Genomic DNA, 144,179 nt, shown 5'->3' on the forward strand with positions numbered 1-144,179 from the left:
TACAGCAGAAAGTTTGGGCTCTTTAAGGCAATGCGGAGTGGTATCGAGGGGAATCGACGGCTTTTAGGTATGTTTTCTGTAACATTTTCGGGTTAAATTAGTCGTATTAATATTTTGTTTATTTGTTTCGGGTCAGACCGTTTCACATCTTGTTTCCAATTTATATAGGCGAAATTTATTTGGAACTTGCCACTACACTTTTAAACTTACACTTTTGATGACCTCGGTTTGATTTTGTTGTTGTACCGGTAATACATTGCCGGATTAACCTCTCGACTTCTTGAACTTGAACGGAGATTGGCTGTTTACCAAATTAGAATAAGGGCGCGATTTTGATTTGCTTCAAGATATTTCAACTCGATTAATTTACAGTCCTTTAACGTCCTTGATGCTAAAAAGCATTCCAAGTCGACCCATTATTGTGTCTTAACGAACTTAAAGCGTTTTGGTGAATCGAAAACTTTAAGGTTCCAGGAAATCTCTTGCGTTTGTTATGACAACCATTCACGTGTTGTTGACATTAAGGAAATACACGCGATGAAAAACTAGACATGACGGCGGACACGAAATTAAACAAAGTTAACGCGCAATGGTTCGAAAACGTCTGAAAACAGTTTTTATGCAGTGGACATTATGTTTCTACTGATAGCAGTGAATTGACGGGATTGTAATTAATGATAGCCTTTTACTTTCGCCATTGAAATTGATTTGTCTCTGGTTCGTGCATAATTATTGTGTTATTTGCGCCCAACACATTGACATAGATTTTCGTTTTTCACAAAGGGAAATACTGCGAGTTCGAGCATGAAACTTGGCATGGTATATCTTAAATAATGATATTTTAAGGCTGTAAAGTAAAATAATCGGAAAGTGAGGTACCAGATGCATTTTTTTGCTGTTAAACATGACCTACATTTTGCCGTTATTTTTCACACGCTTCATAGCTGTTTTTAAAATGGTTCGGAAAACCACTATATCAACATATCTGAGATTAGTTTAAAGCGAGGAATAAATTAGAGTGGTTGTTCCACATTTGTGTGAAGTTTGAAGTCAATTGAGTTTATTTTAAGACTTAAGCAGCGCTTCGTCCTCGCACCTTATTTCGGTCATTTTATTACACGAAAAACCGCACTTTGACCGCGCTGTCAAATTTTCGCGAATTTCTGAAAAATAAAAATTCGCTGGAACCTCTGAATATGATTTTTAGAATAAGGTCACCTAAGGGTATCTTTGGGCAAAATATGAGCGATTTGTCAAATGGGACGTTGACCGGCGTTTCTCGATCCTAACAGTCAGCCATTCTTAAGTATGTCATTTCTTAGCAGTCTCACGTACTTGGCCGAATTCTTAAATGAAGAGAAATCGTCGCTCCTAAAGCTCGCAGAATAATTAAAACAAACGAAAACCGTAGAACACGCTAATTTCATATATGCTGCGATCTATTTCTTTTCATCCAAACATGAATTTAAGCTAAAGCTTTAGCATTTTCACACATCGCGATGGACGCGTCCTCGACACAGTCTGTCAACATTCTTGAGACATTTAATGCGTATCAATACAGAATTTATAAGTTAGATTTCTGCTCCTACAACTTCCACATCTTTCGATTTTCGAGATCTGGTAAAGGGGAGATTGATGTGTATCTTTTTATGTTCAAACATGGGTCAGATCACTATGTGCTTTTTTGTCACGATCCCTTGTCACACCTTGCCATCCATGTGTCATCATGCATGAAGTTGTAGATGAATCACTGCGTAAAATATGTCACTATCAATAGAATGTGCCGCAGCATTATTATCTTTTAGATACCCTAGTTATTATCTACTAATTAAGCAAAGGAAGCTAAAAATTGAGCCAGTGGAAAAACAAAAATGCTCAACAAAAGATGTTTTACATTCTTGAAAGTAACACGGGTGGTGATTGGGTGGCCGATAGTGAGTGAGTTGGGGCTGGATGGTCCATGTTAAGTGGTCAGGGACATTTTGTTGTTCTTAGTCAAGATAGTTTGCCGTCACAACACCTCTTGATACAAGGAGGACTGGATGCAAGCGTGTACATGTATATGTTGTAGTTTAAACATAATGTATTTTAGGTAAGAATGTCTTAAGCCAGGTTATTTTGTTTTAACTTAGCTTAGATTTTGCAAATAACTTCATTTATTTCTTCATGTTTGGGGGTTTCTTAAAAAAGAATAGCATACCCACCACCCACCTCCCTGACTGTCTTGAACCCTACCCTACCCCTAAGGGGACACCAAAATAAAAAGGACAGGGTTAACGCTGTTCATTGAAAACTTTGAAAAGAACCCCTAAGAGGTACCAAGATCCTCATCGTTTTTATATGAAAGTCCACCCAGTACCCTACCCAGCCAGGATCCCATTTTAACCCCCACTTTTTTACTTTGTACTCACCTAGATTCGAACACCCAATCTCTGACTTTGTAGTCCACTTTCATCTTCACTTGGCTATGCAAGCAATCATTACAAATTCTTGAATATTTAATGGCCTAATAAGTTATTGGTTTCCAGACTTCCCCAACCCCTTTGATGAAAATTAGACTAGTTTGAAATCATCCTGACCAAAAAAAACAAACATTTTAAACTACAACGTATATACATGTGTACCAGTCTGCCTGGTGAACTGTGGAACTGTTGGGCACTTTGGATAACTGCCTTTGGGGAAGCAGTTACCTGTTGTGGACTAGTGTCCAACTCTAAGAAGAGTACCGGTAATCTTGTTTAAGGGAACTGTGATGCAGTGTAAGCTACAGTAGCCCAGTACCTGCGCAGTGAACTGTTAAACTGTTGGGCCCTTTGAATAACTGCCATGGCTTTTTGCTTTGTTCCTCCATTTTGGTAGCTATAGGAAAAATTCTCTTTCTTTTGCAGTTTTCCTCAAATCTTAGTTATTTCCATAATTTTCAGTGGTTAAGTAAAATGTGATAAGATTTCTAGCCTCTGTTGTCCTGTAAGTTTTGAATTTAGCTTTTAAATTGTTCCTGAACAGGTGATTCTGCTGTTGGAAAAACATGTTTACGTAATAGATATCGGAAAGGACCAGCTGGTTTTAGTCCTCATACTTTGCCCACAGCTGAAGGTGACATGTGTGTTTACTTCTAAACAGCAGTATTTAAATTGAGTAAGTTTAATTATTGCATGACCAAGTTAGTCCAGTCAAGGCCAATATCCAAAACCAACCAATCAGATTACTTTATTGCTGTTCCATATTTTCGCTTATGGCTTACTTGTTTACAGGAAATAACTTGGATGTCAAAGCTTATTAATCGTTTTCTTTCAACGTTTTCCCCTTTGTGCCTCGTGCCCATGTGACTCTGGTCACCTGGACAGGAGGATATCAATCAATCAATCCAATTAATCCTTTATTTGTTAGAGCAGGTTCATAATTACAAGATTGAATGAACAATATTGAATCGGCAGCCAAAAGGCTGATGTGGACCTGCTTATAATAGTAAAATAACTAAGATAAAAATAAAACAATAATTAGAATTAAAATACCTTTAAGTTATTAACTTAATAATAAATAAAATCATCTGTCTTGTTTGAAATCAAAATGGCTTCTTTATTAAAAGAAAATTGGAGGATGTCTTTAGAACATTTTCTTAAAATTGATTTAAAGCCTTCTTTACTAATATTAGAAAATTTGACTATTCTATTCAGAAAATTCCAAATAGTTGGTCCCCTGTATTGTAAGGAACTTCTTCCTAATTCTGTTTTCACCCTAATAATATTAAATTGGTTACTGAGTCTTGTAGATCTTGTTGATTTAGAAAATAAATCTAAAATTTGTCTAGGAGCAGACCCTGTGAAGACTTGATGCATCTTAAGTAATATGCATCTCTTATATAAATAGTTAATAGGAAGCCACCTACATTGAGACAGGCATAAACTACCTTCTAATGAAGAAGGAAGATGATTAATAATTCGGCATGCTCGGGCATGAATATGATCTAATTCGTTAAGTAATGATTGGGAACAATTTCCCCATATTGATAATCCGTAGGTCACACTAGGTATAATATAGATAATATAGATACTGCAATAAGCAGGTCCTAATAAGACGACAATGCTACCTCTTCAACAAACTCCATTTTAGGTTGCTCAAAGTGTTGGCACTCTCAAGAACTCAACCATTTCCTCGCGAGAGAGTGAAATGCGAGTACAAACTGAAGTAAAAAATACCGTCGGTGACGTCACCGATGACAGCGGTGTAAGTTCTGGTAAAGATTCGACATTGATGATGGATATAGTCTCACCTACAGAAGACGTCCTAAAACATGCGTATCGGCGGTTGAACAACATGCTTAAAGGCGTGCATGGTGATGCTGAAAAGGCTGATGACGAGAGAGAAACCATAGTCACTGTAGATTTGTGGGATTTTGCCGGGCAGCACCTGTACAACGCTTCTCACCCTGTGTTCCTGTCACCACGTGCAGTGTATATCCTGGTGCACAACCTCAGCAAAGCACTAGATGCCCCAGCCCAGCCCTGTGTTCGACAAGGAACACGTGATCAATTTTTGGTAAACCCAACAACGAGACAAATCTGGAGAATCTGCTGTCATGGCTTGTAACAATCCACAGTATCAGACCAACAGGAGAGGAAATGATTGACGACTCAGGCGGCAAGCTGCCCTATCTCCGACCTCCAGTGTTCGTTGTTGGCACTCATGCTGATAAACCATTCGAGGATATCGAGGCTACGACATCAAAACTACAGCGGGGTATATCTGGTAAGGAATACGATAAGCATGTTATCCGACCATTCTTCAGTATTGACAACACGCTGGGCAAGAAGTCATTGGTGCGCAAGATGAAGAATTTGTTTGTCAAGCCTGCGCAAAGGCGTAAACGAAAAGCAGGTAAACGATTTTGTTGTGCTGGATCACTGATTAAAATAAAACATTTCAGCTTACAATGAACCGACACTTTATATATGACTATTAGCTAACTCAGGTTTAAGTCTGCATTTGGTTTATTCATGAAATTCATCAGTAAAGCAAATTGGTAAAACCGAGGATCTCTTCAAATACTGGCCATGCCTTTCTTAGAATTGACGTTGTTTTGTGTGGAGGGAGCAGTTTGAATATGTATTGCGGTAAAGATAGTTCTTGAAAGATTTACATTGTTTACATCCTCTGCCAAAGATACCGCAGAAGGTTTATTTTTGTTTTGGTTTAAAGGACCATTATTTTTATAGTATGTTTGTTTAATAATATCTTTCCTGAGCCATGTTCTCGAATTGTAGCAGAAAGTAGCACAAATCAGCAAACGTGTGTAGAGAAGACACAGGTAATAAGAGCTCATCTGTAACAACTGCCATTCACCTAGGACTTGACGATTAATTTCGTTTGGATGCTTTACAGCTTGTTGTCATTTGTAATTTACAGGGCGAGGAAGTGACACTGATGTTGCTAGTGACGATGGGATTCATGCTCTTCGGACCAAAATCATGGATGTTTTGAGGAAGGAGCCATACATGGGGGAGAAGATACCAGTCAAGTAAAGTGATATCGCAAGAGAAAGAGATCTTCACACCTTTGCGATAACAACAGTTGCACAAGAGGCCTGTAAAAAGGATTCAGTTGCTATGGTCTCCCATTGAGACCTTTTTGGGTTTCTTTGCAACTAAATTGGTTGCGAATGTCTCTTTCTTTTCAAGTCTTTCATTTATACCCTTTCGTATACTTCATAGTTGTGCACATTGGTAGTGTAGTAAATTTAGGGTCTGTCTGTCTGCAGTCATTTTATCACATCAACACAACTAGTGCTTCCATTTTCCCTCAATCTTTTCATTACTTTGTACTGACCGTATTTTCTCGATTAAACTCTATGGCGTTCATTTCAAACTTGGCCTTGTACGTAGACCCGGCATTTAGTTTTCACTGCATGTTTTTGGTCTTGAGTTTATTAGCAAAGGTTTTTGTTTATCATTTTGGACAGCCATATATTTAACCGTTAGAGCTTAACCTAATACTACACCTCAAATAAATGCTGGAAGGGCTTATTTACAACTCTATCTTAGAGAACCAACATTTAATATAAAAAATACGATACTATCCTTGGAAAGAGAGTTTGGAACGTATATACTTTATTTGTAACTGCATTCATTGAAAGATGGAGGAGAGTATTTAGGCTATATAAGAGGAGAGAAGCAAGAAAATACCCTCCAATGGATTTAGTAAAAAAGAAATGCGTCTTCTTATCGAGAAACTAGGATTTCTGACGAGCCATGTCTTACATTTGATTAAACTTAAAATTTCTATGAAGTATTACATGGGGATTTTTCATGTACTTTCTTTCGAATTTTACAGGGAAAATATCCGTAAAGATCTCTCGATGGGAATTTTCCATTCATATGTCATCTTGATAACATATAGCATTTCCCAAGATTTTTTCTGTGAAATTTTCCTATTGGAACTATCAATTATCCCTCTCATGGAATTTTCGAAGCCCATGTTTTGGAATGTCATCGGTTAGGAGATTTCAATACAGCATACACTTTATCACCAAACTATAAAAACTCTTGGTTACAAAAAAAAGGAGACAAAATAAGAGAAAAATGAAAAATATGAATAAATAAGTAAACGGCGGGAACAAATCACTAAATCAATAAATACCTAGGAATAAAGTAAATTAGCAATAAATAATTGACTAGTAACTTTCAGGTGAATGTTGGCAATATGGTTGAAAGATGTTATGTTTAACTTTGTTTTTAAAAATTTTAAGGGGGAGATGTTTAATATATGAATACTTTTCGAAGCTAATTAGTTATTTTGTTTGATTGTTCTTTAGGTGGTTCAACTTCGAAAAGGTCGTTGAAGCTTTGGTAGCTGAGAATGTGTATCACATGAATGTGGAACAACTTCAAACGTGTGCCAAAGAAGTGTGCTTTATCGAGGATGAAGACCAGTTCTACGCCATGCTACATTTTTATCATGACCTCGGAATGATTGTAAAGCACCGCAGCACAGTCATACTGAAGGCGCAATGGTTAATTGAGCTATTCAAGATGCTGATAACCATACCACCCTTCAACAAAGCGGTACGAAGAGGTTATGCTTAGCTCTTAAAAAGCGTATCTTCTATACGAAACGCTTAGCGTATTCCCCAAGCAAACTCTTGGTCATATGGACCTACGTATATTTTTATTGAGGACAGCTTTTAAATGAGATCTATTCCTCTGGGCGAAGGCAAGCGCATTAGGGGTGTGAGTTACTAAAGTAGCTATTTACCATAGATTAAAACTACGTTCAAATAAAGTCTCAAAGTAATAGCTTAAAATTTGGTAAAACTAAAAGGCTGTCGGGATAGTTAAATTTAGCAAGATTAAGGAAGGTTGTGAAAGACGGACCTGTAAAATGCGGGCTGAAGTCTTAAGATACATCATACCTCAGTGACAAAACTCTTTAGGAGAGGAGTTTTCCGTTTCTTTTCTCTTTTACCGATGCAAGTGAACATACGTGAGACAAATTAAAGAACGCAAGGTCCAGCAGGGTTAGAGTGAAAAATAATCCCTTAGCATTGTAGTATAATTCTGGCCTCGCTAACCATGAGTTTCTCCATATGTCAGTGGTTACAGCACTCAGCTGATATATGGGAGGTAATGGGTTCAAATGCCGTCGGGGACTCAGATTTTCTCTTGTCACATGTTCGGGACATGTTGAACGTTGTTTTCACAAATCTCCTTTGCTTCGGCAAAAAATATTTATGCAACGTAAGTGTGTTTTGTTTGTTGGTAGGATCCGGTAGAATCCAAGTACTGGCTGGAGGTAGAGACAAGCGGTTTCCTGAGCATGGAACTTGTCGATCATGTCTTTTCCAAATTCATTCAGCAAGGCCTTGTCAAGGAAGACATCTTAGACATGATGGAGCGATTTGGTTTGATCGCCAAGTTCTCAGCTTCGCCAAGTAATGTGAAGTACTTTGTACCCGCTCAGCTTAAGTCGCCACCTGAAGACCTTGCTAAACTGGAGCCATCGCCCACCGATCCTTGCCCGTTGTATCTTCATTTTGTGGATGGTTTTGTTCCGCATGGATTCTTCTCTCAGTTTGTTTCAAGATCGATATCTTGGTGTTCCAAGATTGGATCCGTACAACCCCCAAACCTGTACCGAGATGGAGCTTGGTTTGTTGTTGGTCGGCAAATAATACATGATATGATTCTGATTTGCAAAAAGAAGTTCATCAAGATTTCCCTCAAACAAAGAGCTGAAGAGGAAGCAGTTCCAGTTTCGACATCGCCAGAAACAGCAAGAAGTGTGCGATCGTTTGTGGAAGACACTTTACAAGATTTGTTGAAGCAGTTTCAGTACCTTGGTAATCTGCGGTACGAGTACTGTGTTGCATGCCCCTACTGTCTGCAGGGACGTCAAGTGTGTGCAAACCACAGCCAAACCTTGTGCACACACGAAGATTGTTTGCACCTCCTTGAAATAAAACAAGGAGGACGCTTGATCTGCATGAAGAGCGTCAATGGCAAAGTGCTCACAGTTCGTGGTCTGGAAAAGTGGTACCCACAAGGAACAAGCCAGGTTTGATTTATGAATAAAAAGTAATGTATTTCACAAGTAATAACACCAGTGGTTGACATCGTAGTTCAGCATGGGTGTTGCAAATCAAACGCAAAAGGTATTATCTACCTTAAGTATAATTTTTAGAGGTGAATATTAGAATTGGACATTCTGTTTGGTCGAAAAGCTCATCATATGACGCTATATTCACCCCGCTAGAGCTTGGTTAGTAAGCTTGCCATCTTTGCCATCTTGGGAAGTAAACATGGCGGACAGTTGCTGAATGAAGTTTTCATTTATTCGAAAGACATCGCTCTAAGTCCAGGATATTTGAAAGGATGGAGAATTTTCACAATGACTGCTGTCGCCCTTGGACCAAAAATCTTCTTAAGAGCTCGTATTCAAGGATTTTAAGAATCGTAAACGCAGTGGTTGCGTCGATCGCCAGCAGGTCAGATCGATTGACCGAAATTTATCTTTCTTCAAACTAAAGACTTAAGCTACTCATTTTTAGGTGATGATGACAACTGTGAAGGAAGTCAACAACGATAAAACGAAGGTACCGGATGAATTTATTTTTCGTAAGTAGTGTTTCGCTCGTTTTTTTTGCTGCCGAACTCGATGATCGATGTACTACGGCTGCATACGTGTATGCACACGAACAATTGCGTCTGTGTTTTTATGTTTTAGTCCGTTATTTTGTAGTCCTTGATATTCGCGTCTGAAAATTATACTTAAACAATTATTCGCCCCAGGCTCAGTGAACATTGGTGAATATTCACTTCGACTTCGTCTCGGTGAATATTCACCAATGTTCACTTTGCCTTTGGCGAATAATTAGGGACTTTAAGATACGCTACGGCGAGGTGCTACTACGGCTACTTTGGCCGCGAGGGACTAGGTTGACAACGGTGTTTTACCCGCCAAACTCAAGTGATTAAGATTTTGCTGTACGGCAACGGTATGTGCAGTCTCTACGTGTCTTTACAAAAATGAGTACTGTACGGGTCCGCAAATGATCCCAGGACCGCAAATGATCCCGGACCGGAAATGATCCCCATATTGGACCGCAAATGATCCCGACTAAAAAAAAAAATGGCATGGATTTATATCAGAGGAAGGTGAGAACATGTACAAAAAATATGAACTAAAAACATCTTTTGTCATTTTACAAAAAAATATTCCACAGTTGCTGTTTTGTTCTTCGAACGGTACAGATCGTTTTCACTGTCACGCAATAAAAAAAAAAAATAAATCGAAAACCCACCAATGGAAAAAGCTAAGAAATTGTGATGTACGTTAAAGAAGATAACTAAATAAGACACTTCTCCAAGTTTCAGGCCTGCGCGTTTCCCCAAACTTCAGAAATTCGTCGTAAATGTTTCCCAAAAATTTACAAAGCCCAGTAAGAAAACGCCATGTTGATATACATCCGTGGTACACCAATATGGCGGCTGGAATGTAGTGTAAACATCTGGAACTTACTTTGGCTTTCTAGGCGACTGATTATCAGTACTAAACAAACAAGCGTTTATATAAGCACTTTTCCTAATGCCCTAACTTCTAAAAAGGCTCAAAATCATGAGATAAGTATACATTTTTCAACAAATTCGATCGTAGCCTTGTGTCACGCAACCTCCATAACCCTGAAATTCAAAATGCTCTGGTTTCCAAACGAAGCACGCTAATTGTAAACAGATATAAATATACCGCTTCTTTTGCCTGATGAGGATAGAAATACGTCACGTGAAGACGATCTATTGAATTAGAAGTCTTTACATACTTGTAAACATTCTCGAAATCCCAGTGGCGAAAGTATCAAACATCTATCAAACAGCTAACACTCAAAACGAAGTGCAAGCCTTGGCCTTGCTTGGTCATGAAGCTGAACTTCATAACTACAGCTTGGAATTTTGGCTTCTTAGAATACTCAAGTAGTCATTTCCGAGGAATCAAAGCCAAAATACGACCGAGGAAAAATTACAAAATAAATTTGTTCAAATTTCCAGTGCTACACACTACGTGTTTTGCAACGTGATGAAGCGTTGTAGGCTTGTGGGTCTACTCAGGTGACAGCGTCTTCCTTAATAGTTGCTTCATGGTTAGATTTTAGTTTAAAACTTTCAGACGAGTGGCGTTAATGGCTGATAAAATGTGATTTAACTATAACACCAAACTATCAATGTTTAACAAAGGAGGATATGTAGCGTATGTTGCACTGATCATAATTTTACTGAGAATTGCAAGAAATGCAAGCCAAGTCGTGTTTTAATGATTGAGTGGTGATATTCATAACATCGTAGTTAGCAAAAAAATTTAGTCGAAAGTATGAAAAAAAAGCAAGTTGTAAGCCACTATAATTATAACATGGCTTTAATAAAATCATCAGCATTCACGAGCGCCAATTCCTTATCCACACCATCCCACCATCCATGCCATTCCTGATTTTTTAGTCGGGATCATTTGCGGTCTCTATCGGGGATCATTTCCGGGCTGGGATCATTTGCGGTCCAATTTGGGGATCATTTGCGGTCCGGGATCATTTGCGGTCCTGGGATCATTTGCGGACCCGTACAGTACTTTCAAGGAAACCAGAGATTATTCTACTTTCATACGAAATAGGCTTGATTAATGACAATGATTTCCTTCTCCTGTATCCGTCTTATATCTCCCAGAACTCAGATTTGCCTTGTAGAACTTGATAGAACCGCCTGTAATTCCAACCACAAAACAAAATATAAACTCTGATATACTGAAAAAGCTCGATTTCAACACGGACAGGTTGTTCGTACAACGATTACGTGATAAGCCCGAAAATGCAAAACTTTCGATTATAATAAATACATTTTGAACGGTAACAAACAATTATTGTTCAGACTAGAACATACGAAGCTTTCTTATGATAAACGGTTGTTCGGCCCGATACTAATATGACTGAATTGATCCTCTCGCGGTTGGTATTAAAATCTTTCAAATTTTCTGTACAAATGACAAAGAAACAATGATCTTAGAACTGATTTTTATGATTGAGAACTTTATCTTCAAACTAGGCTGTTCAAACAGTTAAAAAAGTGTTAAAATGAGAAGTAAACTGCAGGCATATACTCACGCAGTGAAGAGTACGTGAAACCAAGCACTTTCCCGTAGTAGAAAGGAAGGCTACGGCGGGAAAGCCGTACTGGTACGCGCGTCATGACGTCACCGGAAGTGATCTTCACTAACTGCCGTGGTACTACAGCCTAGCCGTACCATACCTTAAAGTCCCTATTGTTAAATATCAGGCAACAGTCGTCCCTATTACTTGTCTATGGGGAAGCATTTAAATTGAAGAATGCGGAAGTTATTCATGCAAAGAACTGAAGATCTGTTGAGGTCGCAATCAATAGTAATGGGATTCCGCTGTTTTGTTCACATCTGACAAGCTTGGTATAAAACCATCTGATAAATTTCCACACTTGTTCCCTTGTATTTATTTTGGTTTTCGTGACGCGCACCCAAGTAATCCAAGTTGAAGAAGTGATGCAGTCTTGCATTGCAGGAAAGAATTATCTCATGCCCGCTTACAATATAAACCGACAAAATTGGCTGCATTTCTATGAAGACGTTTTCATTCTCTTGCAGGATGTATTTCTTTCCACTGTAGCTGGTAAATCCCAGGGCAAGCCAGCACAAGGTAATCTAGGGACGTCCGATAGAGTTTTGAATGTAACTCTCTTAGCCAGTGAGTGGCGTTCGTCAAAGGGGGGCTTGTCAACCATAAGCAGAGAGCTTGCCTTACAGCTGGCGCAATTGAAAGTACACGTCACTCTATTAGTCCCACAGTTTGCCTGCTCTGAAGAAGAAAGGAGGGTCGCTAAAAGCCAAAATATTGCCATTAGAGAAGCAGAGAGACGCCCGGGCTACGACTCCCTTGAATGGTTGAGCTTCCCACCAAGAGACCTTGCCATTGACGTCGTTCTGGGTCATGGAGCGAAGCTTGGTAAACAAGCCCAGGTCATTAGAGAGTCGCACAGTTGTAAGTGGGTCCAGGTAGTGCATACTGCACCCGAGGAACTCAGAATGCACAAGAATTATCCCGAGGCCATTTCGAAAGGTGAAGAGAAGAACAGAACCGAAGTAGACCTGTGCAAGTTGGCCAATGCTGTTGTGGCTGTTGGACCCAAGTTGAAGGAAGCCTACTCTGCTTACCTGCGATCGTGCAAAGAACGCCAAGATGTAATTCAGCTAACTCCAGGTATTTTCAGTGAATTTTCAGTCGTAAAGCAAGCCACTTTCGACAGCGAGAAGTTTAGGGTGCTGATTTTTGGCCGCGGTGATCAAGAAGACTTCAGTCTCAAAGGATATGACATTGCTGCTAAAGCAATAGTTGAACTGGGAGACAGCTCGTACCGTCTGATATTTGTGGGCGCACCAGATGGAAAAGAAGAGGACGTCGCAAACAAGTTGCTGCACTGTGGAATCTCTAAAGATCAACTGGTGGTCAGGAAATTTGTCCAAAACAAGGAGAGATTGAAGGAGTTGTTTTGCGAGGTCGACCTTGCTATCATGCCGTCCAGGACGGAGGGTTTTGGACTGACTGCGCTGGAAGCCTTGTCTGCTGGTCTTCCCATTCTTGTGAGTGGAAACTCGGGTTTTGGAAATGCACTGCGTTCGTTACCATTAGGCAAGCCATTTGTGGTGGAGTCAGCCGAGCCTAAAGAGTGGGCCAACGCAATCGAAGCTGTCCGTCTGAAAGAGCGAGCAGAGCGGTTGCAAGAGATTCGAAGCTTACGAACAAGCTACGATAATGAATTCAGCTGGAAGGAGCAGTGTGAAGCTCTTGTTCGAAAAATGTGGCGGTTAGTTCATGGTAAGACTTTCATTCGTCGCGAAGTTTGCTCTGTGGGTCCAATATAATGGAATTGTTAAAAGTTATTTCAACACATGTCGTTTGGAAAGTAAAGGTTAGGCTTTTTCTTGGCCTTATTCTCGAAAGGTGATGTACACTTTATGAAAAGGTTTTTTCAAGATGAATGTAAATATGTATTGTGGTTAAAGACCTCTGAACGAAAATATTCGAAATATTGAAAAACAAGTTCTCTAGATGACAAGTCAAATCAATCGCGTGCAGAACATATCGTATCAATTCATTGCACAGAAGACATTTCGCAGTCGCCAAAATAATGTAGAGGATTATTTGAAATAATTGATACCACTCTTACAAGCAATGTATAAATTTTACACGTGGGAGAAATCTTGTCAGAGGAAAGAGATTTGTGTGAAAGACGTGAAGTGCTTAGTTTTCGGAGCCAATGTTTTGGAAAGTTTATCAGAGAAATGAAAACAATTCTAATTAGTTTCTGTATATACGAAGACGATTACTTTAAGTTTCATTTGAATACAAACATAAAACAACAGTTATCCACTGGATAGTGATTTAACCGGTGGATAGCGTTATCTGCCCTTTGATCAACTGACCCCTGTTATCCACACTTTTCATAGTTTTTCTTGAACTAGAAGCAAAGTTTAACGATCTAGGGATAACACTCGCTCTACAAGCGAATCCCTGCATCAAAGATTTGGTGCCAATCCTATGTGAACAGTAGTGCTTCTGATGGCTAGTAACTTTTTCTTTATTATTGCTAAGAAGTTTTGGTTTGTTTTGGACTGTTAACAAGTTATTCGTCTCAAATGAAATCTTCTTTATACAAAATATGTACACTCGTCAGTGGCAAATCTTTCTTGTTACTCATAGTTTCTACCAGTTGTTTATTTGTTACATACACTGTTCTCTCTCACAGGTTAACAAGGCTAGACCGCTTCACTGTGGCGATACATGACTCAAGAAACTCCTGAGGAAACAATGAACTGTTGCAACTTTTTAAAACTGAAGGAAAGAATGCGTTTGCCGGAAGAACTTTATGTTAAATTAACATGCACATTGTGTAGCACAGGTATTATACAACTGGGAAATAAGTTTAAAAGCGTAACTTCTAACATCAATGTCAGTTGAAGCCCGCCTCAAGAGCACTCAGTGCGATCAACCCATTATTACGGGCACTTCTTTCGACCAGAAGAAAACGCCTAGTCAGTCATTTTCTTGTTATTTTTTTAAAGAATCCCTTGAATACGACCACAATATTATGATTTAGTTGTAGTGATAGTAACGGGATTCCACTGTATAACCTCTTAGAATTCTGAGATGTTATCATACAGAAGTAGCTTAAAGTTTTACGTTTCCCAATTTTTTAATTTGACAAATAGTCCATTTTAGCTTCCCGTGCTACACGAAGTCTTTGCAAAACATTCCAAAAGACGGGTGCTTTGATGATATATTTTTCACGCAAAGTATTAACACTTTTTAGTTTGAGAATTTATCGTATAGTGTAGCTGTCGCTAAGAATTTAAGTTTACGCTCTGTGTTTCGGAAAAGGTCGAACATTTTCATAAAAGACCTACATGTGATAATGTAAAAGGCAATTATATTATTCCAAATGAGAAACAGAATCAAGTATATAAATAGATTTTGAAAAGAAAGTTTGAAACAGTATGGTATTTTATATCTTCAAAAAGTTAACCTGTAAATATGTCCTAAAACTTAGCCTGTTTAATTTTTGTAGGGTTCTCCAATTAACCCTGTGGTACAAGTGAAATTTGAATAGGAACGTGTCCAAGTAAATAGGCCCTTTGCAGCTGGGGTCACGTGACCAAATTTTTCCTAAAAAATTTTTGTATTATGGGCTATAAGTAAAAGAATGCCAGAAATGGAAAGAGCGCATCGAAAATACCAAAATGGCCAAGTTTGAGGCCCCAGGAAAAAACGAGTAAGTTTATACCATAGTTTGAATTTTCGGAAAATTTAGAGGATTCGTATGGAAAATGTTGCTGGAGAGCAAGGTCTTGCTCTCCAGCAACATTTTTCCATACAAATCTTCTTATTCTTTCAAAAATTCAGACCATCATAAAATCTCATTCTCTGATGATGGGGGCCTCAAACTTGGCCATTTTGATATTTTCGACATGCTTTTTCCATTTCTGGCATTCGTTAAGTCATAGCCTATAATTTTATGAAAAGTAGGTCACGTGATGGCTTAGCTCCAAAGGGCCTATTAATTGAAAGACTGATCAATTCATTTAACGATCGTCAAGGTCGCCAGGACCTTCACCCACGAATAAATTTATATGATTTTTATAAACCAAAATTGTGGGAAAGGTGTCGCCTTTTAAACATTATTTTTTTAACTCTCTGAAACATTTTTAGAATTCGAATTCGCTAAGAATTAACAGGAATATTCGCGGATGACTGTTATCTTCCGGGCACATCGTGTGTTACCGTGATACTTAAAGCTACTAAAGTTAGAAGTAGGTAAACTTTGATTTTGTACCCGAAGCTTTCAGCTCCAGGAGCTTAGTGAATTAAATTGGTTTATAGCGTAGATTCAAGTTACAAGGTAAAAAGTAGGTTATGGGCACTTCAAGATTGCATAGAGAAACAATAAATATTAATGGAAAGTCCAGTTGTATTATAGTGATAACGGGCGGAGTATGGAAAGGTGATGAGAAGCTCTAGTGCGCTGGACTCGAGCGGTCCTGGTGCGAGGCCTGGCCAGAGTCATTGTGTTTTTCCTGGGCAAGACTCTTCTAGCCTGCGTTGCAGCCGGACGTGTCATAAGATCCCCGATATAGTCCGTCTGTGAAACGGCTCCCAAAAGCTTGTTCTGATATCCCGCATGGATACACGGATCTATGTATCCGTTTCTGATTGGCTAGTTTCTTACGCGCCTTGTGATTGGTCATATTCTTGCGAAATATATCACGCAATGCTAACAATAGAGTGACAGGCCTACAAAACTCCTATCCACGTGTATTAATAAATAGCCGCTTTGAAAATTTTCCTCGAACTAGTATATCTCTAAGGATCTGCCCCCTTTGTATGATACGATAGGGGGATCTTTGAATATTTTGCTAAGCAATAATCCAGTGTTTTTAGGAGGATATTTCAAGCGTAGAGCCGTTAGAGGTCACAGTTCTGTGTGGTTTCCGCTGTTATCCGCTTGCAATTTGTAAGAGTTTGACACCTCTGTTTTTTGCCACGTGCCAGTCTTTTTTGGCTCATTTGTACTGCAGGATATGTTTTAAGCTCTCTAAAAGTTAGCTCTGGAGAGACAAAGTTTGAAATATTCCGCGAACATGTTGGTTACTTGCATTTTGTATTATTACGCCGGGCCCGGCTGTTTGATTAACTGTTGCAAGTTATGCTGCTTCTTGTTACGGTTGTCATATTTATCTCTGTCCGGCTTCGCCAGAGAATATGGTCTTCCATAAGCGATCGCAATGGCGATATTACAAAGTGAACAGTGGAACCGCTTTTCGAACAGAGCATCGGCAGCGATCGGAAGGCACCGGAAAATCAAAGATTTCCCGTAGCCCGTCGGCAAATTTACAAAAATATTTTGACCTCCAAGAAATTCGCGAAGCGAGTTTTCATGTTCCGGTAGAAGATTATCGATTTCAAACTGCTCTCTCACGGATTTGAACGCTTTTTGTCAATCTTCTTCTGTTATTGCAGACATCTTATTTCCAACTCGAAGAAGATCTGACGTTTAATAATGTACAAATGTTCTTGGGAAACCCGCACACAATTATTTTTAGCATTACGTGACAGTGACGTGGTCGCTTTCGCAAGAATTATCCAATCAGAAAGTGCCTAAGAAACTAGCCAATCAAAAATGGATATACAGACTGCGGGATATCAGAACAAGCTTTTGGGAGCCGTTGCTCAGACGGACTATACCGGCGGTTCAGACTGTCTGTGACGTAGGCTAGACTTTTCACTCTCACAAGGCCTCTCTCCGCTCAGGTGTATAAATGGTCCCCGGTAAATTGTTAAGATTATCTGGCAAAGTGCAGTTGGGGGAGGGAGTAAGTTATGATGGACTAGCATTCTGTCTCCTGGAGGAATAGCAATACTGTTGTTATATCCCGTGCGACTTACACGAAGTCGTGGTTAGATGATATATATTTAGTGTGACTCACATGAAGTGTGTGATAATAAATACCATGTGCTTTTGGAGTGTTACATTGGCGACGAGGAGAAAAACAAGAGAGAATTATGACGGAACAAACAGCAGCAACAAGTGGAGCAGCACAAGCGATTCAAGTCGTCACAGAGACTAGAAACCTTCGAACACAGCCATTTATCATCCCCGACGAAGCGAACAGCGTCGGCAAAGCATGGGAAGAATGGCTGGAGGGAATTGAACGAGAATTCCGATACTTCAGAATTACGAGGGCCGTCGATAAGAAGGATGCTATAATAATTTACGGCGGGAAAGAGATAGCTCGATTAGAAAAGAGCCTACCGGATCCAGAGGTGGAAGATGTGTACCTGAAGTTGCGTACTAAGCTGAATGATCACTTCACTCCAAAGAAGAATAAGCATCAAGCGAGGTATTTATTTTTGAAAATGAGGCCACACATGGGTGAAACCACAAGTGCATACGCGGCAAGGCTGCGAGAGAAAGCGAAGGAATGTGAGTTTGGAGCTACATTCGACGAGAGAATTTTGGAGCACATAATTCAAACCATTGATAACAAGAAGATGATTGAGAAAGCCATTAGCAAGACGTGGGATCTAACGCGATTTCTGACCGAAGCAAGCCAGACGGAGGATATTGCGAGGCAAATGAAAGATATGGGAAGTGAGAATGTTTCCCGTGAGAATGTTTCTCTTGTGCATTCCGATTTGCAATACTCCAAACAACAAAGCAATGGATCCAACGAAACACAGCGGCCTGGGAAAAAGCACAAATGTCAATATTGTGGATTGTTTGGAGTCCATGAGAAAGGGAAAGATTGCCCTGCCTATGGTAAGAAATGCCATAAATGCCACAAATTGAACCATTTCTCCTCTGTATGCAAATCTGAGATTACTCGTAGCCACAAGTTCAGAAGACAGAAGCAAAGTAAAAGGAAAAGCAGTGGGAGAATTAAGAAGACAACTGAAGATGCAGAATCCACGAGCTCGGATGATGATTTTTTCGGCCAGGCAGTGCAACACTTAAAGCAGGCCAAGAAGATAAGAGTGATTGGCAAAAATGGTGATGATTATCGAACTGTTATGGTGAGATTAAATGACGTGGATGTCTTGATGGAAGCTGACAGTGGGGCGGATGTTAATATTATGGACGAACACCAGTTTAAGGCATTCAGCCACAGAACACATGACAAGCCAATCCTTGCAAACAGTAATGTCAAGTTGCGTACTCTCCAGCACAAACTCGAGGTCAAAGGAGAATTTCAAACCGTGATTCGTAATGAGACGTGTGGGAAACCGACCAAATTTGTTGTAGTGTCAGGAAGGATCCAATCACCTCCACTGATTAGCAAGGAAACACTAATAACATTAGGAATGTTGAAGATTCAACCAGATGGCAGCTTCGCTGAGCCCAATGATCTGGCCATATCTGTGGAGAGACATAATGCTAACACTGTTAAACAGGCAGAAGGTGAACAGGATATGAAAGATTTAATCACCAAGTATAGCCATTTATTTCAAGGTATTGGCAAGATAGAGGACAAGAAGAATGGTGGCGAGATCCTAAGCCGATTCCATATGAAACCCGGAGCAGTGCCGGTAGCACAGAAACCTAGGCAGGTACCATACTATCTTCAAGAGCCGCTGAAAAAGTGGTTGGACTTAGGCATTCAAGAAGATATCTTCGAGAAAGTACCTGACGATGAACCAGTTACCTGGTGCTCCCCTTTGGTGGTGCAACCAAAACCGAGGTTTGCAGGTTTGCGATTGGACCAGCTGGAACCACACATGATCAGAGCGAGTGTTGACTTACGAGTTCCGAACCAGTACATGGAAAGGAGCCGGATCTCACAAGCACCAATAGTGGAAGATTTCATTCACAAGTTCCATGATTGCACTATCTGGACAAAATTGGATCTCCGACAGGGGTACCACCAGCTAGTACTACACCCAGAATCGAGATCAGTGGCAACCTTCAGCACCCCCTGGGGTAATTTTAGACCTAAAAGGCTTGCATTTGGTGCAAAGGCATCACAAGATCTGTTTGATGAGGCAATGTACAGAGTTTTTGGCGACATTCCCCAATGTCTTAACCAGAGGGATGACATCTTGATTGGAGCGAGCAATTGGAAGGAACACAATGAAACACTGGAGTCAGTATTTCAGAAAGCTGAAGATTATGGAATCACCTTCAACGAGCCTAAGTGTGAATTTGGCCAGAAACAAATCACCTTCTATGGTTACCAATTTGGCCAGGGTGATTTAAGACCTACACCGGAGAAGGTACGGGCCATCCATGAGTGCAAACCCCCTCAATCGAAGGCAGAGGTAAGAAGTTTCCTTGGTATGACTGGTTATCTAACCAAATTTATACCTCGGTATGCTTCGCTCACGAAACCACTGAGAGAGCTTACTCACAAGGAGGCCAAGTTTCACTGGGGAAGAGAGGAAGATGATGCATTTGAAGAATTGAAAGCCAACATCTCCAGCAAGGATACAATGGCATTCTTCAACCCCAAGCTACCAATCATGGTGAGAGTCGAAGCTAGTTACAATGAAGGTTTATCAGCTGGCCTTTTTCAGCAATCTGCCAGGGGCTGGCAACCAGTGCATTTCATAAGTCGTACTCTGACTGATGTGGAAAAGAGGTATAGCCAGACAGAGAAGGATGCTTTATGTGTTAAATGGGCCAAGGATCGATTTTCTATCTACCTTCTTGGTGCACCCAGGTTTACGATTATTACTGCACACAAACCACTCCTGCCATTGTTTAATAAGCCAACGGCGAAGCTTCCCCCCCCGGATCGAGAAATGGGTGATGGACATGCAGGATGTCGACTTTGAAATGAAATACGAGCCTGGTAAAGATGAGGCTGACCCTCTAGATTTCTTGTCAAGGCACCCATTACCAGTTGTTGGAAACAATGACACTGAGAAGATTTTGAAGGCAAGCATTGAAACGGTGCATGCAGTGGTGCTAGACAGAGTTAGAGAAGAAACACATCGTGATAGAGCTTTGCAAAAACTGAGCCAAACTATCAGGAAAGGTAATTGGGAGACCAGCAAGAAGGATGCTGACCTGGCACCATTCTACCCGATTAAGGACGAAATTTACGAAGCACAAGGTCTGATATTCAGAATGGAAAGAATTGTTTTACCAATGGTGTTACAGCAGAAAGTCATCAGATCAGCCCACAAGCTGGGACAGCTGGGAACCACCAAGACGAAACAGATGCTTAGGGCTAAGTATTGGTTCCCCGGCATGAATGCGATGATTGACCAAATGATAGGTCATTGTTTTGACTGTCAAGTTACTACCAAAGATCGCAGACAAGAACCTATCAAACCATCGGTGATCCCGAAGGAACCTTGGGAAGAGATTTCAATCGATTTCGGAGGACCTTACCCAGACGGTCATTACAACTTGGTAGCAATTGATCAAAGAACCCGATACCCGGAAGTAGAGGTGGTGTCCTCAACAGCAGTGAAGCCGACTAAAGAGAAGTTGAAGAAAATGTTTGCTCATCACGGTGTACCCAAACGAGTGCAGTCTGACAATGGTCCGCCATTTAATTCGAAAGAGTTTGCAACCTTTGCAAAAGAAGAGGGTTTTGATCATCATCGTGTGACACCAGAACACCCCGAGCCAACGGCCAGGTGGAACGGTTTATGCAAGTGTTAAACAAGACGGAACAAATCGCCCATCTCGAGGGAAAAACCGGACTTGACAGGAATATGGCTGTCTGTGATATGTTGATGGCATATAGGGACACACCTCACCCTGCCACTGGGGTTACTCCATACCAAGCTATGTCGAATAGGCCTATTAGGACCAACCTTGATCACACAGTACCAAGAGGAAGAAGTGAGCAGGATGAGCTGATCGACGAGAAAGACCGAGTATATAAAGAGAAGATGAGACGCGATGGCGTGAATATCAAAGAACACAACTTCTGCGTGGGAGACTATGTCCTACTTAGACAAAAGAAGGTGAATAAATGGTCGACCGCCTATGAGCCTATCTTCTACACAGTTATCAGAATTAGTGGTTCGACGATCATGGCAAGGCGAGTTACAGATGGTCGTGAGATAACCCGAGATTCAAGCCAGTTTAAATTGGCTAATGCTATCATGCATGAGGAAGGTGCCAAAGGAGAAGATAGTGAGGATTGGAGAGAAACACTACTTATGAATTCTGGCAATCCAAGCACAGTCCAGTCCAGCAGTCCAGTCCAAGCCATCCCTGAACAAAGTGATTCTGCTGAAGAGACTGTTGCAAACGGATCATTAGGGCATGCCAACCAACAGTTGGAAGAGCTTCCTACAGTTCAGACAGAAGAAGGTTCTACTTCCAGCTCTCCTACTCCCAGAGTACAGTCATCTAGGCCTAGACGAGAGCGAGGTCGACCTGCTTATTTGACTGATTACGTCACGTGACATGTTTACATTAATTTTGATCGGACACCAGAAGCATTTAGAATATGCAATTGAGTTGAACTGCAGTATTAATTAGATAAACTTTGATATTTTGTTATGAGCATACTAACCTACTAACCCACTAGTTTTAAACATTAATTAGTCACATTAAGTCTCAAGACTCTGGTTCTGATTGATTCAAAGACTCTGGAACATTGAATTGGATTTTGCCATCCTGTGTTATTATTTTATTGTATGTGGACTGTGTAGACAACTGCGAAAAGGGGGAGATGTTATATCCCGTGCGACTTACACGAAGTCGTGGTTAGATGATATATATTTAGTGTGACTCACATGAAGTGTGTGATAATAAATACCATGTGCTTTTGGAGTGTAATAATGTACAAATGTTCTTGGGAAACCCGCACACAATTATTTTTAGCATTACGTGACAGTGACGTGGTCGCTTTCGCAAGAATTATCCAATCAGAAAGTGCCTAAGAAACTAGCCAATCAAAAATGGATACACAGACTGCGGGATATCAGAACAAACTTTTGGGAGCCGTTGCTCAGACGGACTATACCGGCGGTTCAGACTGTCTGTGACGCAGGCTAGACTTTTCACTCTCACAAGGCCTCTCTCCGCTCAGGTGTATAAATGGTCCCCGGTAAATTGTTAAGATTATCTGGCAAAGTGCAGTTGGGGGAGGGAGTAAGTTATGATGGACTAGCATTCTGTCTCCTGGAGGAATAGCAATACTGTGATCGCCGGAAATGAAGTATGAGTCGTCCTTCGACAGCAGATTTCAACTGTAGCGAACGCTATGTTTGAGACATAGGTATAGCGGTAGGAGAGCGTAACCCGCTTGAACACTTCGTTACGTTTTATATACGGCTTCTAATGACTTAAACGATGGTGAATGTGGAGGTAAATAAAAGTTTTGTGGTTAGAGTAGTAATATAGGACCATGTATATGACTGTGTAGTACTAGGTAACAGCCTGTAGTGTGTGTGCTGACGGATGGCTATATGGAGCTGTTCGTGGCTTTGTGTGGTTATGAAAGGCTTTGTAGAGGAATCTCTGTTTAAATAATATTTACGTTATTAGGATAAGCCCTTCAGTTTCTGATCGAACTGCAAAAGTATTACTCTGAATATTAAAAGATCATTGCACAATTAACTGACTCGAAGTTTGAACGCGATCTATTAAATACTTCGTTTATGTGCAATGCGGGTTTAAAAATTCAATATTTTACAGTTAACTTATGAGCTCATTTACGCTTTTGGGCAGAAATATTGCAGTTTTTCAGAGGCAAAATCTCCTCCAATTTACACCTGAAGGACTAAAACTTTCACCACTTACTAAGTTTCATCATCATCTGTCCTCATTGCGCCATGGGACGCATAAGGCCTCACTAAGTTTCACTACCTCTTTAATCTTTTTTAGTCAAGTTGAGTCTAGCGTGACGCCTTCTTTACGTAAAGTTGTATACTAGAACGACTACATCAGCAAAGACTTAATAGAATGGCCTTGTGCGGGGGGAAATATGCAGGGCTATCTATGACTCTGTATGGCTATCGTGTATAGACAGTTGTATAGGCTGTGTATGACTTTGTATGACTAGGGTTGTGTATGACTTTGTACGACTAGGGCTGTGTATGACTTTGTATGACTAGGGCTGTGTATGACTTTTTATAGGCCTACTCTGGGACCTTAAGTCGCCTAAAGTCGCCTTAAGTCGCCTAAAGTCGCCTTAAGTCGCCCTAAGTCGCCTTAAGTCGTCCTAAGTCGCCTTAAGTCGCCCAAAGTCGCCTAAAGTTGCCTTAAGTTGCTATCGGTTACGCAATGTTAAAAAGGTTTCAACACACTCAAATTGCCCCATGTAGAAGGTTATTAGACTCGTAACTGTCATGTTAGGGTAAACTCCACTCTAACCCTATGGAGGAGGAAGCACGATGACCCAATGGTTGGTGCAATGGACCCCAAAAGTGGATCATTGCATTGTGTTCATACCCTCATAGTGCCTCTCCTCACCCAGATGTGTAAATGGGTACTGGATATGGAACAGGGGGGGACAGGGGGGGGGGCAGGGTGCAGCAGAGGTAACCTCGATAGTTGTGCTTTTAATTTTTTTTAACACTCGTTCCCAAAGCATTGGAGCCATCTAAACCCCCCTTAAAGGGCCCTAGTCAGCCAAACCTTTGTTTTTGTTTACATACAAGAGGTTGGGTTTTATGCTTTATTCGGAGCATGTCAAAGCAAAGAAAATCACTGTGAAGCTACTGAAGATAAAGGGACATACTTTCAGGAACAAAACTTACAGTAGAGCAACAAGACTTTGCCTCACCATGCAATATCAATAATTTTGATGGCATCGAAAATAGCAGAGGCTGACTAGGGTCCTTTAAGAAGCTGAGGACCCGACAATTACAAGGCCGTGACTCCCTTATACATAAAAAACCCTAATATTATTATAGTCTTGCACCTCTCTAGCCCCCATGTTAGCAGGAATAATTTCTACATGTGGACAACACTTAAATAGGAATGACAATCTAATGTATACTCTCTCACAGATGGCTTTTTATTTCTATTAAGTTTTCTCTTTTTTTTTCCTTGTATTTCATTGTAAAAGAGTTAATAATTAAGATGACACTCTGTGTTGTCATCAGGAAATATATTAAATGTGGAAGGATATAACAAATGACTATACTGCAATAACTTCATTTAAGCTTATTAATTTTTGTACGGTATTTCTGAATCAAATCTTCCGAGGACCTACAGTGTATAATTAATAAACAACAACAGTGAGAGGTGTTCCAGATCCTCTAGATGAAAAGAAAAAAAAACACAAAGATTTGTGGGTTAAGGCTCAATTCTTTCTAGTCACTTTTACACTGAGCAGTAAAAATATGGTCATCCAAAGTCAATTGACCCGAATTGAGTTTACACTTTAAATACTTTACTTACCCAGTGTAAAAGAGTGACAAAAGTGGGCCATTTCTCCAGCAAAAATCATTGTTTGCATTTTACTTCCACATTCGACCAACTGTAAACGTTAGAATTTCGTAATTGGACGAACCAACTTGCAGCATAATGTTTATCTATCCTTTTCGTACACATGATGAAGCCAGGTATTCACATAATCTTATACACTTTACGTGGACTGCGCTACTGTTACTATCGAAAGCTATGGTACAGAAAATTCTCTGTGATCAACTCTCAGTAAACATGGTCGCCAGGGGTATGTTTGGAACACGTGACTTAGTTTGGCCCCGTGACTAAGTACGCGAGCTCACGCGACCGACTCGCGCTCACGCGAGTATGATTACTCCGACAGGCGTTTACAAAAGACAAGAAAAAAAAAAAAAACTAAACGCCAAACTAATACTCTCCGAAATATTTGAAGACAGTAATTTATTATCGGGTGATTTGAAATCACCCGAACACTTAGCAAGAGAACTCGAGTTTTCGTGGCACAGATATCTTGTCTCTTTGAAGCATGGAAACCAGTTAGCGGTGCAAGGGTTACTGGGAGAATCAAAATGGCGGTGACCAGTGTGTCTGGTATCGATGTATCAATTTCTAGTATTTCGTTGTGAAAATGTCGTTCTGGGCATTTGTAGTTTCTCAGGTGGAAACTAGTGAAAGTTTGGAAGGTGTATTTTCTGGTGGTCTGATCAACAAAACCTTCTAAAAAGAATCGATTCACTGTATAAACTGCCAGGGTCATCAAAGTTTTCTGGAACCTGACAGGTAGTTGGTGAAATTTGACAGGACGTGTTCTTACGAAGGAACTTAGCATGCGCTACTCATTATGGTATTGGAATATTTTGCCTGACTGAGGCAGGAGAGCATCAAATCGATTGGGTCCCTGAAAAGGACTGAAATTGACAGTGGAGATGCCAAAAATGGCAGATAAGTCTACCAGGATAACCATTTTTATAATTCGGGAAGCATTGTAAAATAAATGCATGTAAAGGAGCTAAATTAATTTAAATTTCCCTGTTGTTTGAATAATTGATGAAAATTTACAAACACTTCAAAGTAAATCAAGATATCTTAAATTTAAATTTTTTGTGACTGTGAATATATTTTTATTAGTTTTGTTTGATTTTTTTATTGTGATATCTTCACTAATATTCATGCTACCTTGCTGGTGTCTATTGTTATTATTATTCTTATAGTAGTAACTGTTCAGTGTTGTCGTAATCCTTTCTTTAATAGTATTTTTCTTAATGGTTTGAAATCTGGCCCGGGTTGTTCGAAAGCCAGTTAGCGCTAACCCAGGTGATATATTTTTTTTGAAGAGAAATATCTTTCACTGCTTATGGTTGTGTAGTTTTAAAATGAATCAAACTCAAAACTGAAAGGCAAATAACATAAACAGAAAACTGGACCGAAAAGTTACAAAAAATGAAAGTAATCAAAATTCCCTCCAATGCTGGGTTAGTTTAATCAGGCTTTGAACAACCCAGCCCTGGATATTTGAGACTGTGGTGACTTAATTATGTACCAGTATTGGTACAATATTGGTTTATTGCAAGAGATATATGGAGAGAGTGTTGCTAAGTTTGAATTTATAGCACTCAAGTGAAATAAAGTCTCCTCAGGTCACCTTAAGTCGCCTTAAATCGCCTTAAGTCACCTTAAGTCGCCTAAAATCGCCTTAAATCGCCTAAAGTCACGATGTTTTTTCTGCCAATTTTGCTTAAGTCGCCTAAAGTCGCCTTAAATCGCCCAAAGTCGCCTTAAGTTACGGCGACTTAAGGTCCCAGATTAGGCCTTTGTATGACTAGGGCTGTGTATGACTTTGTATGACTAGGGCTGTGTATGACTTTGTATGACTAGGGCTGTGTATGACTTTGTATGACTAGGGCTGTGTATGACTTTGTATGACTAGGGTTGTGTATGACTTTGTATGACTAGGGTTGTGTATGACTTTGTATGACTAGGGCTGTGTATGACTTTGTATGACTAGGGCTGTGTATGACTTTGTATGACTAGGGCTGTGTATGACTTTGTATGACTAGGGTTGTGTATGACTTTGTATGACTAGGGCTGTGTATGACTTTGTATGACTAGGGCTGTGTATGACTTTGTATGACTAGGGTTGTGTATGACTTTGTATGACTAGGGTTGTGTATGACTTTGTATGACTAGGGTTGTGTATGACTTTGTATGACTAGGGCTGTGTATGACTTTGTATGACTAGGGCTGTGTATGACTTTGTATGACTAGGGTTGTGTATGACTTTGTATGACTAGGGTTGTGTATGACTTTGTATGACTAGGGTTGTGTATGACTTTGTATGACTAGGGCTGTGTATGACTTTGTATGACTAGGGCTGTGTATGACTTTGTATGACTAGGGTTGTGTATGACTTTGTATGACTAGGGTTGTGTATGACTTTGTATGACTAGGGTTGTGTATGACTTTGTATGACTAGGGCTGTGTATGACTTTGTACGACTAGGGCTGTGTATGACTTTGTATGACTAGGGCTGTGTATGACTTTGTATGACTAGGGCTGTGTATGACTTTGTATGACTAGGGTTGTGTATGACTTTGTATGACTAGGGTTGTGTATGACTTTGTATGACTAGGGTTGTGTATGACTTTGTATGACTAGGGCTGTGTATGACTTTGTATGACTAGGGCTGTGTATGACTTTGTATGACTAGGGTTGTGTATGACTTTGTATGACTAGGGTTGTGTATGACTTTGTATGACTAGGGTTGTGTATGACTTTGTATGACTAGGGCTGTGTATGACTTTGTATGACTAGGGCTGTGTATGACTTTGTATGACTAGGGTTGTGTATGACTTTGTATGACTAGGGTTGTGTATGACTTTGTATGACTAGGGCTGTGTATGACTTTGTATGACTAGGGCTGTGTATGACTTTGTATGACTAGGGCTGTGTATGACTTTGTATGACTAGGGCTGTGTATGACTTTGTATTACTGGGGCTGTGTATGACTATGTATGGCTATCGTGTAGAGATAGCTAAGCGCTTTAGAAAAGTAAAAGAAGTTCGTATAGTGTGATCGTCCGGGTGAGGGTAGTTCTGAAAAGAACTGCTGTTGGTGACTGACGTTTCGACAACCTGAGCGGAAGTCATCTTCAGAGTCAAGTGAATAGTTTTTGTCAGTCGATGATGTTATAAGTCTGGTCCGTTAAGGTGGCCGAACACAGTTTTCAATAGCATATGCCTAATTCCCCATTACTTTTAAGCTATTTATGCTTTAGCGTCCGTTTTTTGCAAGAGTCAAGGTTAACCACAGAAGGGTTTATTCTCGCATTTTGGCTAAGGTGTGTGCTGTTGCCAAGACAACGGTCTGGTTAAAAACAAGGCTTAAAAAATGGTTTTTGTTTGTTTAAAAAAAAAAATGCTGGTCATTAGATTTTTTCATCATTTGCCCACTACGAATTGACATTAAATCCCTTCTGTCAACAAAAAGATTTTGACATAGGCGATTTTCGTAATTTACCGTAAATCGTTTTCACTGCATGTTCTGTATTATTAAAAATTCCCTTTGTCAAAATTGAGATTTTTTGCGATAGATCATTCACGTGGTTTCACGACTGGATCGTTAGAAATCGGCAAGTTTCTGCAAAAGCAGTCGGTCTCAATTTTTCGAGCAACTGCGCATACGCTGCATTTAACTGGGTTCTTTCGCTAGTAACAAAGAAAAAGCTGAGAATTGCTGGGTTCTCTGCGTCATTACCTTTTCTAACATATCCTTGTAATAAAAGACTAAAGCCATCAATACACTGCGTTCAATGATAGAGAAAAATAGCGCAAATAGTGCGGGCGTTGAGTAAATAAAATGATCGCTCTATTGACGGCATGTTTGTTTTTGCAATCCTTGTGCGCGCGCTGAATTGCATCAGCAGAGGCGCACGCGAAAACTGTGTTCGGCCACCTTAAACATGATTGGTCAGTCTAGCCATGACGGTATTGGCTAAAAGACTGGTGTAAAGTTTGTCATCAGTCATTGGTGGGTTTCGATCCGTTTATTGTTAGTAAAATTGGTCGGGTTTTGGTCCGTCTATTGTTAGTCAAATTAAGTCGGTCTGTTGGAAGTCCGTTTGTCGGTTTCGTTTCCGTCATGGATAAGTCGTTTGTAAGGCGCCGGTAGTTGTTGTCATCTGTTAAGTGGTGTTTGTTCTAGGTTGGTGTACCAGCTTTCCAGAGTCGGTCGTTGAAAATAGTTTGTAATGTAGGTTAAGCACTGAGCAGAGTCCCAGTCAATGTTGTGGTTTGTCAGTTGATGATGTACAGCAATGTGATTGTTGGCATCACCATTTCTCGTGGCTCGTTTGTGTTCAGTCAGTCTCGTGTTAAGGTTTCTCGGCCAGTCTCACCAATGTAGGAAACCTGGCAGTCGGAGCATTTGATCTTGTAAACTGCTCCCTGTCTGTTGTTAGGTTCGTCCCTGGCTTTCACGTTGGTCAGTAAGTGTCGTAACGTAGTTGTAGGTTTGTGGGCTACACGGATGTTGTAGGGCTGTAGGATCCGTGAGATGGTCTTAGAAGTGCCCTTAATGTAAGGTATATTCACTGTAGTAACAGGCGTTAGGTTCCTGTTCGCTCCAGTAGGTCGGTAAATATTTCGTCTAACAAAGTCAGCGTTGTAGTTTTTTTTGTGAAAAACCCGTTCAAGGTATCTGTTTTTGTCAAGTAAGCTGTCCGGTGTGTCACAAACTAGTTGCGTTCGCCTCGTGGCTTTGTGTGAAGTCGCGTTGTAGCTACAGGATGATTCGTCAAGAAATCTGTCGGTATGCGTCGGTTTTCTGTACACTGTCGTTCGCAGTTTTAATTGTCACGGCTTACCAAACAGTCTAGAAAAAGAAGTTTTCCATTTTCTTCGATCTCCTTAGTAAACTGGATGTCGGCGTTCTGTTCGTTAGGTGGTCGTGAAAATCGTCAATTTCGTCTTTGTGAACGGCGGTAAAGGTGTCGTCAACGTAGCGTAACCAAAGCGGTATCGTTTGTCGGCAAGTTGCAAGGGCGCGTTCCTCCACGTGTTGCATCACAACTTCTGCGAAAACAACAGAAACAGGCGACCCCATGGTTGTTCCATGCAACCTTGTTATACAAGGACAACCAGAGAATCGATTCGGGAGACAACTGTGACCGGTTGTGGCCCTCTGTCACACAACAGCGTATTTTTGCGTGACAACGAGAATGATTTTTCTAGTTGACGATTAAAGTTACACTTCAAAACATACATTGCTGTTAATTTTTTCTTTTGTTCGAGCCCTTCCACGCAGGTGCAGGGGTAAACTACGCGGAAGGAAGCGTAAGGAGTGGGGAGAGCCTGTGCGCCTCCAGACTGATGTTAAGGTGCTCGCTACTGCGGTACCGAAGCCTTGTAAAACATTCAGCTAGGCCTTTTGTCGAGTACTTCGACGATTTAGTTAAAGACTCTAAAATATTCAGTTACTTCAATGACAAGCTAGATAAAAAATATGAGACACCCTGGGAACAGGCAGCGACGAAATATATAAGGGATATTAGGGAAGGTATACCGAGGGAGGGGGGCATCGCGAGTAAATTTATGAGGGAACGCAAGGGTCAACAATGTACGGCTATGGTACTGGAGGAGACCCGATCGGGAACCCCTGGGGAAGACACGAAGTGGCCTACGGAACGCACGGAAATTATAAAGGGAGCTATATGGAGAATCACATCAGATGTTAAAGAAAATGAGGAGGGATCACACAGTTACAAACTATTACATGCATGTGGGACTGCAAGTGCAAGGCTAACGTAGAGGGGAACCCACTGAGAAACCATGAAAGAACGCACACGTTACGTATGTCGGAACGCACAGGGGAGGGCCAGAGAAAACAAAACCGAAAGGGGAAACGGAAGGAAAACCACGTCGAATGAACAAGAAACGTGTAGAGTAATGTACAAGGAAATGTACCATTGAGCGTATATGAAACGCGCGGTATCACAAACAAGTAAGGTATGGCGAATATTGCAGGGACCCTCCGGAAAACCATCAAGGAATTCATTGAAAAATGAAAGGAAAAATGAACCAAAAACACGAGGAAACACTGGGAGCGCGCGTCGAGATGAATTAAACGATTCGCACAATGAACGAATGTAACGAATGAGAAAGCACATGGGGGACCCACAGTGAATGCACAGAGATCACTAGGAAACTGAAGGGGAAGGCCCCGGGTTGCGTATGGAGGAACGCATGGAACAACGTATAGCGAAACGCACGGGAAATAGGCAGGACGAAAAGTTTATGGACGCGAAGCATGCATAGGGAACAGATGACGAAATGCCAGTGGAAACCCATGGTGTAAGACATAAGCAAAGGTATTGGAAAACCCACAGCAAAGTATGGGTGACATATATAGCAAGGAACTCGGGGATGTGTATAGCTTAAAGCACAAGGAAATGCGTAGCCGAACGCAGGAAAATCCACGGCAACGCACGTGAAGCGCATAACAGGCCTAGGGAGGTCACGACGTAAAGGACGACCAAACACGTTACGAAACACACCATAAGTGAGGGAGACCCACAGATGAATGAACGACTTTGTGTGTAGGGTAAAGCGCAGGGATTAGACGGAGAAACAGAAAGAGAAAGATAGGAAGAAATACACATGGGAGTGCAAGGTGAAAAGAACGATTAAAAGCTGTCTGGGATGCGAATGCAAAGGGTAAGTAAGTGGGAACTCACAAGGGAACCATGATTTCCAGTGGCTCCCTTCATTAAATGACAACACTTAAAAGTAATAAAGTTATACAAATATCAAACATCACACAAGGGGATAATTTAAAAGCCTTCAAAAATCGATCAATAACTCAGCTATCTTTATTTAACGAAATATGATGGCCACGTGAATCAGTCTTTACAAAGGTATTTACTTTTACGTATTACTGTCTTAACAAAGCCTAAGAATGCAAATTTCTAGAGTGAAATTGATAGTTTTGAAGTGACACAATAGTCTTGCGTAAGAATTTAAGTCCGTGAAAATATGCGGTGACACTTTTGTCAGTGATTGGTTCAAGTTTGTAATCAATATTCATGACTACTTGTGAAATTTGCACTCAAACCAAATACTTGGTCATATTGTGAAGACGTGGATTTATGTACTCCTGGTGATGTCGGATCTGGCCATGTTCTTCCTTTGAAGAAGATAACGCAGGACGAGATTGAAGATTCAAAATATTAATGGTGAGAACATTTTTTAATCTTGCTGCTCTTCACCGAACGAAACAATTCTTCGCTCGCAATTTTCTGAATTTTTCGAGCTGCACATTGCTTCGTACCGTAAACCAGATAGCCACAGTTTTGCAAAGGCTGGGAAGAAACGTTTCAGTAAAGGGTTAATAAGAAATAATTTTAGACAAGTTTGTAAGATGTTTGAACTGAATTTGTTTGATATTTTCTGTTCTTCTCGTTGCGTGTTGCTCCCGGAAAATTGAAAACCGTTACCACGTGCAGTCGGTTCATACGAGCTTTGGTCGCTGCTCGCCCTGGTAGTAATGGTGTATCTTGGAAATGAATTTGACCCGAGAAAAAGCTAATGTTTCTCATTATTTTCTTCTTTTCAGGAGAGGAAATGGCCTAATGGCGAAGAGGGATGATATGACGACCCGGCGAACGAAAGAAGAGATAGAAATTTCGCGAGGTGGCAGTATATTTGAAGCTTTCGTTGTAAGGATTGTTTCGAATGACTGATATATATTTCTCAATACCTAGCCTTGGTAGCCATCATTTTGGTCGAAATCATTTCAGGAAAAATTTTAAGTGGATCGACAACGTTGACTTACGCGCGTGTTAAAGACTTGTACGTGTAGACTTCTGGGATGGCGATGTGGTCATTTCCAGATTGCGGATTCTTCATTGACATCCAGGCTTCCAAGAAGAGTCGCTCGTGAAAGTTGGCCTCGTGTCCAACAACTCTGACATTTCCCTCATTTATTTTGTGGTTGTTTTCGAGGACATGGCAGGAGATCTTGGAGCCATGGTCGCACATAGAAACAGCCCTTTTGTGTTCTGTAATCCGAGTTTTCAGTGATCGTTCAGTTTGACCGTAGTATACAAACTGCAGCTGGTGCAACTGATTTTGTACACTGTGCCAGTTTGTGGTCGGTCAACCTTTTCTTGAGCTTTCGGTCGCGGGAACAAACTGTTCACAGTCTCTTCTTGGAAGCCTGGGCCGGGTTGTTCAAAACCCGATTAAGCTAACCCAGGATTAGCGCGAATTTTGATTTGAGTTTTGTAACTTTTCAGTGAGGTTTTCTGTTTATACTGTTTGTCCTTCAGTTTTGAGTTTGACTAAGCTCAAACTACACAAAAGGTAAGCAGTAAAAAACATTTTTAAGCAAGAAAAATAAATACTTCGGTTAACTTTTAATCCTGGGTTAGCGTTAACCGGCTTTCGAACAACCCGGCCCTGGATTTCAATAAAGGATCCGCAAACTGGAAATGACCACATCGCCATCCCAGAAGTCTACAAGTCTTTGGCACGCGCATAAGTCTCGCGCTACGTTTTCTTGAAACTTCACGCGGAATTTTCCTCCGCGCGCGTTCGACGTACAGTTTTTTGAATCACGCGTACTAACGTTAGTATTTCAACTGATGAAGGCTCGAGCACCAGCCGAAACGTCTTGAACAAAACGTAAAAAAAAATAGTTAGTGTCAAACCATTATCTTACAATGTTAACTCTTGACTACCACTACTCTATTTTTAGATACCAGACAATTTGAGAGTAATTCCAATGCCTTCTTTTGACTCTTGAGTTTTATATTGTAAAATCACTAATACCAGCTCCGCCCTAACAATCTTGTCGCAAGAAACTCAATCGAGATAAACTTTGTCTGGTAAATCTACCTTACATTTAAAACGCGATCCACTGAAGAAACATCTAAACGAAGTTCTTTGCTTTGCTTTGTTTCTTTCCACGTTAATGTCGCTGCACGTACACTTGAGATGGCAGGCTGAAAGAAAGATAAATAAAACGTCCAATTAACAATGGGTATACTGACACCCAAAGAACAAAATATACATGAAGTGTATTCTGGACTTGAGTTTACAGTTTAATTCTCTCATTGGGAATGCACTCGTTTGGTTTTATCATCATCATAGAAATACACAGAGTTTACATAATGATATCAAGAACAACTTAAAACGCGGACAAGCAGCAACACGAAATAAATGGCACCGGCCAAAATATAGCATTCTAAAATTAACCTTTACTTCCAACGGCAAAAAATGTTCCTGACTAAACGAGCAATATTAATTTTTGCATTTTCTTCCTGAGGAATAATTTATGCGTGCTTAATAGACTAGTTCGTTCTAAGAATTTGGTGAAATATCAAGACAATATAGTCAAGTTCATAGCCTTTCTTCTCATTGCTTTGTCCTTATTCAGAGTTCTTAGTCAAAAAACAAATTCTCCGTACTGGTTTTGATCTATCTAGACAATTCTTTTTTGAGATTACTCTCGGCATGTATATCCTCTTCACTGTTTCTTCATGATTATGTTTGAGAATGTCAGGAGAAATTTTAAGCTTATCACACACGAGACTTAATAGCTAAGGAAGCATTGATACATGAACCGGAAAGCAATTGGTTGTTGATCCAATTAGACCTATTGTCTCGAAATTTGAATAATCATCGACAACAGTACCTCGGACCCTAGTCAGCCTCCGCTATTTTCGATGTCATCGAAATTGTTGATATTGCATGGTGAAGCGAAATCTTATACATGTAGCTTTACTATAAGTTGCGTTCCTAAAAGGACGTTTAATTATCTGCAGTAGTTTCACAGTGATTTCCTTCGTTTCGACATGCTCCGAATAAAATATAACAGCCAAACTCTAGCATGTAAACAAAAACAAAGGTGTGGCTGACTAGGGCCCTTTAAGGGGCCCAACAACCGATTTAGGCGCGCCTTCGCGCGCGTTGCTGAGGAAGTGAAATTTCACTTCCAGTGCCTGAGCCTGGGAAATTAAAACAGTTCAATAGCTTTTATATTCAGTTACAGTTTAGATGTTTTTTTCTATGTGTTTCACAAAAGTACAGTCAAACAAAATCAAAATAAGAGAAAAACAGAAAAACACGCGCAAAAGAAGAGTTATCTTCGTGTGGCTTTTGTGTGCTTCGTTTGAAGTTATCAAAGTGCCCCTGATAGAGAGAACTGCGCACGCGCTATAAGGCTACTTCCGGTAGATATTGGCGACACTTCCGGTTTTAGAAAATATTGCAGATTTTTCAATACCTTGAATCTCTGTCAAAATCTAACCTTATACATGTAGAAATGAAACAAAATCACAGAGAAATGAGGATTTAAATCAAAATATTAAATCAATGAAAAAATCTCGATAGAGTAATATGCCTAGAGGCCTTTGCATTTTTGGAATTAGTCACATGATCATGGGCCTGGCTTGATGACATCATCACTGATGTTACGGATCATGAAAAGGTTAAAACAAATGAAATAACTCTGAACTAACCAAAAAATGGGCAGGTTATAAGAGAACTAATTTTCCCTAGCAATGGCTCAAAAAGATCAATTATTATAGGCCCTTACTGAATGTTTGTATAACCTAGCCCTGAAGGGCTAGGGTATCCAGTTAGCCATATAACAAAGGTTTCTTGAAATATCTTAACAGTGAAATAACATCTGTGTTCAAATAAGTTCTTTGCTTGTATTGTGTAAAGTTATTCCTAGTAAAGGTACTATCAAGTGATTAAAAACCTACATGTAACCCACCTTAAAAGGAATCTAATGTCTCAAATTGATTCTTTTTCCTCTTGAGCCCCAGCAAAGCTTTTATCTTTCCTTTTCTTTTTCTGCATCTAGTTAGAAACAAGAAATGTTTTAACCTTTGTGACAACCTTCATCTCTTTATTTCAAAAACAACACAATTAAAAGTAAACCATCACATTTTTTACATAATATTATTTTTAACCCTGTAGGGGTAAGTTTTGACAATGAAGGTAAGGTTAAGTCTGCATCAGGCCAAGTGATGCAAATCACCGCAGCTTCCACTTGGATGGGATACTAGTGTCACAGGGTTGGCATCCAGTATTAAATACACCCAGTACCCATTTGTACACCTAGGTGGAAAGAGGTACTGTGAGAGTAACGTGTCTTGCCCAAGAACACAGTGCAGAGACCCTAACCATTGGTTTAAACCCAGATCGCTTGACTTGTAGTCCAGTACACTAACCATGTAATTAAATCACTGTGTCCTTCCTCCCACAAAACAATCCTCTTAACAACAATTAATACCCCTGCCATTGTAGTCTTAGGGAACACCTTACCCCTGAAAGGCTAAGTTATGCAAACACATAACAACAATTTGTTAAAATAGCTGAACAATTGTGAGACAATCGATTGATCTATATTCATTTTAATTTTCTGCCTAATTTGTGCTCATTATTATTATTTCTAGTAGATGATACCAGACATAAAAGAAATTGTGACTGACCTACTAAGGGATCCAATGTCTCAATTTGATTCTTTCTCCTCTAGAGTCTCAACATAGAGCTCTTTTCCTTGCTTTTCTGTTTTTTTATCTAGCGAGAATTTAAACTGCAAATGTTCTAACCTTTACGGAATTCCTCGATCTATTACTGTATGTTTTACAAACTACACAATTAAAAATTAGTCATGAATCAAATTTCTAAAGTTTCAACCCTACTAGGGGGAGTTGCGATGATGAAGGTAAGGTAAAGTCTGCATCAGGCCAAGTGATCCAAACTACCACACCTTATCCCAGTTTCTGTAGCATCAACTGATAAGGAGTCTTTCTACTCGCCCCTTCCCACCACCTTCAAATGAGATGCTTGTCTGTTGCAGGGTTAGGCCCAGTATGAAATTCAACCAGTATCTATTGGTATATGATTGGGTGAAAGGGGGGCACTGTGAGAGTTACAAGTGAGTCATGTCCAAGAACACAGTGCAATGCAATAGCTGAACAGTGAAACAATAACATCTCTATTTGTTTTAATTTTCTGCCTGCATCATGTTCCATTATTCTTAACACAGCTACATGCAAAATTGAGTAACTGATAACTTCTGCAACAAAACACAAAGAAACACCAAGTCTCACCTGATATGGGATCTACTGCTGCAATATGGATCTTTCTCAGCACACAGCCTTCTGGTTGTTATGAATTGTATCTAGTAAGAAATGGGAACTGTAATAACGGTTACCATTTAAGTTTTACAAATTACAGAATCAAAAATAAGTAATCAGATTTTTAAGGTTTTAACCCTACTAGGGTGAGTTTGGACTATGAAGGTACATGTACAGTTGTAAGGTAAAGTCTTCATCAGACCAAGTGATCTAAGCCACCAAAGCTTATCCCAGTCTCTGCTGCATTAGATGATCTTGAGTAGTTCTACTCTGATGAGATGCAAGTCTGTCTGTTTCACAGAACTACACAGTTGATTTTTAGCAGTGTGAACCCTACAAGGGCAAGGTTCGACAAAGAAGCTAAGGTTAAGTCTGCATCAGGCCAAGTGATGCAAACCACTAAAGCTTATCCCAGTCTCTGTGACATAAGTGATAATAAGTGTTTATGAATTACTCCGCCATGGGATACTAGTCTGTCAAAGGGTTATCACTCAGTATTATAACGTTCACCTAGAACTCAGTTGTACACAGGGTGGAGAGAGGTATTGTGAGAATTAAGAGTCTTGCCCAAGAAAACAATGCAGAGACCCTACACATTGACTCAAACTCAGATTTCTTGATCTGCAGTCCAGTGTGCTTAACATAAGATTACTGCATCCCTCCTCCCACAAAAGAATACTTGTCAATAACAGCAGCCCAGGTATTGCAGTCTTAAGGAATTTTTGTACACCCTAGCCCGAAGGGTTAAGGCATAGTATGGCCACATAACATCAGTTTAAATATCCCACCTACATTGTGTCATTCGTAGTACATGAAACCAAACACAAAGAAATTGTGACTTACTTGTATGGAATCTGATGTTTCAATGTGATGCTTTCTCCTAATATTGAGTCTCAGCACATCAAATGTCTCATCATTAGCTTTCATTGTTGCTGGTCTGTTTTGAATCTACATATAGTAAGAAACAGGAAATGTTTATGACAGCCTTCATCTCTTTAAGTTTTACAAACTACACAATTAAAAATGAGTCATAAGCTTCTTTTAAAGTTTGAACCCTACTAAGGGAGAGATTTGACAATGAAGCTAAAGTAGAATCTATGTCAAGCTAAGTGATCCAAAACACTACAGCAGCTTATGCTATTTCTTTGAAGCATACTGTACATGTCAAATGATAAAAAGCACTTCGTCTCCGCCCCCCATCCCCCACCCCCTTGATAAGATGCTAGTCCATGTACAGGTAATGGGAACCCCCAGCATTGAATTCACCAAGTACCAATTGCACACCTGGGTGGAGAGGCACTGTGAGAATAAAGTGTCTTGCCCAAAAACAAACCAAAGACTGCTTCATATGCAGTCCAGTGTACTGACCATTACATGTAGATCACCACTGTGTCTGTTCAGTTCCACAATAACAAATGTTATAACTACATGTAAATAACATGAAGCTAAACCCTCATCAACAACATTATAAGCAGCACGGCTAGGTTATCTGTAGTCACAAACATGGTCCAACAAAAGATTCTTGAAATAGCTGAACAACATTGAAACAACCAGTACCCACTTTATTTCATTTTTGTCTGCATAGTGTTATTAGTTCTTGTGCCGGTACAGTGTAGCAAAAATAATAATATTTATAACCACTCCAACCCTCCAGATAAGGTGGAGTATTTTTAGGATTTCTCATGGGTATCATTTAAGTCAATTTTGTTTTATTTCACTTTTCCCTAAAAAGTCAAAAGCTGAAATTTCTCAAGTTTTTTCAGCTTTTTGCTGTTTTCATAGGAAAATGTCAGATGCACATTACATGGTAATTTTTTAAGTATAGTCAGTGGACCCTCTGTGATGTCATTTTGCAAAGTCCATTAGCAAAGAAAATACACAAAGCACAACAGGATACTTACAGTAGTGAACACAAGCAATCATGATTTTGGCCCAATGTTTGCATAGGTTGAAGTCCAAACAAAACAGACATTTTACAACTTTTGGTATGATGTGATGTGTGCTTTTAATTAACATTATTAAATACGTCAAATGTATATTTAATAGCATATTTCTAATTGTATATGGACCAAAAACTTGATGATCCGTAAGCCCACGGAAACATGCACTCCATCTTTATCCACTACATTGCAGTCCCAACACCTACAGACAGCCTGTCACTCAGAAAATAATTCATTTATCCCTTGCATATCTACATTGTATGCGTTTGTTTCTTCTCGCTCGCTAAATCAGTGTTGTTTTATCTTAACATGTCCATTAGGTCCCTTTATCATAATATTCTCCTCTTTGGTATCATTCTACATTTATTTAACGCAAGCTTTCTTCTGTGGCTTTGTTTTGAAGAAAAAACTCATTAAAAAAGCTGCTTTAACAGCTTTTGCTATCACTTGCCTACCAATAGTAGTTTCCATGTTGATATCATCATGTCTTGTCATGAAAATCTAGGCTCCAGATGTGTGAGTTTCAGTTTGATGTGTTTCATTCTGTGGGAACAAACAATGTACATGTATGAGGTGACCATTAACTGCATTACATACATTCATTTGACATTTGTAATGTAAGTCTAAGTGACTACGCAAACTTTCATACTCTACATATCACCTGTTTTGTATATTGTACTCTGCGATATAGGAATTATTGTACAGTCAAACCTTGATTATCTGTACCTCAATTATCCGGATTTCTCGATTATCTGGACTTTTTCTCTAGTCCCAATTTTGTCAGGAATATTTATTAGTCATGATCAAGATCCGTAGCAATAATTATTCTTTTGAAAACTATAGCATCTATTGCTTTTAAAGAGCAAAAGCTGCACTTACACACGTCGTAACTAATGAAGAACACTTGAATGAGTTCTGATTGGCTAGGTGTTGAGTGGGTCAAGATGGACAGTAGACCATATTGTTTCCCAAATGATTTGTAAAGTGTTTCTTCACAATTAAATGTTGCTTTATTTAAAAAGTTTTGTTCTTCATTAATATCCATATTTTTGATTATCCGGAGCCTCGATTATTCCGACTATTTCGTCTAGTCCCAAAGAGTCCGGATAATCGAGTTTTGACGGTAGCTATATCAAATAACTCATCATTCATTGTGCAGTCACTTGGGCGTCCACCTGTATATCCTGTCACAACTAAATTTTGTAATTGGATAATGGATTCACACACCACTTACTTGTGCCTTACTGGCTTTATTCTCAGTGTTTCCTACAGTGTTAAAAATCTATCGAAAACACTACCAAGTGTTTTTGTTTAAAAGAGGTTTATACGAAAGACTTTGTCACTGATGGGGTTATTAGTAATCAACCGTGTTCTACATGCTTGTCCGACTTGAAATTACACTCGTGCAATAACACCCTGAATTGTGCTCCACTCAGTCCAATTACATATGGCTTATTGACCAAGCATGAGGTCAAGATGACTTGATATTGGTCAAGCTCTATTTTTGCATGTTTACGGTCCAAACCAGAGTCAAGGTCTGTAAACAAACAAAAAAGGAACAAGGCCAATATTCAGCGATATTCACCGAACATGTTAAGTGGGTATATGAGTTATTATACGTGATAAGGAACAATTTTATCCTGTGGGACACAGTGCATAACCCCCACTGGCAAGATAGTGCCATTTTGCCTGCTGGGGTAGCCAATCACAATGCAGGATTATCAGATTCAGGGAATTGTAATAATTTGATTACAAGGATAACATCAACAATTTACAGGGAGTTTCATTAAGGGCCAAGCACTGGGCAAATTGACCGGCTACATGTGAGGATGATTTTGCCTGCCTGGTTTAACCATCTAGAGGAAAGTTTTTCTTTAATATAAAGAAGTTTTGCCCACCTGTGGAAACCAGTTGCTCTATCTCCTGGTCAAAACTTTAATGAAAGCCCTACAATTTAGCTTTCAGCTGGATTAAAAAATATGAACAGCTGTTTGCTCTTGGGCGCTATTTGTCCCGATGAAATGTTAAATTTTATTGCCATGTGCTCAAATTCACCTTCTAAAAACGCTTCCGTCTTCTTACATTATTCTGGAAGTTCCTTTTCAATTTGAAGGACTAAATCTTACTTACCGCAATATAAGACCTAGCCACAGAAGAGCAGATAAAAACAGAAAAACACCAAAATGTCTCATCTTGCAAGACACTTCATCCGCCATATTTACGATGATACTGTGCTTTCACCGCAACATCATTCCCAGGGTCCTCTCTCTAGCTCTCGAGGTAGAGAGAGAACCCTGGGAACGAGGTCGCCTCAGCCGGATGGGGCATTAAGATGTGACGTCACGTATTTTCTACCTTGGCAGCTCATAGAAAAAGTCAGGGTACCCGTCAAAAGCGGGGGTAAAGTTAAGAGGTAAGGATATACCATACCATTGGGAGCTAACCCTAAACAGGCCAATCCCCTCTTTTTGAACTGCCCAAAAGATGATCCCCAGGCCGGCATTGCAGTTCAGACAATACATAGAGGATATTACACGGTGGCGAGAAGATATGAATTTTATGTTCGAGTGGCAAGAACAATATCTCACGAGTGAGCGAAGCGAACGAGTAAGATATTGTTCTTGCCACGAGAACGTAAAATTCATATCTTCGAGCCAACGTGTAATGTTCTTTTTATTATATGGAGAAACCAATTCAACAAAAGCAAAAGGCGGGAATCGTGACGTCATTGAACGATACGACACTCACAAAGGTGACATACGGAAAATACGCCACTCGGGTCCCGGATGAAGTGGCGTATGGAATCTACGAGTGGTTTAGTTCCCAGTAAAACACTCTTCTCCATATAATAAAGAGGAATATACAATTAACCACTGGATGACTGAAGGAAAGTCTCATCTGGACTGCTTCACCCCTTTGTTGATCTTTTCGGGGAAATCTGATATCCCCAAAGCACGCATTTACAATGAACTCTAGCTCTCAACATAGATTATTTCTTACAGAGAAAGAAAAGTATTCAACAAGAGATATGGAAATAGGATACTAACCTTGAGTGTACGATTTTCCATCACACTCACGTGGATACAGAGCTTCAACTGTGTTCACTTTTAGAAAAAAACGGCTTCTGTTAAACATGCTCCCGTAGTACACAGTGCAAACTGTGGCCAGCAATACTTCATCCAGGTTGTTGTTAACATTATAGGCTATTGCACTTAGTGTTATCACCGAATCACGAACAATAAGAACCAAAAGTTGGAACAACACAAGTTTTGCAAATGTTTAAAATCTGCCATTCGATGACAGAAGGCTCTCCGTTATTTTCCTTCAAAACAATACTAAACTGTTCTCTTTGGCCGAAAGTTTTGCTTAAAAAGTCGAAGAAATGTGCCTGCAACATCTTTCTATCTTCAGTAAGAAAGGACACGAACCTGATGGTTTGCAAATGGGGGAAAATCTTCCCCCAATCGAAACGCCATTTTTTCGCGTTGTGAAAGGAGCTGCGCGGCACAGTTTAAACCGGATGTGACGTCGCTTTTTGGTGGATGATCCAGGTACGCAATTTTCAGGAGTCTTCTACCCCGCCCCTGCTCATAGCTTATCTTCAATCAACAGAATATTATTTTATACGAAGATAGTCAAAAAGTTCAAAGCCGGCTTAATGCGGTCTTCTAAAATGGATATGCCCAAAGGCAGAAAACTCAAAAACTACTCTAGTAACAGGCATGAGACTTCTTATGACTGACTTTGTCATTTTTCCATTAATTAGGTTCTCATAATTATGGCAAAAACTAGAAATTTTAGGCGGCCTGTTAAGGGACGGGAATCAGGATATCTTCCGGGTGTTTCTCGAAAATGTCACGCGATTGGCTGTTTCCACACCTGCTGTTTATTATAGCAGACCGTCTACACGAATCGTTTTTTTTTTCCTGATAAGATAAGTTTAGAGCTTTTTAAAGCCACTGCCTTTTCTTTTGGTAAAGATGTCGAGCTGTATTTTTAAAGGACGTGGTACTACTGTGGCGGTATCCAGTAATCCAAAAGGATCAGTTGCTGCGTGGCACAGTTAACAGTTAAAAAGTTGTAAATATTAATAACACAATGCCAAATTAAAAGCGATGTCTATAGCAGATGTTTCGGGCCTTGTCCTTTCTCAGTCAAACCATAGTCTGGCAAAAGACGTTAATCTCTTTGCTACGAATTACTTTTCCTCGAGCGCGCGAGCGATGCAAGGGCGGGAATATCTTTTCCCTGGACCAACCCTTCGAGCTCCTTGAGTTCGGGCTTTACTCAAATCCCCTACGGTTAACACTTTACTCAAGCCAAAATAGAGCGTCTGTGAACACACTATAATAAACACGTCTATTTTCAAACTTTCTTCAGAACCATTTCCTTGTGCTTAGTAAGATTATAAAAGAAGCCTTTGTCTTTGATAGAAGGAATCAAACTCTACCTCCTTTCTTTTGACCCCTTGGGGTTTTTTATTTTAACGCGCAGTTGGCCGACTCGGACTGGCTGCGCACGAGGAGTGACAGTTTTTTAGACCACATGTTCCCGTCTAATAAAATTCATCATTCCAATCTTAACTTGACGCCTGAAAACTGAAGCATAGTTAAAATTCAATTTTTTGAATGGCGTTTAACTAACTTTTAACCATCTTATGTCTGGCTACAGAGTATAATCTTCAGTATCCTTCCTTTCATCAAAACTTCCTCTTCTTATTTAAATTTGAAGATAAGCTAAGCTCGAAGTTGCAATGACGTCTTGACATACTGATATTTATTCAATATTCAGGCTAACTCAGTCAGGAGCCACCTTGAGCAAAAAAAAAAAAACACTTTCACGGGAAAACAACGAAAGTTTGTGTTTAAATTTTCAACTATACCAAAACAAAGGTAGAAAACACGGAAAATACCATGGAAACAGTAGGTTTTTAAAAAACGTTCAAAAAAACATGATTGGTTTTTATTTTCGAAACACAAAATAAAACGTCTTCGGAAAAATAAAGATAGTCGTATTTGTCTTGTTACGGTCACTTGACGACTGATAATATACATTTTTCTGGAGTATGGCAAAATTAGACCCGGACAATCTGTTTGCCACAGGAATCAATTTAAATTCAGTTGCTGGAGTGGCGTTTAATTAACTAACTTTTAATTTATAACAATCGCATGCTGAGCTGTAGAATGTAACGTGCGCGTTCAACATCCTACCCTTTGTCCAGACTTTAACAAAACCGAGGAATGTATAAATGGTTTTGTATTCCAATTTAGGCTTCATCACAAACCAACTTGAACAAAAAAAAACACATAACTCAAGAGAGAAACAACTACACGATGTTCAATACTCAATAAAAACAAAACAAAGATGAGGAACACTGAAAATGTCCTGGAAATTCTATCTTTTTTTAACTATGTGATTGTTAAAAATATGAGTTTGGAACGTTTATTTCATTTGAGAACATATTCACCTATAAACAGGCGCGCAAGATGGAAGCGTAGTTGACAAAACCGCTGATCGAAATATTTAGCTTGCATTATACGAGCGTAATTTGAACGGGAAGTCTTAGTAATAGCAGGAGGAGTCAAACTGGCATGCGCAGAAATAGCTTTGAATGGTTGATCTCTCACAGCTGGCACGTTTGCCACCCACAGAGACACAACACACCATCCTTCATTACACAGCGTTGACTCCTAAGGAGGCGTTATTTCAGCTACACATCTCCAGCTGGTTCAGTCTCAATATTATCTTGATATTTTCCACAGGCCTTGGGAACTGAAGACATCCGTTGCGCTTTAAAAATGAATGTTTTTGGTCTCGTTGTTTTTTTGTCATGGATTTCAATAATGTTTCGTCCGACGCACTCGGAGGGTGAGTTCAAAACTGTCCTTACATTTTAATTTATGCTCTTTAATTGCCGTTTTATACACCCTGAAATTGTATATCCTAACACCCACCAATTTCCCGGGTTCTTATCACGAACTCTGCCTCATAAGAGGGTTGAGTTTGTTGTTGGTTCTTTCTCTTCCTCTCGTTGGCTTTTTTCCGGGGTACTCCGATTTTCCCCTCTTCATGAAAGCCGACAATTTTAAATTTCGAATTTGATCAGGAATCCAAGCGCAACGGGTTTGTCGGTCGCAAGTTTGTTACATGCTGCCCTCCGCCGAGCATTTCACGTTAATATTTTCTCGAATAAAACTTGCGCGATATTTCATTAATCACTCACAAAAACGGAGAAAAATAACTGAGTATTTTATGTAACATTTTTATCTCCTGTCTGCTTCTTTTGCGAGAGTAATTTCGATCCTTAATTGACGAGGCGCGAAGAGTGCAAAAGATAAGACCCATGGAAAAATACAATTTTAAATTTCGAATTTGATCAGGAATCCAAGCGCAACGGGTTTGTCGGTCGCAAGTTTGTTACATGCTGCCCTCCACCGAGCATTTCACGTTAATATTTTCTCGAATAAAACTTGCGCGATATTTCATTAATCACTCACAAAAACGGAGAAAAGTAACTGAGTATTTTATGTAACATTTTTATCTCCTGTCTGCTTCTTTTGCGAGAGTAATTTCGATCCTTAATTGACGAGGCGCGAAGAGTGCAAAAGATAAGACCCATGGAAAAATATAAATGTTCTTATTTGGTTCAAACTTTTTGATGATGAATTTGGAAAACTCATCTTCTCTTTCGATCTAAAACTTGCAGTTCAGTCATTTTTGGTTTCCTTGTCTTTCGTGGAAGCTTTCTATATTTAGCAATGTTCGGTATTTAATTGAGGATAGTTTTTGCCTGAGAGAATACTGAAACAGGTTTTGAGATAAAAAGAAAAAAACAAACAAACAAAACAAAACAACATTTTCAAGGAGATTTCAAGTTCTCGATGCGTTAAGTTTTTTTAGAAATAACATTTCAATAGCTTAACCGGAATTTATTTGTAATTTGCCTTCCAATTGCGTTGAGCATCCAAGAGGCAATTTGCACTAGACGTGGTCAGATGTGACACTCCCTAAAATGAACATGACTTGCAACGTTTGTCAGTTAGGGCAATCATTTCAAAAAGTAGAATTTGGTTCCGTCACGAGACGGTTTTCAACGCAACATTGTAAATTCGGACAACCATGTTGCACGTTTTTTGAATCCCTTTCAAAAACCTGCAATATGTTGCCGCATCGGGCAATTTTTTGTCAAAACAAAATTGCGAGACAGGTTGCTTGATAAAACCCAGTGTAACAGCGCCATAGGGTCAATTGACTGAGCTCGCTTTTGGTACGATTGCCGACGTATAATTCTTTACAAAACGCCGGCCGACAAATTGCTACATGCATTTATCTTATAGCTTCCCTACGTTCTTAAAAATGATTCTCTGTCAGCATCTAAATAGAGACGAAGATGAAGGAATCTCAAAACCATCTATTTTCTCACTAGATGGGAAAAGGGATCTGTAAAAGGCGCGTGTAGTTTGTATTATATCGCCTAAAGAAAGATGATGCTGCATTTTAGTTTAAAAAATAGTCAAGGTAGTTGACTCATTGCTTCGTGTTTTGTGTGAACTTTGTGAAGAAAAATGCAGGCTTTCTTGTTACAGTCGTAACAATCGTCTATTACTTGTGATGCTCTTAAGTACGAACATAAATTTGAACGTTTTGCTGATGTGTTGTTCCTAAGCTTTTCGCTTCAATCTTCTGCTACGAAGGTAATTATCCTTTGCGTCCTGTAGATCATAAAAAAAAAAAAAAAAAAAAAAATAGAAACAACGTCTTCCTTGTATAAAATCATGAATATTAATAACAAAGCACTCGACTATTTAGCTTGCGAAAAACAGCCATCCTTCCTCGCTCCCGGCCCGAGTGGCGTTTCGCGAAACGCCACTCGGGCCGGGAGCGAAGAAGGACGGCTATTTTTGCAGGCTACCATTTTCATAGAGATTTCAAGTTCTTAATGCATCGCTAAGTGTTCCAGAAATAACATTTGAATAAATTTCCCGGAATTTATTTGTAATTTGTTTCTCAAATTTGTTGCGCATCTACGAGGCAATTTGCACGAGGCGTTGTCTAGTGTAACACTCCCTGAATTGGACATGTCAAGCACGTTTTCGTTACAGCAATGCCATCTTATAGCATCACTACGTTCTTCAAAATAATTCTCTGTCAGCCCATAAATAAAGACGAAGAGGAAGCTGGAATATCAAAACCAGCTATTTTCTCACTAGATGGGAAAAGAGATCTGTAAAATGTGTGTCTAGTTTGTATCATATCGCCTAAAAAGGATGATGGTGCGCGCATTTTTCGTTACTAAAATCGGCAAAGTAGTTAATCTGACACCCATTGCTTTGCATTTTGTGTGATCTTTGAGGACAGATCTTTCAAACATCTTTAAAGGGAAGGAAAGGTTGGAGTTCAAACGGCAAATAATCGAAATGCGGGCTTCTTGTTATAGTCTAACAAACATCTCCTACTATATGTAATGCTGTTGTTAAAAAATATATTATCTGAATTTAATCATCAGCATAAATATGAACTTTATGCCCATAGGTTGTGTAACAGTTTTTTTCGGTTCAGTCTTCTAATACAAAGGTAATTATCCCTTGATTCCTGTAGTCTGAAATAAGACTGAACGACTTCTTACGCGCTCGAAAGCACTCGACGATTAATAAAGAACTTATTACCAGTAACAGGTGGATTTGAAATACCCCATTTTCTTCACCGTATGAAATTACCGTATGTCATCATTAAAACCCCTCAATTAAGTCAAATTATGCAGAAAATATCTTTGTTGTTTACGTACGTTCCTGTTTGAAGGCCAGTATGCGGTTTTCTCTTGAGCGAGCGAATCCGACTGTTTTCGTTGTTTTCTTTCTTTCTGTGTATTTGTTGAACTTTTTTCGTCTACTTTTTGTCTAAGTGAGCGATATCGGCTTCAGTGAATTGAAGAAAGCAAACACAGAAAAAAGTGAAGGTGTTGCGTGAATAAATTTAACCAGCTCTTTTCCAGAAAAAAAAAAAAAAAAAAAAAAGAAACAGCGTTACAGATTATTAATTCAACAGACCACGTCTGAAAACGTAGCAAATGTTTTCTTCCACGCTACGCTGGAAAAATTTGGAAAATGCAACAATCACCGGTCGTTTTGGGCGTGTGTTTGAGAAAAACTTTGGCAGGGAATTCACTTGATTATCGCGATGTCATCGCTTTCGAAAAGCTCTGTTTTCAAAATGTTTCCGGTCCAAACTAAGACGCAAGTCGGCGTTTTCAGCTTAATTTAAATCAGTTTTTTGAATGGCGTTTAACTAACTTTTAACCATGGCTGCACAATATAATCTCCAGTATCCTTCCTTTCATCAAATATTCCTGTTCTTTTTTAAATTTGAAGATAAGCTAAGCTCTAAGTTGCAATGACTTCTTGACATACAGGTATCTATTCAATATTTAAGCTGACTTAATCAGGAGCCACCTTGAGCAAAAAAAATAATTGACGGGAAAACAACGTAATTTTTCCTTTAAATTTTCTACTATACCAAAACAAAGTTAGAAAACACGGAAAATACCATGGAAACACAAGATTATTATTTTTTTTTTCGAAACACAATATTAAACGTCTTCGGAAAAATAACGATAGACATATTTGTCTTGTTACGGTCACTTGACGACTGATAATACATATTTTTTTCTAGAGTATGGAAAAATTGGAAGCGGACAATCTGTTTGCCACAAGAATAAACTTAAATTCAGTTGCTGGAGTGGCGTTTAATTAACTAACTTTTAATTTATAACAATCGCATGCTGGGCTATAGAATGTAACGTGCGCGTTCAATATCCTACCCTTTGTCCAAACTTTAACAAAACCGAGGAACCCTAACCCAAAATGTTTCTCGTCCAGACTAAGACGCAAGCCAACGTTTTCAAATTCCTCCAGTTTGAAGAGCGTTTTCGTGACGGATTAACGGAGACGGTAGGCCTAACCATAGAAAGATAGCCGTGTTTTCAAATTCCTCGTGTTTCAAGAGCGTTTTCATGACATAGAAAGATAGCCGTGTTTTCAAATTCCTCCTGTTTGAAGAGCTTTCATGACGGGCCAGCGGAGACGGTAGGCCTAACCATAGAAAGATAGCCGTGTTTTCAAATTCCTCCTGTTTGAAGAGCTTTCATGACGGGCCAGCGGAGACGGTAGGCCTAACCATAGAAAGATAGCCGTGTTTTCAAATTCCTCCAGTTTGAAGAGCGTTTTCGTGACGGACTAGAGGAGACGGCAGGCCTAACCTTAGAAAGATAGCCGTGTTTTCAAATTTCTCCATTGTAGTGTGGACGCGGCCTGAGTTTTTCACCGCTTTTTCTCACAAATTGAAGTAAATTTCAATGATTGACAAAGCGTTCCCTCACCAGCCGCTCCCTAGATACAGAGCGTTATCAGTGAGATTGTCTAACGGAGGCAGCACCTCCCTTCTGTTTAAGATATTCTAGATTCTTTTGGTGTGTCTATTTTATTATCTCTTTGCTTGTATAGGCCTAGAATTCGACGAATACGTTTCAAGTAAAGACTTCATCCTGATTCAAGATTATTTTGTAGTTTTTTTAAAATTTATTTCGGGATTGCTTACAGACCTTACAAGATTGCTTACAAGCAACACTGTGTAATAAGGGGTGGCATTTTGTGTCGCTGCCATTCAGAGGTCTTTCTGCTCATCGATACTCAGCTATAAGAGAGCGACATGGCCGCTTGCATCTAACAGTTAATTTTTTATGTAGGGTACAAGAAACATATTAAGCAAGTCTCGATATTTTTCTCTCCATATGACACTTTCAGAAGCTGGCATAAGTATGGCCATCACGGTGCTTCTGATGTCTCAGATGTTTTATAAACTGGACGCTCAGCAGTGTATAATTCGAGGCGAATATTCCATCCGCGGCATGATGTTAAAAGGACATACCTACATCAAGGAGAAGACCGGAATCTGGCTCAATTGTTTAGACAAGTGCGATGATGACGTCAGATGTCAAAGCTTTAACTACGTCATCAGCCAAGGCATATGTGAGTTGAACAACCGCACCAAAGAAGCCAGACCTGAAGATTTTGTTCCAGACAGCGATCGCTTCTATATTAAACGATTCAGGAAAAGAGGTATTGTTCGTCTTTGAACAGTTCATCTCTATCTTTGTTTGAGAATAGTAATTGTGTCGTATACAGGCGTGCCCAGAATCTCATTGCATCCCGAGGACTACGAACAAAGCCCGCAGTTTTTCGTCAAGAGAGCTTAACAATAGTGGTGTTTAGTAATGACAGAAAAGCGCCAAGAAAAAAGCAATGTTTTTGACTTTTCTGTTTTTAGTTCCCCTTGGATCCGTTCCCGAGTTGCCAGCTGAGTCGTGTGCCGAGATCAGGGCGAGTGAAGGAGAAGATGCAGTCAGCGGTAATTACTGGTTCGATTCAATTAAACCTGGCGGGGTAGTCCTGGCTCGTTGTGACATGTCTAAACTAGGTAACTAGACGTTCGGGGTTTTACTTCGATTTATTATTTTCAAACCTCTTGTAATAAGCCTCATCTACGCGCTGTAAAATGCCTCAACTTTCAGGCTGTTTGTATGATTAGAGACTCTGTATTCTACCAAATAAGGCATATTTGCGATGCGTCCAACCTCGGGGCTAAATCAATTTTTTTACGAACTTTTACATTTAAGTTATTTTACCTTTCTATTAATGTAATCTAACCAGCACTGTCAGTTTTAATAAACTCTTCCGGCAATAAACGTCCCCATAGCGAAAATAACGTTCAAGACATGGACATAGACTGTTTAATCTATGAGATGCTCTTCATAAAGAAGAAGCCTAGCTTTAAAACCCAATCAGGCTCCATCCGCGCAAAACTATTTGTTTAGAGTTAAAACAGCAATAGCATTTATGAAGGTCATGAAGCCGAGAGCTACAAAGATGGGTTTCAGGTCTGCTATATTCTCTCGACTAATAATTAACAGTCAAACAGGATTTATCTTCCCCGTGCAACTGACAGCGGGTGCTCAGAACCAGAGGATTCTCACCCAGCAAGAAGTTGTGTGTGGAACAGAGATATTTCAAGGAGCAGCATTCCCTGACTGGATTTTGATAATGATGGATATCGGATAAAGATGTTTTGTTTTTCTTTGTAACAAGCAAAACTCTCTGAAAGTTAGTTAGTTAGTGATCTCTTTTGCCTATTTGCTCCGGGCCGGGCTCCGTCAAATATATCAGCAGAAGCTATTGCAGTTTAATCCTTTCAATCTTTTCTTCTAAAACAGATATCGATGACTGTGCAAGTCATCCCTGTAAGAACAACGGGACCTGTACAGACCGAGTCAACGGATTCAACTGCAGCTGTGCACCAGGATTTAATGGCACACAATGTGAAACAGGTAACTATAGCCAGAACTAGTTAATTTTCTTTCAAATTCTACGGGCTTTAATCTCTTTCTAAGTTGTTTGCAACGTTGTATCTTTTAACTTCAAACATAGTTTTGTTATCGAGTTTTGTTGTTGGTTGTTGCAGGTTCTATCGAATGTGACCGTTATTAACTTTTTGCCTTATCACCTTGAAACAGATATCGATGATTGCGCAAGTCATCCCTGTAAGAACAACGGGACCTGTACAGACCGAGTCAACGGATTCAACTGCAGCTGTGCACCAGGATTTAATGGCACACAATGTGAAGCAGGTAACTATAACCAAAATTAGTTAATTTTCATTCAAATTCTACGAGTTTTAATCTCTCTCTAAGTTGTTTGCGCGCAGTGTTGTATCTTTTAACTTCAAGCATAGTTTTGTTATTGAGTTTTGTTGTTAGTTGTTGCAGGTTCTATCGAATGTGACCGTTATTAACTTTCTGCCTTATCACCTTGAAACAGATATCGATGATTGTGCAAGTCATCCCTGTAAGAACAACGGGACCTGTACAGACCGAGTGAACGGATTCAACTGCAGCTGCGCACCAGGATTTAATGGAACGCAATGTGAAACAGGTAATCGAAACAGATAACCTCACCAACCTTATCGTTCGTGTAAATAATAAAACAGCAAAGGTAACAAAGATTGGGAGCCGATCAAAAGATGTATTTGCTAGAAATTGACAGCCACTGGAAAAGGGAAAACAAAAAGAAAGTCGTCTTTGACTATTATTGCCACGAGGAAACCAAAAGATAAACCTTTTTTACCAGTTGCTGTGAAACTTTCATCTTATTTACCTCTTCCAGCAGAAATGTTTTAAATCCTTCTTTACAGCATATTTCCTTGTAAACGTTTGCCTGTGAGCGGACACACGACCCAAAGTTACACATGCTAAACACACTAGGGCGTGTAGTTCCATGGTCATAACCTCCAATCTGGTGAAGGGGGGATAGATGGGGAATTGACCGCATGGGTATGGCTTTGATTCAGGGCCGATTTTACACCTTTAGTGGGCAGGTGGAGGCGAAATGATGCGAAGAGTTAGTTACTTAGACGAGTGAACGAATTCAACTGCAGCTGCGCACTAGACTTAACTGGAACACTGTGATTGAGATAATCGCTGTAGATAACAGTAGGTAATACCACATGCAAGTAGCAGGGATGAAACGCCTACAATTGATGGGCAGATGGCAGTACTGTGTGGTTGATATCACTGAAAGTTTCCCGTTAGCCAGCCACACGATTACTCTAATAAAATGTATCTGCTATAGGTGTTTCTATATGCCGTGTAATCACTTAAGAAATGTGAAAACTTTGGAGTGGATTTTAGGCGCCAATTCTACTTATTTTCCTTCGTAACAAGGTTCTCTTGAGATTTTTCTGATACTTTTTTTCGCCTTTTTAATGCGTAAGTAGTTTACTTCCACCAGAATTCCCTTTTATGCTCGTAATGGGACACTTAACCACCCATTGTGACATTGAAATAGTAACACTCAGATCCCTTTGTTTTTAGACATCGACGAGTGCGCAGTACAGGACGACCCGTGTGTTGCTGTTGCCAACGCTGAGTGCAAAAATACGGATGGATCGTACAACTGCCGGTGCAAAGATGGATTTGTAAAGAACGGTGCTATTTGTGAAGGTGCAACACAGTTTTATCATTAGTAGGGATATCTTCTATTCTGTTTTAATTAGCTACAGTTAAAAACTTTATTTGTCGTTATGTAAGAACGGTTTGCCACATATAAGAATCTTATTTAACAAGTAGGCATGTATCAGGGGAAAAAAAAAATAACCCATATGAAGTTAGAATCCACTACATAGTTGGTTAAAGTATCCCACATGGTACGTATTCCTCCAGCGGTTTATCCAATGCCAGAGTAAACACACCTTAGTGGAGAAACACTGGCGCTGATTGCGATGTTCTCGCACTTAGAGCCGATATATATTATCGCATGAAGGACAAATTTATTCACCTATGGCTTGCATACAGGTTACCCAACAGCATTTGAACTGGAAATTTCAAATGTAAATATGAAGATTTTCTCGTATGAACAGACAAAAAGGTGGTAATTAATACCTATTGTAGAAGCTATATTTCGGTGGCGAGATCTTTTTACAACCGGCCTTGTTCCCAGGAAAAATGGAAACGAAGACCAAATCATATAGAAATATTTGTGTATGACCGGATGTAATAAAGTGATGTAAAATTGAACAAAATATATGAAGTGACTGTATTCAAACTACAAGTAACTCCAAACTACAGGTATCTACGGATCAGGGGAGAGTTATTTACGTATTATCCTGTTTGTTTTTTTTAGTTGACATATGTAAGAACTACCAAAATCTGACAGATGCTACAAGGAAATATGACTACGTAACACAAGACTACAAATGTGACCACACACTCAATGGCTGGTATCGCTTCCAAGGAGCTGCAGGCACAAAAATGGTGACCACATGTCCACCGATGGACCGTTGTGGTGCAGCCTATCCTGTCTGGTTGAGTGGTAGTCATCCTACAGTGGCTGAGGGTACAGTCCCAAGGAAAGTCTGCTTTCATAAGTTTGAGAACTGTTGCTACAACTGGTTTTCCATTGAATTAAAGAACTGCGGCTCCTATTATATCTACAAGTTATTTTACCCGGGGGATTGTCCTGTCCGATATTGCAGCACTGACTAATCCGGTCAGTCATAGCATGTGTATGTTTCAGTTAGCTTCAGTTGAATAGCAGTGGTAAGAGACTTAGATCATTGTTTCTCTTAGTGCCAAGCGGGATATTACTTCCCGACATGATTACCTCCAGTAAAACTTAACCATGGCCTGGTTGTTCAAAGCATGACCAAGCTAGGCCAAAATTAGTGTTACCCATTTATAAACTTCAGCCATTTTTTTGCTCTCAACTTTTGACGACGGCTTAAAAGCTCTAAGTCCTCTAAAAATAAGCAAAGAAAATACTTTACCCACGAAAGAAAACTTTAAACCTCCATCAACTCTTAAACCTGGATTACGAACAACCTGACCACTATAAACAAACAAAATGCACATCGAGTTTCAGGCGTTTCTCGGGAGAAGACTTGACGGCGTGACATAAGACGGCTGTTTTCTTTAGGCAGGACACTGTTACGCTGTACAGTGAGCTAGTAGATGAATAGCAATAATATCAATGCGAATAGCATTAGCAAAGTAACTCGCATTCTCTTAACAAAAGTAAAGGCTTTAAAGAAATTAGTTGCTCAAGTTGATTTGTTATAACTTTGTACAGTTTGTCTTTTAAAAGAACTTCTGAGAACTTTGTTTGGCCCTGCAGTAAAAATATTGAATCAAAGCAGGTTTATTCTTTTCGGTGATTTGAGCAATCCATTTGCTCTCGTTTATAGAGAAGGAAATAGAGTGTGATTACAAAAGCTTAAAATCTGATAATTTTTCAATATTCAGTCGTGTATATAATTTGTGAAAAGTGAGGGTTATTTAAAACTTTCATAACTTCCATTCCTCAAGACAAGAGACTTTAAAAAGAAATTTGATATGAAAGCCAGAGTAACAATTTTTCTTGATTGCGCGGAACAACCATTACTGTGTCTTATCTTAAAAACTGCCCTTTCTATCGGTTTAGCACAATTTGTTTAAAAGTTATTAAACACTTTTTAACCAGTTTTGATTGAAATTATAAGCAGTCTACAATATACAATATATACGTTTTTAGCTCGTGTAGGGTAACTTTTGTGTTGTATGTTTGTTTATCTGTGTTTTTGTTCGATTTGGTTTCTGAAAAAATGTATCTAGTGTAATCGCCTGTAAGGAATGCCAAAAGTTCTTTAGTAAACATCTTCGACTATTGCCCAGACAACAGTCAAACTTAAAAATTTGCTGACATCCCAGACATTATACAAGCAATTTGCAATTGTATAAAATAGTAACTTGTCGTAAATTTGACTTAGTAGCACAGCCTAGTTTCTGTAGTATAAGCAGACCGAGAAGTTTTACAATTTTTTTTTTTAAATTACAACTTTTTGTTTCTTTTTAAATTTGGTTTACATTTTTTAAAATTAAAATTAAACACTAAACTAGTAGTAGACCTCTTCAGGTAGTTTTACAAACATACACTAAACACCTGCATTTAAGCCACACTAGCGGCTATTTCAAAGACACAAACCACTAAGGTTTTGTCGGATTTATGACAGGAAGCAGGTGACGTTGTGAAATATTTACACAAGGCGTGACAAAGGTTTTGGCTCACGGTTTTAGCCGCCGTGTTACCAATGAATGCGATAGCGTCCGGCGCTTGCACGTACGAGATGAAAATGCCAGCTGATATGGAATGACGGTGGTAGAACTCTCTAGGTACAATATGGCGGATTTTACAAAAGAAATTATCTTATCTCTGAAAGTTCCAAGGCTGCTGATTTCTGTTGCAGCATGTTGAGCTGGTAAATTGTGTGTACACAATGTAGATATTAAGAGGCCAACAAAAGAAATCTCTTCCAGACATTTTGCCTGTTTCCTCAATCTATCAAAAAAACTCTTCCTTTGGTAATCTAACGAAGAAACAATTCAGTTTGTAAGTCTCCTCTTTCTTTTAGCCCAACATCTGTCTCAAAATTCTTTTTGGTGTTTCAACTTTTCTGATCAGATTGATATGAAAATTTCAGTTTTTATCACATCGATTTACATTAAACTTTGTTTAATTCTTCTAGGATTTTGCCTTACGTCATTAGGACACTATTTCGCAATCTTAGTCTTCATATTTCTTAGTTAACTCCACTGTGGTAGACTCCGGCCAACGAAGTTATTTCCACAGACAAGCATCTTTCAGGGAATGATCAAATTCCTTACTTTAATTTTGTAAATATATTTAAGCTGTAGTGCTAACACGGTGTAAGGTATTTAAACAGACAATTGTCACTTATAGATATACGTCCAGTACCTTTGTTATTTGATTCTGCATATGTTAGTAATGAATATCAATACTCCTTTCTAACTTTTCTCATTTGCCATCTTAGTGCAGTACTAATTTAATTATGTTACGTACAATAGAACGTTTAGTAATGAGTTATCCAACATATTTTAATGTTCAACCCATAGAGAGGTTTTTAACTGATTGTGGTAAAACGACAACCAAGGTAATCACTCTGACCAATCAAAAAGGACACAGACATTCGACTGAAGCAATATTGAACTCGAATACGAACTCGAGAAAAGATGTGAGAGCGAGGCTTAGCTAGGATTGCTTGAGAATGTGACGCTAGGCTTTTAAACCAATCACTAAGCGTAGCGAGGCAAAATCAAAGCAAATTAATGTGAATTACCTTGGGAATTTAGGGTAAAAACCTCTGTGTTAGTAACTTAAAGCATTCTCTCTGAATGCATGATATAGTTATAACCTGTCGGTATAAATATTGCTTTATTGTTTAAATGTGCCAGAAGTCTGGATGGAACGTAATGATCTTATCTCAAAAGGTGTTTCTATTGGGAAATCAAAACATGCTACTTAACCACGGTTCGTTTTAAACATTAACTTGCCGTCAGTGTTAAACGTATAAGAAATACGGCGAAGAATAACTTCTCTTCTTATAAATTTTTCCAGTCTGTTAATAACGACTGAAGAGCCTACTTGTAGAGATTTGGATGGAAATGAGGGTGGATAAACTCAGGATTGAATTGATTAAATTAGAAGTACAATCTCTAAACTCGATAGTTGAGACATTTGTTCCATCCAGACATAAATGCAATAAATCTGTAAATATATGTTTGTTTTAGAAAAACTCATGTACACGTTTCAGAATGTTAAACTAAATAAAATTACTTTAAATGTCATGGCTGTTAATCTTTTCAGATAGCTTTTATACTGTGAAAAGATGAAGGTAAACGGCCGACCTCGATCTTTTGGTACTGCCCGGTTCTCTCTGACAATGACACTTAATTTCTTTCATTGAATTCTTTATTATCCTTCACCAATTCTTTCTTTCTTTCTTTGCAATCATCTTTTTCACTTTTCACTTCTTCTTCACTATGTCCTTTCTCTTCACGGCAGTTTGCTTCTAATTCTTAATCGGTGAGCTTTGCATAAGCGCAAGTGCACATATCCTTGCTTTTGGATGCCAATTTCCCTTGTTAATGAGGCTTGCTAATCGAGCTTTGTGCCAGTCTGCTCTCAATTTTTCTAGTTCATTTAAGAGGAGTATTTGTTTTGTAATACACTTGTAAGCTTCCTCAGAATCACGTTTGATGATTTTACACCTTGTTTCTTCTTGGATTTTGTTTAGGCGCTCTTTCTTTCCCTTTTCAGCTTTTCTTTTCTTTCTTTGTTTTTTTTGTCTTCCGTTCTTTATTCCAGTCTTATTTAGCAAACCTTTGAATGCTCGGTCAAGACTTTGCTTTATGCTTAAAAACTTCTCTTATTTGTCACTGACATCTCCTTTCATTTGAGCAAGTTCCTCTTGCACTGCTTTAGTATACTGATATTGCTCACTGGCCCATAGCTTAAGTTTATTTCTGTTGAAAAGTGTCCCCAAATTAGATGGAATGTTAATTTTCTTCCTTTTTCAATTGGGACATAATTTTTTCGAATTTTTTAACACCTTTGGACACAATGCCTATATGATTAGGCCTTAGTTGTGTCGGGGACATTCTCATCAATTTAAAACAGGAGGCTTCATTTGTTTCAGAAATAAAGAACACTCAAGTCATGCTTGACCTTTTCATAATATTTTTGGGTTTGAAATCTTCTTTTCCTTTCCTTGTAAAGTTATCCAGCAAATAGGGTTGTGCATAGACTACGAGTAGTCCCTCTTTCGCTTAGTCCGTCGTGCGTGACGCGGAAGAAAACCGCGAGAAAAAATATGGCCGCGCGAAAGGAGGGACTACCGCTTAAGCCCAAGAGTTTGAATTATGCGTTGCTCTCACAACGCAAAAATATGATTGGCTTATGTTACGAACGTTGACAACGCTGACAACATTCGAGATACGTGTGACGTCTTGCGGGAATGTTTTGGAACTGGAGCGAATCGAAGTGGTACCAGAGCAAATCGAAGTGCTGGAATCGCGCTTCGCAAGCCGTGATGTTCTTGCGAATCTGCCAACAGGCTTTGGAAAGATTCAAATTTATCCAGTGTTTTGTTTGGCAAAGCTTCCCGCCTACAACCCGACTGCTAGCGTGTTAGTGATTTCGCCGCTCAGCAGCATCGTCCAAGTCAGCGAATATAAATTCACTGAGCTTGGCCTTTCTGCCGTCCATTTGAAAGATTTAACCGGACTTTCACTTGAAACCGGACATTCACCTGAAACTTTCCGCTGCTATCGGCAAACATTTCACCGCAGTTGGATGATCTCCTATGTCAAACACATAATGTAAATTCTTGGTTGAAACTCTGCATTTGGAATTTTCGCAATAACTTTTATATTTACACTTAGAGACGCAGCGAAAATCGTTACAAGATGCCTCATTCGCCGTCTTCTTTTTAAAACGTCTTTGGCAGTTTCGCTGAAAAAACACTGAACGAAGATATACTTCTCACGGCATATGTTTTTGCCAGAGCAATTTTATTCAGGATATCTCCCGCGGTTATTGACAACAGGCGATAATAAGAGGACGTCAAGATGAGAAATCCTACACCGAAAAATCACTCGGCCGTGAAAGGGCAAACTCTTGGGCTTAGGCGGATTTCGCGCGGCCATTTTTTTTCTCGCGGTTTTCTTTCGCGTCACGCACGACGGACTAAGCGAAAGAGGGACTACTCGTAGTCTAGGTTGTGCATGTTTGTACATGTCGGGGAATATTTTGTTGCATTACTTGGGCCTTTCGTGCTTTAGGTCCTTATACAAGTACTTAAAATGGCCTTCGCTGTTACTCTCTGTTCCAGTTGACAATTTTGGTGATGAATTCCAAGGCAGCCGGCATGGAAGAAATAAAATATAAAGAAACATAAATATAGATAATGAAAGAAATATATAATGAGAACAGGCCTCACATTGTCATTCAATTTCTGCCATGCAAATTGTCCAGTCCAAAAATACTTTTTCAATGAAATAGCAAAGAATGGTGTTGTTAAAAGCATGTCAAAAGAAAATAATGCTAAAGAACCCGTAAGACCGGATGCAAACTTAAACAGATACATGACGTGAGAAATGCAAGCAGAGACAACAGGAAACGCAAGCAGAAACAACAGGAATGCTTCGAGGACTATGACTGGAACAGTCCTTGTCGCACTGGTAAAGTTGGGCAATTAAGCAATCAAGAGCTTGACAAGTATCCGTCAGTCATTTCAACCTTCAATTAAAGGGCAAGAAAAATGATAAGGTGCAACGAGTCACTGCACATGCCTTGATCAGAGGTACTTGATACCCATGTCTCTCTTCAGCGGCACGAAGTACTGCAAGATGATACCAGTGACGATGATATGGACAGCAGTTCTGATGCGGAAAGTGACAGCAGAGATGATATCGTCATTTCGCATCTTTGCAGCTCTGATTAATCGGAAAGCGAGAGTGATTCAAAAGGAAACCAACAGTGACAGAGTACCTGTTGTAGCACAGGTCTCTGGCCAAACCTGATCTGGGCGCAATATTGTGAGGTCGTTCTCTCACTGTCGTGACTTTTTTTGTATTAGTTGACCCATGTAAGTGGACTGTTTGGAAGTGTTCACCGGTATGCTCTATATGGCTAAAAGAAATACATAGTCCCCCCCCCCCCCACAACTCCTATGCCTATTTATTTTAGTGACCCCCGCTTCATTTCTTAATTTTTTGATCATCCCCCCTCTTATTTTCCAGCCCCCCTCCCCCTTCCCTCAAGGCATAAATATTGAATGGTGCCTTATTGTTCAGTATACATACGAGCCTTGTCGAGGAGACAGACTTTTATCATTCAGTGCGTGGTTACTAAGGGTTATACTTTTAACTCGCAAATTATATATGTGGTCGTCTGTTGTTGGTTTGCCTGTAGATCAAGAGTGACATAACAACATGTAGTATACAGTCGAACCTCCGGTTGCGACCACCTCTCGTAAGCGACCACCTCTCCTCAGCGACCAGTTTTCCAAAATACCAAAAGTCAGATCACTAAATTTGGAACCTCCTGTAAGCGACCACCTCTCGTAAGCGACCGCGACCACTTTTAGAGCTGAAAGTTTGAAATTTTCTTTTGTTTTTGACCTCCAGTGAGTGACCACTAAGCAGGTTATAGAGCGAAAATTGGACAATAAGATGTTGTAACATCATCGCATTGCTGCGTAGTATAAGAGATGAAAATTTTCTCAACAGAAAGTACCGGTTTTTTTTTTCTCGAAATTGACTTTTCACATGACGTTTAAAACATGGGTAAGTCTCTGCAGTTACCATATGCTAATGAGGCAAAATTTTGACCGGAAAAATGGTGTGAGCTCTCGTAAGCGACCACCTCCCGTAAGGGTTGTGCCTAAATCCTACCGCTCAGAAGGACAACCGAGAAGTACTAGGACCGAGTTTCCGAGTCGAGCAGTTTTCGGAAATTGTCGGCTATTCCAATATGGCGGACTATACCAATCAGATAATATGCGAATTGCCAAAGGTAAAACTATGTTGATCAACAAGACAAGTACGTTTTTATTTGCCTGACATGTTAAGAATAATGCGTAGAGAGTAAAGCAGTGAATTTTTTGGCAAATGCTGTATATTTCTTTGGGTCTCTTCCCGTCTAGTTCGCAAACCGTAAATATGTACGCTAACACTGTAGACGTCTGTGACTTAGGCATGAGAGTTTTCAAATAGCGTAAATACGTCTTTCCTTGAGGACGAATTTTTTTATTGAGCTCTTGATTCGGTGGATCCCTGAATTCAAACTTCCTTTGCCTTGTCCCTCTGGCCGGTAGGATCTTGAAAATACTACCGGCCAGAGGGACAGCTTGTGTATAAGGTAATTGGACTTAAATTCATGCACAGTTTTATTTGTAGAGTAGCTTGATACATTGCTCTTTAGTTTTATACTACACTAAAATCACTCTACAGTATAGTATTTTCAGTGTTCTGTGATCTTGTCCCTCTGGCCGGTGGGATATTGAAAATACTACCGGCCAGAGAGACAGCTTGGGTATAAGGTAATTGGACTCAAGTCCATGCACAATTTTATCTGTAGAATAGTTTGATAGATTGTTCTTTAGTTTTATACTACACTAAAATCACTCTACAGTTAAATATTTTCAGTTTTCTGTGATCTTGTCCCTCTGGCCAGTAGGATCTTGACAATACTACCGGCCAGAGGGACAGCTTGTGTATGAGGTAATTGGACTTAAGTCCATGCACATTTTTATTTGTAGAATAGTTTGATACATTGCTCTTTAGTTTTATACTACACTAGAATCACTCTACAGTTAAATATTTTCAGTTTTCTGTGATCGTGTCCCTCTGGCTTGTAGGATCTTGAAAATACTACCGGCCAGAAGGACAGCTTGTGTATAAGGTAATTGGACTTAAGTCCATGCACATTTTTATTTGCAGAATAGCTCAATACATTGCTCATTAGTTTTATACTACACTAAAATCACTCTACAGTTAAATATTTTCAGTTTTCTGATCTTGTCCCTCTGGCCGATAGGATCTTGAAAATACTACCGGCGAGAGGGACAGCTTGTGTATAAGGTAATTGGACTTAAGTCCATGCACATTTTTATTTGCAGAATAGCTTGATACATTCGTCTTATTATTATTCCTTAAGTCATAAAGCAGGCTATAATATTGAGGAGTCACATTTACATAAAGGTTATCAGCTACTTGATTTTAATGCCCTAATAGAATTAATTTTGCATCACTTTAAGTGAAACAGAGTGTCAGGCAGTAGGACACATTTCATATATGTCCAGTGGGCACAAGTTGTAGAAATCAATATTTAATGAAACATATTTGTGCCTTTTATACTGTGGGTAAGTATAGAGGAATCTCTTCAAGAGAATTGTTAAACTTTAAGAGTTGGATACTGTTCCTTAGCATTGTAAGACTATCTGTTTATGGAATAAACAGAAATTTAAAAAGTAACAGAAATTGCCTTCTAGTGTCTTTTCTTTGTGAATGGTGTTTACTTTTAAACAAAATAGGTTTCAGGAAATCCTTTATTTAACCGAAACATACTGCTTAAAGGACACTGACCCGACATATTCACAAAGCCACTCTCATTGCAACATTTCTAGACTATTTCCCTGCTGTATATTAAGTAATCGTGCAAAGGATAAGTCACTTCTAAAATGAGACTTTCTAAATAACAAAGTATAACCCCAGTTACTCTGGGATAATCAGATTGAATAGTTTGCATATTTGTGCACCCATGAGTAAAATTGTGGAGGGGGGGGGGGGACAGGGGGGCGGGAGACCAGGAGAATAGGGGGCAGGAGAGGAGAGGGCGGGAAGTGGGAGTTCTTAAAAGGCGGGAAACATTTATGAAACATTAAAATACTTTCAAAAACAAGAACCCAAAATGTTTTTTGACTTACATTTAGCTTATTTTGAGACTTCTGGACTGAAAGAAAAATGAAAATTCACCCTGGGGCTGAAAAACTGAGGCCTACTTCCGGTAAAGCTAGAAAACCCTTTAACCATGTTTACATCATAGGTCATGAGATGGTTTCACTTAAGCTGTCAAAAGACATGAGTAAGAGAAGCAAGGCTGAAAACAAAGGAAAAAAGGAAAAGGAACACCGAAGGATTATGCAGTTAAATGACAAGTATGTGTTTTTAGTCTTCTTATTTACAGGGGAGAGGACCAAAACGGACAAGGGTAGGAGTTGGGAGATAAAGGTGTGGGAAGCGGGAGAACAGGGTCCGAGAAGTGGGAGGTTCTGAGCCCCTGTCCCCCCCTCCCCCCACTCCAAAAAAAATTGTTAAACAACAACTTAACTGAACCTGATTAAATGTTTTAAGTCAGAGCACAAAATAACTATATATAAATGGAACAAATCCAGCTACAGTTGCATTACATAGCTTATAGGGGTCCTTATGAAGTGGCTAACATAGTTAGTAATTTCCCACCCCCAGTAACTAGTCTCAGACAATGTAAATGACACATGACGAAATTGGCGCAAAATAAGCAGAAAATTCCCATGGTAGTGGTTATATCAAAGTCATGCTTCGACATTGAAAGACGGATTCTTCAAGTAGTTTACAAGATTCTTTGTCTTCCGATAAAGAAATATTTGTGTCCACGTTCAATGAAGTATGCAGGGTGATTTCTGAATATATTATTCGGAGAGTAGACAAATAGTTTGGTTCAAAAGGTCAGTGCACTATTTAAAAGATTATGAACTTGTCCTAGCATTTTTTTTCCCCTTCTAATTACCAGGGCTTGTTTAAGTGGATTAGTCACGTAATACTGATGCTGTATTGTACAGCGTCGCTAAATTGTGATGTATACTATTGCTGCTGAAGAAGTAAAGTTTTGGCCAGGTTTGCCACGTCTGATGACGGCTTTTCTTCCTTGGACAACAGCGACAAACAAGCTGGTCCTATGGCCAGTAGTATTTTCAAGATCCTACCATCTAGAGGACATAGAGGGACAAGATCACAGAAAACTAAAAATACTAACTGTAGAGTGATTCTAGTGTAGTATAAAACTAAAGAGCAATGTATCAAGCTATTCTACAAATAAAACTGTGCATGGACTTGAGTCCAATTACTTTATACACAAGCTGTCCCTCTGGCCGGTAGTATTTTCAAGATCCTACAAGCCAGAGGGACAAGATCACACTGAAATTGTTACTGTAGAGTGATTCTACTGTAGTATAAAACTAAAGAGCAATGTATCAAACTATTCTACACATAAAACTGTGCATGGACTTGAGTCCAATTACCTTATACACAAGCTGTTCCTCTGGCCGGTAGGATCTTGAAAATGCTACCGGCCAGAGGAACAAGATCACAGAACACTGAAAACGTTACTGTAGAGTGATTCTAGTGTAGTATAAAACTAAACAACAATGTACCAAGCTATTCTACAAAGAAACTGTGCGTGGATTTAAGTCCAATTACCTTATACACAAGCTGTCCCTCTGGCCGGTAGTATTTTCAAGATCCTACCGGCCAGAGGGACAAGGCAAAGGAAGTTTGAATTCAGGGATCCGCCGAACCAGGAGCTCAATAAAAAAATTCGTCCTCAAGCAAAGACGTATTTAAAAACTCTTGTGCCTAAGTCACAGACGTCTGCAGTGTTAGCTTACAAATTTACGGTTTACGAACTAGACGGGAAGAGACCCAAAGAAATATACAGCATTTGCCGAAATATTCACTGCTTTACTCTCTACACATAATTCTTAACATGTCAGGTAAATAAAAACGTACTTGTCTTGTTGATCAACATAGTTTTAGCACTGGCAGTTCGCATATTATGTGATTGGTATTGTCCGCCATATTGGAATAGCCGACAATTTCCGAAAACTGCTCGACTCGGAAACTCGCTCCTAGTACTCCTCGGTTGTCCTTCTGAGCGGTAGGATTTAGGCACAACCTCCCGTAAGCGACCGCCTAGGGTTGACATTTTGGGTGGTCGCTTACGGGAGGTTCGAGTGTAGAATTTTTTTTTTTTTTCTCGAAACTAAAACGTCTGCAAAATAATAAAGTTTGTCATATTTACATTGCAAGCGTAACTTGACGCCTGATAATATTGTTTCACGAGTATGGCAGAATTAGAAACGGGCAATATATTTACCAAAGGGAAAGCATAAATTTAAATTCAGTCGTTTGAATGGCTTTTAATTAATTAATTAATTAATTAATTAATTAATTATAACAATCGCACACACGAACGTCTGTAAAATATAATGTTCAACATCCTACCTTTTGTCAAAACGTTAACAAAACCGTCGAATTTATTAAGCTAACAGTCGAAGTCGCAATAACGTCCTGATATAGATATGTATTCAACATTCAGGCTAACTTTATCACGAACCAACTTGAACAAAAAACTTATTACGAGGAAAACAAAAAAAAATTAATGTTTCATTCGCAATAAAGTACCAAAACAAAGATAGAGAACATGGAAAATATCGTCGAATATCCAGGATTTTAACTGAGTGATTGTTAAAAACATGAGCTTGGAGCGTTTCTTTCATTGGAATAAAACATTCACTCCTAAACAAGCAGGAAGTCTTTATAGTAAGAACAGGAGGGGTCAGACTGCCATGAGCAGTAATTGCTCTGAATGACAGACCCAAAACACGCCATCTCTTGTTACGGTACTAGCAAATATATGAAAGTTCATATATTTGAACTGCGGAGAATGATATGAAGATATGATTGTTCATCGCAGTTATGCACTTAACTTAAGCAGTAGTGAGATTAAAGCCTGAAAAAACTTCAGGCCTGAACGGGATTCGAACCCATGACGATACCGGTGCAGTACAACGAAATTAATGTTAAAATTTTCAATAAAGTACAAAAATAAAGGTAGGGAACATGGAAAATGCCATGGAAATTCAAGAAATTGAAGGTTTTTTACTGAGTGATTGTTAAAAACATGAGTTTGGAACGTATATTTCATCCGAATAAAATATTCACTCGTAAACAAGCGCAAGAAAAATAAATAAATAAATAAATAAATCAAATAAACAAGCCTAAGAAGGAATTCCTTCCTGTAAGCTTAGTTGAGAAACCCGCAGATAGGAATATTTTGTTCACGTGATAAGTGCGTAATTTAAACAGGAAGTCTTAGTAAGAGTAGGAGGAGTCAAATTGACATGAACAGAAATAGCTCTGAATGACAGAGACAAAACACGCCGGTTTTGACTCGTTGATTAGCTGTTATTTCGACGTCACATTGCTGGCTGGTGTTAGCTGAATACTTTCTATAAGGCTTGAGAACTGAAGACGTTTGTTCCGGTGTAAAAATGAATGTTTCTGCCCTCCTCATTTTTGTGTCATCAATTTCAATAATGCTTCATCCAACGCAAGCGGAGGGTGAGTTCGAAAATGTCCTTACATTTTCATTGATAGCCTTGAAATCGCGTTTTATACTCTCCTACTTTGAGTATCCTAGAATCCACTTGCCTGGGCTGGGATCTCAAACTCTGCCTCATAATCAGGTTGAGTTGTTGTTGGTTCTTCTCTTCAACCTCTTCTTCTCGTTCATCAGTTTCCTCCGGGTACTCCTATTTTCCTATCTTCATGAAAACCGACATTTTAAAATTCCAATTTGACCAAGAATCCGAGTTTGTCTGGGTTCGTCTGTAAACACCCCTAATACTTTCAGTTCGAATCCGCAAAAAATCACGCAAAATTTGTCATGATAAAATTTTCACAGGTAAAATTGACACGATATTTCATTTATCACTCACAAAAACGGAGAAAAATACGTTTCGGGTGTAACATTTTTATTTCCTGTCTCTCTCTTTTGCGAAAGTAATTTCGGTCCTTGATTGACGATGCGCGAAAAGTTTAAAAGATAAGACCCATGCAAAAATATAAATGTACTTATTTGGTTCAATAGTCTTCTTGATAATGATGATAATGAAGGAATTAATCAAGAGACTATCATCCGGATCACAGTCTTTTGTGATAATTTGGGAAGCTAATCTTCTAAAAGTTGCAGGTCAGTCATTTTTGTCTTCTTTGTCTTTCGTAGAAACTTTGTTTAGGTAGTACTCTTTGGTATTTTAAAGGATAGTTGTAATGTCAAAATAATGTAAGATAAAGAAAATTATTTTCATGGAGATTTCAAGTTCTTGATGCATAGCTAAGTTTTGCAGAAATAATATTTGAATAAATTTACCGAAACTGATTTGTAATTTGTCTCACAATTTTGTTGCGCATCGACGAGGCAATTTGCACAAGGCGTTTTCTAGTGTAACATTCCCTGAAATGGACGTGTCTCGCACGTTTTCGTTACGGCAATGCGGGGCATGTTTATAACCCAATGTAACAGCGCCTTTTGACACGATTACCGATGCACAATTCCTTACAAAAGTTGGTACAAGAAATTGCTACATGCATTTATCTCATAGCATCACTACTTCCTTAAAAATGACTCTCAGTCAACGCATAAATAGAGACGAAGATGAAGGAATCTCAAAACCAGCTATTTTCTCACTAGATGGGAAAAGGGATCTGTAAAATGTGTGTTTAGCCTGTATTTTATCGCCTAAAAAAGGATGATGCTGCATTTTTCGTTGATATAATCGGCAACGTAGTTAATCTGACACCCATTGCTTTGCATTTTGTGTGATCTTTGAGGACAGATCTTTCAAAAACCTTCGAAGGGCAGGAAAAGTTGGAGTTCAAACGGCAAATAATCGAAATGCGGGCTTTCTTGTTATAGTCGTAACAAACATCTCCTACTATATTTAATTAATGCTCTTGTTAAAAAACATATTATCTGAATTTAATCATAAACATAAATATGAACTTATGCCCATGGGTTGTGTCACAGCTGTTTCGGTTCAGTCTTCTGTTGTAAAGGTCATTATCCTTTGAATTCTGTAGTCAAAAAATAAAAACGACTTCCGTGCGTGCTCCAAACGACTCGAAAAATAATAAAGGGAGTTATTGCCAGTAACAGGTGGATTTAAAATAGCTCATTTTCTCCACCGTATGAAATTAGCGTATGTCATAATTGCCTTAAAACCCCTCAATTAAGTCAAATTATGCGGAAAACATCTTTGCTGTTTACGTATGTTGCGGTACAAAGGCCAGTATGTAGTTTTCTCTTGAGCGAGCGAACTCAAGTGTTTTCGTCTTTTCTTTCTTTTTGTGTATTTGTTGAACTTTTTTTGTTTTCTTTTTGTCTAAGTGAGCGATATCTTGGATTCAGTGAGTTGAAGAAAGCAAACAAAAAGTTAAGAGGGTGCGTAAATAAATTTAACCAGCTCTTTTCCAGCAAAAACATCAGCGTTACAGGTTATTAATACAACAGAGCATACCTAAAAACGTAGTAGATGTTTTCTTTGCACGCTACGCTGGAAAAATTTGGAAAACGCAACCAGTCATTTTGGACGATTAAACCTTAGAAAGATAGCCGTGTTTTCAAATTCCTCCTGTTTGAAGAGCGTTTCATGACGGGTTAGAGGAGACGGTAGTCTTAACCATAGAAAGATAGCCGTGTTTTCAAATTTCTCCACTGTAGTGTGAACGCAGCCTGAGTTTTTCATCTCTTTTTCTCACAAAATAAAGTAAATTTCAATGATTCCCCCACTAGCCGTTCCCTAGATACAGAGCGTTAGTGAGAGTAGGGAATTTAAGAAAATCACGACGGCAACGGCAACGGAAACGTCACTGAACAAAAGGTTTAATGTGAAGTATATATGAAAAATAATTCATATTTGAACTGCGGTAGTAGATGAAAGTGAAGTATGATCATCGCAGTAAATTTTCCAATTTAAGCAACTGGAAAGAAGAAGCCTGAAAAAAAATCAGGGCTTCAACGGGATTCGAACCCGTGACCTCCGCGATACCGGTGCGATGCTCTACCAACTGAGCTATGAAGCCACACATTGGGAGCGAGGTCAATTAATTGAGTTCATACCTTCCCGTGAGTGAAATGATGTGAAGTATATATGAAAAATAATTCATATTTGAACTGCGGTAGTAGATGAAAGTGAAGTATGATCATCGCAGTAAATTTTCCAATTTAAGCAACTGGAAAGAAGAAGCCTGAAAAAAAATCAGGGCTTCAACGGGATTCGAAACCGTGACCTCCGCGATAATTTTTTTCAGGCTTCTTCTTTCCAGTTGCTTAAATTGGAAAATTTACTGCGATGATCATACTTCACTTTCATCTACTACCGCAGTTCAAATATGAATTATTTTTCATATATACTTCACATCATTTCACTCACGGGAAGATATGAACTCAATTAATTGACCTCGCTCCCAATGTGTGGCTTCATAGCTCAGTTGTTAGAGCATCGCACCGGTATCGCGGAGGTCACGGGTTCGAATCCTGTTGAAGCCCTGATTTTTTTTTTTTTTTTTTCAGGCTTCTTCTTTCCAGTTGCTTAAATTGGAAAATTTACTGCGATGATCATACTTCACTTTCAAAAGGTTTAATGAGCAAAACAATAGCTGTGCGAGTGCATTATAATTCTTGGTACATTTCCTTGCCGTCCTCTGCAAAACAGCAACGTGAAATGACCAATTTTTGCGTGGTCTGGAAAACGTGAACCACAATGAATACTTTTTTAATTTTCTATTTCAAATTTATCGTTGCGTTCCAGATTTAGATTCGTGATAGTTTTGACAGTGATAAACAAAGTAACTGACTCTCGAGTATTATGAAATTCATAGGTAAAATATCAACACATTTTTTTGAAATCGACGTTGCCCTCGGCGGCGACGCCGTCGTGGTTTCTTAAACCCCCTGTAGGAGAATCTTTGTTTACAATATTTGCCTCATTACCATAAGCGATACAGTTTCTGATGGAGCTACAAAGAGATTAATACTGAATATCGAAAGGGCACAGCACGATAACCTGTCCCAAGGAATTTGAGCGCGATGTATTGAATACTTTTTGTGCGACGAGGGTTTAAAAGCTCAAAATTTTGCAAAGAATGTATGAGTTCATTAGCGCTTTTGCCACACAGAAATTTTGATGTTTTTGAAAGCCAATTTCTCCTCGAATATTACACCAAAAGCGCCAAAAATTACACCACTTAATAAGATTCACAAGCTCTTTAAGTTTTTCTACCAAAATCGTGTCTAGCATGATGCCTTCTATGCCCAAAGTCGTATGTTAATGAGGAAAAATGTAAACAATGACGTCAGCAAAGATTCGCCTGTTGTTTAACGGAAGCAGCCCCTCCCTTCTGTTTGAGATATTCTAGATTCTTTTGGTTTTTCTATTTGATTATCTCTTTGTTTGTATAGGCCTAGAATTCGACGAATACGTTTCAAGTAAAGACTATTACCTGATCAAGATTATTTTATAGTTTTTTTAAATTTATTTCAAGATTGTCTACATGATTGCTCACAAGCAAGAGTGTATAATTAATGGTGGCATGTTGTGTCGCGGCAATTCAGAGCTATTTCTGCTCATTGACACTCAGCTATAGAAGAGCGAGATGCTCGCTTATATCTAACAGTTAATTTTTTTTATGTAAGCTTCAAAAAATATATCATGAAAGACTAGATATTTTTCTCTCCATTTGACAGTTTCAGAAGCTGGCATAAGTGTGGCAATCACGATGCTTCTGATGTCTCAGATGTTTTATAAACTGGACGCTCAGCAGTGTATAATTCGAGGCGAATATTCCATCCGCGGCATGATGTTAAAAGGACATACCTTCGTCGAGGAAAAAACCGGAATCTGGCTTAATTGTTTAGACAAGTGCGATGATGACGTCAGATGTCAAAGCTTTAACTACGTCATCAGCCAAGGTATATGTGAGTTGAACAACCGCACCAAAGAAGCCAGACCTGAAAATTTTGTTCCGGACAGCGATTGCTTCTATATTAAACGATTCAGGGAAAGAGGTATTGTTCTTCTTTTAATGTTCATCTCTATTTTTTTTCTGACGATAGTATTCGCATCTGATACAAGCGTGCCCAGAATCTTTTTGCATCCCGAGGACTACGAACAAAGCCCGCAGTTTTTCGTCAAGAGAGCTTAACAATAGTGGTGTTTAGTAATCACAGAAAAGCGCTAAAAAAAAACAACAATGTTCTTGACTTTTCTATTTTTAGTTCTTCTTGGATCAGTTCCCGAGTTGCCAGCTGAGTCGTGCGCGGAGATCAGGGCGAGTGAAGGAGAAGATGCAGTCAGCGGTAATTACTGGTTCGATTCAATTAAACCTGGCGAGGTAGTCCTGGCTCGTTGCGATATGTCTAAACTAGGTAACTAGACGTTCGGGGTTTTACCTCGATTTATTATTTTCAAACCTCTTTCAATAAGCCTCATCTACGCGCTATAAAATGCCTCAACTTCCAGGCTGTTTCTATGATTAGAGACTCTGTATTCTACAAAATAAGGCATATTTGCGATGCGTACAACCTTGGCGCTAAGTCACTTTTTTACGAACTTTTACATTTAAGTTATTTTACCTTTCTATTAATGTAATCTAACCAGCACTGTCAGTTTTAATAAACCCTTCCGGCAATAAACGTCCCCATAGCGAAAATAACGTTCAAGGCATGGACATAGACTGTTTAATCTATGAGATGCTCTTCATAAAGAAGAAGCCTAGCTTTAAAACCCAATCGGGCTCCATCCGCGCAAAACTATTTGTTTAGAGTTAAAACAGCAATAGCATCTATGAATGTCATGAAGCCGAGAGCTAGAAAGATGGGTTTCGGGTCTGCTATCTTCTCTCAACTAATAATTAACAGTCAAACAGGATTTATCTTCCCCGTGCAACTGACAGCGGGTGGTCAGGACCAGAAGATTCCCACCCAGCAAGAAATTGTGTGTGGAACAGATATATTTCAAGGAGCAGATCCGTTGCCATTCCCTGACTGGATTACGATAATGATGGACATTTGATAAAGATGTTTTGTTTTTCTTTATAACAAGCAAGAAACTCTCTGAAAGTTAGTTAGTTACTGATCTCTTTTGCCTATTTGCTCCGGGCCGGGCTCCGTCAAATATATCAACAGAAGCTATTGCAGTTTAATCCTTTCAATCTTTTCTTCTAAAACAGATATCGATGACTGTGCAAGCCATCCCTGTAAGAACAACGGGACCTGTACAGACCGAGTAAACGGATTCAATTGCAGCTGTGCACCAGGATTTAATGGCACACAATGTGAAACAGGTAACTATAGCCAAAACTAGTTAATTTTCTTTCAAATTCTACGGGTTTTAATCTCTTTCTAAGTTGTTTGCAGTGTTTTATCTTTTAACTTCAAGCATAGTTTTGTTATCGAGTTTTGTTGTTGGTTGTTGTAGGTTCTATCGAATGTGACCGTTATTAACTTTCTGCCTTATCACCTTGAAACAGATATCGATGATTGCGCAAGTCATCCCTGTAAGAACAACGGGACCTGTACAGACCGAGTGAACGGATTCAACTGCAGCTGCGCACCAGGATTTAATGGCACACAATGTGAAACAGGTAACTATAACCAAAATTAGTTAATTTTCATTCAAATTCTACGGGTTTTAATCTCTCTCTAAGTTGTTTGCGCTCAGTGTTGTATCTTTTAACTTCAAGCATAGTTTTGTTATTGAGTTTTGTTGTTAGTTGTTACAGGTTCTATCGAATGTGACCGTTATTAACTTTCTGCCTTATCACCTTGAAACAGATATCGATGATTGCGCAAGTCATCCCTGTAAGAACAACGGGACCTGTACAGACCGAGTGAACGGATTCAACTGCAGCTGTGCACCAGGATTTAATGGCACACAATGTGAAACAGGTAACTATAGCCAAAACTAGTTAATTTTCTTTCAAATTCTACGGGTTTTAATCTCTTTCTAAGTTGTTTGCAGTGTTTTATCTTTTAACTTCAAGCATAGTTTTGTTATCGAGTTTTGTTGTTAGTTGTTACAGGTTCTATCGAATGTGACCGTTATTAACTTTCTGCCTTATCACCTTGAAACAGATATCGATGATTGTGCAAGTCATCCCTGTAAGAACAACGGGACCTGTACAGACCGAGTGAACGGATTCAACTGCAGCTGCGCACCAGGATTTAATGGAACGCAATGTGAAACAGGTAATCGAAACAGATAACCTCACCAACCTTATCGTTCCTGTAAATAATAAAACAGCAAAGGTAACAAAGATTGGGAGCCAATCAAAAGGTGTATTTCCTAGAAATTGACAGCCACTGGAAAAGGGAAAAACAAAAAGAAAGTCGTCTTTGACTATTATTGCCACGAGGAAACCAAAAGATAAACCTTTTTTACCAGTTGCTGTGAAACTTTCATCTTATTTACTCTTCCAGCAGAAATGTTTTAATTCCTTCTTTACAGGATATTTCCTTGTAAACGTTTGCCTGTGAGCGGACACACGACCCAAGGTTACACATGCTAAACACAATAGGGCGTGTAGTTCCATGGTCATAGCCTCCAAGGGGGGACAGATGGGGAATTGACCGCATGGGTATGGCTTCGATTCAAGGCCGATTTTACACCTTTAGTGGGCAAGTGGAGGCGAAATGATGCGAACGAATTCAACTGCAGCTGCGCACTAGACTTTACTGGAACACTGTGATTGAGATAATCGCTGTAGATAACAGCAGGTAATACCACATGCAAGTAGCAGGGATGAAACGCCTACAATCGATGGGCAGATGGCAGTACTGTGTGGTTGATATCACTGAAAGTTTCCCGTTAGCCAGCCACACGATTACTCTAATAAAATGTATCTGCTATAGGTGTTTCTATATGCCGTGTAATCACTTAAGAAATGTAAAAACTTTGGAGTAGATTTAAGGCGCCAATTCTACTTATTTTCCTTCGTAACAAGGTTCTCTTGAGACTTTTCTGATACTTTTTTTTCGCCTTTTTAATGTGTAAAGTAGTTTATTTCCACCAGAATTCCCTTTTATGCTCGTAATGGGACACTTAACCATCCATTCGGACATTGAAATAGTAACACTTAGATCCCTTTGTTTTTAGACATCGACGAGTGCGCAGCACAGGTCGGCCTATGTGATGCTGTTGCCAACTCTGAGTGCAAGAATACGGATGGATCGTACAACTGCCGGTGCAAAGATGGATTTGTAAAGAACGGTGCTATTTGTGAAGGTGCAACACAGTTTTATCATTAGTAGGAATATCTTCTATTCTGTTTTAATTAGCTACAGTTAAAAACTTTATTTGTCGTTATGTAAGGACGGTTTGCCATATTTAAGAATCTTATTTAACAAGTAGGCATGTATCAGGACAAAAATAATAACCCATATGAAGTTAGAATCCACTACATAGTTGATTAAAGTATCCCATATGGTATTCCTCCAGCGGTTTATCCAATGCCAGAGAGTAAACATATCTTAGTGGAGAAACACTGGCGCTGATTGCGATGTTCTCTCGCTTAGAGCCGATATATATTATCGCATGAAGGACAAATTTATTCACCTATGGCTTACATACAGTTTACCCAACAGCATTTGAACTGGAAATTTCAAATGTAAATATGAAGATATTCTCGTATAAACAGACAAAAAGGTAGTAATTAATACCTATTGTAGAAGCTATATTTCTGTGGCGAGATCTTTTTGCAACCTTGTTCCCAGGAAAAATGGAAACGAAGACCAAATCATATAGAAATGTTTGTGTATGACCGGATGTAATAAAGTGATGTAAAATTGAACAAAATATATGAAGTGACTGTATTCAAACTACAAGTAACTCCCAACGACACAGCACGACAGAGGTATCTACGGATCAGGGGAGAGTTATTTACGTATTACCCTGTTTGTTTTTTTTTAGTTGACATATGTAAGAACTACCAAAATCTGACAGATGCGGAAAGAAAATATCACTACGAAACACAAGACTACATATGTCAAATGTCTTCTGTGTTTATCACATATTTATTTACACATTTGTGTATTTCCTTTAGTTGATGTATGTCTCTGGCAAAATTACAAAAATCTGACAGATGCAGAAAGAAAATATGACTACGTAACAGTAAACTCCAAATGTGACAACACTCTCAATGGCTGGTATCGCTTCCAAGGAGCTGCAGGCACAAAAATGGTGACCACATGTCCACAGGTGGACCGTTGTGGTGCAGCCTTTCCTGTCTGGTTGAGTGGTGGTCATCCTACAGTGGCTGAGGGTACAGTCAGAAGAAGAGTCTGCATTCACCGGTATGGAGGCTGTTGTGACACATTTGTCCTGATTCAAGTAAAGAACTGCAGCTCCTACTATATCTACTACCTATTTCCCCCAGCGATTTGTGATGCCCGATATTGCAGCACTGACTAATCCGGTCATGACATGTGTGTGTCAGTTAGCTTCAGTTGAATAGTAGTGGCAAGAGACTTAGATCATTGTCTCTTTTAGTGCTAAGCGGGATATTACTGCCGACATAATTACCTACAGTAAAACTTAACTATGGCCTGGCTGTTCAAAGCATGATCAAGCTAGTCCAAAATTAGTGTGTCCAACACTTTCGTAACTTCCATTCCTCAAGACAAGAGACTCTAAAAAGAAATTTGATATGAAAGCCTGGGTAACAATTTTTCTTGATTGCACGGAACAACCATTACTTTGAAAACTGCTCTTCCTAACGGTTTAGCTTAATTTGCTTAAAAGTTATTGAACGCTTTTTTAACCAGTTTTGATTGAAATTATAAGTAGTATACGATAGGGATAACTCGTTTTTAGCTGGTGTAGGTAAACTTTTGTTTTGTATCTTTGTTTATTTATGTGTTGTTGTTGGATTTGGTTTTTCAAAAAACGTATCTAATGTAATCGCCTGTAGGGAATGCCAAAAGTTCTATAGTAACCATAGTTGGCTATTGCCCAGACAACAGTCAAAATTAAACATTTGCTGACATTCCAAACATTGTACAATCAATTTGTATAAAATAATAACTTCTCGTAAATTTAACTTAGTAGCGCAGCCTAGTTTCTGTAGTACAAGCAGACCGAAAAGTTTTGCAATTAATTTTTTTTTTTAATTACAACTTTTGGTTTCTTTTTAAATTTGGTTTAATTTTTTTAAATTCAATATTAAACACTAAACTAGTAATACACCTCTTCAGGTAGTTTTACAAACATATACTTAACGTCTGTATTTAAGCCACACTACCGGCTATTTCGAAGACACAAACCACTAAGGTTTTGTCAGATTTACGAAAGGGCACAGGCGACGTTGTGAAATATTTACATAAGGCGTGACCGTAGTACCAATGAATGCGATAGCGTCAGGCGCCTGTACAGGACGGGTAGAGAGAAGAGAATTATGAATTCCTTGCACGGCTGAAAATGCCTGCTGATATAGAATGACGATGGTGGAACTCTCGAGGTACAATATCGCGGATTTTTCAAAAGAAATTATCTCATCTCTGAAAGTTCCAAGGCTGCTGATTTCCGCTGCAGCATGTTGAGCTGGTAAATTATGTGCACATAATGTATATATTAAGAGGCCAACCAAAGAAATCTCTTCCAGACATTTTGCCTGTTTCCTCACTCTATCAAAAAAACTCTTCCTTCGGTAATCTAACCAAGAAACAATTCAGTTTGTAAGTCTCCTCTTTCTTTTAGCCCAACATCTGTCCCAAAATTCTCTTTGGTGTTTCAAGTTTTCCAATCAGATTGATATGAGAATTTTACTTTTTATGACATCGATTTACATTAAACTTTGTTTAATTCTTCCATGGTATTCTCAAAGATTTTGCGTTACGTCATTAAGACATTATTTCGTAATCTTAATCTTCATATTCCTTAGTTAACTCAACTGTGATAGAATCCAGGCAACGAAGTTATTTCCACAAACAGGCATCTTTAAGGGAATGATCAAATTCTTTACTTTAATTTGTAAATATATTTTTGAATATACAGCTTAAAATCTGTAGTGCTAACATGGTATAACGTAATATATAGATTTAGGCCAGCCTAAAAGCGTATCTCCTGCGCCGGGTTGTTCAGAGCCAAATAACCCAGGAAAAGGTAGAATTTTGATTTGAGTTTTGTAAGCTTTGCGGCGAGGTTTTCTGTGTATTGTTTGGCCTTCTGTTTTGAGTTTTAATAATCACTATATACACAAAACAAAGCAGCAAAAAACATATGTATGGAAGAAAAAGTTATAATTCGGTTAACTTTTAATCCTGGGTTAGCGTTAACCGGCTTCCTAACAATCCTGCCCTGTTGTCAAAGAGTTAACCTGAGATGATTCCGCGATCCAGTCGAAAATTAGCACTTGGACAGCGGTCAACTTAAAAAAACACGCGACCTCGATGAGCTGTAAACTTGAGCCCGCGATATGGTCACGTGATACTGGTCAGCGGATACCTTGTTTTGACAGGTGTCAATTGATCATAACATGGATGTCCAATATCAAAGAAGTACACGGTAAACCAAGGCTGTATGTCTCTGTCAACCTATTATTTGGAGTATGGTCGCCCTGTTGCGCGACTCCGTCGTCGTCGCGGTCGTCGTCGTCGTCGCCGTCGTGCGTACGCACCCACGAACAATACCGCTAGCCATGATAACCATGAGAAAATCAACTCATGGGTTTCCTTTCCTTTCCTATATGAGTATGTGGCTCCGCTTGGCGGCCTTTCGGGCCACCGGAGCTCCGCTAAAAACAGACATAGTCACTTATAGTATATACGTCCAGTACCTTTGTTAATTGATTCTGCATATGTTAATTTTAAAATAAGTAATGACTTTCAATAATTAACCATTTTTAACTTTTCTCATTTGCATTACAGTTTAAATATAGTGGATGCAAGACAATTTCTGGGAGAAACTATAAAATGCCCAAAATTGCCTTGCTTACAAGTTGGATTATACTTAAAAATTGTTATTATTGGGACAGTTTTTAACTCTATAAGTACGTACCTTATAAGATTTAACGTCTATTTAAAAATATAAATAAAGACCCTTTAATATTATAACAGTAATTATTATTCAACTTGTGACTCAGAATAATGTAATGTTTAGTGGGATTAGTACAACTAAGTTATACATATACATGTATGTTCAGTTATATTTACCACAGCGCTGAGTTATGAAAGGGCCAGTACCATGATAGTGCCTTTGTCAAGTTTTCCGTGCGACAAAAGACACCAGGAGTCAAAAGAAAAGCATTGAAATTATTGCTAATTAATTTGTTCATGATGGAAAAATAGATTTCAAATTGCAACAAATTGACTTAAACGAAATTCAAGTTGAGAATGAAACTAACTCTTATCCCACCAAATCCCTTCCCTGGTTAAATTTGCATCCCACGAAGATATTAGTTCTCTTACAGATTCGAGCAGAAACTAATTAATTTTCAGTCTATTTACAATTTTCAAACTGTACAAATGACTTACGCGCTATCACGCTACACTGAGGCCCAATGCCAACTTAGCGCAGTACTAATTAAATTACATTACGTACAATACAACGTTTAGTAATGACTTATCCAACGTATTTTAATATTCAACACATAGAGAGGTTTTTAACTGACTGTGGTAAAACGAGAACCAAGGTAATCACTCTGACCAATCAAAAAGGACACAGATATTCGACTGAAGCAATATTGAACTTGAATACGAACTCGAGAAAACATGTGCGAGCGAAGCTCAGCTAGGATTACTTGAAAATGGGACGCTAGTCTTTTAAACTGATCACTAAGGGTAGCAAGGCAAAATCAAAGCAAATTAACGTGAATTACCTTGGGAATTCAGAGAAAAACCTCTGTGTTAGTACACTCTTCCTGAATGCATGATACAGTTATAACCTGTCAGTGTAAATACTTTTTATTGCGTAAATGTGCCAGAAGTCTGAATGGAACGTAAGATGTTATCTCGAAAGGTGTTTTTGTTGGGAAATCAAAACATGCCACTTAATCATGGTTTGTTTTAAACATTAACTTTTCGTTAGTGTTAAACGTATAAGAAATACGGCGAAGAATAACTTCTCTTCATAAAAACTTTTTCAGTCTGTTTTAATAACGACTAAAGAGCCCACGTGTAGAGATTTGGATGGAAATGTTTGTGAGCTGCGTGCTACTTGTGGGCGGATAAACACAGGATTGAATTGATTAAATTAGAAGTACAAACCGTAAACTCTATATTTGAGACAGTTGTTCCATCCAGACACGAATGCAATGATTCTGTAAATATATATGTTAGTAAAAAAAAAAAAAATGTACACGTTCCAGAATGTTAAACTAAATAAAAATCGTCTAAAGTAGTCTGTTTTTTGTTCGCGGAATTTGGGTTTTATTTGGAGAGACTTCTTCGGAGTCATGTTATAAGTACTTGTAACTCTGCACATCTCAATTACCTTCACAAATTAGAACTGATCAAAATAAATGTTTTCCTTATTGCACCGTTGCAAGCGGTTTAAAGAACAAACCCAAAAAAAATCATTGACAGTTCCTCAAAACTCTTTCCATTCAGTTCAGTGTAGATTTTGTTGGTACAGTACTTGCAGGACACTTGAAGAAACAAACTTTGGTTCGAATTTGTTCAATTTTTCGACACTTAAAGATATACTAGTGATGCAATGTTTCTGACTGGTCTCCCGAGAAAAACCCCAGGACTTAATTGTTAGTATACATACGAGCCTTATCGAGAATAGGAACCTTAGGAAGGACGACGGTGACAGACTGCAATGGCTACCGGTTTGCTCCTAGAGCATCTAGAAATCGTCTTTTCTCCTCGCTCATTGCGACAATTAAATCTGCCAACATTCAGAGTTGGATTTGTCCTTACATATGGAGCTGCTACTGCTGCGAAGAACTGAACTTCAAGCAAACTTGCTTCGCAGGCACATGTTGGGAGAGAATGGGGAGTGGCCTTTCTACAGTATGTTGTTTACAATACTAACATGGCTACTTGCACTGCTTATAATACTAATAGAGTTACCTACCCTATTTGTTATACAATACGATTACTCACGATACTTGAAGGACTAATTTTTTACAAACTTACAATATAATACAATAACACAAGAACAAGTTTACAGACCCCCATTTTGTCATTATTGACAGAATCAGGGTCAAAAATAAGTTTTTGTCAAGTTAAACAAATTCTTCAGAGGGGGTTCAGGGCACCCTTACGATTTTGGAACATTTAAGGAGGTTCTTGAAAATGCTCTTCAGAGACATTCCTTTTTTCTTAAGTCAGATGTTAAACAGAGGATATAACATGGCCACGCGTAGCCAAATAATATTTCAACCTGAGACGAGAAATTTCGTATCTCCAAGCAAGCCATGTAATGTTTTATGTATTTTTTAAACAGCATTTCAGTTTTGCTGCGAAAGGCGCTATTTGTTATGTCACCATAGCAACTGTGATCTTTTCGGTTGAGAAAATAACGTGCGTGTTATTTGGACATGTGAGTATATCAAGTTTTCGCGCGAAAGCCCACCTAGTATTTCATTCGTGTTTATATAATAAAGAAGGCTATGTTATCCCTGATTGGTAAAAACAAAGAATCAAACTCTACCACCTTCTTTCTGAACTATCAGGAATTTGTATTCTAACGGGCCGTTAATGACTCGGACTATAGTTTCGCACGAGGAGTGACAGGCTTTCAAACCAGGTGCCCCTAAAAAAATCAAGTTCAACGTGTCAAACACCTTAAAACAGTCTTCAGTAATCTCTTTGCAAAGGTTGGGGATCTATAGTTAAGATTTAACATTTTCATTTTTCTTAATGGGAAAAATTCTGTTTTTTTTTTTCGAAAAATCAAAGTTTAGAAACACTTTAAACCCGTCTTCAGTAATCTCTTTGCAAAGGTTGGGGATCTATAGTTAATATTTAGCATTTTCATTTTTCTCAACGGGAAAATTTTTCTTTTTTTTGGAAAAATCAAAGTTTAGAAACATGCTTTTTTTTTTTTTTTCAGGCAAGCCGAAACAAACTCTTCGTTCTTCCTACAAAAAAAATCTCTCTTATTATGTCCTTCAAGCGGTGCATCGCCATTGCGTTTATTAAACCACGTGCACAAAGCAATTTTTTTGATTTGCCTTTCCCCCCCCCCCTCCCACTGGCCCCCTTAACCCCCGGGACACGACCGCCTGAAACAGTCCTCCGTAGGAAAAAAGATGGCGACTGGTACGTTTACCCATAGTTCTTCGCGTACGTAAACCTTAGCAACGTTCATACACATGTACAGAAAAGTTATAAACTCTTCAAACCTAGGCTGCACAATGTCCTTAGTACAGGGACAAATATTGTAAAAATGTGGTAAAATGTACAGCCGCCATCTTTTTACCTACGGTGGATTTCCCACCCCCAGGCACGAAGGACAGGATTAGTCCCGGGGTTGCCCGGGGGGATGGTAACAGCTGGAATTGAACCGCCCATTACAGTGAAAGCACAATTGAGCTGTGAAATCCACAAATCTTATAGAAAATGCTGGAAATGTCAAGTCACTTTTTGTCATCACAGCACCGCTGTGAGCTGAAAAACCTCGGCTGGATGTTGCCTCGAATATTGCAGGAATTGAAAAACATGCTCGGAAAACTTGCGGTTGCTGTCAACATCGACACCTTGGAGGCCATTTGATTCGAGTTTTGAATGAAAGGAGCGTTAGTGACGATGGAAATTTGTGTCCCCTGTGGTTGATGATTCTCAAATCAATTTGATATCGTCTCGGAGATATTTTCTCGCTGCGATGCAAGTGGCTGTTAGCTGAATTTAGCTATACTTTACTTGCTGCTGAAGCATTTGCGTCGAAAAGCAAGGTTTATATGTGTTTTGTTTTAACTGATATTAAGAAGTGGTGTTGCGCTGTTTCATTCCAGGCATCTATCTGTGTCAACAATTATTTTAAGACTGACAGAAGTTGAATACTCTAAATACTTTAATCTCATATAAAACACTTTCATTAGTGGGCTTGTTATTCGAGACAAAGCAATAGTTTCTTACCTTGAAGTAACACCATTTCTTTTTGGTCATTGTAGTCTCGTTCGACTGCCGACTGAGACTGCTTAAGAGTTTTTTTCCGAGTCATGTCCAGGAAAAGAAACGGTTTTTTTCCCTTCAATCTGCTTATCGTACCTGTTAACAGCCTCGACAAGACTTTTTGTACCTTATCTTTCGCCCAGCCACGTAAAATATTATCTAAATTGTGAGAACTTTCCGCCATTTAAAGGAGAAAATCTTAAAAAAAAAGTTTTTTTTTTTGTCAACGCTAACAAAAACCTCGCACTAAGTTTAGCCACTCACCGAAGTTTCAGCCTCTAAAGATGCGGATTCCCTTATCAAATTCCTCTCTAAAGAAGCCCCAAATTCGACATCGTTGCCGTGATTTTAGAGAGTACACAGCAGTCAGGCCGCGTTTTCGTGACTTCATCCCGTCCAACGGATTTTGCCCAAATGGCTTCCGACATAACATAACCCGCGCGAAGGTCAAACTATTTATGCATAGCCGCGCGGACTGGGTCTAAAGGGGGCATTGGTTTCTACATTAGGTGAGTGAAAAAGTTGAATGTTTACTTGCCATAGGTGAAGAAAAAAAGTAAGCCCTTTGAAATTACCTTCTCCTTTAAAAAAAAACAGAGGGAACATGTTTGTTATATTGATGTCATCTAAGCGTTTGTACTTTAATAGATCATAGGTGAGAACCAATCAAAATGCTGGAATAATTTGACTTATTAAAATACCGTGGAAATTCAAGGTTGTTAAAAAACAAAAGCCTGGGACTTTTGAATGGAATACACCATGGTTCACAAATTGTATCTTTGATTGGGAAAGACATCCGCCCGTTAACAGGCGCGCAAGATGGAATTCTTCCTTCCAAGCGTAATTGAAAACCGCGTATATCGAAATGTTTTGTTTACATTATACTTGCTAAGTAACTTAAACGGGAAGTCTACGTAACAGCAGGAGGAGTCAAACTGTCACGAACAGAAATAGCTCTGAATAGCAGCGCCATCTCTTATTGGGCAGTGTTGTTTGTGAGGAGCTGTTATTTGGACTGCGCGCACCTCTCTTCAATACTATCTTGATATTTTCCTTGACTTGAGAACTGAATACATCCGTTGCGGTGTAAAAATGAATGTTTCAGAGCTCGGTTTTCTTTCGTGGATTTCGAAAATGCTTTGCCCAATGCACGCAAAGGGTGAGTTCGAAAATGTCCTTAAATTTTAATTTAAATCGCGTTTTATACTCTCCTACTTTGTGTATCCTAACATCCACTTGCCTGGGCTTTCATTCCAAACTCTGCCTCATAATCGGGTTGAGTTTGTTGTTGGTTCTTCTCTTCAACTTCTTCTCCTCGTTTATGTTTTCTTCAGTGTACTCCTATTTTCCTCTCTTCGTAAAAAACTGACATTTTAAAATTCCAATTTTACTCGGAATCCAAGCATCACATGTTTATCAGTCGCAATACTAGTACGTGCTGCCTTCCGTCTTCAAGAAAGTCCATTTAATACCCTTTAATATTTATATTCAGTAAGTATTCGCGAAGATCACTGTAGATTAAATTTTCTCGGTTCAAACTGACGTTATTTTATTAGCTAACAAAAACGGAAAAAGATAACCATTTTGGGTAGCATTTTTATTTCCTGTCTGTCTCTTTTGCGAAAGTAATTTTGGTCCTTAATTGACGAAGCGGTGAAGAGTACAAAATTAAGACCCATGTGATAAAATAAAAGGCGTCTTCTGAGGTACTTATTGGTTCAATTGTTTTTGATGATGATGATGATGATGATGATGATGGTAACGATGATGATGATTATTTGGGAAACACATTTGCAGTTCAGTCATTTTTGTCTTCTTTGTCTTTCTTGGAACTTTCTTTATTTAGCACTCAGTATTTTAAAGGATGGTTCTTGCAATATGTATAAAATACTGGAACAGGTTTTGAGGGTAAAGAAAACCGTTTTCAATGATATATCAAGTTTAATTTCTTGATGCATCTGTTAGTTTTTCAGAAATAACACTTACTGGAATTCATTTGATAGTTTTTCTCTCAATGTTTTGTTGCATATCTACGAGGCAAACTGCATCAGACATTGTCTAGTACAACGGTCCCTGGAATGAACATGCCTCGCATCATCGACACAGCAATCGTTTTAAAATTAAGAAGAATATGGTTCACTTAATACAACATCGCTGCAACGAAAACGTTTCGAGATCTGTTTGTTTCAAGGGACGCTAGACAAGGCAATTTTCAGGGAACTTGTGTTGCAACACAACTTTGACTCCAGTTCCTTGAGAAATAACGCAGGATAAGAGCGCCTTAGGGTTAATTCAATGGAATCGCCTTGGACACGATTGCGGACGCAAAATTCTTCACAGAACGCCGAGTGACAAATTGCTACATGCATTTATCTTATAGCGTCGCTTTGTCCTTAAAAGTGACTCTATCAACACCTGCTTTATTCTCACTTGTTGGTAAAAGGGATATGTAAAATGAGTGACCACTCTACTCTTGAAGTGCACTATGATGGAGTAAATGACGTCAAAAATACCACACGGGTTGAAATCATAATAACATTTAGTACAGCAATTCGCATGAGTAATAACAAAAACCTTGGCCCTTACATTCGTGCAAATTTCTACTCGAATTGTTATTTTAATTTCAACCAGAGCAGCATTTTTGAGAAAGTGACATCATTTTTTCAAATTCTTAACCAGGATTTGGAAAACAGGAAAATTAATGGCGGCCGTAAATTTCGGAAATAAAGGGCCAAACAACGCGAGTTCTAATTAATGTTCTTAATAGATTGAAATTTGGCAAGATATCTAGACGAGACGTATCGTGTGCGACAATGTGAAATAATGGATATCGAGAATTTGATCATAGGGGCACTTTAAAGAAACATGATGCTGCATATTTAAATATTCTTGTTCATAAGATGGGTAAGGTAATTAATCTGACATTCATTGCTTTGCGTTTTGTGTAAACTTTGCGAGAAATCTTCTAAAAAATCCTCGCAAGAAACTACGTGAAGCTCAAACGGCAAATCATCGAAATACAGGCTTTCTTGTTTCACACGTGCAGTCCGAGAAACCTTTCCTGCTACATGTAATCAGGCCCTATATTATCTGAATTTAATCATGAATATATAGATATAAATGTGCACTTTACGCCCATGGGCTGTGTCAAAGTTTTTTCGGTTTATTCTTCTGTTATAAAAGTAATCATCCTTTGCATTCTGGAGGCAAAAAATAAAAATGACATCTTACCTGCTCGAAAGCACTCGATTATTAATAAAGGAAGTTAATGCTAATAGCAGGTGGATTTGAATATTGCATTTTCTTCTCTGCATAAAGTTGCCGTTTATCATAATTGTCTTAAAGTCCCTAAATTAAGACAAATTACACGGAAAACATCTTTATTCTTTACATATGTTGCAGTCTTTAGGTTACTAGGCGGGTTGTTTTTATCGAGCGAGCAAAGTCGAATGTTTCGTCGTACCTTTTTGTATTCTTTTTGTGTAAGGGAGCGATATCTTGGATTCAGCGAGTTGAAGAAAGCGACCACAAAGTTAAAGTGATAAGTGAAAAAATTTAACCAGCTCTTTTCCAGCAAAAACGTCAGCTTTGCAGGTTATTAACAGCCAATTCCTGTAAACACCGAGACTGAGATGACAGCCGCCAAATTTCGGATTTCTTCATATTTTGCCCAAATAACCTCTATATTGAGTTGTTTTCGAAAATACCATTCAAAGGTCCTGAAGCGCTTTAGTGTTTTCGAAATCGCCATTTTAGCCGTCAGCCGCAAAAATGGCCGAAAATCGTGCATTTTGTTTTCACTCGTACAGATCAACGCGATCATATCTATCAATATACTTTGGCTGGCTCATGGTGCACTTTTTGCTGTTTTTAAAGTATTCATTTGATTTTTGTTTCTAAAGCTCCAAATGTTACAATATTTTAGGCCGATACCAGTACCTTCATCAAAGCTCGTGAGCGAAAGGGCTAATTTTAGCTAATTTCAATACCATCAAAAGCCCCCTGGTACATAGAACTTGAAGTCGAATATAAATTTTCTAAAACCCCATATACTCTATATTATGTTGTGTGAAAGTCTCTTTTGTGGCCCGAAAACGGTATCCCGTTGAGAGACATAAACGTGTGATACATTTTGGTAAATTCGTTATTCGCGAAACCAACATGGAACTTGGCCAATTACTTTCATCAAGAACAAAAATGAGCGAATAGAAACTTTTTCTTCACTAACGATGCGTGTAATTTTTTTCTCTTTTTCCTCTTAGATTGACTACATGATTAACTTTTGCAAACATTTACAGTTAACTGAAAATAGACGCTGCTTTTGGAACATTGTAATGTTATGCAAATTTATTTCCATCACCGGCACGTGCATATCGCCTGAAACCTATTTTCCTCCCGCCAATGTTCTTGTTTTTTTTTTTTAAGGTGACAACTGTAGTACACATTATTCGTTCAATATCGGAAGTATTAATTTTTGTGGAAGAGGTACAGCTGAACCTGACTTCAAGGAAAACAAAAACATTTTTAAACGTGAAGCGTGAGTAAACAATCGATTACAGTTGCATCCATCATGTTTGGGGTACATATTCCAGCACAACCATTTCAATTCCATGTAGAATGGTACACTCTACTTAAAAAAGAACCGTCTCATCGCAGCATTTCTTGAAATCCTGGTCTGAGACCAGGTAATGATAATAAAGCGCGAGCAGTTGGCGAAACTTCATCATCAACTGTCGAAAGGTTGTGGCATAAACAAGATGATTCAGCCTTTGAATTTCTTCCCGTGTGCTTGCAATTCTTATGGATACAATTGCCCCTGTCTTTTACCACCAGATTTATAGAAGAATCGTTTGTTTCCTATTAGCTAATATGGCACATACCTGATCTGAATAAAACACATACTGTGACATTATTTTGCTTGGAGTGTTCCAACAATCGCCCGCCATTTGCAAAACGTAAGCAGCAAGACAGAAAACCACAAAGGCTTCTTCGTCAATCGAACTACGCAGTCCAGATTTCTTTCTTACAGAGTTTCCAGACTTCACTCTCTTTCAAAGTTCCAAGACCGAAAAACTGTCATGGCGTTAGTTGAAAGTACTTGACCTTGTTTGGTGGTCCTGAGTTCACACAATCCTGCAAATGTGAATCGCGTGACGATCGGCCACTGTACCAAATATGTCGATGAACCTCTGACGTTTTGCAAAGTGAGTGAATGATGGCGGCGAGTGAGTCCAAACTGTCTCCTCGTGCAAGTAAGGTGGTTCGCATTGTCAGCCTAAATAAACATTTTTGGACGAAATTGGAGGATGTGAGGAGAAGGGAGTGTTGTTTAATTCTGCAAGAGTTCAACTTCAACTTCATCTTAAGGCTTTATTTTGCATATACAGTTTTGAAATTACAATATTAGCAGAAAAAGGGAAAAAAGATACATATATAACAATTAAAGGTGACAATGGTCTATAGTTTGTGCATGGAGGCTAATAGAACCGCGAGGTTATCGAGTTAGCCTCCATCTCGTTGGAGCGAACATAAAAAAAAATGGGAGTAGAAGGGCGGATTACTAAAGGAAAGAGCTAGAAGAATTGTGGAAAGAGGACAAAACTCGACGAATCACAGAGCCGCGGGTCCTTCCATCACGGCATGTCTACGTGGATTATTGGAAAGTATTACCGTCCGCGTTCACAAAAGTTGTACAACACACCTTTCCTCTTTACCTCTAAAATACATGTTTGTCGTTCATGCTTTTTGAATAGAAATGCACCGGTGACAGGTCTGGAATACAAAAAGGACAAAGGAGGCCTAGAGGACATCAGATTTTAGATACGCGGTGTGAGTTTACATACATATTCACTCCTGTTGCTTTCTGCTAAACTATAGAGACTATAATATGGGCGCTTGCCATACAACCAAAAGTTACAAAATTTTTGAAAGAGATGCGAATGGTACGGAAATTTCCTGCGAAAGGTTTCAGAAAGTCCGGAAATTTTTGGCCGGAAATTTTTTGGTCGAAGGGAAAGTGCCCATATATATACCTCGTTAGCCGGGAAATAGCGGAAAAATCGGCCACTCAGAAGTGCAAAAAATTTCCTTTATTTTACCTTGAGAATTCGCAATTATTGACATAGCGAACTTCTACATCCATAATTAGACGGTATAAAATATTTAGGCATTATGTACTGTAACCTTATTTTGCGCATTTCAGAGGCAAAAATAAGAGTGAGTGTGTGGACTGTCAACCGGGACAAGACAAGTGTCTGTTTTAGACTAGGAGTCTGCTGTGGAGACGTAGCCGTTAGTGGAGGTTTGACTGTGTAGTATATATAGTTTTTAAAAAGAAGGTAGCAGGAGTGAATATGTACGTAAATTCTCAACACGTATCCATTAAAGATTAGTGTCTCATGGGCCTTGTTTTTCCATCCCAGCCATGTCCCCAGTGCGTTTCTATGCCAAAAGTACAAACAATATCCCTGTTTTTTAAAGTTGGATAGGAAAGATGTAGTGTTTTATTAACGGTTATACAGTCGAACCTTTCTAGAACGGCCGTTATGGAGAGGTTTCAGTAAGGGTGAAACATAACATCGATATTTTCTTGGGATTCAACCTTTTTATCTTAAGAAAAAATGGTCAGTGTGACATGTAAATACGTAACAAAATCAAAATGTATCAATAAGACAGAAACCAAACAGATATAGAGACCAACGACGCGCAGTATGGAGATCAAGTTTCGTAACCATGTCTAATAAAAAAAATGGGGTTTTGTGGACACCGTTCGTCAGTTGTTGCTTAACTGGTCGTTGTGAAGAGGTTATTTTGGCATTTGGGACGTGTTTTAATGGCTGTTGCCGTTCTGGAGAGGTGGCCGTTGTAGAGAGGTTAAAACAAGAGTGACCATCCACCGGGACGGAAAAAGTGGCCGTTGCAGAGAGGTGGCTGTAAGTGGAGGTTCAACTGTAGTTTCCATTTCCGTTTCACGCAGACATAGGGAGAAAAAACTCTGCCTACACAAGGCGAGCAAGGAGCAGTTTGGATTCCCAGTCCACGCCCCAAAGGGAGGGGGGGGGGGGGCAGACTCCGATATAAAAATCGCGGGGTGCTCATCGAACCTTTTAAGTGTTAAATGAGGTTTTGGCAGCCCTTAGGGTGTTTAGCTTTAAAAGGTCAACAGCGGGAGCTTTTCCGGCACCTTTTAGGGTACTGAGCCGAAAACATTATGACAGGAGATAATGTGTTATGCAAGAATTGGTATCTCTTAGGGAAGAAAGAATGTCAAGCCACGCCCACAAAAAAGGATCTTGGTACCCCTTACGGCTTCTTTTAAAAATTTGCGACGGGCAGCGCCTTCCTTTTTATATGGGTGCCCCCCCCCCCCCGCCACCCTCGGGGTCCACGTCGCCATCTTCACTAACTTTGCAAAACTACAGATGTTCATCGGCGAGGCAAATTTTCACGCAATCCATATTTGCCAAATTGTCTGAAATGGGACCAGCAAACGAAGTCAAGTACTTACTCAACTAACGCCGTGACAGTAATTCGGACTAGCCAACAGAACGGCAAAGTCTTGGAACTTTAAAAGAGAGTGAAGTCTGGAAACTTTGTAAGAAAGAAATCTGGACAGCGTAGTGCGATTGACGAAGAAGCCTTTGTGGTTTTCTGTCTTGCTGCTTACGTTTTGCAAATGGCGGACGACTGTTGGAGCACTCCAAGGAAATGAGGTCAACTGTACAGTAGGTGTTTTATTCAGAGGTATTAGCCATATAATGTGATAGGAAACGAAACATTCATCTATAAATCTGGTGGTAAAAAGACAGGGGCAATTGTATCCACAGGAACTGCAAGCACACGGGTAAGAAATACAAAGGTTGAATCATCTTGTTTATGCCAGAACTTTTCGACAGTTGATGATGAAGTTTCGCCAACTTCTCGCGCTTTGTTATCATTACCTGGTCTCAGACCAGGATTTCAAGAAATGTTGCGATGAGACGGTTATTTTTAAGTTGGAAAATATTATTTTCCAAGTTGTAGTGGTGAAACGATTTCACTTCATCATGCAATCCTTCACTCCTTCACTCCTTCACCCCTTTACTGGGCCACTTCCTGTTAGACATTTTAACCCCTGGGGGAGGGGGGAACTCCCATATAAAATGGTCAGGGATGCTTCTGGGAAAATTTGAATTTAACTCCTATGCGAGACTAATATGGGAGTTGCTCGAACTTCATTAGACCCCGAAAAGATACCACTTAAAACGGAATAGGTTCGATTTCAAGCCACTGTTCAAGAAAAGATCCTGCGCCCACTTGTAAAACCGACTCGCGTACTCGAGAAATCAGCGGATATCAAGCCTGAAAACAGAAATTAAATGAAAGCGTGTTTTTTTTAATATTTATTTCTTCGAGCGCACCCTGAAGGATATTTTAAAAGCCAAAAATGGTGACGTTTCTTCGTCAATACCCTAAGTGAGACCAGAATTCTTGATTTGTACCCGAGACGAGGAGCATCCCCGACCTTTTCATATTGGAGTTACCCCCCCCCCCCCCTGGGTTTCGAACATCCGCCATTTGAGGCCGTTTTACAGTCGCTTGCACCGTGTCAAGTTTGTGATTCTTTAAATTTCTGACGCAAGTACTCAATATCTTAGCGCATAAATGCTCTACATTGAATAAATTTTCGCACGAAAGTTCTTATAAATAGAACCTACCTGTAATTATATAAATAACTTATTTCCCGAAGGTGCTCGCTCATACAGATTTAACCATACTCGATTGTCGGAAAAGAAGAAATTGAAAGTCACAAAATTGACGAACTGTATGAATTTCCGAATGATTCAAGCAGTGATTTGAGGAGAATTAAGGAAAATTCGAACGACGTGTTCTGCTTTTTATTTACACAATATTGTAATTAAATACACATGAATACTAAGATGAGAAATAATAAGATGAGAAAAGGTAACAAAGAAAAAATATCATTGATACTGGCTTGGAAAATAAAGAACGAAAAACAATAAGAGGAATAAAAATGAGAATCATTACCTGCTTTCACAGGAAGCGGTACTTTCTTGATAATTGTCTCGGTCTCTCGGACGAGGATAACTCTGCCTCACGGACCGATAACTTCCCGAATGTTTTCAACAGTATTACATCTCCTCGTGTATTCTCTTACCGTCGTGTTTTGCACTATTTCTTAACAATGCCAGTGGGCTTTAACTTAACCTTAACTTAACTTACGGATTGAACTTGAAGTCAGTGGCATCAAAATTGTCACTGTTTACAGATGATCCATTTTCCAAGTTGAAAGGCTTTGATCAAAGTAGAGTGTACCTGTCTTCATGAAATGGTTGTGGTGCCTACGCCAAACATGATGCAACTGTGATCGATTGTTTACTCAAGCTTCACGTTTAAAAATGTTTTTTTTTTCTCTTGAAGTCAGGTTCGGCTGTGGTCTTCCACAAAAATTAAAACTGCCGATATTGAACGAATAATGTGTGCTACAGTTGTCACCAAAAAACAAACAAACAAACAAACAAACAAACAAACAAACAAGAACATAGGCGGGAGGAAAATAGGTTTCGGGCGATATGCACGAATCGGTGATCGAAATAAATTTGCATAACATTACAACGTACCAAAAGCAGCGTCTATTTTCATTTAACTGCAAATTTTTGCAAAAGCTAATCATGTGGTCAATCTAAAACGAAAAAAAAAACAACAAATTACAAGCATCCGTTATTGACGAAAAAAGGTTTCCAAATTCGCTTAGTTTTGTTCTTGATGAAAGTAGCTGGCCAAGTTCCATGTAGGTTTCACGAATGACGAATTTACCAAAATTTACCACACATTCATGTCTCTTGAGGGGTACTTTTTCAGTTTAGACTTCAAATTCTGTGCACCAGTGGGCTTTTGATGGTATTGAAATTAGCTAAGATTAGCCCTTTCGCTAAGGAACTTCGATAAAGGTACTTGTATCGGCCTAAAATATTATAACATTTGGAGCTTTTGCTAATCAAATGAATGCTTTAAAAACAGCAAAAAATGCACCATGAGCTAGCCAAAGTATATTGATAGATATGATCGCGTTGATCTGTACGAGCGAAAACAAAATGCACAATTTTCGGCCATTTTCGGCGGCGGCTGGCAGATATGATGGCGATTTTTGAACTTTCCTGGATTTCGAAAAAAACTAGAGCGCTTCAGGGCCTTTGAAGGGTATTTTTGAAAACAATTCATTATAGAGGTGATTTGGGCAAAATATGAAGAAATCCGAAATTTCGCGACTGGAAACAACGCTGGAAACACTTTGAAAAGGCAACAATTACCGGTCATTTTGGATTTGTGTTTGAGGAAAACTCTGACAGGGAAATCGCTTGATTATCGTGATGTCATCCTTCTTGAAAAGCCCTGTTTTCAAAATGTTTTCCGTCCACACTAAAACACAAGCCGGCGTTTTCAAATTTCTGTTTGAAGAGCATTTCCGAAAAGGATTAGAGGAGACGGTAAGACTAACCGTAGAAACATAGTCCGTGTTTTCAAATTTCTCAATTTTATTATGGACGCAACGTTATTTTGTCACTTTTTTCTCACAAATTGAAGTTAAATTCAATGATTCCGTCACAAGCCGCTACTTAGATAAAGAGCGGCACTGAGATTGTGTAACAGATCGAGGCAGCACCTCTGTTTGAGATATTCTTGTCTCCTTTTGTGTTTCTGTTTCATTTTGTCGTTGTCTGTATAGGGCTAGAATTCGACGAATACGTTTCAAGTAAAGACTATTACCTGCTTCAAGATGATTATTTTATAGTCTTTTTTACATTTATTTCAAGATTACTTACAGGATTGCTTACAACCAACACCGTATAATAAGAGATGGCGTGTTGTGTCGGGCTCCCTCCCCGCAAAACTATTTGTTTAGAGTTAAAATAGCAATAGCATTTATGAAGGTCATGAAGCCGAGAGCTACAAAGATGGGTTTCAGGTCTGCTATCTTCTCTCGACTAATAATTAACAGTCAAACAGACTCTATCTTCCCCGTGCAACTGACAGCGGGTGCTCAGAACTAGAAGATTCCCACCCAGCAAGAAATTGTTTGTGGAACAGAGATATTTCAAGAAGCAGATCCGTTGCCATTCCCTGACTGGATTATGATAATGATGGATATCTGATAAAGATGTTTTGTTTTTCTTTATAAAAAGCAAAAATTTTAAAAGTTACTTAGTTAGTGATCTCTTTTGCCTATTTGCTCCGGGCTGGGCTACGTCAAATATATCAACAGAAGCTATTGCATTTTAATCCTTTCAATCTTTTCTTCTAAAACAGATATCGATGACTGCGCAAGTCATCCCTGTAAGAACAACGGGACCTGCACAGACGGAATGAACGGATTCAACTGCAGCTGTGCACCAGGATTTAATGGCGCACAATGCGAAACAGGTAACTATAGCCAAAATTTATTTTCCCTCAGATGTTAGGAGTTTTTAATCTCTTTCTATGTCGCTTACTGTGCTTTTATTTTTTTAAACTGCTTGAAAAGGGCAGAGACATATATTTTTGTTGTTGCAAAGTTCTATTGTATATGACCGATATGTGATAATAGATTTTTGGCCTGGGAAAGCACTTCTGTAAAACTTGTGAAAACTTTCTGGTTGCGAAGATCAGGACCGGAATCTGTTACAGGGAAATATCTTCAGAGCCGCCAACAGCACTCAGCACTTAGGTCCAACGATATCATTTTAATCCAAGAACGTAACAAAAGAATATTTTACAAGGCACGGCTATTTAAGCCGAAAACACAATTCTAAAGGTTTACGAAAAGTTTTGAAAAAATCTCAACTAAACGTTATCTCATACATTTCAGGAAGTTCGATTAGCTGGAACGGAATTTGTAGTTTTCAACATTAATAACTTTCAAAACAATAAAGGGAGATAACAGTTCAACAAAAAGACTATCACAGGTAGTAATTACAGCTCAGCGCTTATTACAGGTATGATCTACAACAAAAACAGGTGTTTGCTACGGTTAATGAGCTGGAATAGTAAACTGTAACTTAGAAATGCAAAATGAACTAAAACAAATATATCTAAACCGAATATGTAAAATATACTAAATAATCTGATTTTCTCTCCTCACAGTTATTATCTTTCTACCTTTTCCCCTTACAACAGATATCGATGACTGTACAAGTCATCCCTGTAAGAACAACGCGACCTGTATAGACCGAGTGAACGGATTCAACTGCAGCTGTGCACCAGGATTTAATGGCACACAATGTGAAACAGGTAACAAAAGCCAAACCTAGTTAATTTTCATTGATATTCTACGATTTTGAATCTCTTTCTAAGTTGTTTGCAATGTTGTATCTTTTAACTTCAAGCATAGTTTTGTTGTTGGTTGTTGCAGGTTCTATCGAATGTGACAGTTATTAACTTTCTGCCTTATCACATTGAAACAGATATCGATGATTGTGCAAGTCATCCCTGTAAGAACAACGGAACCTGTACAGACCGAGTGAACGGATTCAACTGCAGCTGCGCACCAGGATTTCATGGGACACAATGTGAAACAGGTAATCGTAACAGATAACATCACCAACCTTATAATTCGTGTAAATAATAAAACAACGATGTTCACAGATATTTTTGCTTATGCATTTTTGACTTAAGAAAAGCACATTTTCTCCAAAACTTTCTTTTTTCTCCATAATTCTATCCAGTTGACCTATCCAAGTCTCTAAGGAGCGAAATCTGGGCCGATAAACGATCTTATGCATTTTTGGTTATTTTGCAGATATTGTTGCTGTGGGGTTTGTCGTATACCGTAAAATGCCGCGTTTAAGCCCTGGGCTCATATAACTTCATAAGGGGTTTTGTGTGGGCTTAAAGACGGGCAGGGGAGGCTTATTTCCGGGCGGCATATAAGCGAATAGAAATATTGTTTCGGAATGAGGAGTTATAACGTATCTGGGCAACGAATTAAAGCTAATATACCATTACATTTATAATACATTTATTGTGTAAACGGAGAATATGTTTCCAAAACATCTCTAAAACACTAGTGTGACTGGAGCAACTGGAAAGGACCAGAACGTTATGTGATTTACACATTAGATGGGCTCCTATCGGTCGGGGGTGGCGGGGGGGGGGGGGGCTTATATCGGGAATAATATCTTTGTTAGCCAATAGAAGGGTTTATATCGGGAGAGGCTTTAACGTGGTATTTTACGGTATGACCGTTTTTAAATTTCTACCTTATCCCTTTAAAACAGATATCGATGACTGCGCAAGTCATCCCTGCGAGAACAGCGGGAACTGCACAGACCGAGTGAACGGATTCAACTGCAGCTGTGCACCAGGATTTAATGGCACACAATGTGAAACAGGTAGTAGTTCGTGTAAATAATAAAACAGCAATGTTAACAAACGATTAGGAGCCAATAAAAAGGTGTATTTCCTAAAAATTGACAGCCACTGGAAAAGGGAAAACAAAAAGAAAGTCGTCTTTGACTATTATTGCCACGAGGAAACCAAAAGATAAACCTTTTTTACGAGCTGCTGTGAAACTTCCATCGTTTTTACTTTTCCAGCAGAAATGTTTTAATTCCTTCTTTACAGTATATTTCCTTGTAAAAGTTTGCCTGTGAACGGACACACGACCCAAAGTTACACATGCTAAACACATTAGGGCGTGTAGTTCCATGGTCATAACCTCCAATCTGGTGAAGGGGGACAGATAGGGAATTGACCGCATGGGTATGGCTTCGATTCAGGGCCGATTTTACACCTTTTGTGGGCAGGTGGAGGCGAAATGATGCGAAGAGTTAGTTACTTAGACGAGTCAACGAATTCAACTGCAGCTGCGCACTAGACTTTACTGGAACACTGTGAATGAGATAATCGCTGTAGATAACAACAGGTAATACTACATGCAAGTAACAGAGATGAAACGCCTACAATCGATGGGCAGATGGCAGTACTGTGTGGTTGAGATCACTGAAAGTTTCCCGTTAGCCAGCCACACGATTACTCTAATAAAATGTATCTGCTATAGATGTTTCTATATGCCGTGTAATCACTTTAGAACTGTAAAATCTTTGGAGTGGATTTAAGGCGCGAATTCTACTTATTTTCCCTCGTAACAAGGTTCTCTTGAGATTTTTCTGATACTTTTTTTCGCCTTTTTAATGTGTAAAGTAGTTTATTTCCACCAGAATTCCCTTTTATGCTCGTAATGGGACACTTAACCATCCATTGTGACATTGAAATAGTAACACTTAGATCCCTTTGTTTTTAGACATCGACGAGTGCGCTGCACATGTCGACCCATGTAATGCTGTTGGAAACTCTGAGTGTAAGAATACGAATGGATCGTACAACTGCCAGTGCAAAGATGGATTTGTAAAGAACGGTGCTATTTGTGAAGGTGCAACACAGTTTTATCATTAGTAGGGATATCTTCTATTCTGTTTTAATTAGCTACAGTTAAAAACTTTATTTGTCGTTATGTAAGGACGGTTTGCACATTTAAGAATCTTATTTAACAAGTAGGCATGTATCAGGAAAAAATAAGAAATAACCCATATGAAGTTAGAATCCACTACATAGTTGGTTAAAGTATCCCACATGGTATTCCTCCAGCGGTTTATCCAATGGCAGAGAATAAACATACCTTAGTGGAGAAACACTGACGCCGATTGCGATGTTCTCGCACTTAGAGCCGATATATATCATCGCCTGAAGGACAAATTTATTCACCTATGGCTTACATACAGGTTACCCAACAGCATTTGAACTGGAAATTTCAAATGTAAATAAGAATATTTTCTCGTATAAACAGACAAAAAGGTGGTAATTAATACCTATTGTAGAAGCTATATTTCGGTGGTGAGATCTTTTAACAACCTTGTTCCCAGGAAAAATGGAAACGAAGACAAATCATATAGAAATGTTTGCGCATGACCGGATGTAATAAAGTGATGTAAAATTGAACAAAATATATGAAGTGACTGTATTCAAACAACAATTAACTCCCAACGACACAGCAGGACAGAGGTATCTACGGATCAGGGGAGAGTTATTTACGTATGACAGACGCGGAAAGAAGATATGACTACGCAACACAAGACGACATATGTCAAATGTCTTCTGTGTTTATCACATATTTATTTACACATTTGTGTATTTCCTTTAGTTGATGTATGTCACTGGCAAAATTACCAAAATCTGACAGATGCAAAAAGAAAATATGACTACGAAACACAAGAAGACGCCAAATGTGACAACACACTCAATGGCTGGTATCGCTTCCAAGGAGCTGCAGGCACAAAAATGGTGACCACATGTCCATCGATGTTCCGTTGTGATGCATACTATCCTATGTGGTTGAGTGGTGGTCATCCTACAGTGGCTGAGGGTAAAGTCACAAGAAACGTCTGCATTAATAAGCTTGGCTGTTGCGACAAATCATTGCCTATTCAATTAAAGAACTGCAGCTCCTATTATATCTATAAGTTATTTCCCCCGCGGGATTGTCCTGCCCGATATTGCAGCACTGACTAATCCGGTCATAGCATATGTATGTTTCAGTTAGTTTCAGTTGAATAGTATTGGCAAGAGACTTAGATCATTGTCTCTTTTAGTGCCAAGCAGGATATAACTTCCCGACATGATTACCTACAGTAAAACTTAACCATGGCCTGGTTTTTCAAAGCATGACCAAGCTGGGCCAAAATTAGTGTTACCCATTTATAAACTTCAGCCATTTTTTTCTCTCAACTTTTGACGACGGCTTACAAGGTCTAAGTCCTCTAAAAATAAGCAAAGAAGATACTTTACCCACGAAAGAAAACTTTAAACCTCCATCAACTCTTTAACCTGGATTACGAACAACCTGACCACTATAAACAAACAAAATGCACATCGAGTTTCAGGCGTTTCTCGGGAGAAGACTTGACGGCGTGACATAAGACGGCTTTTTTTTTTTTAGGCAAGACACTGTAACGCTGCACAGTGAGCTAGTAGATGCATAGCAATAATATAAATGCGAATAGCATTAGCAAAGTAACTTGCATTCTCTTAACAAAAGTAAAGGCTTTAAAGAAATTAGTTGCTCAACTTGATTTGTCATAACTTTGTACAGTTTTTCTTCTAAGAGAGCTTCTGAGAAATTTGTTTGGCCCTGCAGTAAAGATATTGAATCAAAGCAGGTCTATTCTTTTGGGTGATTTGAGCAATCCATTTGCTCTCGTTTATAAAGAAGGAAATAGAGTGTGATTACAAAAGCTTAAAATCTGATAATTTTTTCAATATTCAGTCGTGTATATAATTTGTGAAAAGTGAGGGTTATTTAAAACTTTCATAACTTCTATTCCTCAAGACAAGAGACTTTAAAAAGAAATTTGATATGAAAGGCAGAGTAAAAATTTTTCTTGATTGCGCGGAACAACCATTACTTTGTCTTATCTTAAAAACTGCTCTTCCTATCGGTTTAGCTTAATTTGTTTAAAAGTTATTGAACACTTTTTAACCAGTTTTGATTGAAATTATAAGCAGTATACAATATACAATATACACGTTTTTAGCTCGTGTAGGTTTACTTTTGTGTTGTATGTTTGTTTATCTGTGTTTTTGTTCGATTTGGTTTCTCAAAAAATGTATCTAGTGTCAGGGTAATCCCCTGTTGGGAATGCCAAAAGTTCTTTAGTAAACATGTTTGGCTATTGCCCAGACAACAGTCAAACTTAAAAATTTGCTGACATCCCAGACATTATACAAGCAATTTGCAATTGTATAAAATAGTAACTTCTCGTAAATTTAACTAAGTAGCACAGCCTAGTTTCTGTAGTATAAGCAGACCGAGAAGTTTTTCAATTTTTTTTTAAATTACAATTTTTTGTCTCTTTTTAAATTTGGTTTACATTTTTTAAAATTAAAATTAAACACTAAACTAGTAGTAGATCTCTTCAGGTAGTTTTACAAACATACACTAAACGCCTGCATTTAAGCCACACTAGCGGCCATTTCAAAGACACAAACCACTAAGGTTTTGTCGGATTTATGAAAGGAAGCAGGTGACGTTGTGAAATATTTACACAAGGCGTGACAAAGGTTTTGGTTCACGGTTTTAGCCGCCGTAGTACCAATGAATGCGATAGCGTCCGGCGCTTGCACGTACAAGACGGATAGAGAGGAGAAAATTACGAATTCCTTGCACGGCTGAAAATGCTGGCTTATATGGATTGACAGTGGTAGAACTCTCTAGGTACAATATGGCGGATTTTACAAAAGAAATTATCTCAACTCTGAAAGTTCCAAGGCTGCTGATTTCTGTTGCAGCATGTTGAGCTGGTAAATTGTGTGTACATAATGTAGATATTAAGAGGCCAACAAAAGAAATCTCTTCCAGAAATTTTGCCTGTTTCCTCAATCTATCAAAAAACACGTAGGGGCCAAACCAGCCCCCTAATGTTTCATGAAGGCTATATTTGCTTGGTTTATATATTTCTGAACCAAGTTTGGCAGATGAGCTTTCTTTGTTCTCCTATCTATTTTAATTTGGAAGTTGTGACAAAATGTCAAATTATGACGTCATAATTAATGACGTCACCAAAACGTGCTATAATTTTTTGAAAAATCTGATAAAAAGATTATGTCATTGGAAAGGCCTTGACTTGAGGAGTAAAATGCCGGAAGCCGTTTTTTGCTATGATGATTATGTTTTGAGATATGGTAAGTTAAATATATTTTTGTTGTCCCCCCCGGAATTTGCTTAACCATACTGTCCTTCTTAAGTCAGTCTCTCTGGTTTATTTTTTTCAGTTTTATTCTATGAAGCCTAAAAATCTAAAAAAATAGAAAGCTTGATGTTGTCAACAATCGTATGGTTTTAGAAATTTGATTTTCGGCTTTGTCAGGATGGTGTTAACAGTAAAAAAACGGGTGACGTCACAGGTTATGACGTAAAAAAACTAATTTCAACGCAGGGATAATTTTTTATTGCGATTTTCTTCTTTATTTTTGCTTTGGTCATCTGACACATCACATGTGCAACATAGCTGCATTTGCTGGAACAAAATTACGGCCCAATTTGGGGATTTTTCTCAAGGGGGGGACCCCATATTTTGCAGAGTTATTTTTCATATTTAAAAATGCCATATTTCATTCAATTTTTGTGATATGGACAAATTATTTTCAGGTTTCAACTTCCCTTGAGGTGCTCTTTCGAACACATTGTAAAAATATGCATATTAAAAACTTCAAAAGTGGCAAAAAACATGACGTTATCACTGTGACGTCACAACTTTGACATTTACTGACATTTTTCACGTAAATATATTTGGCAATAGGTCTCCTGCTCATCTGCCAAGTTTGGTGTAGAAAGAGTCAGCACTTTTTAAGTAATGCCAAACAATGTGAAATACCCAAGAACTGACGAAACACTTGTGTTTGGTTTGGCCCCCACGTGAAAACTCTTCCTTCGGTAATCTAACCAAGAAACAATTCAGTTTGTAAGTCTCCTCCTTCTTTTAGCCAAACATCTGTCTAAAAATTCTTTTTGGTGTTTCAACTTTTCTGATCAGATTGATATGAAAATTTCAGTTTTTATCACATCGATTTACATTAGACTTTGTTTAATTCTTCAAGGATTTTGCCTTACGTCATTAGGACATTATTTCGCAATCTTAGTCTTCATATTCCTTAGTTAACTTGGGACAGTTTTTAACTCTATAAGTACCTTGTAAGTTTTAACGTCTATTTAAAACTATGAATAAGGACTCTTTATTATTATAACAGTAATTATTATTCACCTTGTTGCTCAAAATAATGTAATGTTTAATGGGATTAGTACAACTAAGTTATACATATACATGTATGTTTAGTTATATTTACCGCAGCGCTAAAGTTATTCAAAGGGCTTTTGTCAAGTTTTCCGTGCGACAAAAGGTACCAGGAGTCAAAAGAAAAGCGTTGGAATTATTGTTGATTAATTTGTTTATGATGCAAAAGTAGATTTCAAATTGCAACAAATTAACTTAAATGAAAATTCAAGTTGAGGATGAAACTAACTCTTATCCCACCAAATTTCTTTACTGGTTAAATTTGCATCCCACGAAGTTAATAGTTCTCTTACACATTCCAGCAGAAACCAATTAACTTTCAATCTATTTAGAATTTTCAAACTGTACAAATGAGTTGCGCGCTATCACGCTACACTGGGGCCCAATGCCATCTTAGTGCAGTACTAATTAAATTACATTAGGTACAATACAACGTTTAGTAATGACTTATCCAACATATTTTAATATTCAACCCATAGAGAGCTTTTTAACTGACTGTGGTAAAACGACAACTAAGGTAATCACTTTGACCAATCAAAAAGGACACAGATATTCGACTGAAGCAATATTGAGCTCGAATACGAACTCGGGAAAAGATGTGCGAGCGAGGCTTGGCTAGGATTGCTTGAGAATATGACGCTAGGCTTTTAAACCAATCACTAAGCGTAGCGAGGCAAAGTCAAAGCAAATTAAGGAGAATTACCTTGGGAATTTAGGGTAAAAACCTCTGCGTTAGTAAATTAAAGCATTATTTCTGAATGCATGATATAGTTATAACCTGTCGGTGTAAATATTGTTTTATTGTTTAAATGTGCAAGATGTCTGGATGGAACGTAATCATCTTATCTCGAAAGGTGTTTCTGTTGGGAAATCAAAACATACCACTTAACCATGGCTCGTTTTAAACATCAACTTACCGTCACTGTTAAACGTATAAGAAATACGGCGAGGAATAACTTCTCTTTATATAAATTTTTCTAGTCTGTTAATAACGACTGAAGAGCCTACTTGTAGAGATTTGGATGGAAATGAGGGTGGATAAACACAGAATTGAATTGATTAAATTAGAAGTACAATCTCTAAACTCGATAGTTTAGACATTTGTTCCATCCAGACATGAATGAAATAAATCTGTAAATATATGTTTGCTTTAGAAAAACTCATGTACACGTTTCAGAATGTTAAACTAAATAAAATTCCTTTAAATGTCATGGTTGTTAATCTTTTCGAATAGCTTTTATACTATGAAAAGATGAAGGTAAAGGGCCGACCTCAATCTTTTGGTACTGCCCGGTTTTCTCTGACAATGACACTTAATTTCTTTCATTGAATTCTTTATTATCCTCCACCACTTCTTTTCTTTCTTTGCAATCACCTTTTTCACTTTTCACTTCTTCTTCACTATGTCCTTCCTCTTCATGGTAGTATGCCTCTAACTCTTAATTAATCAGTGAGCTTTACAAGTACACATATCCTTGCTTCTGGATGCCAATTTCCCTTGTTAATGAGGCTTGCTAATCAAGCTTTGTGCCAGTCTGCTCTCAATTTTTCTAGTTCATTTAACTGAAGCATTTGTTTTGTAATACACTTGTAAGCTTCGTCAGAATCACGTTTGATGATTTTACACCTTGTTTCTTTTTGGATTTTGTTTAGGCGCTCTATCTTTCTCTTTTCAGCTTTTCTTTTATTTTCTTTTTGTCTTCCGTTCTTCATCCTGTCTTATTTGGTAAACCTTTGGAGGCTCGGTCAAGACGTTGCTTTATGCTCAACAACATCCCTAATTTGTCACTGATATCTCCTTTTTTTTGAGCAAGGTCCTCTTGCACTGCTTTAGTATACTGATATTGCTCACTGGGCCATGGCTTAAGTTTATTTCTGTTAAAAGGTGTCCTCAAATTAGATGGGATGTTATTTTCTTCTTTTTCCATTTGGGACATAATTTCTTCGAATTTTTTAAACTCTTTTGGACACAATGCCTATATGATTAGGCCTTAGTTGTCTCGTGGACATTTTCATAAATTTAAAACAGGAGGCTTCAATTGTTTCAGAAAAAAAGTACGCTCATGTCATGCCTGACCTTTTCAATATATTTTTTGGTTTGAAATCTTCTTTTCCTTTTCTTGTGAGGGTACTTTGGAAGGTTATCCAGCAAATAGGGTTGTTCATGTTTGTACATGTCTGGGAGTATTTTGGTGAAATACTTGGCCCTTTTGTGCTTTAGGTCCTTATACGAGTACTTAAAATAGCCTTCGCTGTTACTCTCTGTTCCAGTTGACAATTTTGGTAATGAATTCTAAGGTAGTGCTTGGAAGAAATAAAATATAAAGAAATATAAATATAGATAATGAAAGAAATATATAATGAGAACAGGCCTCACATTTTCATTCAATTTTTGCCATGCAAATTATTCAGTCCAAAACCACTTTATCAATGAAATTGCAAGGAATTGTTTTATTAAAGGCATTTCTACAGAAAATAATGCTAAAAAACCTGCAGGACAGGATGCAAACTGAAAAAAAAATACATGACGGGTGAAATGCAAGCAGAGACAACAGGAAACGCAAGCAAAAACAACAGAAATGCTTCGAGGACTATGATTGGAACACTCTTTGTCGCACTGGTAAAGTTGAGCAATTAAGCATTCAGGAGCTTGACAAGTATCCGTCAGTCATTTCAACCTTCAATTAAAGGGCAAGAAAAATGACGAGGTGCGACGGGTCACTGCACATGCCTTGATCAGAATGGGTGAGGTACTTGATACCCATGTCTCTCTTTAGCGGCACGAAGTACTGCAAGATGATACCAACGACAATGATATGAACAGCAGTTCTGATGCGGAAAGTGACAGCAAAGATGATATCGTTATTTTGCATCTTTGCAGCTCTGATTCATCGGAAAGCGACAGTTATTCAAAAGGAAACCAACAGTGACAGAGTACCTGTTGTAGCACAGGTCTCTGGCCAAACCCGATCTGGGCGCAATATTGTAAGGTCGTTCTCTCACTGTCGTGACTTTTTTTGTATTAGTTGACCCATGTAAGTGGACTGTTTGGAAGTGTTCACCGGTATACTCTATATGGCTAAAAGAAATACATAGCCCCCGCCCCCCCGTCCACTCCTATCCTTATTCTTTTTAGTGACCCCCTCTTCATTTTCTAATTTTTTGATCATTCCCCCTCTTATTTTCCAGCCCCCCCTCCCCTTCACCCAAGGCATAAATATTGAATGGTCCCTTATTGTTCGGTATACATACAAGCCTTGTCGAGGAGACAGACCTTTAGCAAGGACGACCGTGACAGATTGCAACGGCTACCGGAAACAACAAATGACTTTCGTCAATGTTCTGCGCATGTCCGTGATGTTTGCTAACCGTCTTCCACTCCGCACCGACCGGAAATGAAATTACCATTCAGTGCGTGGTTACCAAGTGTTAAACTTTTAACTTAGAAATTATACATGTGGTCGTCTTTTGTTGGCTTGCCTCTAGACCAAGAGTGAGATAATAACATGTAGTATATAGTCGAACCTCCGGTTGCGACCACCTCTCGTAAGCGACCAGTTTTCCAAAATACAAAGTTTTCATGTGCATGGAGGCCTGCAGAATATAATGTTTGATATCAATCCCTTTAAAAATAAATAAATAAATAATAATAATAATATATTAATATTATCATCACCATCATTATTATTATTATTATTATTATTATTATTATTAATTTAAATATAGGCTTAGCTCGTGGCTGCAATAACGCCCTAACATATATTTATTCAATATTCAGGTTAATTAATCTTGAGCCACTTTGAGCTAAAAAACAATATATTTTTAACAGAAAAACAACGAAATTTATATTTATATTTTCAGTAAAGAACAAAAACAAAGGTGGAGAAGACAATAGACATGAGTTGTTGCTTTATCGAAATACAAAATAAAAGGTCTTCGGAATAAAATAGTTTGCCATATTTACATCGCAAGCGTAACTTGGCGCCTGAAAATATATGGTTTTTTTTCCAATTTAGGAGTGTGGCAAAATGAGAAGCAGACAATATGTCAATTTGTTTGCAAAAGGAAAAGCATAAATTTAAATTCATTTGTTTGAATGGCGTTTAATTAATTAACTTACTTTTAACTTAAGGTAACCACATGCTTGCAGGGCTGTAAAATAAATTGTTTAACATCCTACCTTTTGCCAAAAAGTCAACAAAGCCGAGGAATATAGTTAAGCTAACAGTCGAAGTCGCAATGACGTCCTGTTATAGATATGCTTTCAACATTTAGGCCAACTCTATCTCGAACAAATCTGAAGAAAAAAAAATTAATAAGATGAAAACAACGAAATCAATGTTTAATTCATAATAAAGAACCAAAATAAAGATAGGGAACACGGAAAATGCCGTCGAAATTCCAGGTTTTTAACTGAGTGATTGTTAAAAACATGAGTTTGGAACGCATCTTTCATTGAACTAAACACTCATAAACCAGCGCAAGAAGGAATTCCTTCTTATAAGTTTAGTTGAGAAACCCGCAGATAGAAATATTTTGTTCACATAATAAGTGCGTAATTTAAACGGAAAGTTCTAGTAGGAGCAGGAGGAGCCAAACTGACATGAGCAGAAATAGCTCTGAATGACAGAGACAAAACACGCCATCCCTTATTACAGTGTTGACTTGTAAAGAGCTGGTTATCTGTCGACTTCACATCGCCAGCTGGTGCTAGCTCAATTCTTTCCATAGGACTTCAGAACTGAAGACGTTCGTTGCGGTGAAAAATGAATGTTTCTGCACTCCTCATTTTTGCATCATCGATTTCAATAACGCTCCGTCAAACGCAAGCTCAGGGTGAGTTCCAAAATGTCCTTACATTTTCATTGATAACCTTTCAATCGCGTTTTATACTATCCTACTTTGTGTATCCTAACATCCACTTGCCTGGACTGGCATCCCAAACTCTGCCTCATAAGTGGGTTGAGTTTGTTGTTGGTTCTTCTCTTCAACCTCTTCTTCTCGGTCATGTTTTTTTCCGCGTACTCCTATTTTGCTATCTTTATGAATACCGACATTTTAAAACTCCAATTTGACCAAGAATCCGAGTTTGTCTGAGTTTGTCTGAACACCGTCAATATTTTCATTCAGCTGCAACTCGCCAAGATCACGCAAAATTGTTATGATAAAATTTCTCAGGTAAAACTGACATGATATTTCATTAATCACTCACAAAAACGGAGAAAAATGCGTTTTTTTTGGTAACATTTTTATCTCCTGTCTGTCTCTTTTGCGAAAGCAATTTCGGTCCTTAATTGACGATACGCGAGAAGTTTAAAAGATAAGACTCATGCAAAAATATAAATGAACTTATTTGGTTCAATAGTTTTCTCGATAATGATGATAATGATGGTGATAATTAAGAGACTATCATCCAGATCACAGTCTTTTGTGATAATTTGGGAAGCTAATCTTCTAAAAGTTGCAGTTCAGTCATTTTTGTCTTCTTTGTCCTTCGTGGAAGCTTTGTTTATTTAGCACTCTTTGGTATTTTAAAGCCGATAGTTGTAATGTCAAAATACTGTAAGATAAAGAAAACTATTTTCAAGGAGATTTCAAGTTCTTGATGCATCATCGCTAAGTCTTCCACAAATAACATTTGAATAAATTTACCGGAATTTATTAGTAATTTGTCTCACAATTTTATTGCGCATCTACGAGGCAATTTGCACGAAGCGTCGTCTAGTGTAACTCTCCCTGAATTGGACATGTCTCGCACGTTTTCGTGACAGCAATGCAAGGCATGTTAATAACCAACTGTAACAGCGCCTTTTGACACGATTGCCGACGCATAATTCTTTACAAGAGTTGGTACGAGAAATTGCTACTTGCATTTATCTTATAGCATCACTACATTCTTAAAAATAATTCTCAGTCAGTCAGCACATAAATAAAGACGAAGAGGTAGCTAGAATATCAAAACCAGCTATTTTCTTACTAGATGGGAAAAGAGGTCTGTAAAATGCATGTCTAGTTTGTGTTATATCGCCTAAAAAAGAATGATGCTGCATTTTTCGTTACTAAAATCGGCAAGGTGATCTTTGAGGAGAGATCTTTCAAAAATCTTCGAAGGGCACGGAAATTTGGAGTTCAAACGGCAAATAAGCGAAATGTGGGCTTTCTTGTTACAGTCTAACAAACATATCCTACTATACGTAATGCTGTTCTTAAAAAATATATTATCTGAATTTAATCATAAACAAAAATAGGAACTTTATGCCCATGCGTTGTGCCACAGTTTTCTTCGGTCAGTCTTCTGTAATTAAGATAATTATCCTTTGAATTCTGTAGCCTAAAACTAAAAACGACTTCTTTCGTGCTCCAAAGCACTCGAGAATCAATAAAGGAAGTTATTACCAGTAACAGGTGGATTTAAAATACCCCATTTTCCTCACAGTATGAAATTACCGTATGTCATCATTGAAACCCCTCAATTAGTCAAATTATGCGGAAAACATCTTTGTTGTTTAAGTATGTTGCGGTTTAAAGGCCAGTATGCGGTTTTCTCTTGAGCGAGCGAACTCGAGCGTTTCATTTGTTTTCGTTCGTTTTGTGTATTTGTTGAACTTTTTTGTCTTCTTTTTGTCTAAGCGAGCGTTATCTTGGATTCAGTAAGTTGAAGAAAGCAAACAAAAAGTTAGGTTGATGCGTAAATAAATTTAACCAGCTCTTTTCCAGAAAAAAACGCCAGCGTTACAGGTTATTACATAATACAACAGACCATATGTAAAAACGTAGTAAATGTTTTTCTTGCACGCTACAAGGAAAAAATTTGGTCACCGGTTATTTTGGCTTGTGTTTGAGGAAAACTCTGGCAGGTAAATCGTTTAATTATCGCGATGTCATCGTTTTCGAAAAGCTCTGTTTTCAAAATGTTTCCCGTCCACGCACACTAAAACGCAAGCCGCCGATTTCAAATTCCTCCTGTTTGAAGAGCGTTTTCATAACGGGTTAGAGGAGACGGTAGGTCTAAGCATAGAAAGATAGCCGTGTTTTCAAATTCCTCCTGTTGGAAGATCGTTTTCATGAGGAGTTAGAGGAGACGGTAGGCCTAACCATAGAAAGAAAGCCGTGTTTTCAAATTCCTCCTGTTCGAAGAGCGTTTTCGTAACGGATTAGAGGAGACGGCGGGCCTAACCGTAGAAAGATAGCCGTGTTTTCAAATTTCTCCACTGTAGTGTGGACGCAGCCTGAGTTTTTCACCTCTCTTTTTCACTTAACGAAGTAAATTTCAATGATTCCCTCACCAGCCGCTCCCTAAATTTATTTCAAGATTGGTTACAAGCAACACTGTGTAATAACAGGTGGCGTGTTGTGTCGCTGCCATTCATAGGAATTTGGCTCATTGACACTCAGCTATAAGAGATCGAGATGCTCGCTTGCACTGCGTGAAAGCCAAAATATTCTAGTGTATTCTAGACTCGAATATGTGATTGTGACGCAATAGAATCCTAGAGTATTCAAGCCGCACACAACACGTGACGTACACCTGGAATATTCGTGTCGAATATGGTGGAATACGCTCCGTTCAAAATCGTTCGAGGATTTTCGTTAAAATATACCACACATCTGTCGTACTCCTTGGGTATGATGGCGAACCCTTTGTAAAAAGAACTTTATAAAAGAAGGTAACAGTTCGGGTGCATAGCATTCTCCTGGAAACAAAATTTAGACTATGAATTCAAAGTATGTGCGATCTGCGCGTGTATACGTTTATCCTCGAATACGTGATCTTGACGCCAAAGCTATAGAATTCTAGAGTATTCATGGCGTGTACATGACGTGGACCTGGAAAATTCATATCGAATATGGGCATACGGGAGGAGCACGACCGTATATTCGTTCGTTGACCAGAACAATTGTACTTTTTTGGTTCATGTTGTCGGCGCAGCGCATGTGTTTCGCTTGAGTCAAGAAATTTACACTTTGTTGTAACTTCGAATTCCCGTCATTCGGTTTTGACCGACGTTTTCGGGATAATCACTACAAAGCGATTTCTCTTTCCCGGCGTGATCAATCGATGAAACCGATAATCGATAACAATCGATGGCAATCGATATCAATCGATAACAGTTAATCGATTCATATCGGAAATCGATGACCAATCGATGGCCAAAAAATTTGTGTTTTTTAATTGCCATCGATTGTCATCGATTGTCATTAATTGTCATTGATTGTTATCGATTGTCATCGATTGTCATCGATTACCATATATTTTGGGGAGGTAAAAAAATGACTTGACAGGAGAAATATGGTGACATGTAATTGTGAAGATCATCGTTACCATCAACAACAGTAACAATAGCTTTATTGATCTCTCTAAATGCGGGTATAATGCAAGAAAATTAACATTGTTAACACAAACTAAACTGGGATGAAAATGTTCGTACTCTTTCAAGTTACAACAGAAACGTACGGTTTAAAGAGACATATTATGCAAGACTCGATATTTTTCTCTCCATATGACAGTTTCAGAAGCTGGCATAAGTATGGCCATCACGGTGCTTCTGATGTCTCAGATGTTTTATAAACTGGACGCTCAGCAGTGTATAATTCAAGGCAAATATTCCATCCGTGGCATGATGTTGAAAGGACATACCTTCATCGAGGAGAAGACCGGAATTGGGCTTAATTGTTTAGACAAGTGTGATGATGACGTCAGATGTCAAAGCCTTAACTACGTCATCAGCCAAGGCATATGTGAGTTGAACAACCGCACCAAAGAAGCCAGACCCGAAGATTTTGTTCCGGACTGCGATCGGTTCTATATTAAACGATTCAGGGAAAGAGGTATTGTTCTTCTTTGAATGTTCATCTCATCTTTTTTTTTAAGGATAGTACTCGTATCTTATACGAGCGTGCCCAGAATCTCATTGCATCCCGAGGACTGCAAACAAAGCCCGCAGTTTTTCGTGAAGAGTGCTTAACAAAAGTAGTGTTTAGTAATGACAAGAAAGCGCTAAAAAAAACAATGTTTTTGACTTTTCTATTTTTAGTTCCCCTCGGATCCATTCCCGAGTTGCCAGCTGAGTCGTGCGCCGAAATCAGGGCGAGTGAAGGAGAAGATGCAGTCAGCGGTAATTACTGGTTCCATTCAACTAAACCTGGCGAGGCAGTCCTGGCTCGTTGTGACATGTCTAAACTAGGTAACTATACCTTCGGGGTTTTACCTTGATTTATTATTTACAAACTTCTTGCAATAAGACTCATCTACGCGCTATAAAATGCCTAAACCTCCAGGCTGTTTCTGTGAGTCTGTGATTAGAGACTCTGTATTTTACAAAACAAGGCATATTTGCGAAAAGTGCAACTTTGGCGCTAAATCAAATTTTTACGAACTTTTATATTTAGGTTATGTTACCTTTCTATTAATGTAATAACCAGGAGTGTGTTTTAATAAACCCTTCCAATAAGCGTCTCCATAGCGAAAAGAACGTTCAAGACATGGACATAGACTGTTTAATTTATGAGATGCTCTTCATAAAGAAGAAGCCCAGCTTTAAAACCCAATCAGGCTCCATGCGAGCAAAACTATTTGTTTAGAGTTAAAACAACGAGAGCGTTCATATAGCTCATGAAGCTGAGAGCTAAAATGATAGGTTTCAGATCTGCTATCTTCTCTAGACTAATAATTAACAGGCAAACAGGCTCCATCTTCCCCGTGCAACTGACAGCGGGTGCTCAGAACCAGAAGATTCCCACCCAGCAAGAAGTTGTGTGTGGAACAGATATATTTCAAGGAGCAGATCCGTTGCCATTCCCGGACTGGATTATGATAATGATGGACATTTGATAAAGATGTTTTGTTTTTCTTTATAAAAAGCAAAAAACTCTCTGAAAGTTAGTTAGTTAGTGATCTCTTTTACCTATTTGCTCCGAGTCGGGCTCCGTCAAGTGTAACAACATAAGCAATTGCATTTTAATCCTTTCAATCTTATCTTCTAAAACAGATATCGATGACTGTGCAAGTCATCCCTGTAAGAACAACGGGACCTGTACAGACCGAGTTAACGGATTCAACTGTAGCTGTGCACCAGGATTTAATGGCACACAATGTGAAACAGGTAACTATATCCAAAATTCATTTTCCTTCGATTTTTAAACTGGTTGAAGAGAGGAGAAACATATATTATTACTTATGCATATTTGGTTAAAGAAAAGCACACTTTTTTGCCACAACTTTTTTTTCTCTCCATAATTCTGTCCAATTGACCTATCCAAGTCTCTAAGGAGCGAAATTTGGGCCGTTAAACGATCTTATGCATTTTTGGTTATTTTGCAGATATTGTTGTTGTGGGTTCTATCGTATACGGTACAATCCCAAGTTAAAGCCCTGGGATCATATAACGTCATAAAGAGGTTTTGTGTGGGCTTAAAGACGGGGGGGTGCTTATATCCGAGGGCGGGAATATAAGTGGAATAAAAATAATGTTTCGGAACGACGATACAAAACGTAACTGAGCAACTAATTAAAGCTAACATACCAATACATTTAGAACTATTAGATTTTTAATACATTTATTGTGCGTAAGAATAAACGGAGAATATGTTTTAAAAACATCTATAAAACACTAGTGTGACTGGCACAACTGGAAAGGAACAAAACGTTATCTGATTTATACATTAGATGGGTTCGTATCCGGTTTTGGAGGAGGGGGGGGGGGAGCACCAATATCTGGTATAATATCTCTGTTAGCAAATAGAAGGGTTTATATCTGGGGAGGCTTTAACATGGTATTTTACAATATGACCGTTATTAACTTTCTACCTTATCCCTTTAATGCAGATATCGATGACTGTACAAGTCAACCCTGTAAGAACAACGGGAAGTGCACAGACCAAGTGAACGGATTCAACTGCAGCTGTGCACCAGGATTTAATGGCACACAATGTGAAACAGGTAACTATAGCCAAAACTAGTTAATTTTCTTTCAAATTCTACGGGTTTTAATCTCTTTCTAAGTTGTTTGCAGTGTTGTATCTTTTAACTTCAAGTATAGTTTTGTTATTGAGTTTTGTTGTTGGTTTTTGCAGGTTCTACCGAATGTGACCGTTATTAACTTTGTGCCTTATCACCTTGAAACAGATATCGATGATTGCACAAGTCATCCCTGTAAGAACAACGGGACCTGTACAGACCGAGTGAACGGATTCAACTGCAGCTGTGCACCAGGATTAAATGGCACACAATGTGAAACAGGTAACTATAACCAAAATTAGTTAATTTTCATTCAAATTCTACGGGTTTTAATCTCTCTCTAAGCTGTTTGCGCGCAGTGTTGTATCTTTTAACTTCAAGCATAGTTTTGTTATTGAGTTTTGTTGTTAGCTGTTGCAGGTTCTATCGAATGTGACCGTTATTAACTTTCTGCCTTATCACCTTGAAACAGATATCGATGATTGTGCAAGTCATCCCTGTAAGAACAACGGGACCTGTACAGACCGAGTGAACGGATTCAACTGCAACTGCGCACCAGGATTTAATGGAATACAATGTGAAACAGGTAATCGAAACAGATAACCTCACCAACCTTATCGTTCGTGTAAATAATAAAACAGCAAAGTTAACAAAGATTGGGAGCCAATCAAAAGGTGTATTTCCTAGAAATATACAGCCACTGGAAAAGGGAAAAACACAATGAAAGTCGTCTTTGACTATTATTGCCACCAGGAAACCAAAAGATAAACCCTTTTTACGAGTTGCTGTGAAAATTTCATCTTATTTTCTCTTCCAGCAGAAATGTTTTAGTTCCTTCTTTACAGCATATTTCCTTGTAAACGTTTGCCTGTGAGCGGACACACGACCCAAAGTTACACATGCTAAACACACTAGGGCGTGTAGTTCCATGGTCATGACCTCCAATCTGGTGATGGAGGGATAGATGGGGAATTGACTGCATGGGTATGGCTTCGATTCAGGGCCGATTTTACACCTTTAGTGGGCAGGTGGAGGCGAAATGATGCGAAGAGTTAGTTACTTAGACGAGTGAACGAATTCAACTGTAGCTGCGCACTAGACTTTACTGGAACACTGTGATTGAGATAATCGTTGTAGGTAACAGAAGGTAAAACCACATGCAAGTAACAGGGATGAAACGCCTACAATCGATGGGCAGATGGCAGTACTGTGTGGTTGATATCACTGAGAGTTTCCCGTTAGCCAGCCACACGATTACTCTAATAAAATGTATCTGGAATAGGTGCTTCCTTATGCCGTGTAATCACTTTAGAAATGTAAAAACTTTGGAGTGGATTTAAGGCGCCAATTCTACTTATTTTCCTTCGTAACAAGGTTCTCTTGAGATTTTTCTGATACTTTTTTCGCCTTTTTAATGTGTAAAGTAGTTTATTTCCCCCAGAATTCCCTTTTATGCTCGTAATGGGACACTTAACCATCCATTGTGACATTGAAATAGTAACACTTAGATCCCTTTGTTTTTAGACATCGACGAGTGCGCAGCACAGGTCGACCCGTGTGTTGCTGTTGCCAACGCTGAGTGCAAGAATACGGATGGATCGTACAACTGCCGGTGCAAAGATGGATTTGTAAAGAACGGTCTTAATTGTGAAGGTGCAACACAGTTTTATCATCAGTAGGGATATCTTCTATTCTGTTTTAATTAGCTACAGTTAAAAACTTTATTTCTCGTTATGTAAGGACGGTTTGTCACATTTAAGAATCTTATTTAACAAGTAGGCATGTATCAGGAAAAAAATAATAAATAACCCATATGAAGTTAGAATCCACTACAAAGTTGGTTAAAGTATCCCACATGGTATTCCTCCAGCGGTTTATCCAATGCCAGAGAGTAAACATACCTGAGTGGAGAAACACTGGCGCTGATTGCGATGTTCTCGCACTTAAAGCCGATAAATATCATCACCTGAAGGACAGATTTATTCACCTATGGCTTACATACAGGTTACCCAACAGCATTTGAACTGGAAATTTCAAATGTAAATGTGAAGATTTTCTTGTATAAACAGACAAAAAGGTGGTAATTAATACCTATTGTAGAAGCTATATTTCGGTGGCGAGATCTTTTAACAACCTTGTTCCCAGGAAAAATGGAAACGAAGACAAATCATATAGAAATGTTTGTGCATGACCGGATGTAATAAAGTGATGTAAAATTGAACAAAATATATGAAGTGACTGTATTCAAACTACAAGTAACTCCCAACGACACAGCACGACAGAGGTATCTACGGATCAGGGGAGAGTTATTTACGTATTACCCTGTTTGTTTTTTTTAGTTGACATATGTAAGAACTACCAAAATCTGACAGACGCGGAAAGAAGATATGACTACGCAACACAAGACGACATATGTCAAATGTCTTCTGTGCTTATCACATATTTATTTACACATTTGTGTATTTCCTTTAGTTGATGTATGTCACTGGCAAAATTACCAAAATCTGTCCGATGCAGAAAGAAAATATGACTACCTAACAGTAAACTACAAATGTGACGACACACTCAATGGCTGGTATCGCTTCCAAGGAGCTGCAGGCACAAAAATGGTGACCACATGTCCACCGATGTTCCGTTGTGATGCAGACTATCCTATCTGGTTGAGTGGTAGTCATCCTACAGTGGCTGAGGGTAAAGTCACAAGAAACGTCTGCATTAATAAGCTTGGGGACTGTTGCTACGACTTGCTCTTCATTCAATTAAAGAACTGTGGCTCCTATTATATCTACAACTTAATTAACCCAGGGATTTGTAATGTCCGATATTGCAGCACTGACTAATCCGGTGATAGCATGTGTATGTTTCAGTTAGCTTCAGTTGAATAGTAGTGGCAAGAGACTTAATCATTGTCTCTCTTAGTGCCAAGCGGGATATTACTTCCCGACATGATTACCTACAGTAAAACTTAACCATGGCTTGGTTGTTCAAAGCATGACCAAGCTAGTCCAGAATTAGTGTTACCCATTTATAAACTTCAGCCATTTTTTTTCTCTCAACTTTTGACGACGGCTTACAAGCTCTAAGTACTCTAAAAATAAGCAAAGGAAATACTTTACCCACGAAACAGAACTTTAAACCTCGATCAACTCTTAAACCTGGATTACGAACAACCTGACCACTATAAACAAACAAAATGCACATCGAGTTTCAGGCGTTTCTCGGGAGAACACTTGACGGCGTGACATAAGACGGCTGTTTTTTTTAGGCAAGACACTGTAACGCTGTACAGTGAGCTAGTAGATGCATAGCAATAATATCAATGCGAATAGCATTAGCAAAGTAACTCGCATTCTCTTAACAAAAGTAAAGGCTTTAAAGAAATTAGGTGCTCAAGTTGATTTGCTATAACTTTGTACAGTTTGTCTTCTAGGAGAGCTTCTGAGAACTTTGTTTGGCCCTGCAGTAGAGATATTGAATCAAAGCAGGTCTATTGTTTTCGGTGATTTGAGCAATCCATTTGCTCTCGTTTATAGAGAAGGAAATAGAGTGTGATTACAAAAGCTTAAAATCTGATAATTTTTTCAATATTCAGTCGTGTATATACTTTGTGAAAAGTGAGGGTTATTTAAAACTTTCATAACTTCCATTCCTCAAGACAAGAGACTTTAAAAAGAAATTTGATATGAAAGCCAGAGTAACAATTTTTCTTGATTGCGCGGAACAACCATTACTTTGTCTTCTCTTAAAAACTCCTCTCCCTATCGGTTTAGCTTAATTTGTTTAAAAGTTATTGAACACTTTTTAATCAGTTTTGATTGAAATTATAAGCAGTCCACAATATACAATATACACGTTTTTAGCTCGTGTAGGTTAACTTTTGTGTTGTATGTTTATCTATCTGTGTTTTTGTTCGATTTGGTTTCTCGAAAAATGTATCTAGTGTATTCGCCTGTAGGGAATGGCAAAAGTTCTTTAGTAAGCATGTTTGGCTATTGCCCAGACAACAGTCAAACTGAAAAATTTGCTGACATCCCAGACATTATACAAGCAATTTGCAATTGTATAAAATAGTAACTTCTCGTAAATTTAACTTAGTAGCACAGCTTAGTTTCTGTAGTATAAGCGACCGAGAAGTTTTACAACTTTTTTTTTAAATTACAACTTTTTGTTTCTTTTTAAATTTGGTTTACATTTTTTAAAATTAAAATTAAACACTAGACTAGTAGTAGATCTCTTCAGGTAGTTTCAAAAACATACACTCAACGCCTGCATTTAAGCCACACTAGCGGCCATTTCAAAGACACAAACCATTAAGGTTTTGTCGGATTTATGAAAGGAAGCAGGTGACGTTGTGAAATATTTACACAAGGCGTGACAAAGGTTTTGGCTCCCGGTTTTAGCCGCCGTAGTACCAATGAATGCGATAGCGTCCGGCGCTTGCACGTACAAGACGGATAGAGAGGACAGAATTACGAATTCCTTGCACGGCTGAAAATGCCGGCTGATATGGAATGACGGTAGTAGAATTCTCTAGGTATAATATGGCGGATTTTACAATATCTCATCTCTGAAAGTTCCAAGGCTGCTGATTTCTGTTGCAGCAGTTTGAGCTGGTAAATTGTTTGTACATAATGTAGATATTAAGTGGCCAACAAAAGAAATCTCTTCCAGACATTTTGCCTGTTTCCTCAATCTATCAAAAACACTCTTCCTTCGGTAATCTAACCAAGAAACAATTCAGTTTGTAAGTCTCCTCTTTCTTTTAGGCCAAAATCTGTCTCAAAATTCTTTTTGGTGTTTCAACTTTTCTGATCAGATTGATATGAAAATTTCAGTTTTATCACATCGATTGACATTAAACTTTGTTTAATTCTTCAAGGATTTTGCCTTACGTCATTAGGACATTATTTCGCAATCTTAGTCTTCATATTCCTTAGTTAACTCCACTGTGATAGACTCCAGGCAACGAAGTTATTTCCACGGACAGGCATCTTTCAGGGAATGATCAAATTCCTCACTTTAATTTTGTAAATATATTTAAGCTGTAGTGCTAACATGGTGTAAGGTATTTAAACAGACGATTGTCACTTATAGATATACGTCCAGTACCTTTGTTATTTGATTCTGCATATGTTAGTAATGAATATCAATACTCCTTTCTAGCTTTTCTCATTTGCCTTACAGTTTAAATATAGTGGATACGAGACAATTTCTGGCAGAAACTACAAAATGCCCAAAATTGCCTGCTTACAAGTTGGATTATAGTTAAAAATTTTTATTATTGGGACAGTTTTAACTCTATAAGTACCTTGTAAGTTTTAACGTCTATTTAAATTATTATTCACCTTGTTACTCAAAATAATGTAATGTTTAATGGGTTTAGTACAATTAAGTTGTACATATACATGTATGTTTAGTAATATTTACCGCAGCGTTAAAGTTATTCAAAGGGCCAGTAGGATGATAGTGCTTTTGCCAAGTTTTCCGTGCGACAAAAGGCACCAGGAGTCAAAAGAAAAGCGTTCGAATTATTGTTGATTAATTTGTTTACGATGCAAAAGTAGATTTCAAATAGCAACAAATTAACTTAACTGAAAATTCAAGTTGAGGATGAAACTAACTCTTATCCCACCAAATTTCTTTCCTGGTTAAATTTGCATTCCACGAAGTTATTAGTTCTCTTACAGATTCCAGTAGAAACCAATTAATTTTCAATCTAAATACAATTTTCAACCCGTACAATTTACTTGCGCGCTATCACGCTACGCTGGGGCCCAATGCCATCTTAATGCAGTACTAATTAAATTGCATCATGTACAACACAACGTTTAGTAATGACTTATTCAACATATCTTAATTTTCAAGCCATAGAGAGGTTTTTAACTGACTGTGGTTAAACGACAACCAAGGTAATCACTTTGACCAATTAAAAAGAGCACAGACATTCGACTGAAGCAATGTTGAGCTCGAATACGAACTCGAGATAAGATGTGCGAGCGAGGCTTAGCTACGTTTGCTTGAGAATGTGACGCTAGGCTTTTAAACCAATCACCAAGCCTAGCGAGGAAAAAATCAAAGCAAATTAATGTGAATTATCTTGGAAATTTAGGGTAAAAACCTCTGTGTTACTAAAGTAAAGCATTCTTTCTGAATGCATGATATAGTTATAACCTGTCGGTGTAAATATTGCTTTATTGTTTAAATGTGCCAGAAGTCTGGATTGAACGTAATGATGTTATCTCGAAAGGTGTTTCTGTTGGGAAATCAAAACATGCCATTTAACCATGGTTCGTTTTAAACATTAACTTGCCGTCAGTGTTAAACTTATAAGAAATACGGCGAAGAATAACTGCTCTTCATATAAATTTTTCCAGGCTGTTAATAACGACTGAAGAGCCTACTTGTAGAGATTTGGATGGAAATGAGGGCGGATAAACACAGGATTGAATTGATTAAATTAGAATTATAACCTCTAAACTCGATAGTTAAGGCATTTGTTCCATCCAGACATGAATGCAATAATTCTGTAAATATATGTTTGTTTTAAAAAAGACTAATGTACACGTTTCAGAATGTTAAACTTAATAAAATTCCTTTAAATGTCATGGCTGTTAATCTTTTCGGATAGCTCTTATACTGTGAAAAGGTGAAGGTAAACGGCCGACCTCGATCTTGCACTGCTTTAGTATACTGATATTGCTCATTGGCCCATGGCTTAAGTTTATTTCTGTTAAAAAGTGTCCCCAAATTAGATGGGATGTCATTTTCTTCCTTTTTCATTTGGGACATAATTTTTTCGAATTTTTTAACACCTTTGGACACAATGCCTATATGATTAGGCCTTAGTTGTGTCGGGGACATTCTCATAAATTTAAGACAGGAGGCTTCATTTGTTTCAGAAAAAAGTACACTCATGTCATGCTTGACCTTTCTAAGATATTGTTTTGATTTGAAATCTTCTTTTCCTTTCCTTGTAAAGGTACTTTAGCACGTTACCTAGCAAATAGGGCTGTGCATGTTTGTACATGCCTGGGAGTATTTTGTTGAAATACTTCGCCTGTTCATGCTTTAGGTCTTTATACAAGTTCTTGAATTAGCCTTCGCAGTTACTCTCTGTTCCGGTTGACAATTTTGGTGATGAATTCCAAGACAGCCGGCATGGAAGAAATAAAATATATATAAAGAAACATAAATATAGATAATGAAAGAAATATATAATGAGGACAGGCCTCACATTGCCATTCAATTTCTGCCATGCAAATCGTTCAGTCCAAAAATACTATTTGAATGAAATAGCAAAGAATTGTATTATTAAAAGTATGTCAAAAGAAAATAATGCTAAAGAACCCGCAAGACAGGATGCAAACTAAAACAGATACATAACGTGAGAAATGCAAGCAGAGACAACAGGAAACGCAAGCAGAAACAACAGAAATGCTTCGAGGACTATGATTGGAACACTCCTTGTCGCACTGGTAAAGTTGGGCAATTAAGCAATCAAGAGCTTGACAAGTATCCGTCAGTCATTTCAACCTTCAATTAAAGGGCAAGAAAAATGATAAGGTGCAACGAGTCACTGCACATGCCTTGATCAGAATGGGTGAGGTACTTGATACCCATGTCTCTCTTCAGCGGCACGAAGTACTGCAAGATGATAACAGTGACGACGATATGGACAATAGTTCTGATGCGGAAAGTGACAGCGAAGATGATATCGTTATTTCGCATCTTTGTAGCTCTGATTCATCGGAAAGCGAGAGTGATTCAAAAGGAAACCAACAGTGACAGCGTATCTGTTGTAGTGCAGGTCTCTGGGCAAACCCGATCTGGGCGCAATATTGTAAGGTCGTTCTCTCACTGTCGTGACTTTTTTTTGTATTAGTTGACCCATGTAAGTGGACTGTTTGGAAGTGTTCACCGGTATGCTCTATATGGCTAAAAGAAATACATAGCCCCCTACTCCTATGCCTATTTATTTCCGTGACCCCCCTCTTCATTTCTCAATTTTTTGATGATTCCCCCTCTTTATTTCCAGCACCCTCCCCCCCCCCCCCCTCCCCTTCACCCCCAAGGCATAAATATTGAATGGTCCCTTAATGTTCGGTATACATACGAGCCTTCTCGAGGAGATAGACTTTTAAGAAGGACGACCGTGACAGATTGTGTGACGTTATGTACTTGACGTAATCAAAATCACGCAATGTGATACGAGAGGACGTGGGAACGAGGTTGCGACTTCGTGAGAATTTTGTAGTTTTCGGTCGATTTATTCAGAGTGTTTGTGATCGGTTATTTCTCCTACAAGACAGCCAAATAAAGGACATTAATGGATTGACTTGTTGTTTTTCTGCCTGGCAACATTTGGCGACCCTGCCACGACCGATGTTCAACCGATGTTTGCGTTTGTTTTGTGTGGAGACCGTGATCGAAGCGAAGGAATTGAAGGAATGCCGATCGAAGAAATGGCGGTAAATTGTGGTTTGCGTATCCTTTAGAACATTAAGCTTATTTGGTAACAAGAAGAAAGATGATGGATCCAGAGCTCGAAGAACTGCAACTTCAAGTTGAGGGAGGAATTTGTAAGCTCCCGATCGTGGAAATGGAGCAGAGCGGAGCATGTGGGTCTTGAATCAAAGCCGAATACAAAGGAAAGAGTAAGCTTGCCATGTCGCGGATCGTTCGTGCAAAAGTTGAAGTTGAACTTGGACAAACGGAAAGTAAAGTTGAATATCTTACGGAACTTCGGAATGTTATTGCTGGAACGCCACTACCACTCGAAGAATCGAAACAGGACAAAACGAAGAAGAACCGGTAAAACCGAAAATGGAATACGAAGCGCTATGTAAACAATTCGAGGAAATGATGGAGTCGTACAAGAAGAAAATGGAGCAGGCTTCGTTAAAGCAGGAGGACACAAAATCACCAAAAGAAGGTAACGTGTCACTCGTTGATGTAAAAACTGCTCTTAGGAGAGATTTTAAGATCATGGGTGTTATTGGAGGAGAGGAACAAAAGGACAGATTGTCCTTTGTTAGTTTAATTCGCTAAATAGATGCAGGGCTTGAGAAAGGATATAAAGAACGGGAGATAATTGATGCAGTTATTCGTGCTATTAGCCCCAGCTTGAAGTTGAGATCATACTTAGAAACCATGAAAGAGCTTACCTTAGCAAAACTAAGGCAGATGTTAAGAGCCCATTACAAGCAGAAGTCAGGAACTGAACTGTACCAAGAATTAACAGCAATGTGCCAATCGCCTAAGGAAACTCCCCAAGACTTCTTAATCAGGGCCCTTGATCTAAGACAACAGGTTCTCTTTGCATCGCAAGCTGAGGGTGGTACTGTAAAATATGAATCATCTCTGGTTCATCCCTTGTTTCTGCATGCTGTTGAAACTGGCCTACAAGATGAATCTGTCCGTAATAAATTGCGGCCGTTCCTCCAGAAAGTAGATGTTACCGATGAAGAGTTAATGGAACAAATCAACGTGGTCGTATCTGAAGAGTCAGAGCGAAAGGGTGAGCTTGGAGCCACCAATCACGAGAACATCAAAGTAAACTGCTTGGAAGTTGACGGTGAGCAGGTCGAACCAGGTGGTCAAATTCAGCCCAAAAAGCCTGGGTCAAAAAAAGGAAGCGAAGTCTGACAGGCCTGACAGATTAATGGTCACCCTAGAGGCTGTCTAATCAGATGTTGCTGTCTTGAAAGAAGCTATGGCTTCCCAAAATACCAGAGAGAGAAAGAGTCCACTCTAGGCAACCATTTGAGAACCAAAGGAGACGTGTCTGCCCAGCATGCCAAATGGCGAACCAAGAGTTCTGTGACCACTGTTTCCACTGTGGTTCAAGTGACCATTTTGCACGAGGTTGTCGCAGAGGTGCAGCCAGCGGACCAAGTCAGGAAAACCGAAGGAGGCTACCACCGCGGGACAGGGAGTAACTGATGACCACATTAAAAAGTACCATGTTTGTATTAACTGTAGCAGGAAAGGATTATCTTTAAAGCAATGTTCAAATTGTCATTCAGTACATTACTGTTCTCAGAAATGCCAAAGAGCCCACTGGATTAAGCATAAGCAGTTGTGTAGTGCAATCAAGTACCTGTCTAACCAGGAGAAAAGAGATGTTTCTGACAGTGGCATGTATGTTAGTCACCTAACACCAAACCAACATGCTAAAGTTGCAAAATTGGTGGCAAAGAGATGTATGGTTCAGTGTGTTATGAACAATGTTCAAACTGAAGCATTATGGGACACTGGTGCCCAAGTTTCTATTGTTTCCAAGGATTGGATTGCTGAGAACCTGCCTACAGCTGAGAGTCGTCGAATGGATGAACTGCTTAATGACAAAGGACTTGATCTGAAAGCAGTTAATGGTACAGAAATCCCATACGAACGATGGATTGAAGTTTCTTTCAAACTAATGACCTCAGATGACAAACATGGTATGTCAGTACCCTTCCTGATCTCAACAGAAGCTATGGATCACCCTATTATTGGATACAATGTAATTGAAGAAATTGTGAGAAACCCTGTTAGTGAGCCACCAAACAATTATGAAGAGACTTTGGTCAATGCCTTGAGCTCAAGCCTTCCAAATGCAAAGCAGGAGAATGTTAAAGCTTTGATTGGTCTCATTAGGACTAACACTCCAAGTGAACTGTGTAGTGTTAAAGTAACAAAAAGGGATGTGGTAGTTCCGAAGAATGAGACAGTAGTAGTAACTTGTTCTTTTAATACTGGCCCAACTGAATCAAGACTTCCAGTATTGTTTGAACCAGATGTTGAATCACCATGGCCATCAGGACTTGAGGTCCCTGAAACATTAGTAACTATCAGAGGTGGTGCTTCATCACGCGTCAAAATTCAAGTGAGAAATACCACAGACCATGACATCACCTTGAGGAACAGGACAGTGTTAGGCAAGTTCCAGTTAGTCAAATCTGTAACACCATTAGAAGTAAGAAAGAGAGAGGATGAAGAAAGTTCAGCAGACTGCATTCCTTCTAGTGACAAATCATCAGAGGAGGGAGAAGATTTTGGATTGCAATCAGATGCAACTGTCAGGAAGAAATGTCATAGTTAGACTAGCAATCCACCTCCAGATGTTGATTTAGGAGATTTGACAGAAGATCAGAAAATTGCAGTAGTGAACATGCTCAAAGAGGAAGCAGATTCCTTTTCGAAAGATGATAACGATGTAGGGTGCGCGGAAGGTCTGCAACTCAAAATTAACCTGTCCGATAATCGTCCAGTCCAGAAAAACGATACAGCTATTCCAAAGCCTTTGTATCCAGAAGTGAAGCAATATGTTGAAGATTTACTCAACCGTGGATTGGTGCGGAAGTCACGCTCAGCTTACTCATCACCAGTAGTTTGTGTGCGGAAAAAGGACGGTTCTTTAAGACTGTGTGTGGACTTTCGTGAGCTGAACAGGCGAACAGTACAGGACCGACATCCGCTTCCTCGGGTGCAAACAACCATTGAGAATCATGGAGGGAACAAGTGGTTTTCTCTTCTGGACCAAGGAAATGCTTATCACCAGGGATTTATCAGCCCTCAATGTCAACACATGACTGCATTTGTAACACCGTGGGGCCTGTGCGAGTGGGTGAGGATCCCATTCGGTCTCAGAAATGCTCCTGGAGAATTTCAAAGATTTATGGAGGACTGTTTGGAAGGACTTAGAGATGAAATTTGTGTACCTTATTTGGATGATGTGATTGTTTTCAGCAGAACCTTTGAGGAGCACATTGAAAATGTTCGGACAGTTTTGAGGTGGCTACGTGAACACGGAATAAAGCTAAAAGCCAGAAAATGCAAGATGTTCACGAAGGAGGTCAATTACCTGGGGAGGATTGTTTCTGCTGACGGATATCGAGTGGATCCTTCAAATGTTAAGGCGGTTTTGGCACTCAAAGAGACTAACCCAAAAACTGTTGGCGATGTAAGAAAACTCCTGGGCTTGCTGGGGTATTACCGAAAATACATACGGGACTTCTCCAGAATTGCACAGCCTCTCTTCGAACTCTTGAAAGCACCTGGGGCTAAGACTAGGAGGCATCCTAATCAAACAGAAAGGCGTAGCCAGAAAGGAAATGGGACACAAGCGTCATTCAGGCATGCAATTGTTTGAACACAAGAACATCAAGGAGTGTTAGAGAAACTTGTGGACTGTCTGGCTAACCCGCCAATTCTTGGTTATCCAGATTATGATCTCCCATTTGTACTACACACAGATGCGTCGAATGAAGGGCTGGGAGCAGTGCTTTATCAGCGGCAGTCTGGTAAAATGCGTGTCATAGGATATGGATCTAGAACACTCACTCCTGCAGAGAAAAACTATCACCTTCATTCTGGAAAGTTAGAGTTTTTAGCTTTGAAATGGGCTATCTGTGAGCAGTTCAGGGACTATCTGTACTATGCACCATCATTCACAGTTTACACGGACAACAACCCCCTGACGTATGTTTTATCGACAGCGAAACTTAATTCAGCCGGACATCGCTGGGTGTCAGAGCTGGCCGATTACAATTTTGAGATAAAGTACAGACCTGGTAAAGCAAACAAAGATGCCGACACCTTGTCAAGAATCCCTTTGGACATCAACCAGTACATTCCTACTTGTACACAAGAGCCTTCACAGGATGTGATCAGTGCAACTTTGTCTGGTGTAAAGGTACTTCAGAACGGTGATACAGTTTGGATAACAGCAGTCAGTGATAGTACAGATGCATTGAACCTTGACTCTAATCTTCTTGATTCCAGGAATTATCATCAAATCGAGCCTTAAGTCATTCTGACAGCTCAGAAACAAGACCCAAGTATTGGCAGAGTCCTTGTATACAAACTCAATGGACACAAACCAGCAATCCATGAAATCTCTAGAGAACTACCCCATACAAGAAAGTTGTTACGTGAATGGCCGAAGCTGGAAATTGGAAGCGATGGGCTCTTGAGAAGAAAGTGTGGACAGAATTAACAGCTGGTGTTGCCAAAGCAAGTTCACCGCTTGGTCTACAAGGAGCTACATCAAGAGATGGGTCATTTGGGGGCAGAGAGAGTGCTACAGCTAGCCCGCGAAAGATTTTACTGGCCCCACATGCAGCGCGACATTACTCACCTCGTGACCAAGGTGTGCAGTTGTCTAAAACAAAGGCGTCTAAATGTATCGACACGTGTCCCTCTCCAGCCTATTGTCACCAATGCACCCTTTGAGCTAATTTCTATTGATTACATGCACCTGGAAAGAAGCTCTGGTGGGTACGAATACATTCTTGTCATTGTTGATCACTTCACACGATTTGCGCAGGCGTATTCCACTAGGAATAAGTCAGCCCGGACAGCAGCCGACAAGCTCTACAACGATTTCATACTTCGCTTCGGATTGCCAGCCCGTATTCTGCATGATCAGGGAAGAGAATTTGAAAACAAATTGTTTCACCAGTTGCAGCAGTCGACGGGGACACCGAAACCTGTGAGAAGGCTGGGGAGCGAACGCCGTTGTGGCGGGAATTCACAAACATTAAGCAGCACCGTCGGAAACCGCGGTTTCCGCACTGGCAAGCTTATTGACATTATTGATATTCGTCCTCTGTTTATCAGGATGTTCTAGGATAACTTCATTGAAAGGAGTTCGCAATCAACTCTTGATAATCCACGATGAAGGTGTGTTAAACGATGACGAACTTCTACTCTTGAACGATTTAAACCGGTCTATTAAATGATCTCGACCAACCTTATGATTTCTTTCCTGATTTCAACTTCGATGGTTTGACGACGACGAGTGCCTGTTCGATGATGTATGCGTGATGCATCCAGATTTATTGACTGTTTAACACTCTTAATGACGTTGTTGTTGAACAGATATTTATAGTATTATTTGTGGAATTATTAGTCTTTTCTTTTGTGTTGCCATGCCTTCCAAATGGGCAAATAAGTGATATGGTTATTCAAGAACTATGACTATGCCATCTTTAATTATGAGTGAACAAGGATAGCTTTTTCAAGATTTGTATTTTCGTAAGTTTTGTTTGCATGAAGTTGCTGACATTGGGTCTGATAAACCCACATAATGCAAGGAAGGCAAGCAATGAGAGTGAGAATACTATAATGTGGCATATCTTTATGGGAGTTCAGAACTCCACTGATCATTGCAGTAGCAAATGTCCCGGAGGACATTTTCAAAGTCGGGGAGTGTGTGACGTTATGTACTTGACGTAATCAAAATCACGCAATGTGATACAAGAGGACCTGGGAACGAGGTTGCGACCTCGCACGAATTTTGTAGTTTTCGGTCGATCTATTCAGAGTGTTTGTGATCGGTTATTTCTCCTACAAGACAGCCAAATAAAGGACATTAATGGATTGACTTGTTGTTCTTCTGCCTGGCAACAATTGCAACGGCTACAGGAAACAACAAGTGACTTTCGCAATATTCTGCGCATGTCAGTGATGCTCGCTCACCGTCGTCTGCTCTGCACCGACCGGAAATGAAATTACCATTCAGTGCGTGGTTACCAAGGGTTACCTTTTTGACTCTCATATTATACATGTGGTCGTCTGGTGTTGGTTTGCCTGCAGACCAAGAGTGACATAATAACATGTAGTGTACAGTCTAACCTCCGGTTGCGACCACCTCTCGTAAGCGACCAGTTTTTCAAAATACCAAAAGTTTCCAAGTCAGATCATTATACTTGGAAGCTCTTGTAAGGGATCATCTCTCGTAAGCGACCGCAACACTTTTAGAGCTAAAAGTTTGAAATTTCCTTTTGTTTTCAACCTCCAGTGAGCGACCACTGAACACATTATAGACCGAAAATTGGACTACAAGACACATTCTAAGATGTTGTAACACCATCGCATTCCTAGGTAGTACAAGAGATAGAAACTTTCCCAACGAAAAGTACCGGTTTTTCTTTCGAAATTGACTTTTCTGATGAATAAGACATTTCAAACATGGGTAAGAGTCTACGTTTACCATATGCTAATGACGAAAAATTTTGACCAGCAAAAAGGTCTGAGCTCTCGATAGCGACCACTTCCTGTAAGCGACTACCTGGGCTTGACATTTTGGATGGTCGCTTACAGCAGGTTCGACTCTAGCATTTTTATTTTTACTACAAAAACATTTTTTCTTCGCGAAAAACAAAGTGAAACGTCTTCGAAAAAATAAACTTTGTCATATTTACATTGCAAGCGTAACTTGACACCTTATTATTATTTTTCACGAGTATGGCAAAATTAGAAACGGACAATATGTTTGCCAAAGGAAAAGAATAAATTTAAATTCAGTCATTTGGATGGCGTTTAATTAATTGATTAACTATTAACGTATAACAATCATACGCATGGAGGCCTGTAAAATATAATGTTCAACATCCCGCCTTTTGTCAAAACGTTAACAAAACCGAGGAATATATTAACTTAACAGTCCAAGTCGCAATGCCGTCCTGTTGTAGATGTGTATTCAACATTCAGACCAACTTAATCACGACAAAATATGAACAAAGAAAACTTATTAAGATGGAAACCAACGACCTCGATGTTTAATTCATAATAAGGAACCAAAACAAAGCTAGGGAACACGGTAGATGTCGACGAAGTTGACGGTTTTTATTTGAGTGATTGTAAAAACATGAGTTTGGAACGTTTCTTTCATTGAAATAAAACATGCACCCAGGCCTACAAGAAGAAACTCTTTCCTGTAGGCGCGGTTGACAAACCCGCAGATAGGAATATTTTGCTTACATAATAAGTGCGTAATTTAAGCAGGATGTCTTTGTAAGAACAGGAGGAGTCAAACTGACACGGGTAGAAATAGCTCTGAATGACAGAGACGAAACACGCCATCTCTTCTGAGACAGGACTTCTAACGAGCTGATATTTCGACTCCACGTTTCCAGCTGGTGTTAGCTCAATACTATCTTATCACCTTCCACTAGACGTAAAATGTGAAAACTGATGAAGCATGATGTAAATTCAGTCTCTTGAATGGCATTTAGCTAACTTGTAATCATCTTATGTGCGTGGAGGCCTGTAGAATATAATGTTTAATATCACTTCCTTTTATAAACATTTATATCATTATTATTATTATTATTATTATCGTTATTATTATTATTATTTTTAAATTGAATATAAGCCTAGCTCAAGGCTGGAATAACGCCTAACATAGCTATTTATTCAATATTCAGGTTAACTAGTCTTGAGCCACCTTGAACTAAAAAACACTATATTTTAAACATTAAAACAACGAAATTTATGTTGAAATTTTTAGTAAAGAGCAAAAACAAAGGTGAACACGAAAAATGCCATGGGAATTTAAGATTTTTAACTGAGTGAAAGTAAAGATATGAGTTGTTGCTCTTTCGAAACACAAAATACAAGGTCTTCGGAAAAAAAAAAACGTTTGCCATATTCACATCGCCAGCGTGACTTGGCGCCTGAAAATACATGTTTTTTTTCTTTTCAATTTAAGAGTATGGCAAAATGAGAAGCAGGCAATCTGTCAATCTGTTTGCAAAGGAAGAATCGTAAATTTAAATTCAGTTGTCTGAATGGCGTTTAATTAATTAACTAACTTTTAACTTATAACAATCGCATGCATGCAGGGCTGTAAAATATAATGTTCAACATCCTGCCTTTTGTCAAAACGTTATTAAAGGCGAGGAGTATATTGACCTAACAGTGGAAATCGCAATAACGTCCTGATATAGACATGTATTCAACATTCACGCTAACTTTACCCCGAACAATTCGGAACAAAAAAATTAATAAGATGAAAACAATAAAATCAATGCTTAATTCCTAACAAAGAACCAAAATAAAGATAGGGAACACAGAAAATACCGTCGAAATTGAAGGTTTTTAACTGAGTGATTGCTTAAAACATGACTTTGGGAAGTATCTTTCACTGAATAAAACATTCACTCATAAGCAAGCACAAGAAGGAATTTCTTCCTGTAAGCTTACTTGAGAAACCCGCAGATAGAAATATTTTGTTCACACAATAAGTGCGTCATTTAAGCGGAAAGTTCTAGTAAGAGCAAGAGGAGTCAAACTGACATCAGAAAGAATATAGCTTTGAATGACAGAGACAAAACATGCCATCTCTTATTAGAGTGTTGACTTGAAATAAGCAGTTATGTCGACTTCACATCGCCAGCTGGTGCTAGCTCATTACTTTCCATAAGACTTGAGAACTTAAGACGTTTGTTACGGTGTAAAAATGAAAGTTTCTGCCCTCCTCATTTTTGTGTCATCGATTTCAATAATGCTTCATCCAACGCAAGCGGAGGGTGAGTTCGAAAACTTCCTTACATTTTCATTGATAGCCTTTAAATCGCATTTTATACTCTCATGCTTTGTGAATCCTTACATCCACTTGTCTGGGCTAGCATCCCAAACTCTGTCTCATAATCGGGTTGAGTTTGTTGTTGGTTCTTCTTTTCAACCTCTACTTCTAGATCTCGTTCATGTTTTCTTCCGGGTAGTCCTATTCTGCTCTCTTCATAAAAAGCGACATTTTTAAATTCCACTTTGATCAAGAATCCGAGTTTGTCTGGGTTTATCTGTGAACACCCTCAATATTTTCATTCAGTTAGAATTCGCAAAAATTACGCAGATTTGTCATGATAAAATTTTCTCAGGTAAAAATGACACGATATTTCATTAATCACTCACAGAAACGGAGAAAAATACCTTTTTTGGGTCACATTTTGTCTTCTGTCTGTTCCTTTTGCGAAAGTAATTTCGGGCCTTAATTGACGATACGCGAAAAGTATAAAAGATAAGACCCATGCAAAAATATAATTGTTCTATTTGGTTCAATAGTTTTCTTGATAATGATGATGATAATGATGATGATGATGATAATCAGGAGACTATGATCTAGATCACAGTATTTTGTGATAATTTGGGAAACTAATCTTCTAAAATTTGCATCTCAGTCATTTTTGTCTTTGTCTTTCGTGGAAGCTTTCTTTATTTAGCGCTCTTTGGTATTTTAAAGGTTAGTTTTTGCAATGTCAAAATACTGGGACAGGTTGTGAGATAAAGGAAACTTTTTTTAAGGAGATCTCAAGTTCTTGATGCATCGCTAAGTTTTCCATAAACAACACTTTATAAATAACACACCGGAATTGATTTGTGATTTGTCTCCCAATTTTGTTGCGCGTGTACGAGGTAGTCTGCACGAGACGTTCTCTAGTCTAACACTTACTGAAATGGACACGTCTCGCAACGTTTTCGTTACAGCAATCATTTTAAAAAGTAGAATTTGATTCCTCTTAATGCAACGTCGCTGCAACGAAAACGATGCAAGACATGTTTATTGCAAGGGACGTTACGTTGGGCGATTTTTCATCCATTTTGTGTCGCAACAAAATTGGTAGTTCCTTTAGTGTAAACCAGTGTAACAGCGCTTTAGGGTTTCAACACGATTGCCGACGGATAATTCTTCACAAAAAGCCTTGCGAAAAACTGCTACACCTATTTATCCTATAGCGTCGTTACGTTCTTCAAGATGATTCACCCCGTCAGCACATAAACAGAGATGAAGATAGGAAGGAATCTCAAAACCAACTATTTTCTCATTCAATGGGGAAAAAGGGATTTGTAGATTGCGTGTCTGCTTTGTATGATATCGCTTAAAAAAGGATAATGCTGACAAGGTAGTTAATCTTCGTGGTTTGTGTGATCTTTGCGGAAAATATCTCAAAAAAATTGCTAAATGCAGGACGCGTTGAGTTAAAATGGCAAATAAACGAAATGCAGACTTTCTCCTTATAGCCCTAAAAAAATCTCCTACTACATGTAATGCTCTTGTTAAAAAAATACATTATCTGATGAACATGAATATGAACTTTACGCCCATGGGTTTGTCGTTTTAATACTCTGCTATGAAGGTAATTGTTCTTTGTCACAGTATTCTCTATACCATCAAAACAAACAAATACAGCTTCTTACAGGTACAGGATCGTAAATGAAAAAACAAACAATCGACCATTTTAAAATAAGGAAGTTGTTGCCAATAACATGAGGACTACACTTGAAACATTTCATTTTCACAACAGTATAACAATGTATAAAGTTACCGGTTGTCCTAATTGTCCTAAAACCCCTAAATGAAGTCATTTGATGCGGAAAAATCTTTGTTCTTTACTTATATTGAGGTCTTTATGGTAGGCTGCAATGTGGTTGTCTCTTGAGCCAACAAACACGTTTTTTAATGTATTTTTGTTGTTGTTGTTGTTGTTGTTGTTTTCCCGTCTTTTCTCTGTACTCTTTGTCCTTTTTTTTTTCGGCCCGAGCGGGTCAGTACAAATTAACCAGCTCTAATCTCGTACTCAGATCTCACTCTGTTTGACGCTGGCCGTGGAAGAGCTTGTTTAATATAGTAAATGGTTTGAACCCAGGAGTTAAGTCACTTGACTCTAAAAATGACTTCCGCTCAGGTTGTCGAAACGTCAGTCACCAACAACAGTTGTTTTCAGAACAACCCTCACCCTGACGATCACACTATACGAACAGCTGGTTTAATCTCGAACCAGCCCATGGGGTTTCCCATGTCCAGGAAAAACGTCTGCATTGCAAGTTATTTTAACGACAGTTTCTTTTTTTTTTTTTAATTTTCGACGACTCTCTGAAAAAATAATGCTTGGCTTTGTGGTTGCAACTGAACACAAACATTAAACTATTGCACGATGGTAAAGTAAAATAATTCAACCCGTCAGCGAATGTTTAAACACAAAGACAAGTTGCGGAAAACGAGTGAGAAATAGTGAAAACTTTGGACTCGCTCATTCCGTCGCCGATATTTCTCCGCTTCTTTTAACATCGCTACAGCAACCAAATTCTGACTTGCTGATGACATCAACGAAGAGGGGTGGGAGGGGGGTGGCTTCCAAAACAATGTAAGGAGAAAATGAAACAACATCATAACCCACCCCCTCTACATACGTTATATGAGCCATGCATGCCTTATTACACAGTTGGTTTCATAGCTTTTAGCAATTTTGTTTGTTCAATCAAAAGCTTTTAGAAATTTTGTTTTGTTCAATCAAAGACTGAAACATTCTTTCCCCGGTTTAGTCAAGCCTCTAATCACGGAAATAATGCAGTTGTTTATGGTGGGCCAAAACTCAATGATTCCCTCACCAGCCTCTCCCAAGTTACGGAAGTTGACTGAGTTTGTGTAACGGAGGCGCCACTTTTTGCTCATGTATACGGTGCAAGAATAACATTTTATACAAGCCTTGATCTTTTTCTCTTAATATGAATTTCATAGCTTCAGAACCAAGCCAACGGCTTTCTTATTCTGTAAGTATGAGTCTGGTCTTCACGCTGCTTGTGATGTGTCAGATGTCTTGTGAAATGGACGCTCAGCAATGTAGAAGCGAATATTCCATCCGCGGCATGATGTTAAAAGGGCATATCTTCACGGCCAAGAAAACTGCAAACTGGTTGAAGTGTGTAGACAAGTGTAACCATGACATCAGATGTCAAAGCTTTAACTATGTCATCAGCCAAGGCATATGTGAGTTGAACAACCGCGCCAAAGAAGCCAGACCTGAAGATCTTGTTCCGGACAGCGATCGGTTCTATATTGAAAGATTAGATGGAAGAGGTATTGTTTCTCTTTGAGTGTTTATCTTTATCATTTTGAAGGAGAGGAAGTCGTATCCCAGAAAAAAAGTGCCCAAGACCTTCTGGCATTTCTAGGACTGCTAACAAAACCCGCAGTTTTTCGTCAAGAGATCTAAACAATAGTGATGTTTAGTTATGACAGAAAAGGCTAAAATAACAACTAATTTGCTTTTTAAATTTTCAGTCCCTCTTGGATCAGTTCCCGAGTTGCCAGCTGAGTCGTGCGTCGAGATCAGGGCGAGTGAAGGAGAAGATGCATTCAGCGGTAATTACTGGTTCGATTCAGTTAAACCTGGCGTGGTAGTCCTGGCTCGTTGTGACATGTCTAAACTAGGTAACTAGACGTTCGGGGTTTTACTTCGATTTATTATTTGCAAATCTCTTCCAACAAGGCTCATCTACGTGCTATAAAATGCCTCATTTTCCAGGCTGTTTCTATGATTAGAGACTCTGTTTTCTACAAAATAAGGCAAATCTGCGATGCGTACAACTTGTAAATTTTTACGAACTTTTATATTTAAGTTATGTTACCCTTCTATTAATATAATGACCAGGAGTTTATTTTAATAAAACCTTCCAATAAGCTTCCCCATAGCGAAAATAACGTTCAAGACATGGACATAGACTGTTTAATTTATGAGATGCTATTCATAAAGAAGAAGCCTAGCTTTAAAACCCAATCGGGCTCCCTCCGCGCAAAACTATTTGTTAAGGGTTAAAGCAGCAATAGCATTTTTATAGCCGAGAGCTACAAAGATAGGTTTCAGGTCTGCTATCTTCTCTCAACTAATAATTAGCTGTCAAGCAGGCTCTATCTTCCCCGTGCAACTGACAGCGGGTGCTCAGAACCAGAAGATTCCCACCAAGCACGAAATTGTCCGTGGAACAGATATGTTTGAAGGAGCAGATCCGTTGCCATTCCCTTACTGTACTATGATAATGATGGATATCTGATAAAGATGTTTTGTTTTTATTTAGAAAAAGCAAATAATTCTGAAAGTTAGTAAGTTAGTTACTGATCTCTTTTGCCCATTTGCTCCGGGCCGGGCTCCGCCAAATATAACAACATAAGCAATTGCATTTTAATCCTTTCAATCTTATCTTCTAAAACAGATATCGATGACTGTGCAAGTCATCCCTGCAAGAACAACGGGACCTGCACAGACCGAGTGAACGGATTCAACTGCAGCTGCGCACCTGGATTTAATGGCACACAATGTGAAACAGGTAACTATAGCCAAAATTCATTTTTCTTCATATGTTAGGATTTTTTAAAATCTCTTTCTATTTCGCTTGCAGTGCTTTTTAAACCGCTTGAAAAGGACAGAAACATATTTTTGTTGTTGCAGTTGTTTATTTTGCAGATATTGTAGCTGTGGGTTCTATCATATATGACCGTTATATGATAATAGAAATTTGGCCAAGGAAAGCACTTCTGTAAAAACCTGGTGAAACTTTCTGGTTGCGGAGATCAGTATCGAAATCTGTTACAGGGAATTATCTTCAGAGACGGCAACAGCAATTAGAACTTAGTCCAACGATATCGTTTTAATCCAAGCACGCAACCAAAGAATATTTTACAAGAAACGACTCTTTAAGCCCAAAACGCAATTCTAAAGGATTATAGTCCATGGGCCAGGACCCTGGAAAGAGCCATTTGGTACCAAAACGAGGGACAGATTCTAACACTTATTTTTAACAACATGGATTCCTCTAGGTTATTTTGGTGTATGATAACCATGCCAAATGAGTAGCTTTACTAGGATTATCACGTGATTAAATGACGTCACTCGGTTTGGCTGAATAAGCAGAATTGGTGAAAAGATGACTAATAACAGTTAAATGCAAACCTGAAAATGTTATATACATCGATTTTTGGTTATTGCAAACTTCAAACGCAGTTTTCAGACCTAATTCCAATAACTTATATATGACTTATAGGTATTATCCCTGAATAGTGTCCATGGCAACACTTGTCAAATTATAAATATGAACAATAAGACGGAAAATGTGAAAAAAAAAAGAAAGTGCTCGTGTAAATTGCACTGGTTACTTTCGAACGCTCGTTCTAAACTTCATTGACTCCTCTTGCTTAGTTTGGTATATGATAACCATGTCAAATGAGTAGCTATACCAGGCTTGTCACGTGATCAGTTGCAAACGACTCGGTTGGGCTGAACAGATAGAACTGGTACAAATGTGATTACTTTGGTCAAATACAAGCAAATGCAAATAAAATCATGTTACATACACTGGTGTTTAGTTATTGAAAATCTCAAACGTTTTCAGAGCTTATGTCAACAACGTAGTTTTAACCTAAAGAAATTGTTCCTGGATGGTTTTTATGGCTAAACTTGCCAAATGCTAAACATGAATAATTATTCAGGATAAAAGAAAATGCTTGTACATGTGTTACATTGATAATTAAAGTTAGATTTCTTCGTCTTCTTCTCTGTCATCTGAGACAAACTCCTCGATAGAAACTCCACATCTCTTGTCGTGGTCTAATAGCTTCCACACATCCGTGAACTTCTAACCATTTGCCAGGCAACTGCAGGTAAGAAGTTGACATGACCTTGTACACGAGCAAGACAGTTGTTCTAGCACGGCTGTAGGGGGTGGATCACCGCTCATCCAGTCAATGGCAAAGTGAACACCGTCTTCACGCCAGCCAAAACCAATGGGGGTAGTGTCCCTTGGCAGCTTTGCAGACTTCGCTTCCAAATGGCTGCTTGGAAGTTTGCGCGAGCCGCATGCTTGAACAAGCAGTCAACACAAGGTGGTAATTGGGTGGAGTCGATGTTACCCTTCTTGGCGCAGAATAACCTGTACTTCAGCTCATTAATGTTATCAAGTCTTGGTTGAGAGCAGTAGAGCTTACATTTAAACTCTTGAAGGCTCTGAAAAAGCATATCTGATAGAACCCATTCCATCCCCAGCTACTTAAACAATTCTTGGTAAAATGTCTGTTGCTTAACAAGCCGTAGGGCTGTTATCTTTTTCTTTCCATCGAAGGTACTCACTGTGTCACAACCAGTGAAAGCATGCATACCAATTAGGTATTTGAAAAGTTCTTCTCCTACGGCTGCCACCACATTGCAGATACTGACATATCTAGTTCTCGTCTGTGCTCCACACTTTACATACACGGATGCCGAATGAAGCAATTAAACGCCAGGCAAAGCAAGAATACGTCTGTATCTTCTGATGCCACAGCCACCGCCTTGTAGCCCGATTTAGCTGCATGAGCTGCATGTAGAATAAGCCTGGTATCAGTCTCTTCCTGTGTGGAGTTGAGCTCCTCAACTATATTGGCAGCTTGTGAGGTAACCTCGCAACAGTCACTTTCGCACGAAAAGTGACCTTGCCTGTCAACTTTGTTCTGTATTAATCCCGTCTCCACCCCTTTACCACAAACTCTGTGAAGGCCTTTGTATTCTTTGGATTCAAAAGGAGTTTTCTCCACTGCTGCACCTTGTGTTCGGATGCGTCCCCATGTAGTCGCACTAAGACCCATTTAAAAAAGGTTTTCTCTTCGAGCGTTTTCAAGAGCTTTTTGGCGGGTAACTTCTACAAATCTTCTAGAACGAGGACCGCAACCATCTTCTACATTGTAAATGGGAAGATTTTCTGAATCCAGTGCCTCGACACTCCTCTTTTTGGTCTGAATTATCTGCGTTGATGGTTCCGGTGGAAGTTGTGGTCCGAAATGCCTCGCCTGCACCGCTATTCCATTTACTCTATGCGATGTTCCTTCACCCGATAACGTTTCATCTAGGCGGTCAATGTTTTCCCATGCCAAAGTAGTGACAACATGAGGCTGGATGTTATCTGACAATGGGATTTCACTTGTTGATGTCATTTTCTTAAGGCACAGTGCAGTGTTGATTTCTTCAAGCTGGGAATAGGCGATTCCGTGGTCGCAACGATTAAGCATTTGGATGAGTTCAACGTTATCTGTCAGGGACTTCACAGCATAGGGAAGAGGGATCTGTTTGGATGGCTTAATCTTTCCTCTGCTCACTCCAAACATCAGATCTTGGGCGAAGGATTTCATCAACCTCCGCACTCTTGGATGACAGTTTTTCTCTGACCCGGCACTCTTTTTATTCAGTCAGATATGTTTGCAAGAACGAACCCTGCTCTTTGGGAACATTCATTGCGATCTTAGCGAGATCTGAAGGGCGCGGAGACTATGACATCTTGTTTCCTGTTCTTTGAATAGCTTCGCGAATGTCAATAGCAGCCCGGTGTATATTTGAGCTCCGAGAAGACTGGCTTACATTGTCTTGTTTTTCGAGAAGAAGGGTTGTTATGTATTTGACTACATGAAGTGAGTCAAATTGGCGAGAACTATGAAGACACTGGTGGTTTCTAACAAATCTTCAAAGAAGAGGACATCGCCAGATTCTGCCTGGAGATTCTGTCTGGTGTGCTTATTTGTGGATAACTTGATTTCTTCAACAACCAAAGACGTGAGATACGTACGATATAAGTAGTTCTGTCATTTCAGTCAATCTGACTATTTTCTCGTTTGCAAGAACATTCGGTCTGATGTAATCATCTGATGTAAGCATCTGATGTAAGCATCTGGTAAACTTCTGACTTGAGATTAGCATACTCATCTTCTCAGCGATTCGCCACAGCCATCGGAAGCCCCAGTGGGACTTGCCTCAGTCCTAGTATAGCCCTTGTGGCATATCCTGTGGTAACAAGCTTCAGCTGTTACGATTTCACGCGACACAATTGCGAGAATACTGCGGTCCTTCTTTTCCATGGCTGATTTTCTAATTGAGTGATCTGCACGCAAATCTCTGCCTTGTTCCAAGGGTTCCCGATTTCTTGTTCCTCAAGATACTTCTTTTCACAGAATACGCAGACATGCTCGTAAGTTGCGGTGGTGGTAGGGGACTGTTGGATCGAGGTCCTCTTAGCTGCCGTTGGTTGTTGGTCGTCAGTTCTGCTTGCTGCTTTGAAATTGTTTCCAAGAGCTTTCTCATGGTAAACACGCAACGGCATTTTCTTTGATAGTAAATGTTGGGATTTCTCCTTAATTTAATGTCTCAGCAATATCAAGGTGTTTGTGTTTACGAACAGCAGCTGCTCGCCTCTTACAAGTGTAGTTCAGGACTCCTCATACTTTGGTCTAACTAGTTCCGTATCACCGTCAGTACAGTGAATAATTCATGCACAACTGGACTGTTCTGAACGTGATCGCTTTTGATCGATGTTTTGTTCTTCAGGCGTCATATTTCGTCCTCTTGTGCCAACTGCTCAGTCATGCAAGGTTCTACGTCAATATAAAGACTTAAAGGTTTCAAAAAGACATTTTTAAACCGGTTTAATTTAAGCGCTGAAGTTTGTATTTAATTATTCAGGTGTTCGTTCTTCACCAAAAATGATTTTATATAGACAACAAAAGCAGCACAAAAGACCATCCACACTGGTCATTGTAAATTAGCTTAGTCACTATATATGAATGAAATCATCTTTAGCAATGTATGAAATGACCCTCATATCAAAGAAAAACTATTATTTAATATCATTTTCCTTTTGATGCATTTCAAACTCCATATTTTTCAAAATCTCTCATTATGTCATCTACTGCTACTCCTTTCGTATATTTCGAGGATCTGTAAGTTTCTTGTCAAAAATCGACACTATCAGCTTAATATTTAGTTAACTGATTTCTCTAAATGTTTACCTAAATGCTCACTGTTTATTTATCCCCTGAGAAAATTTCTCGTTTCTATAAGGAACCACAATTTTACCACAAATTAGCCCTACACACCTGTCAAGAATGCCAACATCTTCGATTTACCCATGATGCAATGTGAATGAAACCGTTGGTTGTTTTTTAGTTTTTCGTGTAATCCTGACACAAATTTCTACTTCTAACAACTTCGAGGAGAAATACAAATGTTTTCCTTTTTTTCGAATATCTAAAGTACTGTAAAACGATCGTGACCATATATTTAGAGAATCTTCTTCTGAGCCTCGTTTCCATGCTGAAGCCACTTTTTGCAAAATTTTAAATTAAGAAATCTAACGCAAAGCTACTCATTCAGAAAGATTATTATACAAATTTGAAAACACCTCATGCAGTAGAATCAGCTGAAAACACTTAGGTTTTGTCCTTAGGTTTGGTGCCGAAAAGTGGTCTGGCCCATGGACTATTAGGTAAAGTTATTAAGAGGCGCCCTCTGTAAATTTCAACTATGGCCATTTGGACCAGAAAAAATCAAACTCCTCAAAGTTTCTCAGATGAATGGTCTAGACAAGTGATTCACAAAAATATATCTTTCAGTTCAATTCGATTCGTATTCTAGCGCTGGGTCCACCATCTTGGTTCCGCCCCTCTGAGAGGGTTTTCAGCGGCCATTTTAGGGCACATTTTCAACAATTTGCCATACAAAGAAAACGATCTAAATCCGGGTAAAAACCCTTTATTCGAGACAAGCAAATGTTTCTTGTTACATTGAGAGGCTGTTTTGGCAATCTGATCATCACCTGATTTTTCTACAGAATTTTAAATTTCTTCCCTTTCGGACTACTCATGAAGCGCCATAAAAAAGGCGAAGTTTAAAGGAAAATATCGCCAAAAGTACATCACTTGAGATCCCAAAACTACCCTCCACTTAAAGAGCAATGTCTCACCTGTAAAGAGATGCAATAAAAGTTTGGGGCAGTTAAAACTGTAAAATGTCAGAGGAAGAAGTTTAAGCTGTGCTTTTGTCAACAAAGACCCCCGTCCTAATTAGCATAATAACGTGAAAATAACGATGCACAGAGAAAATAATGATATATTCCACTTACCTCGCGACATGTCAACAACTGGATGTTCCACGATGCCTCATGTTATATTTCCAGTATGTTTCAGCCACATGTTCGGTGATTAGTGTGCGAAATCACTCTCAGACATCGCCACGGTTAAGCAGATTTCAACTCTCCGAAGCCCGCTTCATAACATATATCAATATTATTTGTCTTTCGCCTCATAAGCCGCCGTTTACAAGAAGTTTAACAATTTGCTGAGATCCTAACTGACCCAGAAGTCTGTTAGCAGCCTTTAAAATCCTCCTCTTAATCGAGGATTCTCATCAAGAACTCGTTTAAGCTCAGTTCTGTTTTGATCTGTTGTGCACCCGCCATTATTCCACAGATTACGTTACATTCGACAAATGCGCATTCCAACGGGTAGGGGTAGGGTGGATAGGAAATGAAAATGTACCCGACATTAAAGCCATTTTACGCATTTCTGTGGCTAAACTAGTAACTGGCTTTCCCAGAAAGTTTTCAGGATGCTGGATATTTGGGTAAAAAGTTAATAGGATGCAAGAAATTTAGGGGAAATATTAATGGGGTAGAGCATGTTTAGAACAGATAAAACAGGACATTAATTGAGTAGGAAATCGTTGAGCTGGATTTAACAGGATACAAGATATTTAGGACAAAAATTAATAGGATAAGAGATACACCGACACACACCCCCCCCCCCTCCCCCCTTCCAGTATGGGGCCTCAACAATGGTTAGCTGTTTAGGATAAAATAAATGTGTGTCAACTGCTATAAGCATTTATTCTGGACTCTTAGTACTTATATCACGGTGGAATATGAAAGTTTTGTATCAGATTTTAGGGGTTTTAAGGTTAGGTAACGCTGCTCCTTGTTAGTAATTTCGAAGCCCACACTTGTTACACTGAATAGATAGATAAAGACAGGGCTGGAGAAATAAACAGAAAATGAAATGTGTTCCGAATTTTGTACCGTTTAACACGAATTTCTTACATGGCAACCTTTGTGTCTGCAAAGAGATCGAGGCACAACATTCCACACTATATTCGTAAACAACTATCCTAATCTCATTGACAGCCATTAGTTTTTGACGAGAATTTTCATTTATTACAAATAGAATACGGATGAACTCCAATAAAAAGCCTCTTCCTTGTTTTTTTCATCAAATACTGCGAAAGGCAGCAGACTGACAAGCAGTGCGCAAGAAAAGTTCAATTCTCAGGTCAGGAAACGGCCATAAAAGTCGAAGCAATTACTGTAGCACAAAAGATGAGGCCAGAATTAGGCGGTTCATCTGTGATGAGTTCCTGACTCCTTGCCACGTTTAATCCTTCCTCTCGCGAATGGCTTCAAAGCTCAGAAACAGACAGGAGAAGGTCCTCCAAGAAGACACAACAACCGCTCAGAATCAAGCTGCAGATATTTTTCACAAGAGTTGTTTAACTCATCCAATTGCTTATGACTCATTCAACTTGTGTGCCTTAAACGCATCTATAATGTCTTTAAAAAGCTAAGCGTCAACATTAGTGCTTCGCTTGATAGATGCGGGTATTTTAAAGCGCCCTGCATAGGGTTGAAAACTAGTCTTGTGCAGACGTGCAGCTGTGTTCCATCACAGAACTGAACGACATTAGCGGCTGTGGGGTGCCTCAGGCTCATAACGAAGGGTGCCTACAAAATACAAACGTGTATGTTTCCGCCAGATTAAGAAAACGTGGAAAAAGTAGATCTTAGCCAGGGTTATTAGAATCTACAAAGAAAACTGGGGATAGTCATTAATTTTTCCGAGATAATTAGCTACTGCTGACGGTAGCATTTTTCTGAAAAAAAGGTAAAGATATTTCTTCACAGATTCTCCTAAGGTTCGCCTTTACATGCAGAAAACTAAACATATTAAAAAAAACATCTTTAAACTACGTGGTAAGTGGTAACATAAAAACCACTTTTGATATGTATTTAATAACAGAATCGTCGCAACAGCACTCCTCTGGCTTAGCCAAAATACAGTCTACATAACTTTTCCTCACAGCCAAAAACTAATGCATTGTCGAATAGGCTTACCACTTCCAGTTCATACCATAAAATGTAGCCATAATCACCCCTTTTTTTAAAGTTAAATGAGTTCTTTCATCCTTTCGAAAACTTTGTCGGTGTCCGTTACATTTTTTACTGTTACTTTCCAAGTAAGTTAAACATTGATGTCTCTCGCAGTTGTTTTGCGCGCGCGTTATGCCATCTACAGTTGGATTTCAATATGATTTTTTCTACGGATACGATAAAAGCTAGTTTTTCAGCTGGAAGCCGTTCACAGTTAGTGCTTAGCGATATGCTGCTTTTCTGGTAATCCTGGTTTTAGTACAGGCTCGTAATTTTAGTGCGAAATTTTTTTCGGCCAAAATAGGATTTTTTTGTCGCACGCTTGGTAGGGTAGTTAATTACGTCACTAGTTCCAACCAAGAGAAAATGAGGGGACAGAGAGGGACATTGAGGGCGTTGGCTGGGATATGTCGATTCCACTAAAGTTATTTTTAGTTTTAGACGGAAACAGAACTCTATTTCCCCAGACGTCCGCATGATACCTTTCACCCGTTGATCAGGGAATTTTTAAAGGGCGGTCTGCGTGGAAATACGTTTTTGTCAGTAGAAGCGCGTAAAGAACCACAACATATTTGGAATAAAAACGCTGGGTGAAAGAAATATCAAAGTTTTTCCCCTGAAAATTTGAATCAAAGAAATCAGCGATGACAACAAGAAAGAATTTATTTGCTTTCATTTGTATAACAACATGCAGAGAGGTATCGTATTGTTCGATATTGAAAACATATATAACATGGAATACTGTTTCAAGCTGTAGCGATCCTGATACCTCTAAACGCATCGACGAAAGAAATCTTAGCCCACTGAAGAAAACTATTTTGGTTCCCACGGCAAAACTATTTTTGAACCCAGCGGCAAAATTACTCTCAACCCAGCGACAGGAGAATATAATTCTGGCCGAGCTGCAAAACAGTTCGGAGGGTAGCTAAAATATTTTGAATCTAGGAACCAAAACAACTCGAAGCCTAGCGATTAGCGACAGAAATCAACTTGAATACTAAATCACAACAAAGCAATTCCCAACCATACGACAGAAGTCTATTCAGTTTGAACCTCAACAGCGCAGATAAAACAACTCGGAGTGTAGCGATCAGCCCAGAAAATAACTCAACAAAACAACAACTCAGAGCGATCAGTGATCAGCGACAGAGATAATGTTGAATAGCGGTACAGTGACAAATTGAAAAGAGCTCGCCGTGAAGCGACCTGCGACAGAAATAACTTGGACTCCAGCAACAAAACAGCTTGAGGTGGGACGACCAGTGACCGTCAGAAATAATTTTGAATACAATAACAAATACCTTAGAGTAGCGCTCAGCGAGAGAAATCATTTTGAATGCCGGCACAGCAATTAAACAACTAGAAGCATGGCAATCATGGGAATGTAGCAACAGAACTAGTTGTGAATACTGATACAGCGACAAAACAACTCCTGTAGCTCGGAGCGAAGCGATAACCGAAAGAAACCCGGGCAGAAATAATTTTGAATTCACAGAGAAACAGAACAACTCACAGCGCGGTAGTGATCAGCGACAGAAACAATTTTTCTGTTCAACGACGAAATAACTCGCATTCAAGTGACAAAAAATGATTTTGTACCAGCAACTAAAGTACATTGAACTGAGCGAAAGGAACAACTTCTTCTGACTGCTTTTCCAACAAAGAAAACCAGAAAAAACGGAGGTGTCATCTTCGTTTGATCATGTTCATGCCACGTTTTCTTCACCTTCGGTTAATTTGCACTAATGTAAGCTTTCTCTCTTCGGTGTGGGGAGAAAATCTCATTGTCCTTGCCAACATCAATGTCGAAGTCCATCGCCTCCATTTGAAAAAGCCACAGTGCATAGTCCATAACAGCAGCCACGACCTTTATAACATGCTCCGCCGGAATGTTTTGTTGACCACTCAGAACTAAATTTCCGCCCGTCTGCATGTGCCATTTTATTCCCAAGGAAATGTAAAAATATATCTCCCACATTGATTTATCCAGCCAGAAATACCAACTGTCTCTAATGTACCCGTAAAAGGCGCTTCTATCGAAAAAGCGTATTTCCCCGTGGACCGCCGTTACTAAATTGTCTGATCACCTAAAGAATAATGGTATCATGCGGACGTAAAAGGAAATGCACTCCCGTTGTTTTCGGCAACCCTAAAATAACTTTAGCGGAATTGACATATCCCAAGGCCTGGACTGGGAGCCTCCCTCTCTGTCCCTCATTTTCTCTTGTTCCAACCCAAGCCCGCGCCTGGCGTTTAAACCATGCCTAAAAAAGAAGGCACCGTCCTTAACTTCAGTAATTTTCTGAGCATTTTCTTTTCTGATGCAAAAGTGAAACGGTTAAGAAAATGTAAAAATTTTCAATAAAAAGTCGCTTATCATTACTTCCTGCGCACTATTCGTCAGTCTGTTGTCGTTTGCAAAATTTGATGGCACTTCCAGCAGCGAAAGACACAACTGTCTCGCTCTATCTGATCTAAACATGCTCTACCCCATTAAATAATCTGGTTTTCTCTCATCACAGTTATCAACCTTCTACCTTTTTATTTCAAAACAGATATCGATGACTGTACAAGTCATCCCTGTAAGAACAACGCGACCTGCACAGACCGAGTGAACGGATTCAACTGCAGCTGCGCACCAGGATTTAATGGTACAGAATGTGAAACAGGTAACTATACCCAAAATTCATTTTCCTTTGATTTTTAAACTGCTTAAAGAGAGGAGAAACAGATATTTTTGCTTATGCATTTTTGGTTAAAGAAGGCACAATTGTTTTTCTACAACTTTCTTTTTTCTCGATAATTCTGTCTAATTGACCTATCCAAGTCTCTAAGAAGCGAAATTTGGGCCGATAAGCGATCTTATGCATTTTTGGTTATTTTGCAGATATTGGTAGTTGTGGGTCTATCGCATACCGTAAAATCTCAAGTTAAAGCCCTGGGATCATATAACGTCATAAG

At 38.9% G+C, this 144,179-nt stretch overlaps 3 protein-coding genes, 2 long non-coding RNA genes and 1 pseudogene across 8 annotated transcripts; 5 read left to right on the forward strand and 1 right to left on the reverse strand.

Annotated features, from left to right (window-relative positions):
- Positions 1-3,456: 3,456 nt before the first annotated feature.
- On the forward strand, positions 3,457-15,588 carry LOC145495886 (uncharacterized; annotated as a pseudogene). Its single transcript, XR_014050485.1, has 6 exons — positions 3,457-4,878; positions 5,407-5,518; positions 6,812-7,061; positions 7,759-8,550; positions 12,151-13,378; positions 14,310-15,588. The product of XR_014050485.1 is annotated as an uncharacterized LOC145495886 (transcript).
- Positions 15,589-30,172: 14,584 nt separating this feature from the next.
- Positions 30,173-42,600, reverse strand: LOC145495941 (uncharacterized). 3 transcript variants are annotated; one of them, XR_014050488.1, is made up of 6 exons: positions 41,155-42,600; positions 39,480-39,567; positions 37,928-38,032; positions 37,058-37,128; positions 35,713-35,798; positions 30,173-33,934 (listed from the first exon to the last, which is right to left on the reverse strand). It is a non-coding gene; the product is annotated as an uncharacterized LOC145495941 (long non-coding RNA). The 3 variants fall into 3 exon arrangements; XR_014050487.1 differs by having other exon boundaries at positions 40,391-42,600; XR_014050489.1 differs by lacking the exon at positions 30,173-33,934 and adding an exon at positions 36,434-36,521 and having other exon boundaries at positions 39,480-42,600.
- A 7,210-nt stretch (positions 42,601-49,810) lies between these two features.
- LOC145495641 (uromodulin-like) lies at positions 49,811-54,115 on the forward strand. The gene is made up of 4 exons (XM_081475265.1): positions 49,811-50,138; positions 50,347-50,496; positions 52,946-53,074; positions 53,754-54,115. Exons 1-4 carry the CDS (start codon positions 49,811-49,813, stop codon positions 54,113-54,115), a joined length of 969 nt encoding a protein of 322 aa, XP_081331391.1.
- Positions 54,116-60,842: 6,727 nt separating this feature from the next.
- LOC145495955 (uncharacterized) lies at positions 60,843-63,718 on the forward strand. Its single transcript, XR_014050502.1, has 3 exons — positions 60,843-61,007; positions 62,004-62,047; positions 63,012-63,718. It is a non-coding gene; the product is annotated as an uncharacterized LOC145495955 (long non-coding RNA).
- Positions 63,719-109,030: 45,312 nt separating this feature from the next.
- LOC145495642 (uromodulin-like) lies at positions 109,031-114,520 on the forward strand. The gene is made up of 4 exons (XM_081475266.1): positions 109,031-109,552; positions 109,759-109,908; positions 113,205-113,333; positions 114,153-114,520. Exons 1-4 carry the CDS (start codon positions 109,225-109,227, stop codon positions 114,518-114,520), a joined length of 975 nt encoding a protein of 324 aa, XP_081331392.1. The 5' UTR covers positions 109,031-109,224.
- A 14,225-nt stretch (positions 114,521-128,745) lies between these two features.
- On the forward strand, positions 128,746-132,668 carry LOC145495644 (uncharacterized). Its single transcript, XM_081475268.1, has 3 exons — positions 128,746-128,977; positions 131,968-132,306; positions 132,511-132,668. The coding sequence occupies exons 1-3, from the start codon at positions 128,908-128,910 to the stop codon at positions 132,666-132,668; spliced, it is 567 nt and encodes a 188-aa protein (XP_081331394.1). The 5' UTR covers positions 128,746-128,907.
- The last annotated feature ends 11,511 nt before the right edge of the window (positions 132,669-144,179 follow it).

Source organism: Orbicella franksi, chromosome 8 (genome assembly GCF_964199315.1).
Source record: "Orbicella franksi chromosome 8, jaOrbFran1.1, whole genome shotgun sequence".
NCBI classification, from domain to species: Eukaryota; Metazoa; Cnidaria; class Anthozoa; order Scleractinia; family Merulinidae; genus Orbicella; species Orbicella franksi.

Coding starts and splice junctions, on each gene's coding strand:
- LOC145495641 (XM_081475265.1), top strand. CDS start 49,811: ATGACACTTTCAGAAGCTGGCATAAGTATGGCCATCACGGTGCTTCTG. Junction 50,139..50,346: donor TAAACGATTCAGGAAAAGAG/GTATTGTTCGTC, acceptor TTCTGTTTTTAG/TTCCCCTTGGATCCGTTCCC. Junction 53,075..53,753: donor GAACGGTGCTATTTGTGAAG/GTGCAACACAGT, acceptor TGTTTTTTTTAG/TTGACATATGTAAGAACTAC.
- LOC145495642 (XM_081475266.1), top strand. CDS start 109,225: ATGACAGTTTCAGAAGCTGGCATAAGTATGGCCATCACGGTGCTTCTG. Junction 109,553..109,758: donor TAAACGATTCAGGGAAAGAG/GTATTGTTCTTC, acceptor TTCTATTTTTAG/TTCCCCTCGGATCCATTCCC. Junction 109,909..113,204: donor TTGTGACATGTCTAAACTAG/GTAACTATACCT, acceptor CTTTGTTTTTAG/ACATCGACGAGTGCGCAGCA.
- LOC145495644 (XM_081475268.1), top strand. CDS start 128,908: ATGAAAGTTTCTGCCCTCCTCATTTTTGTGTCATCGATTTCAATAATG. Junction 128,978..131,967: donor TCATCCAACGCAAGCGGAGG/GTGAGTTCGAAA, acceptor TGAATTTCATAG/CTTCAGAACCAAGCCAACGG. Junction 132,307..132,510: donor TGAAAGATTAGATGGAAGAG/GTATTGTTTCTC, acceptor TTAAATTTTCAG/TCCCTCTTGGATCAGTTCCC.